The sequence below is a fragment of the Sander vitreus genome, chromosome 1 (assembly GCF_031162955.1).
Source record: "Sander vitreus isolate 19-12246 chromosome 1, sanVit1, whole genome shotgun sequence".
Lineage (NCBI taxonomy): Eukaryota > Metazoa > Chordata > Actinopteri > Perciformes > Percidae > Sander > Sander vitreus.
The window spans coordinates 25,404,035-25,548,213 of record NC_135855.1 but is presented as its reverse complement, the minus strand read 5'-3'; the positions used below and the strand labels follow the sequence as shown (position 1 = coordinate 25,548,213).

General features: G+C 40.8%; 7 protein-coding genes across 10 annotated transcripts in view; 5 read left to right on the top strand and 2 right to left on the bottom strand.

The window, feature by feature from the left end:
• Positions 1 to 47,911: 47,911 nt before the first annotated feature.
• LOC144517933 (chromodomain Y-like protein 2) lies at positions 47,912 to 72,836 on the top strand. The gene is made up of 7 exons (XM_078250218.1): positions 47,912 to 48,205; positions 59,436 to 60,042; positions 61,725 to 61,942; positions 68,240 to 68,412; positions 68,484 to 68,694; positions 68,860 to 69,003; positions 69,088 to 72,836. The coding sequence occupies exons 1-7, from the start codon at positions 48,182 to 48,184 to the stop codon at positions 69,244 to 69,246; spliced, it is 1,536 nt and encodes a 511-aa protein (XP_078106344.1). The 5' UTR covers positions 47,912 to 48,181; the 3' UTR covers positions 69,247 to 72,836.
• A 2,488-nt stretch (positions 72,837 to 75,324) lies between these two features.
• Positions 75,325 to 77,479, bottom strand: cmc2 (C-x(9)-C motif containing 2). Of its 2 annotated transcripts, XM_078250195.1 has the most exons (5): positions 77,171 to 77,479; positions 76,825 to 76,898; positions 76,092 to 76,162; positions 75,932 to 76,003; positions 75,325 to 75,808 (listed from the first exon to the last, which is right to left on the bottom strand). In XM_078250195.1, exons 2-5 carry the CDS (start codon positions 76,859 to 76,861, stop codon positions 75,725 to 75,727), a joined length of 264 nt encoding a protein of 87 aa, XP_078106321.1. In that variant the 5' UTR covers positions 76,862 to 76,898; positions 77,171 to 77,479; the 3' UTR covers positions 75,325 to 75,724. The 2 variants fall into 2 exon arrangements, with proteins under 2 accessions (XP_078106321.1, XP_078106331.1); XM_078250205.1 differs by lacking the exon at positions 76,825 to 76,898 and having other exon boundaries at positions 76,092 to 76,208; positions 77,171 to 77,474.
• Positions 77,480 to 78,746: 1,267 nt separating this feature from the next.
• On the top strand, positions 78,747 to 85,365 carry cenpn (centromere protein N). The gene is made up of 10 exons (XM_078250181.1): positions 78,747 to 79,043; positions 79,173 to 79,218; positions 79,326 to 79,385; positions 79,693 to 79,766; positions 79,902 to 80,075; positions 80,184 to 80,285; positions 82,246 to 82,300; positions 82,464 to 82,573; positions 82,698 to 82,821; positions 84,988 to 85,365. Exons 1-10 carry the CDS (start codon positions 78,873 to 78,875, stop codon positions 85,107 to 85,109), a joined length of 1,038 nt encoding a protein of 345 aa, XP_078106307.1. The 5' UTR covers positions 78,747 to 78,872; the 3' UTR covers positions 85,110 to 85,365.
• A 1,472-nt stretch (positions 85,366 to 86,837) lies between these two features.
• Positions 86,838 to 94,298, top strand: atmin (ATM interactor). The gene is made up of 4 exons (XM_078250134.1): positions 86,838 to 87,175; positions 89,782 to 89,907; positions 90,243 to 90,442; positions 90,551 to 94,298. The coding sequence occupies exons 1-4, from the start codon at positions 86,945 to 86,947 to the stop codon at positions 92,331 to 92,333; spliced, it is 2,340 nt and encodes a 779-aa protein (XP_078106260.1). The 5' UTR covers positions 86,838 to 86,944; the 3' UTR covers positions 92,334 to 94,298.
• A 1,232-nt stretch (positions 94,299 to 95,530) lies between these two features.
• On the bottom strand, positions 95,531 to 98,491 carry c1h16orf46 (chromosome 1 C16orf46 homolog). Of its 2 annotated transcripts, none has more exons than XM_078250155.1 (3): positions 98,409 to 98,491; positions 97,575 to 97,799; positions 95,531 to 96,449 (listed from the first exon to the last, which is right to left on the bottom strand). In XM_078250155.1, exons 2-3 carry the CDS (start codon positions 97,764 to 97,766, stop codon positions 95,586 to 95,588), a joined length of 1,056 nt encoding a protein of 351 aa, XP_078106281.1. In that variant the 5' UTR covers positions 97,767 to 97,799; positions 98,409 to 98,491; the 3' UTR covers positions 95,531 to 95,585. The 2 variants fall into 2 exon arrangements, with proteins under 2 accessions (XP_078106281.1, XP_078106272.1); XM_078250146.1 differs by lacking the exon at positions 98,409 to 98,491 and adding an exon at positions 97,912 to 98,179.
• A 6-nt stretch (positions 98,492 to 98,497) lies between these two features.
• On the top strand, positions 98,498 to 103,327 carry LOC144517913 (protein phosphatase 1 regulatory subunit 3E). The gene has a single exon (XM_078250166.1). It carries the CDS (start codon positions 98,861 to 98,863, stop codon positions 99,785 to 99,787), a length of 927 nt encoding a protein of 308 aa, XP_078106292.1. The 5' UTR covers positions 98,498 to 98,860; the 3' UTR covers positions 99,788 to 103,327.
• Positions 103,328 to 132,477: 29,150 nt separating this feature from the next.
• gse1b (Gse1 coiled-coil protein b) overlaps positions 132,478 to 144,179 on the top strand; it is a 177,074-nt gene continuing 165,372 nt past the window's right edge. The window contains exon 1 of one of the 2 annotated variants that reach the window (XM_078250102.1): positions 132,478 to 134,999. In XM_078250102.1, the coding sequence (XP_078106228.1) occupies positions 132,492 to 134,999 (2,508 nt within the window). In that variant the 5' untranslated portion in view covers positions 132,478 to 132,491. The remainder of the gene's footprint in view (positions 135,000 to 144,179) is intronic. The other variant, XM_078250094.1, reaches the window with a different exon arrangement.

The following is a 144,179-nucleotide window of genomic DNA, read 5'->3' as shown; positions in this document are numbered from 1 at the left end:
CACAAACCTTTAATGATCAGGTAGTGCCCTTAAAAATAGATGTACCTTGCAATGCCAGCTCTACTGTATATTTTTGTTTTTTGAGGCATAATATAATGAGCTCTAATCCTAGAAATTGACACTTCTCCTTGCTTTTGCACAGCCTTAATAAGAAACGGCATCAGTGGTAGGCAAACCATTCAGTGCGCTAGCCGTGTCTAATGGGGCTATAATGCAGGGTTGAATAGCTCTATCTGCTGGGGGGAGACAGCCCTCTCAGCAGCCCCTCAGGCCGTCGCCTCAGGTCCATTTCAGATGAAATTCTCAAGTGTTTCATAATGGCTTGCTTTGATCACTGGGCTATATCATCATGTCTTTTTAGCAGTTAGCTGGCTGTTTGACAACCTAGATCATCAGCTTTGTTCATCTTTTCCTGCTTATAATCAGTTATCATGTAATTTATATAATTGTGTCCCTACTACAGTACATAACAACTAAGCAGAGATACTGTAGGCAGACAAGATCAGGGTAAGAGATAGAAAACTCCCTGTAAAGTGATGTGGCATCCACAGTGAACTTCAAACCCAAACAGTCTAGATAAACATGGGAAATGGCTACTTTATATAATTTTATTTTATTCTTTTATTCCTGCGCGCTGGGTCTCTGAGGAGTGCTGGCATTGATTGCTAATTTAATGAAAGGGTCTGTTCCTCTCCACCATTCCTCACTCCTCCTCCAGGTCACTCTGCTTAAAATGCCTCCGTTAATCAGATTTCAGTTAAAAGCCGTAAATAGAATCAGAGGTCTGGTGCCAAGACACTCTGCTTTACTCTAGTATTCGCTTTGACTCTCCCTTTTCGACAATTTTCCCAACTAGTGTAGTGAATTCAGTGGGCATCCCTTCTATGATACAAGTTACGTACAAGGTACAGCTCCTCATATTCACAACATCAATTTCTTTCACAACATAACAGGTTAACTATAACTGTAATCCTGCTGACAGACAAACAAACAAAACATTTCCTCCTTGGCTGAGGTAATAACCGAACACAGAGACTTAATAAGTAGCCTCTTCTGTAACTTAACACATTGTTGGTATTAGAAACAATTAACTGATTTAAAGCAACTCTTTTGACAACCAATTTATCATTTGAGTAACCTTACGAGCACAAATGGTAAACAATTTAAAGTCCCAGCTTCTAAAATGTGAGGATTTTCTGCTTTTCTTCTTTGTCATATATGATTAGGTATGGGTATTGTTAGGATTTTATCGATACCAATATCCATACTGCTTATTAATAACTGATACATATCGATACTACTATCTTTAATTTGGTGCAAAAAATAAAGACTAGAAAACAGTTATTTTATTTTTACTTTTTTGCAGAAATAAGTTGTTTCCTGATTTTCCTGTATATTGAGGGAGGGGTAATTGCTACAAATGTCTGGTCTAACAACTTTAAGCAATACAAAATGAGTTTTATCTGGTTGTCAGAACAGCTCACACTACGGTAAGTTCAGATGAGCAGCTTGTCAATAAAATGAGAATAGCTGGTACACCTTAAGGTCAGCCCACCTTAAGGTGGACTAAGATGGTCTTTAGCAAAACTCTGAGAAAAAGCTTGTCACTAAAATGAGAATAGCTCGTCCAGCCTGGACCGCTTTAGCTTGTTGCTAACATTGGTGCTAACCCTCTTCACTTAAGGCAGCAGGTGGAAATTAGCTTGGGTCTTAAAGAGTTGTTGCATTTATTCACTGACAAATGACCTAAACTGTACAAACACTGCACTGCTACATTCACAGCTATAACCTTACTGCTTAATAATAAACACGCCGTCTCTCTCACACACACACACACACACACACACACACACACACACACACTGCACTGCTACATTTAGGGTTGGGTACCGAATCCGGTAAATTTTTGGGTACCGTCCGAATTACGCAGGTACTATCAAGGACCGTTTCAAGTTAAATCAAACGGTGCCAAATATTGGTACCTGTAAGCGCAAGCTTATCTGTCCTCCCTGCATGTTGACAGAAAGCGGGGCGCCACTCTGATACACACACACACACACACACACACACACACACAGACAGAGGTGCAGACGGAATGAAATGACATCGCCTCAGCAGTTTGTTTAACGTTAAGTCACAGTGAGTCAATGCCGGTAAAGTGGTTCCAAGTGTGGTTAGACTTTTCAAAACTCCACGCAGACAGCATTCACTGCAATATAATATAATGGCGAGCCAAAAGCAGTCACGGTGCGGTTACACTTCCACTTAGACAGACAGGCACTGTTAACATCCACCGGGTCGCCGGCAGCCCTCGTATGTATCGTAAGATAAGTGTTAGCCCTAAACCCACATCGGCTCTTAGGGACATATAAGATAACGTTAGCTACCCAATTAGCTCCATTATTTAACTTGAACAATCATATAAGCATGCGCAGTGCAGGGCAACATGGGCGGGCGCAGTCCCGCAGGTCTGCTCGCGTCCATTATACGCGTTCATCATGCCTAGTTTAATAGCTCTGGATTCGGCTACTAGTAAATGTTAAAAATGTTAAAAACATTTAAACAACGAACCTTTCGGTGTTCGGGCTGGTAAGTTGATGTACCACCAAAACAATTATCTGCTGAAATATAGAACTTTCTTTCGCCATGCAAAGTCTATGGGAAAAGTCTTTCTGGGCCAAATGGGTGCAGTTCCACCATTATCCGCTAAGCCCAAGGTTACTTTAAGACAGTGTTTCTCAACGGGTGTGGTATAGCCCCCCAGGGGGCGTTCAGAGGATGACGGGGGGCGCTGGAAGCAATATTGTGGCATTGAGGTGCCTTTGGGGGGCATTTGTTTTAAGGTAAGTTTACAACAAAGGTTCACAACAATACAAGTTTACACTATAAACTACTTGCAAAAAACAGTGGTGTGCAACATTAAAACCTGCCAGTTTACACCACTGCGACTGGACGAGACAATGGATCGTAACTCTTCTTCTCTTTAGTGTTTCTTTAGGCTTTGTGTGGTGCAGCTCCGTGCTGCCTTCATGGGAATGGGACGTCAGAGTATCATCTTATATAAACTCCATACTGCAGCGTTATGAATCGGTCTTGTCGTGAACTTTATAGTCTATATTAAACGTTAACATCATTTGTCTTTAATAAGTCTATGAACGTAGCTGTCAAACATTTTTCATTCAATGATATGATTTTTTGATGATTTTTGATAACAATAGTGACAACAATAATAGGACTAATAATAGGGGTGTGCGATTCAGAATATGTCACGATTTGATTTTCAGGCTCAAGATTCGATTCAAAAATGGATTTTTGATTCAAAACGATTCTCAATTAAAAAAAACGATTCACAGTCTGTAAATGTAGTTACTTTTCCTACTACTTTTTATATTTTTATTAAAAAATATGAATCGATTTTTGGAATTCTATGAATCGATTTTGAATCGGTAGAGCTTGAATCGTGATTTGAATGTGAATAAATTTTTTTGCACAGCCCTAACTAATAACAACAATAATAATTATCATAACAATAATAGGACCTAATCATTAATATTCAGGGCAATTAGCCTACATCTTATTTGATGGGGGGGGCGGTAAGGGACCTGGATAATGGATAGGGGGGCGCTGGTACAGTTTGAGAACCACTGCTTAAAGACATGACGCTGTTCCTGGGGGCTTGATTCGCAACAGAGCTAAGTCCCGCCTCCCAGAGCCAGCAGGCACATACATGTGATTTATTTCAACAGTGTTTGAATGAATGTAAAAATGTTTTGTAAGTCATTTTAAGTCTTTATTATGTTTTTTCTAATAGCATAGAAGTGAGTAAAAGCATTTAGCAAAATGTGGTCACTGGGAGAGGTTTTGGCACACCAGTGGCACCTGTAATACCAAATACTGAAAACTCCCTAGCTCCCATTAGGTTAGGACTAGAGTTCTGAAACTTTATAGAGGTCTTGTTGAGAAGGTCTAGAAGGTATGTGTTGTGTTCTGCATAGTGTGGCACAAAAAATGTTTTAGTTATTGTTTTTCAAAAATTATGTTTTTTTAGACGGGACGGGATGGGCTCTCCGGGAACCATCACCTTATCGTGGTGGAGAGGTTTGTGTGTCCCTATGAACCTGAGGGCTGTGTTGTCTGGAGCATTGTGCTCCTGGTAGGGTCTCACAAGGCAAAGTGGTCTCAGGTGAGGGGCCAGACAAAGAATGGTTCAAAAACCCTATGAGTGACCGAGGAAGAGATGGAGTGACCCTGCCCGGAGGAAGCCCGGGGCCCCCGTCTGGAGCCAGGCCCAGATGGAGGGCTCGTCAGCAAGCGTCTGGTGGCCGGGTTTGCCACGGAGCCCGGCTGGGCACAGCCCGAAAAAGCTACGTGGCATACATCTCTCCATCCCATGGGCCCACCACCTGTGGGAGGAACCGCTGGGGTCGGGTGCGCTGTGAAGGTCAGGGGCCTCGACAGACCAGACCCGGGCAGCAGACGCTGGCTCTGGGGACGTGGAATGTCACCTCTCTGTGGGGGAAGGAACCGGAACTTGTGCGGGAGGTGGAGCGCTACCGGTTAGATCTGATGGGGCTTACCTCTACACACAGTCTCGGTTCTGGAACCATACTCCTGGATAGGGTTGGACTCTTTTCTTCTCCGGAGTTTCCCAGGGTGTGAGGCGCCGGGCGATTGTGGGGATACTCACAAGCCCCAGGCTGAGCGTCGCTACGTTGGAGTTTAACCCGGTGGACGAGAGGGTCGCCTCCTTACACCTGGGGGTTGTGGGGGGGAAAACTCTGACTGTTGTTTGTGCATATGCACCAAACAAGAGTTCGGAGTATTCGGCCTTCTTGGACACCTTGAGTGGACTCCTGCATGGGGCTCCAGTGGGGGACTCCATAGTTCTGCTGGGGGACTTCAACGCGCACGTGGGCAATGATGGAGACACATGGAGAGGCGTGATTGGGAGGAACGGCCTCCCTGATCTAAACCAGAGTGGTTGTTTGTTGTTGGACTTCTGTGCTAGTCATGGATTGTCTATAACGAACACCATGTTCGAACATAGGGATGCTCATAAGTGTACTTGGTACCAGAGCACCCTAGGCCAAAGGTCAATGATCGATTTTATAATCGTTTCATCTGATCTGAGGCCGTATGTTTTGGCCACTCGGGTGAAGAGAGGGGCGGAGCTGTCAACCGATCACCATCTGGTGGTGAGTTGGGTCAGGGGGTAGGGGAAGACTCTGGACAGACCTGGTAAGCCCAAACGGGTAGTGTGGGTAACGTCTGGAGGAGGCCCCTGTCCGACAAACTTTCAACTTACACCTCCGGCGGAGCTTTTCGTGCATCCCTGTGGAGGCTGGGGGCATTGAACCCGAGTGGACAATGTTCAAAGTTTCCATTGCTGAAGCTGCGGCGAAGAGCTGTGGTCTTAGGGTCTTAGGTGCCTCAAGGGGCGTTAACCCACGAACACCGTGGTGGACACCGGTGGTCAGGGAAGCCGTCCGACTGAAGAAGGTACCAAAGGGCCCGAAGGGCTGCAGCCTCTGCCGTGAAAGAGGCAAAGCAGCGGGTGTGGGAGAAGTTCGGAGAAGACATGGAGAAGGACTTTCGGTCGGCACCAAGGTGCTTCTGGAAAACCGTTCGCCACCTCAGGAGGGGGAAGCGGAGAACCATCCAAGCTGTGTACAGTAAGGATGGGACGCTGTTGACCTCAACTGAGGAGGTAATAGGGCGGTGGAAGGAGCACTTTGAGGAACTCCTAAATCCGACTAATACGCCCTCTATGGTATAGGCAGAGCTGGAGGATGAGGGGGGATTGGCATCAATTTCCCTGGTGGAGGTTGCTGAGGTAGTTAAACAACTCCACAGTGGCAAAGCCCCAGGAATTGATGAGATCCGTCCAGAAATGCTTAAAGCTCTGGGTGTGGAGGGGTTGTCTTGGTTGACACGCCTCTTCAACATTGCGTGGAAGTCTGGGACGGTGCCTAAGGAGTGGCAGACCGGGGTGGTGGTTCCCCTTTTTAAAAAGGGGGGACCAGAGGGTGTGTGCCAATTACAGGGGTATCACACTTCTCAGCCTCCCCGGTAAAGTCTACTCCAAGGTGCTGGAAAGGAGGGTTCGGTCGATAGTCGAACCTCAGGTTGAAGAGGAACAATGCGGATTCCGTCCTGGTCGTGGAACAACGGACCAGATCTTTACTCTCGCAAGGATCCTGGAGGGAGCCTGGGAGTATACCCAACCGGTCTACATGTGTTTTGTGGATCTGGAGAAGGCATATGACCGGGTGCCCCGGGAGATACTGTGGGAGGTGCTGCGGGAGTACGGGGTGAGGGGGTCCCTTCTCAGGGCCATCCAATCTCTGTACGACCAAAGCGAGAGCTGTGTCCGGGCAGTAAGTCGGACTCGTTTCAGGTGAGAGTTGGCCTCCGCCAGGGCTGCGCTTTGTCACCAATCCTGTTTGTAGTATTTATGGACAGGATATCGAGACGTAGTCGGGGTGGAGAGGGGTTGCAGTTCGGTGGGCTGGGGATCTCATCACTGCTTTTTGCAGATGCTGTGGTCCTGATGGCATCATCGGCCTGTGACCTTCAGCACTCACTGGATCGGTTCGCAGCCGAGTGTGAAGCGGCTGGGATGAGGATCAGCACCTCTAAATCGGAGGCCATGGTTCTCAGCAGGAAACCGATGGAGTGCCTTCTCCAGGTAGGGAAGGAGTTCTTACCCCAAGTGAAGGAGTTCAAGTACCTTGGGGTCTTGTTCGCGATTGAGGGGACAATGGAGCGGGAGATTGGTCGGAGAATCGGCGCAGCGGGATTACCCGTGAGAAGCTCAGTCATCAGAGTAGAGCCGCTGCTCCTTCGCGTCGAAAGGAGCCAGTTGAGGTGGTTCGGGCACCTGGTAAGGATGCCCTCTGGGCGCCTCCCTAGGGAGGTGTTCCAGGCACGTCCAGCTGGGAGGAAGCCTCGGGGAAGACCCAGGACTAGGTGGAGGGATTATATCTCCAACCTGGCCTGGGAACGCCTCAGGGATCCCCCAGTCGGAGCTGGTTAATGTGGCTCGGGAAAGGGAAGTTTGGGGTCCCCTGCTGGAGCTGCTACCCCCGCGACCCGATACCGGATAAGTGGACGAAGATGGATGGATGGATGGATGGATAGACGGGACCAAAATAACTATTTTGAACCATGTTTGAACTGCTGTAGTGTATGTTGTGTTTTAATCACATGCTAAACAAGCATGTTTTCAGAAACTAGAAGAATTTAGGTTTCAAATGAAGCCTCATCCATGCATTTTGGCCTTGCAGTTCTTCTGTTATAAGCTTTTCCCTTTAGGAAATGGACAGACGGAAATCAAGCAAAAGAGGTGGATTTGAACAGGTTAACCAACTGACAGGCTGACGAATGTAGGCCCAACAGTGTACTCTATGCCCTTTTGACAACTGACAGGCTGGAGGTTGTAAGGCAAGGCAACTTTATGTCTGTAGCACATTTCAGCAACAAGGCAATTCAAAGTGCTTTACATAAAACAATAAAGAGCCATTTAAAAAGAGATAGAAAATAAAACAGGGTAAAATAGAATAAGATATAAATACAAGAATAAAAGTTTCAGTGCAGTGTGAGAAATTAATAATTATTTGATTTGATAGGTTGTAGGGTTGTATTTTGTGTGGAGTGCAAAATGTTCTAAATAAATAGCAAGATGGTCTAAGTAAATAGGATAAATAAGTTTGGAATTATTTTTTCAACTGAAATTAATTTTTGTTATTGCAAAGGGAAAAAAGGTACCGTTGGGTACTGGAACCGAATCTGAGGTACCGTATCAGTACCGGTACCAAATAAAAAAGTGAACGGTACCCAACCCTAGCTACATTCACAGCTGACTGCTAACTGCATCTCTCTCTTTTCCTCTCTCTATACCACTCACTGGCTTACATTATACACACATATGCACTGAGTTATTCCTCAAAGGAGTTTGCCACTTGTTGTATAGCAAAACATATTTTAGTTTCAAAATCATTCCAAAATGCTTAGACTTAGGCGTAAAGCCCAATTTATGGTCCTGCGCTAAATCCACGCCGTAGGTACGTATGTAGGTACGTGTAGATGCAGACCCTCCGCCTAAAGTATAGCCTAACATGCACCTCAAAACATTTAACTACACGTTACGGCGACGCAGACCACAACAATTGTGATTGGTCTGCTTGGCCGTGGCTTGGTAGCATTCCATTTCCTTCTACTCATTTTTGGGTTCTCCTTCTCCGGTTAACTTTTCTTGGTACAGATTTCCCACCGTGAAATGAAAACACAAACTGACAAAGTGAAAAACAACCTGCTAACTTATATCACTGTGAGCCCTGAACTCTGTTGATTCTTTAAATATTTACCTATGAAAGGGGATCAGAGTCCTGGTTGGCTAAGGATTCAGGGTGGTGGGTCCTGGGGCCTCCTTCACTAATCTGCCTTGCAGATATTTAAAGGGTAAATCTACATTGAATCACATAGGGAGGAAAACTTCTTCTGCACTCTTTGGTTAGAACATTTGAGACATGTTGCCATGACCATCAAAATTGACCAGGCTAGCTAGTTGTATAAAATAACTTGATCCCTGAGGGTCTTATTACAAGAGTGTGGGAGTTTATGTCTAAGTTAAGTTATCCATTTCCATAATGTCTAGTAGTAACCTTTCTAAACCACCTGAAGGCCCTTATAGAATTAAACACTTTTTATATATATATATATATATATATATCATATATATATATATATATATATATATATATATATATATATATATATATACACTTAACACTAAATGAAAAATAAATCAGTTACCATGCCTGTAATTATGTAGTACTTAATGCAACTGTCTGTCGCAGCTCGTATCCAGGTTAAGACTCTGGTGGTGGTCTACAGGGCAGTGAAAGGAACCACTTCTTCCTACCTCCAAGCAATGGTTAAACCCTACATGCTGCCCAACCATTGCGCTCCTCTGCCTCTGGAAGATTGGCTGCCCCATCACTCTCGGTCAAGGCTCTTCTCTGTTGGCCCCACAGCGATGGAATGGACTCCCCACTGAAGTCAGGACAGCAGAGTCACTGCACATCTTCCACTACAGGCTGAAAACTGCCTTGTCCGACAGCACCTCAACGCCACACACTAGCACTTTAATTTCACATCTAACTTCTTAATAAAAAATGTTTTGGCATTTGCACCCATATATCAATATCGATATCGACTCCTGTGGCCCTTTGCTGCACGTCATTCCCCCTCTCTCTCCCCTTTCATGTCTTCAGTTTTCCTGTTAAAATAAAGGTTGAAAATGCCCCCAAAAAAGAAGGCATTTGCAATGTAGTTCTCTACCATGCTTTTAGCTATTTAATTGGGAGGGTTGGACTTCTTGATGACATCTATCTCTTTTTCAGTTTGAGATTGAATGCACTTGTACAAAAGCATCTGCCAAATGAATGTAATATATACCTCAATGCTCACTTCAGAGAATTGGAGGCAAGTGGGCTGAGCATGCACCACCTCTTCAAATGAGAAGGTCTACATGGTATTCACCATAATATCATTGCAAGTCCCCACTCTGGCCTTACAGAGATCATAAAAGTACAGTCACCATATCACACTCAGCTCACTCTAGAACATGCTTATGCATGTGTACGTACAGTAACACCAATGCATGTGTGGGAATGGTGTATGTATGGTTTTTGTGCAAATAAATCATGTATACATGTGGTGGTCTCTGGTGTTTGGAAGAGTCATATGTTCAATTAAATGTACTGTGTAAGTTATGTTTTTGATATGACTTGATTATGCAGCTCGCCAAAAAAATAACCACTCCTTGCGCTTACAAACCCTGATTAGTTATTGTATATGCTAAAGGATCACTTAAGATGAGACTTTACTTTTCTTTCCAGCAGATAAGCAGCACTTAGAATGCCACAAGGGCTAATCATCACATTGTTCCTGATGAATAGCCAGCCAAAATGATTATGCACTCTACAAAAACTCTTAATTAGCAAAATCTCTTCCTCAATCAAGTATCTAAATTACATTTGTACAGTTCAGTGATTACTGACCAAAAGGATGATTCTTGAGCTGTAAAGAATACACTGGCCCATAAATGGTCCCATCGAATGGGTGACCACTCACTGAATGAATCACGTCCTAATAATTAAATTGTATGGCATACCGAGAGTGTTAACTTTAGTGGATGCACATTGAGCGGTTCTGACTTTTCAATAGGCTTTTAAAGAAATTAAGTGATGGGCTTGGACAATAATTTCTCTTTTCTGGGTCATTGATTGTTCTCTTTTTTGGCTCCTCCAGACACATCTCGCTCCTCTACTTAAGATTTGCAATCAAGGTATCTTGCCTTTTCCCTATAACCTCAGACAAGTCAAGGCAGTAAAGAGAATCATGAGACTGAGCTGTCACAGTTTATACTTTTGAAATGTGGTAGTTAAAATATTTACGTTGAACTTTAATCTCTTAATATCTTTGAAAGTTACTCACTCAACCACTGTAATTGTTCAAGAAAAACAATAGATAACTGTAAAAAGATTTGGCCATTTAGCATTATTTATATGCCAAAGAGTCGCTAAACAAACTTCAAAAGAAGGGCAATCAACACCATCTAGAGCACAGGTGTAGATGTGTCTTCACTATGTCCCGTTGCTTACTAAATAACACAAATATTAAGTGTTTACATCTGTGCAATGTACAGAGATATAACACAACTTAATATCATAGTTAAAAGCCCTTCTAGGGACAGGTGTTGCGAATTAGCCATGGCTATAAACACTGTGATACAGGCATCGGATTGTTCTTTGTGTAATAATCTATGTTTTTTTTGTATCTGTCCCTATTCAAATAAACAGAAATAAAAATCAGACACGATTCTATTCAATATCAGTTAAAAGCATTATACATGTTATAAATGTTCATTAATATGCACTGTCCCTATTTTAAATTAAATAAATGTCTGAATACATGTACGGTCACACCTATCAGGATAACAATGTTTAACATCAATCACATTAAATCACAATCTTAATGGATATACCTAGTCATTTAATTCTGGAGGTTTTTTACTCAATGTCAATGATATATAACTGTCATGAGTAGCACTTGAATCCTGCCAATGCCTGTGTTTCATCTTTAAAGTGATCACTTCACACTTCCACAGGAATATACAAACCTTAACACCCTCTTCATAAAAGCAGAAAGCAGAAACAATCAGCTGTTAAGGTATCTAAATGTTTGATTATTTAAGCCAGTCAAAATAGCTCAGCTAAATTTGAGAACATTTGTTTAATACATGGAGACTGTCAAAACAGGAAAATCAGTTACATTACAGAAAGCCTTTTTCTTTTTATTACGTGTTGATTTTTTACCTCAGAGAACTAACAATTTGCTGCAATCTGTTGGCATCCAGCTATTAATCTAGTGGTTGCTGAACAGCCTGCAGGTTTGTTTTGATTTAGGGGCCATAACCACGTTTTCTCTCTGTTCAAGCACCTGCTTTCCATTTGTTTAAGTTTTTCTGAGCCGTATAAGCAACCTGTCAGCATGTCATTATACTAGGCTAATAATCACAGTCCATTAGTGTCCGCCTTCCCTCTTTTTTTGCACCTAGTTTTTCTTATGCCTTCCCACTGCCATGCTTCTGGAACTAACAGCCCTTTCTATGACATATTTTTTAGCTATCCAAAGGGGTTTTACTGATATCAAGCTTCTTCCTGATCAATAAATAGCACTGTAGGCTAGTGCCATTTATCACCTCCAAAACAGCCTACCTGCCTTCTGATGAGTGATAGCTCTCCCATGCAGTCTGTAATCTAAAATTACTCATAAAGACTGATTAAGGCCAAATCAGGACCTTCCTCTTCTAAATCCTGTACATATCATCAAAAAAAAGGCTTCCTATAGCGTCAAGCAGCCATATGATAGACGAGCATTTCCAAGCACGAGGCCAGGGTATTGTGTGCCATGAAGCTTATTTTATAGGGTCCATGATAGATGTTGTTTAGAGCGATTTAAGCGACCCTTATGCTGGTGTCAGCATCTGACCCCTCCGCAGTGATAAAGCTATCAGAAAGAGAGAGTAGAACCAGAAGTGAAATATGGAGGGAGGGACATGTGTGCCAGATAAACTTCTGCATACTGGGCACCCACCCAGCCCTGGGAGGGAAAAGCCTTCAGTCTTATCTGCATAAAACTTGAGGAGTGAGGGTTGAGGGGGTGCAGAAAGAGGCTTTTCAGTGAAATTGCCTGTGAAGTAGGGGTGTTCCTTCATAACGTTCACGATAATACCGTATAATAATTTAAAAAAATTATGATATGAAGAAAATTCATATTGTGATGATGGCAATATTCCGACTTGTTGATGTAATGACGTCATACCGTACGCACAGCAACAACAAGCAGGGCTAAAAGCGAAATTGCTACCGGCTCCACGGTGGAGGAGTTAGTTCCAAAAAGGGGAGCGACTTCAGTAATGTGGACGAGCGGTTGTTGCCGACTGCGACGGCCATCAGACAGTGCGGTGAAAGCGCAGGTTGCCTATTAATTTTGAATGGGGGTAGTGCGTTTAGCTTGCGGCGGTGGTGGCCGCAGGGGGCAGCCGAAAAGGGACACCGATTCTTTTGAAGAAACACAACCCGACGTCACGCTGCAGTGGCCAAACATGTAAGCGCCGATCAGACTTGGCAGACCGTTTTGAGGCAGTGTGAGGGTCCCGTACAATAAACAGGAAACATTAATCTCTCTATTGCTGCCAAAAGAAAGTTTAAAACACTTTTTAAAAAAAAGTTTAAAAAAAAAAAACACAAGCATTTAACTGGCCAGTTTGTGTACGGTATATTTGTTTTTCTCAATATTTAAATATAAAATCTTCTGAAGGGGTAAAACACTGGTATGGAAACTGCATGGCAGCTACTACTGTGACCTACTCTTAACTGTATCACTGGGACACATTTCACATAGTACAAAGTAGAGCCGGACCCGAATATTGTTCATTGAGGTATTCGGTGTTTAGGATTTGGATATTCTTTTTTTTTCATTTTCTTTAATACTGTAGAACAGAATCCTTAAAAATGAAAACCTTTAATTAAACCGAAAGACACCTGTTGCAGCACAGTGTTTGTATTTCAGCTCAGTGTGAGAGTCTTGATGCGTTTCTCTCCACACACTGGTCTGGATCAACGGAAGTACATTTCCAGGCTAATGGACCTTTTTCACGGCAGACATTTTGACTTGTCATAGTAGGAAAAACACAGCTGAAATTGATGAAGTGTCCCAGTAAGCTATTTCAGTGAGTCAGCATACACAATACCAGGGCCTCTCCTAAGTGGAATGCAGCCATCATTAATGGTTTTGAATACACATGTGCTTTTACTACTATGACATGTCAACATGTCTGTCGTGAAAAAGGTCTATTGCCTGACAGGATGTCCCTCACCTTCTGCTCTTTGTGTGTTGCCATTCTCAAACTCTGTCAGCTTTGGGAAACAACAACAGACTTCAAACTAGCAAGCTACACGCTGACAATGGCAAGTTTTGGATCGGGCAACAAAGCAGGGAATGATTGTAAATATTTACAAAGAATATGTTTATTTTGGCATTTGCTATCTAACTGGGACGTTTTAGGACCAATTGAAGAGGATTGCTGTGGACAAAGTACACATGGCGATACACTCACAAGAGCATATAATATTTAACCATGTATCCAGCTAATTCAAATAGCTCATGTTTAGGGCTGAACGATTTGTGGGGAAAAAAATCTAATTGCGATTTTTCTGCCAGATATTGCAATTACAAAATGTCTAAGTTTAGCTAAAGTTCAATATTCACTATGTAACAGATTAAACATGTCATGGACCATTATAACATGAGACACCATCAAAACTGCTCTATATTCCTATGCAAGGATGAGAACATAGATATGAATTGCCAATAAATAAGTGTACATTTATCACAAAAGCTAAAGTTATAATAAAAAACAATTTAAAAAAAATCTGTACTTTCCTGTAAAATGAAATTTCTGATATGCCTCAGTTCAATAGCAGCATCTACATATTGCACCTCCTACGATCATGTAAAATAAAGTCATAAAAAATAAATGAAACATCCACTGAAAATAGGACATTTCTGTAAACAATCTGTGACATGTAACATTATTCCAGCATTTATCTTATGAAAAAAACAGTAAATATAATAATAAAAAGAGGAATAAAAAATAAATGTTAAACCAAATGTTACACCAAACATTCAACTAAATATTGCAGTGAATTGCCATATAGCTAATGTGTTTTTATTTTATGTCTTTCAAGGCTGCAATGGCCATAGGTGATTGCTCATCAAGTCTTTTTATATGCTAGAAAGCACATCTGAAATATCATTATGTTTAGCTGTGATATACCTATCCATATAGCCTGAAGCTGGTGCACAGACAACCTATTGTAGCTAATTACTTTTAATCAGGTCCACCTTTATAGTCCATTAGCACCAGCTAGAGCGTTATGTCCGCTTTCTCAAACTTGCAGACCTTGTGCGTTGCTAATAAACGCGACTGTTTACCACCTTCAAACCACAAACCCTGTTGTCATATTGCATCCAAAGCTCTGTCAGTCAAAATTAGTGAACATTTATGTTAATTCCAGCATATGAACTCAACTTAATTTAGTCACCACTCATTAATCTCATAATTAAATAATGATTAAGTAGTAATTTGCAATAGAAAAGACTTCTATATACAAAAAGACTTCTATATACAAACTAAAATTAACCGAATCCATATGCATTGCAACCAACTTGAAATGAGCTAAGACTGAGAACATAGAACAAGGAAGGGATTCAGAGTTGTACTGAAGGTAAGGGTAGGGATGTCCCGATCGCAAGTATCGGATCGGAGCCGATATGGGCATTTTTAATTGATCGGGGATCGGCATTCACCCAGATTACCTTACTCCGATAATTAGAGGTGGAATGGTACATGTATTCGTATTGAACCAAAACAATATGGGCGTCTCGTTTCGGTACATGAATTTACACAGAGAATACACGGTATAAAAATACATAAAACGTTAATGTAATGTTAATGTAATGCGGAACTACTGTTGGATACGAGTTTCTTAGAGACACCTAATCTGTAGCCCCCCCCATTCTGAAGCTCCCGAGCTCCGCCTACATGTCGACAGTCCAGTGAGTGAGTCAGAGCTAGCCTAGCCTATGGCGAGTGGTGGCGACCCACAACAGAGGCCTGATCGCAAGTTTGGGAAAACTTCGGTTTCCCAGTCAGTTACAGTAGTACAGGCGAGAGAGTGGTGGATAAGATGAGGACTGTGTCAGCGTTGTTCAGCAGTTGTTGGGTATGTGAGTGGAAATACATTTAACATGCTAACGCATATCCGACACCATCACCCAGATGTGGCAATGACTGGAACGAGACAAAAACAACTGTCCAACTCTCTTCCCTTCTCGTGCTACGGAAAGCTATCTCACGGTGACTGCTCATTTTATTGACTGAGTGGGAAATGAAAGCGTCAGTCATGGCCCCTGTATGAGCAGCACACAAGCACTCACCTAGCTGAGAAGCTACAGAAGGTCGTGGCCAGTTGGCAAAGGTATGCCTGTTGCACTTAATAGCAAGAATACTTTTGTGGGGGAAGGTTTCACCCAAGTACAATTTTTTTTTTTGTTCTTATTCCACGTAATTTGCACTTTCATAAATAAGAGATGCTTGTTTTTCCTTTTCCCTCCATTGTAGCGAACCGAACCGTGATGTCTGAACCGAGGTATGAATAGAACCGTGACTTCTGTGTACCGTTCCACCCCTACCGATAATTTACATCAGCTTGTAGTGATCGCCGCCTTTAATCACACACACTCTGCGCCACAGACACACCGCCAGACTGCCTGAATGCCAGCACTTTCAAACCAATTGATTACTTAAAATTCGCCACACTTCTTCCAGGATTCCACCAGGAAACCACACTTACAGGCTGTTATTCCCTGGAGCGGACATCGGAGGTAAACTAGAGAAGAAAATCAAAGAGGCGTCACTAAGTTTAATTTTCATTGTCCAGCTGCGAACTGGAGACTGTTTTTTTTTTTTTGGTTGGGGTTTACTGGGATACCAAAGAGAACTGTTTTGGTGATGAGAGAAAATACTAGTTTGCTGTACTAAGTTAAATGTATTAAGCTTAAGACATATTTTAGTTCATTTGTTTACTTAGTTATTTTTGTAAACAAAAAAACGGTGCGCATCACTATTATCTGAGCGAATACAAGTATTGAATCGGGACTCAGTATCGGCAAATATTCAATATTTTAAAAATTAGATCAGGGGCCAAAAAAGCTGATCAGGACATTCCTAGGGGAAAGTGCTAGCACAAAAAAATACACTTTATCATAGAGGTTACTCTTTTAGGAAGGCATTACAAACCCAAAAGAACTCAACAGTGTGGTTCCGGAAGTACAAATTCCAATTATTTTCTTCATAAGGATTTTGATTATTAGCCATAATGTCTGAACCATCCAAGGTAGACATACCACGAGCTACGAGATTGTAAAACAAAGGTGCATGCCCCTGTAGAAGCAGGAAGTCTGTATGACGTCAACCTTGTTTTAAGAAAAAGACGTTTTATTCGCGATGTCATTGATAAGTACTACACTACCCACAATCCTAAGCATAACAGCAACGTCTCTGATTGGCAGAGCCTGCTGTTACCATGGAAATGTTTACCGCACCCGCAAACGGCTATAGCGAGCTGCTACCATTGAAGTCTATAAAGGTTTGTGTACACAGTCTGGTACATTTGCCTTTTTGGCAGTTTTCAAAATCTTCTTTTGTGCCAAATCAAATGTTTTACGGTCACGATTCATCTCGTAGCTGGTTGGCTTAGTTCCAGGCTTAAAACTCTTTATATAAGCATTTATTGAAACCAAAACCATTCAAGGAGTGGGCGGTCACTGTTGAGCTCTATAGGACATTAACCCCACCTCCTCTCTCTCCGCCATGCTCTATAATACAGACACTGCCCCAAATGAGTAGTTGGTGTTGTCATGGGAAATTGAGACCTATTGTTTGTAATCAGGAAATGCAACAGGCCTGTCCCCTCTAAAAGCAGGTCACCTCTATTCCCCCGCCCTCTTCCTGTTCTGGTCTGCTCAGCTTTCATGAGCCCAATGTTTTATTCCCCATGTCTGTCCACACACACTGTTTTATTAGAACCGTAACACAGAATCTTATTTTTTCTAGTTGGACAGGTGACGTACTGGTAAAGATTTAGGGATTTGCTCAATTTACAGTTATTAAAATCCCCCATTACCAAGCACCGGGTAATCAGGATCAGCATCAGGGGAGAGGGACTGGAGTCTTTGTGTCGCTCTGTAAACAGTGTCAGCAGCAATTTGAGCGTTTGCTTTTGGGTGTATATACACAACTGTCACAAACAACTGGGGGAATTCTCTAGGGAGATAAAATGGACGGACAGAGACAGACAATAGTTTGATGTCAGATGTGCATATGGACTCCCTGATTGTAACATTATTATACCACTGCTGATTTATATATAAACAGACTCCGCCTCCTTGGGATTTTCCCATGGCATTCACATCCCTGTCCAGCCTGACAGGCGCTCCAAAGCCGCTGATTGTCATTTCCGGGTCCGAGTCTGTAGACGTGAGCCATGTCTCACTAAAGGCCATAATGCAAGCATTTCTATACTCGTGTAAATAATTAGTGTTTGCCTGCAACTCGTCAGTCTTGTTCCTGAGTGACTGAACATTTTCAAGGATGATAGAGGGGAGCGGGATGCGCTGCAGTTTCTGACGTTTTAATCTCATACGGACGCCTCCTCTTTTTTTCTCGTTTTCACCATCCCATCCATGAGACTTGTGCTTAGTGATCTCCGCATTAACATCTTGAATAAGGAGCGGATCCATATGCATGTCCACTCGGTTTGGATTGTCCCATTTCATCAGAAACTCCCGAGAATATTGCCTTAGTAGGTGCCGTGGTTGAGGTTGGAGACTCTGTGCGTAGTAGATCCATAACATCCAGAGTACCACTACGTACAATATATCCATGACTGCTTACATAAACAGACATAGAAAGTCTGGAAAATATGCAGCAAAAACCTCCTGGCGTCATAGTGAGATGTTTCAACACCCAGTCCAGACTAGGTAAAAACACCATAAGCTTAGCCCACAAATCTTCAACACACACTACATTACAGCATATAGTGTTAGTTGGACAGAGACCTAAATAGGGTTGGGCACCAAAACCGAACGAATAGCAACACGGATTTCGGTGCTTCATTTTGGTGCCACTGAAATGCCTGCTCTCGCAGAGATGTTCACAAGTCATTTTTTGCAAGTCCAAGTCAAGTCTCAAGTCTTTGAGCTCGAGTCCAAGTCAAGTCTCAAGTCTTTGAGGGGCAAATTCAAGTCAAGTCTCAAGTCTTTTGCCACAAGTCCAAGTCAAGTCTCAAGACTCTGGCCATCTGATCTGTCCCTAACACTGTATTGTTAAATCTTATGAATTCAAAGCATGTCCTGTAGCTACCATCCATACAGTACAGTATCAAAATCAGTTGTAGGATAACTTTATGGGGTCTACTTAACACATTCCTATAGACCTCGGACCTGGTGAAATATTAACCTAAGTCTGTCACATCATATGGATACAACTATAAAGATACAATTTGCATGTTACCAGCATTAGCACAACACTTTGCGATGGTTAGCTTGTTACATGTGATTATATATGATAAATGTAACGTCTCTTTCACTCAAAAAAGTGAAAGTCGAAGTGGAAATCAAGAGAAAAGTGGCAGCGCCACACTAGTTACAGAACAACATGCATCTCAGTGTCAGTCCAAATTATGCACAATAAGCAGTATGAACTCACTGATGTAATGCCATTTATTTTCTAAGTGTTAGTACGCTCAGAGTGAAACAGTGAGTGAGTCCAGCGCGAGGGAGACCCGACTCAGAGGAGGAGAGGTTAGTGAGGCCAGCGTCTCCACGGCAGGTGACAGTACGCATGGATCCGCTGTGCCACGCATGGATGAAATAATGAAATAGTAAATAGGACTACAGTAACAGAAATATGTGCAGAATTAAGACAGTCAAGACGGCCCAGTGTTTGGTGGACCGGGTACACCTTGTTCACTTAATAGCCTACAAATCAACCACGGGATCAATTACGCATCACATGAGTTTGCCCACCCGACACAGCGTTTGTTCCTGGGGAGATGGATCCATGTGTCCCACCTCCTGTGTGCCATAGATTTCTTAGCCTCAGCAACTACTAATTATAAGATACAATTTGCCTGTTCCCAGCATTAGCACAATACTTTGCGATGGTTAGCTTGTTACCTGTGACGATATATGCTAAATGTAACGTCTCTTTTCACATTAGTGTGTGAGTGACTGACCTATTTAGGTGCGTTTTGAGATTCCTGATGAAGTCCGACGTTGTTGATCCGGCATCATTTATCTTGGTGCCACACACTTGCATGTAGCTGTTCGCTTACTGCCACTGTTTACGAAGTTATTGAAAGCAAAACTAATGAGAAAAGGCACAACTCCAGGAGGATTTGGTGTCGCCATCGGCAATGCATATTTTGATATGTGAGTGCGCGCACATAGGCGCATGCGTTACGTTGCACATCATGGCAAAGGGCAGGGAACATACAGCTCGTCATACGTTTCCCTGTATATGCTGAAGTCTTTTGGGTCGAGTCACAAGTCAAGTCTGAAGCCTTTTGGGTCGAGTCCGAGTCAAGTCTGAAGTCAGCTGTTTGTGCGACTTAAGTGCGACTCGAGTCCGAGTCTCAGACTCGAGTCCCCGTCTCTGCTCTCTGGTGCTCCGAAACGGACGTTAGAGGCAAAGGAAGCATCACTGTATGTGACACTATAGCATTACATTTGGCAACAGGTAACGTTAGCCTAACGTTAGCTAGTAGCTGGCCTCTTTTTTTGTAAGTATTAGTTCAGGCAACGGCACCATTTGAAAGGTATCATTTTAGCACTCGTATCAGAAAAAACCCAAACGGTGCCCAACCCTAGACCTAAAGCGATAGACATTTAACTAAGTTAATTTATTATAAATTCAACATTATCACACCTCATTTATAAAGTAGCATTTACTTCTCTAGACCTACTCTACTCTGCCTGGGATTCATTTTTTTCTGTCTGGCAGCACAAACTTGACAGTGATAACAGAAGTTCAATAGTTTGACTAGCCAAGCATGTGTGAAATTTGTAATGAGATTGATAATCCTCTAACTCAAAATGTAGTTCAGTTTTAAATCAATGAAAACAAGGCACTTGTTCCTATATCACCTAATAGACACTACATAGGAGTGGGGAAATTAAGTCACATAGAGGGACAATGAAAAAGAAATGAAAAATATAATATAAAATAGCAGGGAATGAGACATCTCTATACTGTACTAGGTTGTACATTATTGTACTGTGTGTATGCTTTTTATTAGTTTGCCCACTTTCTCCTTTTTGTCTCTGTAAACTCTTCACATTAAGACCTTAAAATGTTTTTTTCTAAATCAAGACAGTTATACTAAACTTCTACTCAGCAATTACACTCACTTACATTTCAGAGCATTAAATGTAGAGATGGAACACATTCAAGTGATGGAAAAGAAGAGGCTAGAGAGTTGACATTAAGGGAAGATAGCTCCCAGCCAAAACTCTACTCACATCCTAAATTAATCAACCAAGTCAAACAACTTGCAATCATAAAAGAGTGAGAGACATAAAGAAAGCTGACACAATCAATACTGGTTATCAATAGCATTCATCAATAATACAGACAACTGTAGCCTATTTTGTAACCCCAAAGTCAGAGTTCACATTCAATGTATGTACATACAGAGATGCATGTTTTAAAGCAAATTAAAATGTGACATTTTGTGGTTGTGGATTCCTGACCAGAGGTGGTAGTCACAAAGGTGTATAGTGGCAGTTTAGTTCTGTTGATTTTGCTTAAACAATGGCAAACATTAAAAAGGACAAAGTTAATGGGAAAAAAATCTCCAGCTTTTCCAAAAGCTCTTGCCAGACTGCAAGCCAAGTCGAATGTGAAATGTGTGTCTTACAGACACTGATGATAATCAAAATCCAGATAATTTTTTTCGGATAGTAGTACATGTAAGAGTTGACCACTGAAAACATGCAGAGGGGTTATTTTAGATTAAATATATAACTGTTTCTGAGAGTGTCTTGGCATGTAATTTCAATTCATGTCAATAACAGCAGTAGCACATTTTACTTTGTGCATAAAACTCAATCTCCTGTTTGTAATGGGAAGGACTCTGGACCATTACCACATGCTCACTACAGTCTAGTAAATATGTATCTATTAAAGAAAAAAAATACAAATGTTACACGAAAACATTAGCACCACTTATCTATGTCTTACAGTCACTTTTCTCAAATTTAACTTCAAGTACTAGAATACTATGTATGTGTGCATTAGTGTTGGTTATTTGTGCAGTCATGCATGCCTGCCCCTGGGTAGGTGTGGGGATGTGTCTCTGTGTGTGTGTGTGTGTGTGTGTGTGTGTGTGTGTGTGTGTGTGTGTGTGTGTGTGTGTGTGTGTGTGTGTGTGTGTGTGTGTGTGTGTGTGTGTGTCTGAGTGTGTTTGCGGACAAGAGCTTACACATAAAGTAACTTAATTGAAATAGGGAATTTTAAGATGAGAGAAGCGTCATCTCAGTCTCACAACAGGCCCCCTCAATGTCAGAGGAGCACTGCACTGGTGGCAATTACTATTGACATCACGCTAATTGTAGCTGAATAATTAATCCTTCCTGTTCGGGGGTACAGGGACCTGAAAAGGTGAGCTGGATGTGGCAGAATTAAACTCTAGCACGGTAGAATGGTGACTAATTGGATTAAGGATCATTGTGTTTATTGGACAATCACAATATTATCTATTCCAGTTTGGGTCATGTTTAAGGAGACACAGTAGCCATAATTAGTCTCTCAAGACCATAGCATACTAATTAATAACAATTAGACTACAGTATGAATTCAAATATCCACATACAGTGTTCTTGAAGCTAAACATATATACCCAATTATTGGATATGCAAAGCTGATTTCACATCATGACAACAATGTAGTCTGTGTCTGTATTAATGGACGAGCCAAGTGAAGCGATTCAATTTGTGGCACTTGTCTGCCCTCTATTGGACACTACGTTTAAATGTATCTTTCCTCTTTCAAGGATGCAGCGCAACGTGTTATCAGTTATACTTTGATTTGGGTAATCATACTGAATTTAATGATTTAGGCCAAACAAGACAATCTGCATTAGGTTTAATGAAGCCAATAAAATAATCCCTTTACACTCCAGTGTAGCTCCCCTGACCTCTGACCTGCCTGGAGGCACAAAGAAGAGTTTCTCAAGAAGGACAACCAGGACAAGGTATCAGACTTTTTTTTATTTGTTGCAATACATTTTTTTTTGAAAGATTTTGACTTGACTTCACTTAAAGAACTAAATGTGAATACAAAATAATCACGATATGGTATATTCTCATGGACTTCTATCAGAAACTTCAGTCAATGTATGGTGACCTACATGAAGAACATAATGTATTGTTCTGTTTGAGAAACATTTTTTTAATCAAAATCATTGTATACAGTTGAAAATGTTAGTGTTACATTCATAACTATTTAAGACATGTTGCAATTGTCTCATTCTTACATGAGAAAAAAAATGACAGATTTTGATATCAATAAAGTAAAACTAAAATATTTTCGACAAACACAAATTTTCCCGATCAGATTACTTAATTTTAGAAGGCACCCTGACACAGGACACGAAGGGAGGTAAAGTGTAATGTGGTTTGAAATGACATGACACTTCTGATCATTTACCAGGATATAGCAGAACAAAACGTACCAGTGAAAATGTTGTTTGACGTACGACAGCGGCAGGAGAAGGTGATTCATCTTAACACAGATGTGTGATACAGCTCTGAGCTCTGTTAATCTATGTACTTCATTATCTTCCGTTACTAAACCGATATGGTACAACGTAAAAGAGTCTCATGTTTCGCGGAAAGTTGACTCATCACAGCATTACCTAATGAGTCACTATTGTACAAGACTAACATTATATGTAAGTGACAAGTACAAATCTATCTCCTCTTTAAAGAAAACAAGAGCGAGATCTAACATTTTGACGGGTTTCCAGACCTTCTTTCAAATGTAACACAACTGGGAGACTCATGGCTTCACTGTATAGTAAGACAATGTTGCCATCTAGTGAGTAACACAGCAAACTCCTTTTTGACCCATTTGTTCCTATTGTGAAAGGGCCATTTTCCAGCCCTACATAGTTTTCACCACCTCACCTTTAGTGAAACAGATTTTCCAATATTAATCCAAAATGATATTTTGTTTTCTAAATAGTTGGTTGTAGTGCTGTGTTTTGTACTGCCTATATTAGAAACAATGCGAAGAAAAGAAATCTAACAAGCAATTTGGTGGTGCAGTGGCTATGATACATGGCTTTGGTGTGGGAGATCTGGGTTTGATTCCCACTGTGATACATCAACTAATGTGCCCCTGAGCAAGGCACTTAACCCCTAGTTGCTTCAGCGGCGTGTGACCTCTGACATATATAGCAATTGTAAGTCGCTTTGGATAAAAGTGTGAAGAAAAACAATCAGAGTACTAGGGACGAGATGATGCACGACATTGGGTTGTCAAGAATGAGATGATCAGAGATTGTAACACTACTTCAAAGAAAACTTCAATGACCAAATATTGCCGGTAAAAAAAAAGTCTTTTGTTCAATCTAGAGCTGCAAAGATTAATTGATTAGCTGTGAACTCTTAAATTAATCACCAACTATTTTCATAATCGATTTTAGTCATTTTTTAAGACAAAAGTAAAAATTCTTTGATTCCAGCTTCTTAAAATGTGAATAATTTCTAGTTTCTTCTCTCCTCTCTGACAGTAAACTGAATATCTTTGAGTTGTGGACAAAACAAGACATTTGAGGATGTCATTTTGGGCTTTTTGGGAAACACTGATCCACATTTTTCACCATTTTCTGACATTTTATAGACCAAACAATTAATCGAATAATCGAGAAAATAATCAACAGATTAATCGACTATGAAAATAATCGTTAGTTGCAGCCCTATTTAATAGAAAGTCACTAAATGAAAAAAACGAGCACTGTGAAAGGTTTTAACACAACTCAAATGTCTGGCTTCTTTCCTGTAAAACTAACCCCGTCAGACCTAATAACTGCGGCGTCAGCTTCTAACTTCTAATTGAAGCTGTGTGTGACCTTTACTTTAGTTTCCTCAAATTAAAAATAAAAACAGTAAAAATAACAAAAAATGATTGACTACGTTTTTTTATTGTTATTTTATTAAGTGTAAACCCTAATCAAAGTAGTACTCTCTCAATAATCAAAGTGCAAACAGAGACCTTTTTTTTTTTTTTTACACTGCTATGGTCACATTGATTATGTTCTAAAGCACAAATAAATAACCATCAAACACTCAACAGATGATTTTGTGGAGACAGGTGCTCTTTTTTCCTTCTCTGCATTTCACTCTGCATTTCATTTATTGCAGCAGTAAACAAGGAAGTAGCTCATCTAGTATCTATTCATGACCATTTTGAGACGAAGGGAGAACCTTTCTTAGTTTCATATCATTAAAAGTAAAGTTAGGTTTGCCGTCGGCTTCCCGACTTATTTTAAAAAAGACAAGCCAGCAGCCACACTGAACTGCGTGCAGACGTGGGTCTCGAGCGAGAGTCAAAACTTAACTGAGTCAATTTTGGCGAACGGGCGGGTGGATGTTCTATGCTAATTTAGAGGTCAACGCCAGACTCCGTCATGACGGCTGATGTGTACTAACATCGCCAGACAACTTTTCACCTCGACGAGAAATATCGCCACGTTTTGATATTGCAAGATCTCGTCACACCTCTACAGAGTACTGTTAAATGCAAAATGGGGAAATTCTTGGTTAATTTGGCCCTGTCCGTGGTGCTGATTGTGTCAGTAGACAGCAGTGACAGCTTCAAGTCTGTCTAAAACGCAACGTGAATACTGTAGTTGAATTCAAGCAAACACGGCACAACATATTTCTTGACCACATTTCACATTCATTCAGCTTGAAGTTACAATATATAAATGCATAGTCAACATGTTTTGACATACCAAGCAAGAACAGTGACATTTAGTTACAGAACTGAATGCATAGCTTGTTCTGGGCTGCATTTTCTCTGGTTCCCCACCCTCTTAATATGAACCATAATTGAGACCACAATTTAATGTAGGCTTAGGGCACCTTCTAGAGGCCAATCTGTGTTATGACACAGATTTAGAAGGGATGAATTCCGTAACTGAAAAATGCATTTTTTAACCTAAGTTCTAATTTTATACATAAACATAATGTAAACTGAAATAAAATATTAAAAAAAATAGAACCCACCCTGTAATCATATTAGGTGGCATTGTGCTCTGAGGGTGCATTTTTCCAAACAAAAGGATGCTATTTCTGTCCAGAGAGGACACTTGTGTAGTCAGTGTAGGGGATGTGTTGATAAAAGCTATTTTTTCTGCATCAGCAACAGAGATGAGTGAGATTGGGACTTGCAAGGAGTAAACACTACAAAATATTCATCTATAAATTGCAGGAACGTCTGTCTGTTATGCGCATATCTCTAGAACCGTTAGTCCGATGGATTTCAAACTTGACAGGTGTCTTGCTACGGGCACAAGTAAGTGCAGTGCCAAGTTTGACGTTGTTTGGATTAGAAATGCAAAGATATCGTTAAATATATATAGGTAAAAGAAGCACACATTGGCTTTTTCCGCTCTAGCCGCTGGCCATTCCCCCTCTCACCCTGATGACCAGAGACAGAGAGTAGCGGAGCTTTGGCAGCTAAAATGTGACATACACCTCAGACCCACAAAAATGTGCAAAGTAGCACTACTTTGGACTGTCTTTGACTTTGAATAAACAAACGACAATTCCCGAATTTAAGGATGTTTCAGACTAGACAACAAGTGGCAGACAGAGCGTGATGCCATTTATAGGCACGCTATCTATCTTATAAAGCGAGACTTATCTGTATACAGTATGTGTGTCACTGTTTGGGGGGGAAGGTAACCTGCACATCCAACCTGATCTCACAGAATTCTGTGAAATGAACACAGCCCCTTAAGTCAAAATCTGTGACAGTTTCACGGAATCGTCGAAAATTCCGTGACGGGCCCACGGATGCGATGCATATGTAAGTCAATGACAGGCATCATCCGTGGTCTACGCACAGATTCCCTGATCACAGCACGTTTCTTTCTGCCAGTTGGGCTGCGGCAGAGAAGCTGTATAGCTTTGCTATTATTGGCAGCCCAATAACCGCTGTTTTAATCAACATTTATTCACCAGATCGTATCATGGTTTATTTGTATTTCTTTTAATGTTATTATTTCGGTCTATTTCGGCCAGGGAAGCTGGATTGCTTTGTTGTTTATTTATATTTTTAAAACTATAACGCTACATCTAGCAACATATATTTAGATGTTATCATAGTATACATTTCTTTATTTTAATAATATTATTTCGGTGAAATATTACATTAGGCTACGATATGATCCGAGCTACTGACACGCATTCAAAGCCGATATCCCACAATGCAATGCGGGCATTCCTTCACAGAATCAGACAGCGATCAGCGGGTTTTTAACGCCAGTATTGCTTCAATGTGTTCAATGCACCGTAATAACGTTTAAAAAAATCTGCGCAATACTCCGGAAGTGACATGGTACGTGCCGCTCGGCAGATAAGAAGATAAAAAATACATAATGTTCGTAATATTGATGTTTTTGTCTAACGTTGTATTTGAGGATGTAAACAATGAATATATTAATAATAATAAAATACAGTTTCATGTATTTGTCCCATGTACTGTTTGCTCGGCTGGCCGGCCAGTGGCGGAAATCTGAAATGGAATGGAGCCAGCAGCCACGGCAGACAGCAGAAACACAGGAGTCGAACATGTCCCTCCACCATCCCCGGAAGAACTAGAAGTGCACAAGCTTTGTAACAGGTTCTGGGGCCCCTCTATAGTGGGAGTTGTAGTTTTTAAATGTATTGGTATATTTTGCATAATTAGAAGTTGGTAGTGTAGAATTTTGGATACACCCTGGGGTTTTTTGGGATGGGGAACACACTGGTGTCATCAGATTTTAAAAATATAATTGTTGAATAGGTGAAAATAGCTTATTACCATATTTTACAGTGCTTACAGTGGGTAAACTTTGGTGACCATATCTACATGACAGCTGAGGTTCAGAGCTTTCTATAACAGCTGGTCCTATGTGTGTAGCACCTTCTGTTGCTAAATGACAAGCCTTCAAAGATGGACTGGGTTCAAGGTTCAGAGGTCAATATTTCAAGCAGGAGTAACCTGCTTGAAATATAGGAGAAGACACATATAACCCTATGTCTTCAGACTGACATATGTTACTGTCCAGGTTGAGAAGTTTCCAACAATGTCTTTGCTATAGTCCTACGACGTTTTAATTTTTACTATATCATGGAGACCACTTTGCAGGTGATACTTTATTGTCCCCAGAGGGTTATCTGCCTATATATATATATATATAAACGCAGATAGCTATGTGCTGATTAGCTCTCATACCAGGCCAGTTGGGTAGTGCACTGCCATGAGTCTATAACGCTAATGTCTGATTACTCCACATTTTCATTGTGATATTTTGTGATTACATTCTGAATCTGCAGCGTTCTCTGTCAGGTAAATATAGTAATACAATGTCAAAAGCAGCAATACCACAGGCCAAGTAATCGCCCGTTCCAAACAGGCACATTTTCAACGGAAACTGCACTTGTATTAATAAATACCAGCATTTCTTTTAAGTTAATTATACATTATACAATTAGTTTTGGCTGACCTGCACCTTAGCCAGGCATCCACTGACGCTTGCACTGTCCTTGCCTGGTTTGTAGGCTTCTGACAGCAATTTAAGGCATTTGTTCTTGTTTCATTTAGTTTGTGATTCAGATATATATTTTCTAGGGCTGTCAATCGATTAAAAAATGTAATCTAATTAATTACATACTCTGTGATTAATTAATCGAAGTTAATCGCATACATAATTAACGGTGCCTGAACTCTTTACTCTTTAAAAAAGTAAAATTAGAAAAGAAAAAAAAAGGGTACTAAACAACAGTCAGTGACATTAAAGAACGGCTTGTTTATTGCTAAGGCCATGTGGTCAAAATTAAATGAATTAATAATAATGTATAACAATAACTTATTTCACTAGTAAATTGCTGTTGAACGACAAAAACAACCAACAGATGGGATATGGACATTTACAATAACTTCAAATGCACCACAAGGCTGTAGTTTACCAGTTTCATTGAACGCACCGTCTGTGTTTACGGCAGCTGCAGATTGTTACATACCGGTGTTGAATCCTCTACAGTAAAACACAGTCAAACTTTATACCATTTAGCGTTAGCTGTCAGCATTTTAACCGTGTTTAATCCAGCTACTAGCTAGCGTCACGTGCAGCTGTGTTGCCTGTATCGTCTTCAGAACATCAGAGAGAAGCGCAGACATATCAGTGGCAGCAGATTTCGGTAGCCAGGCTTGGCAGGAAGAAGATTTTTATAAGTAAATGTTCCAATTAATGATCCAGGCAGCACATTCTCGTCTCCCTCCTTCATTTTACAGTCCAATGGTGGCTAGAACGGCTCCGGGTCAAACGTCAATAGGGAATAGATTAATCTGCGTTATTTTTTTAATGCGTTATTTTTTCTCAGATTAATTAATTGAAATTAACGCGTTATTTTGACAGCCCTAATATTTTCAGAAATTTAAAAATCAAAGCTCTTTTAAAAAATGTTTTCCAAGAATATGTGGTGTCATCAAAAATAAAGGGTCAAGTAGGAGAAGGATTAGAGAAAATAGCAAAATGTGAAAATGTAACTATAGTACAATGCAGCAATTTGCCTACACCAAATCATTCAGTCATTTGAAGATCTGACTAAATTCAGTGCGACAGTGGCAAGGAAAAGCTCCCTTTTAGGAAGAAACCTCGAACAGACCCAGGCTCTTGGTAGGCGGTGTCTGACGGTGCCGGTTGGGGGTATGATGAACAATGGCAATAATAGTCACAATAAAGATATTGTAATAGTTATAATAGTTAATGGTGTCGTAGACCACAGCAGGGTGTAACAGGGCGTGGCAGGGAGTTGGTCGGACATAGCAAGTCGAAGCCGGGCATTGCAGTGCGTAGCAGGGTGTAATAGGGCACAGCCGGGCGTAGGGCAGGACCACGGCGACAGTTGCCACCATAATGTAGGTGCCATCATGAGCCAAGATGATGATGCTGGGCGGAAAAAGAACATTAGGACTCCGGGGAATAAGCACACCGGAGCTATGTTAGTAACAAGCATTTCTGTGACACGAATACACACAGATGGAAAGAGAGAGGAGAGAGAAGCTCAGTGTGTCAAAGGAGGTACCCCAGTAGTCTAGAACTATAACCGCATAACTAAGAGCTGCAAAGAAGGGGAGATAGGGAGGCGGTGTTCCATGATTGTGGCTTCCCCCGCCGGTCTTGGCTAACGCTGCGACTCATTACTCCCTAAGTATATGTAAGCTTTCTATGGGGAGAAGCAGAGATAGGGTGGGGGTGCGCCATGACTGTGGCTACATACCCACCCCCGCCGGTCTAGGCGAACGCTACAACTCCTCATACCCTAAATATAGTAAGCTTTCTATGAAGAGAAGCCGAGATAGGGAGGCGGTGCGTCATGACTGTGGCTACACACCTTCCCTCGCCGGTCTAGGCGAACGCTGCAACTCCTCACTCCCTAACTATAAGCTTTATCATAGAGGAGAGTTTTAAGTTTACTCTTAAAGGTGGTGAAGGTGACGGTGTCTGCCTCCCGAACCCAGACTGGGAGCTGGTTCCACAGGAGAGGAGCCTGATAGCTAAATGCTCTGGCTCCCATTCTACTTTTAGAGATTCTAGGAACCACAAGTAACTCTGCATTCTGGGAGCGCAGTGCTCTAGTGGGACAATAAGGTACTATGAGCTCTTCAAGATATGATGGTGCTTGACCATTTAGAGCTTTGTAGGTCAGGAGAAGGATTTTAAATCCAATCCTGGATTTTACAGGAAGCCAATGCAGAGAAGCTAATATAGGAGAAATATGATCTCTTTTCTTAGTTCTTGTCAGAACACGCACTGCAGCATTCTGGATCAGCTGGAGTCCTAAGAGTTTTATTTGAGCATCCTGATAATAGGGAATTACAATTGTCCAGCCTGGAAGTAACAAATGCATGGACTAGTTTTTCAGCATCGTTTTGAGACAGGATGTTCCTAATTTTGGCAATGTTACGAAGGTGAAAAAAGGCTGTTCTAGAGGTTTGTTTTAAGTGGGCGTTAAAGGATATATCCTGATCAAAAATAACTCCTAGATTTCTGACAGTAGTGCTGGAGGCCATGGCAATGCCATCTAGAATAAACACATAATTCAGAAAATGTCACTCAAACAGCTGATTTCTAAAGATCTCACTTTAGAGATTAACCATATACAGCAGCAGAAACAAACCTGCATAATTCAATCTTGCATCAGTGTAATTGAAAATGTTCTCAAAAATTTGAGACTGCTTTCACAAACACAATATATTAGTGAAGATCATGCACACATGGGAGGCTTGTGGGCCACTAAACTACTGGTAGCCAATACTGTTTGCCAAAAAGACACAAATAGCAGATGTCTGGTGAAGAAATACATGTGGCAATATTACATTGCGACATATATTAGGCCTATAAAGACAAGGCGTAATCCAAGCACCAGTATGCGTCAATGCATGCTTTGTAAAAATTAGATTAGCAGCAGATGAACATCATATGAGACAAAACAACTTCCTCTAAGTGAATAACTCACAAAACATCAGTTGGAGAAATACATAAAAATGCCCTTCTATCCATACAAATCCCTCGTCTGCCACTCTGTCAAACCTGAATTATAATAATGGACACCTTCAACTCCAATACACAACTAGTAAATAGCCTACCTACAAGTTAAGCATTGAGCCCAAACCTTCACTGCTCATTTAAACCAGCAATAAAAAGTATCAAAGCAAGCTGTCTTACCTTACACCAGGTTTTGTTGTTCTTTGCCTTGCTCCTCCGTGCAGACGAATCCCCCGTCATGAGTACGTAACCTCGATACAATACCGTCACAGGCTCGTTCAGTTCAGTCTTTAAACCACATGTCCAAACTTGAAAACGTAGACTGAAGGGTGCACTTGCTAGTTAGCGAGCTGGTTGCACATGCTCACTGACTCTTGACCGCTGTCATTAGCAGTGCTAACTTTAGCAAACATCAACATTAGCTCCAGAATCGCATTGAATAAGCTAACTTTTCTCCCACTGCCTCGCTATTGTCATCTTCCGAGTTGTCCTCAAAGTCTGTGATTTTACAACTGTGTTCCTTCATTTGCTTTCTTTTTCTTTCTTTTTTTACAATAGGGCCTACAATGTATACATTCTGTAGCTGGTGTGGTCCTGAGGTGTAGAAATGTGTTACCCTCGAGCGGCGCCATCTGAAATCCTGTCTTGTGCGACCGTCCGTTCATTACTACGCTTGCGTGCAGCAGTGCCATCCGGTGCTGGTAAGGGTAAAAATATGCGCAAGTAGGCCAGTTGTCACAATGGACTTATCTTTTTTTAACATCAAACCATATCATATGGATTTCTCTGCAACGTCATCACTGCAACCGGGGGGCAGAAAGAAGACGTGTTTCGTGTAGCTAGTAGTAGTAGCAGCATAGCGTAAGTCAAAATGCCAAGGAGTTGTTGCGTGGTTAATTGTACAAACAGAGCCAGTGATGGGTGCCTGATGTTTAACATACCTAGGGGGAAGCATGCTTTTGCCAAAAAACGGCGGAGGTTATGGCTTCAAGCCATAAGAAGGGCAGATTGGGGTCATATGCAAGAATGAGGCTCCCATTGTATCAATCAGAAAAGTTGCAGCTTGTTCAGATGTTCAGCTAAGTGATATCTACCTGTCAGGGCTGTAGTACTCGAGTCCAGACCATAGACCACATGTGTCAAACTCAAGGCCCGCGGGTCAAATCCGGCCCCTCGCACATTCTGCTCCGGCCCACATACCAATCTAGGTTCACAATATATTTTGGCCCACCTATAGTTGCGTGCCAAACCAAAAACATGGGAAACTGTTTTTCAACTTGCAATTACGCGACACTCAAAGCTGAATTTGGCAAATTTGCTGACTTTGAGACTCAGATGTTCCCCCAGAAGCACAGAGTTTTCATATTCAGGCTGTGAAAGAGCTTGTTGTGAGTCAGCTGTGTGGTAGCCTACTTAGAAAATGTAATCATTGTTTTGCTTGATTTGCTAAATTCTAGGATGGCTTTGGAACTTTTTTTGCTCACTTTTTTAGGGCTTTATGTCGACCAAACTGTAAGTGAGAAGACTATATGAGACATGCAATAATTGAGTCAAAGATATTTGACTTTTTCGATGAAATAAAAGCATGTCAATACACTATACAGGTCTGGCCCTTGATGTGATTCTCTTTTTCCAGTGTGGCCCTTAGTGACATTGAGCTTGACACCCCTGCCAAAGACAGTTAAAGGTCCACACTCGAGATAAGTTTAGACTGCTAGCTAAAGCTACGCCGATGTTTTGCTAACGTTAGCGCAACAGCGTTAGCCTAGCCTGCTAGGTAAATATTACGACTGCCTTCGGAGTTTCTTATATCTGCGTCCACGTTGTCAACATAAGACCTGTAGCGTTAGTGCTCCTTTTGTACCATCATTTTATTGAATGAAATATTAAGCTTCGCTCCTACGAGATGGGTGGGTTTTTATTACGTTACACAGAAAGCTAACTGTCTATAGTTAGCCTGTACGTATGCTAGCGGACGTTAGCTAACGTTGCCGAGACAGCGGCAGTAGAGTTTCGGCGAGCTAACCACGACAGTGTTGTCGCCCTCTTGCCCACAATCAACCTCTGCTGCTAAAAACAGTCAACCTGCAGTGATGTTTTGAAATGGAGACACACATATCGTACCTTTTCCCGGAAATCCTGGCCATTATTTGAAGGCATAAACCAACCATAGGGGTATACTCAGGGGTAACCCTTCTGCTCAGGGGTAACCCTTCTGCTAATATTACATTAGCCTAAAATGACAATTATAGCCATACATATATATCACAGTAACACTGCAAAATTAAAGACAGACAAACAGATCCAACTAAAATCACGTTTTATTGAGTCAGCAGTTATATACAAACAATAAGGAAAGCTTCAATACTTAAGGTTGTTGCAGTAGCGGACCAGCTCACCAATCTGGCTTTCTGCCCCTGGTATGTGCACGCACCCTGTAATGTTTGTAAACAGGAAACCCGTGTATAGCAGGACAATAGCTGTTAGTAAATTATGCATGTTTTCAAACTTGCATTGCTTACTGGGACTCTTACAAAGGGTGGGGCCCTTAATTAGTTGCTTTGCCAGACCCTCCAAAGCATGCTGAATGAGGGTCTGGCTAATCCACATAGCATTCAGGGATGGGAGGAAAAGTGCTCTGGTTTAATTACATTTCTTTAAACCAATCAGAATCGTCATGGGTAGTGCTAAACGCCGCACAGAGCCGCTGCAAAATAGTCTTGCGAGAGAAAACTCAGATTGGACAGATAGTCTAGCTAGCTGTCTCAATTTACCATGCAGAGATCTGAGGAGCAATCAACAATAGTCCTCATAAATCCACCCAATTTAAAATTCCAACACAAAGAAAGCGGAAGGAAACGGAAAATACATGCATCCGGCGGAATTTCCTGCAGCAATCCCGGAAGTGGAACGCGAAGGATATAGACTAGCCCTTAATAGGCCTTTATCTCATTTCCTGGTTTCGGAACGTTCCAAATCGCCAAGCAGTGTACTTGCACTTCCGGTGGTTACTTAGTTACCAGATAAACTATGGCTGCCTCCTCTTGCCGGTGCTATTGCAGTGTGCCGGGCTGCTCAACATCAAAACAAAGGCAGCCATACCTTAGCTTCCATGACTTCCCAAAGGACGAACACCTCCACAAGGCTTGGGTGAGATTGATAATGAGGGACGAAGGTCCTTCGTTCCATATAAGTCGGAGTAGTACGTTTGTGTGTGTGCAGTTTGCACTTTGACGAGGAGAGGATATACGTCTCGAAAAGTGGGCAGAAGAGACTAAAATCCGGTGCTACACCAAGCCAATTTTCGTGGAATAGCTGGGGGGAGACTTGTGTACTTCGCCAGTCAGTTTTCGATCGGGTTAATGTGCATCTTGGAGTAGTTGAAGAGTTTCAGCATAGCGACTCTGCTATAGAGGAAGTGGATGAACAGCCTACAGTCGCGGAGGATCAAGAACCCGCCAGAGATAACAACTACGCCCGTGACTCCGCAGGTGGACTAGATGCCGATGCTGCTGCCGAAACCATCAGGCAACTGGAGGCTAAGGTCAGGAGTTTAGAAAGACAACTGAGGGACCTGTCCTGCACACTAAACATCAACAGATGTGGCATGTCAATTCTGTTGTACAAAAGCATATTCATAATGTTAAAAATAAATGTACATTTTAAAACAGTGCATTATATTGTTTTACTCTCCCCTCTTTACTCACTTGTATGAGTATTTATTGCAAGAAATGAAAATTTTAAGAGCCAATTTGAGCTCCAAGTACCAAACTGTCCATTCTGGGTAACGTCCCGACTTAAAATCTAAGTATAGAAATGTGACAAAAATGTCAAAAAAAACAATTAATAAAAGCATTACTTTTCTACTTATAATTGTGTGGATCTTTCTATTATATCTACAAATATAATACCAATACTGAGCTTATTTACTATTTTACACAAGAAATACCTTTGTCCAAAACATTCATACGGTTTGATAAAGTACTGACTTTAACTTATCATTGCACTTACAATAACGAGCGCAGCTGTCCTCAATTTAGGTCATTGTGTCGTCTCATCTCGTTTTTCTCCTGCATCCACCGTGTGTGTTGTTTGTGTGTGTGTCTGTGTGTGTGTTTGTGTGTGTGCAAGCGTCAGTCGCAGGGGGAACGGAGCAGTAGCCCCACCCGCTGCAGAGAGCCAACAGCCAGGATTGAAACGGCAGCAACTTCAGTGACTTTTAAATCGTTACAGTCTACATTGATGTTAAAATGTATACAAGTTGGCAGGACGGTCTGAAATGTTTTGCACAGTCTTTCGCTGTACGTTTTGTTGGTAAATGAGTCACACACACGTCTTGTCTTCATATCAAAAACAAGGAAATGATCAACCCCGTTCTCACTCCAGCTTGGTCATTGGCTCTCAGAGTGCACGTGGGACTGCTGTGATTGGTTGAAGATGCGGGAACTTCAGGTTATTGGTCAAATGTGCGGAAAAGTTGCGGTGATTGGTTGAATTTGCGTGAATTGGCGCGATCGTGACATCACGAAATCCTGGAGGGACTGTTTACTGCTGTCGAATTGCCGTTGGTATGAAGGAGAAGGTGATTGCCGACATCTTCGGCATCAGTACCACTACGGTGAGCAGAACCAACACTTTCAAAGGTCTTATTGGCATTGCCCCATGTGGTGTTATCACCTTTATCTCACAACTATTCACAGGTTCGATATCAGACCGAGAAATTACATGGCAGTCAGGGATCCTCAGCCTGTTTGAGCCTGGAGATGCGTGCATGGCTGATAAAGGCTTTGTCATTGACCAGATGCTGTCTGATGTTGGAGCAACCCTCATAATCCCCCCCTTCAAAAGAGGCACCAGGTTCAGCAAAGAGGACACAGAAAAAACCAAGAACATCGCCCAACATAGAATCCTGGTGGAGAGAGCCATCAGAAGAGTGAAGGACTATCATATCTGGGACACAACCATTCCTCTGACCCTTTCAGGGTCCGTCAATCAGCTGTGGGCAACTTGTTGCTTAATGTCCAACTACCAAGGCCCTCTGGATGTGAAGGGTGATGTCCCAGTGTGAAACTCTTAACATAGGCATAAGAACATACTGTAACATATATGTCTTACTGTTAATTGAATGTTCATTACCAGTGAATGATTTACCAGATATATAGAGTTACTTTAATTTCAGGTATGTTTCCATATATGTGCCAAAATAAAATATATCAAGTTTATCTTTCATTTCACTGATCAGCGACTGGTCAAGCCAAATTCGCTCTACTGTGAGGTCACTTAGTGTGGAAGTGATGAAATCACACAGTTTTAAACCAGTTATGGCTAACTGGCCTTGCACTTGCCAGAAATACTTTTTTTGTTTGGCCTGACCTAAACTCTGTATGTGATAAAACTGATGACAACTGGGGACAAACTGTAGATGCCGTTCTAATGTGTAGCCACTAATTAATGGAAGTTGTGGGAATGAGGGGGCTTCTGAATGCTTAATTATTTCTCGGGGGTATTACTGGTATGCACTCATAAGAAAGAACTGAACCTTGAGGGACTAGTCCAAAGTCCAAAAGTCAGGTCGGAGAGGTTGCATAAGATTTTGCAAATGCCAGGTTGTGGCTGAAGGTTGCATAGTTGGGCTCCAACTGACAACACCGTCGGGTCAGAAAGGGGTCCTAAAAACACAACTAACAGAGAAACCATTTCATCAGTTAATAACTGCCAATGATATACAAGCGACAGGGTAGCTAATCTGATATAAAGCACCACCTGCATGTTCTCATTTGATGTCCAAGTTCTTATTATACTTAAAAAATAATAACTTTGTAAGTAAATAAGTAAATAAATGGAATACTTACCAGCGTAACTCTCAATACAGAGTAGATTTGACACTACTGCATCTTAGTGCCTTCGGCTTTCGTACCACGAGTTCACCCGTGGGTTAGGGATGAATCCCCTGGATCAACACAAAAAGAAATGAAATGCAGTTGCTAGTGTGAGAGAGTATCAGGTCAATTCAGCATACAAGTCATATTGTAGGTGTCCATCCTCTGTAGGCAACCGCTGCTCTGCAAAATAAAAGGAAACTCCATACAAATGTAAATGCATATGTGATGTGTGGGTTGTGTGAGTGTAATACTAGAATTTCAAACATCGTTATGGAGTATACAGTATGTATGGCTATATCTGAGGGACCTACACAAATCTTACATTACCATGTGAACAATTTATATGGATGAGGTGTAGAGGGGGATGGACACTGTGCAGAAACATCTACACTAGTAGTACAGAATCAGTATTCCAACAGTGTGCACTTACAAACTTTAAACACACAACTTGCATCAGACAAACTTACATGTGTCCTTGGTCGGTGCCATGATTGAAGCACACCGGTGCACGACAGTGGGGTTGGCACAGTTTTCAGCCCCATGGTGCTGTAATGAGATCATTTGAAACAGGAGTGCAACCACATGGTTGCATAAAGCCATTCCAGCAGCACACGAGCAGGAGCATCCATTTAATTCCACAGGTTTAACGGCATGCAGCACAATCTAAAAATGGAGAGCATATACTTGAGGGAAAGTTTGGATGTTTAGGCTATACAGTAAGAAGCATTTACTTGACACTAGGAACATTATTGCAAAACTAGGTTGAACAAAATTAAGGCAACAGCAGTAGAACAACAAAAAAGGGACATCTGCAACAGCAGATATGAAACAACAAAAAGAGAGCATCTGCAACAGCATAAGAAACAAATATCATTAGGAAACACTCAATTAACTTTCACTGCTACGCAGACGACACCCAATTATATCTGTCAATTAAGCCAGACGAAAGCGGTCAGTTAGCTAAACTTCAAGCGTGCATTAAAGATATAAAAACCTGGATGACCTACAATTTTCTGATGTTAAACTCCAACAAAACTGAAGTTATTGTCTTGGGACCCAAGCACCTCCGGACTTCATTATCTAAAGCTATAGCTACCTTAGATGGCATTGCCCTGGCCTACACCACTACTGTCTGAAATCTAGGAGTTATTTTTGATCAAGACTTATCCTTTGACGCCCACTTAAAACAAACCTCAAGAACAGCCTTTTTCCATCTTCGTAACATTGCCAAAATCAGGAACATCCTATCTAAAAATGATGCTGAAAGACTAGTCCATGCATTCGTTACTTCCAGGCTGGACTACTGTAATTCCTTACTATCAGGATGCTCAAATAAGTCCCTTAGGACTCTCCAGCTGATCCAGAATGCTGCAGCATGTGTTCTGACAAGAACTAAGAAAAGAGACCATATTTCCCCTGTACTAGCTTCTCTGCATTGGCTTCCTGTAAAATCCAGGATTGAATTTAAAATCCTTCTCCTGACCTACAAAGCTCTAAATGGTCAAGCACCATCATATCTAGAAGAGCTCTTAGTACCTTATTGTCCCATTAGAGCACTGCACTCCCAGAACTCAGAGCTACTAGTTCCTAGAGTCTTTAAAAGTAGAATGGGAGCCAGAGCCTTCAACTACCAGGCTCCACTCCTGTGGAACCAGCTCCCAGTCTGAGTTCGGGGGACAGACACCGTCATATAATAAACTGAAAACCCTCCTCTTTGATAAAGCTTATAGTTAGGGACGTGGCTCATAATCAGTCGCTCCGGATTGAACCTGTGAAGCCTGTTGGTCACTCCAGCTACCTATGACAGTGATCAGCGCGGGGGGGGGGTGTTCTTTTTAGTTTGGGCAGCTGGAGCCTTTCTTATAATACATCCATCATGATCCATGGAGCCTTTACACGAGGGTGAAAGCGAGATGCTAGGACAGGGAACACACAGTAAAGTTGGCTGCTTTACTGTTTTTTGCATTGACTATGGCCTACAGTAGCCTGTGTACTGGTCGCAAATAAACTGATAGCAAAACCAGCTAACGTCTTGTAGCCCTTCTTCCTGAGGGACGGTAAAATACAAATAACTTTTTGCATTCACTCTCCAATGAGCACTGCATACATTAGGATGAATGGAGATCTTCGAGTGTAGTTTAGTGGTGGCTAGGAGGTTTCCAGCAGTGGATATACCTGCTGTAACTTAAAATATGAAATTATAAATTTAAACAGTTATCTATTGTTTTATGTATAAATTATTACAATACTGTACTGGTGGCCTTGCTAATCTGTCTTTTTGATTTAGCGAATTTCAGAAATTCCCCGCTAGGTCTATTTTTCTTATAATCAGACTCCAGTACATTCTCCTCAGCTGCCCTTTATTAGCTGTATGGCAGCAGGTGAGTCATTGGATAATTTGTGGCAACATTGACATGGCTCTATGGGTTAAAGTCTTTGTTGCTGCCTTCACCCAGAGTAGCTAGCTGCAGCTACTGCTTGTCTTACTGTGGTTGATGCAATTGCACTGACTCTGACTTTGACCTAAATCCAGGCTGTGTGGACTTAGGTCTGATGATCGGACAGACTAGATGAAGGTTCAGTAGCAAATAACTTTTAGTTTTTGTAGCTTGTTGTAGTATTTTAAATACAACATGTTAACGCCATGTAGTGATTTTTAAGACGTTAATAATTCTATGCATACCCCACATCTACCATATAATTTAGTGCCCCCCAAACACACACACACATTACAGTACGCCCCTAGCCCGAATTGGTGTGGTGTGATCCCATAGCATGATGGTCTGTAGTTAATAAATGATTCTGAATGATTATAACGGTTTGGTTCATATTTAGAGACTCTGTACACCCAAGGTATACCCACACAGGTGGTTTCACTTGGCTAATTAGACTCTTCTCTGGACTGTTTGGGCATGTACAATTGACATTTCTGTAACTCTCCTGTAAGCCATTTTGATCACAGCAGGAAAAGCACAGGTGTGAATAATAAAAGTAATGATGGCTGAATTCTATTTAGCTGCTTTAGTTTCAAGGTCTTGGTATTGTTCTTGCTCACTGTCAGACTGTCATTGGCTACACTTAAGTAGAACCGAGCCAATGTTAATGCTATTATTTACATCTGTGATCTCTCGCAGATTATGTTGTCTTTACTTTGTACTTGCCAGAACAATCACGTGTTTATTAAGCGAGTATCCTTCCTACAGTGAAACTCCATGCCTTCTCTTTTCTGGCGTTGTCTTTATAAAGAAGACCTGTGGAGTGCCTGGGTAGCTCACCTGGTAGAGCGTGCGCCCATATACAGAGCGGCGCTTCCGGAACACAGCGCAGACACGCCCTGTGGAAAACAGGGGTAACCGGCATGTATTGGGAGGCGATCGGCGATGATCGATTCTGCGCAGACCTGGCTCATCTCAAACGAGCCTAATCTACCCTGGACCACACCACTATTACCCAGATGTGGGCCTACAAAACATTTCTTACATTACAAAAATCTCCACACAGCTAGACACACTTTGTGATCCTCTACACAATTAAAGGACACTTTACACGGTGAGTAACTCCCCCAATTACCCCTCAAATGCATCAAACAAACACAAAATATCTCTACACACAAACCCCATCAGTTGCTCAGAACCAATGATGTCAGTGATGACATCATCAACACCGTAAATCCCCAGGAAATGCTTGACGGCTCCTCCCCAAAACATTCCTGAATGGTTAGTCTGGATCAATGGAAGTACATTTCTAGGATAAAGCTTGACATCTGCCGCGATGTCAGGCTTTGCCCTTCACCTTCCACTCTCTGTGTGTTGCCGTTCTCAAAATCCCTTAGCTACGGGAAACAACAACAAACTTCGAGCTAGCAAGCTACTCGCTGAAAATGGTAACTTTTGAAGAAAATTTGCATCGTGCAATAAGGCAGGCCTGCTTGGTTTCTTTCGGTGAATGATTTTAAGAATTTACAAAGAATGTTTATGGCATTTACTCTAACTGGGACATTTCAGGACTGATTGGCAAGATTGCTGTGGACAAAGTAAACACAGCGAAACACTGGTAAGCGCAACAAAAGCATACAGTACAGTTGTTGTTCATAGGGACGGTGGGTATGCTATTTGACATCCATGGAAAGGCACTGGTTCAGTTCATGTTTCTGAGTGGAAATGTGTAGTATAACATTCTAACTGTGATTGGCCTTACATGATTGTAGGTCGGTGATGATAAAATTAACATTGCATGCAAACATTTAAGCGGACACGCCCAAGAATGAGTGTTAGGTAACTGAACAGTGTGCACAGAAAACACAGAGAACCTCTTACACCACCTAAAGAGAATGGTTAGCAACATGGGAGGTAAACCACGTGAGTCCAGATGTCCTCCTTGCCAGCTATGGTGGCAAGAGAATTTAAAAAAGATGATGTAAGAGGCAAGCAGCAGTAGCAGTGTGAAGCACTACAGTGACAGCTAAGAGCACAGAGCTTGCAGTGTGGATTGTTTGAGGCCAGAGTGGTGGTAGTCCATTTGGAGGGAGTTATTTAGAAGGAGGATGTCAAAACAGCAATATTAGCTCTTAGATGCAATGCATGCTTTATGGTTCTGCGGAGGCTCCACGCAGAGCTTTCTCTGTAGCCTGAAGTTTATACTTGTGCGTTGGTGTGTGCGTCGATCTAATAGCAGGGCCGGCATGTGTGTGTGCGTGGGGAGTGTGTGGTAGAGCGAGTGAGAGGGTGACGGTGATTAGCTTCGGTGCAAGTACCGACTCTAAATCTGTAGCAGGAAAAGTTAACCCTCTCCTTGATTTCATGTTGTTTATGGAGAAGGAGAACCAGGGGTGTATTGCACAAAAGTAGAATTTATAAATCCAGGATAACCGATAAAGCAAGGCTTGACCTAGGCAGACGATCACGGACCGACCGAATGCGTAAGTAGCCTAAAAATATACATTTACTGACCACTCCTCTAAATTGAAACCGCCATACCATTCAAGGAGTTTGGCTTATTATTTGCACAAATGAGCAGTTGTACTCTTTGCCGTAAAGTGCTCATATTATGCTCATTTTCAGGTTCATAATTGTATTTAGAGGTTATATCAGAATAGGTTTACATGGTTTAATTTTCAAAAACACCATATTTTTGTTGTACTGCAGATTGCTGCAGCTCCTCTTTTCACCCTGTGTGTTGAGCTCTCTGTTTTAGCTACAGAGTGAGACATCTCACTTCTGTTCCATCTTTGTTGGGAGTCGCACATGTGCAGTAGCTAGGTAAGCACTGCTAGCCAATCAGAAGCAGAATATCAGGGCGTGCCACGCTAGCAGCTAGGCGAGCATTATAACGTGCGTTACAAAGTGACCCACGTTCGTCACGGAAGTAAAGGCTGGACTACAATAGAGCTGTTTGGAGCAGTTTGTGAACAGAGTTTCCTTCTTTACATATTATATGCTATATTTGGACATAGAAAAGAAAGACAGAAAGAAACTGGACTCTATAATGGACTATAAACTATAAAGATAATTAAGTGATAAATATAATGCACACTGTAAACATGACTGTGACACAGTGTATTCATCAGTCATTTCCCACCAGCAAAATATAAGTCAATGGTCAAAAACCATTGAGGTGTTCTCTCCCTGTTGTTTCATGAATGTACAGTAGCCTCAACTATATAGTTACTGGTCCAGTGAACTATAATTAGGGAGGATTGTACAATTATAAAAACCTATAATAATTGTTCAATCCTCCCAAATTATAGTCCCAGTTTACTGGAGAGAACACAAATTGTGTGCGCAGAATGCCAAATTAAATGCACATGGAAGAGGAACATACATGGTCCTTTGTTAAAGAATACTAAAAGAAATAAATCAACTAAAATAATTAAAGGTGTATTGGTCTCTGACCAGTCTGCCATTGTTATATTCACTAACACGTGTACAGCACTTTATATATTGTCCTTCATCACTGACTTCATTTAAAACACATTTGCAACTGTATCAGCCTTTTCTAATTATTTCAACAACTGCCATAATATATTCACCAAACTTCTAACAACAAGCCGTTTTTATAAAGCAATACAGTATAACAGTAACAATGACTGACACATGAATAATTATAAAAAAAAGTCACAACTTTAAATAGTAAGTGCTTTACTCAACAGCAACCTGCACCTGTTGTATTTTAATGCAGGCTAATAAAAATAAGATAAAACCACTGCTGATTGAACAGAAAAAGCTCCAGGATTAATAAATCCTGGTCAGGAACAGGCTAGCTGCACAGAATAAATCCCCACGGTAACTTAGGTGCCTCTGCTTTTGTGCAACCAAGTCAAGGCTAAATTCATGCAGGATAACTGGAATATCCCGGCTTAATCCCTTATCCTGGTTTTGTACAATAGCCCTCTGGAAATGAGACTACCTTGCTTGGCTACAGCCAAGCAACGTGCGTCACCGCGACGTCTAGTTACATTTCTGGGGAGGTGCACTTCAGGCTACGCCGTAGGGTCCGTGTCTCCACGTACCTACGTACGTAGCCACGGCGATGTAATCCACATGGAAGGCCTTCGATATAAGCTTGCCAATCAAGAGAGGGTTTTTCTAAAAGTATGGAAACCGCTTCTTGACAAATGGTCGATACCCCAGCAGTTGTGAGTTGATTTACACACCTCATGTGCCTGACTAGTCACATCAAGTTGTTGCCATAATGTATCGCCACTTTTTCTCTTTTTCCTGAATCACTGTTGTTGCCATGTTAGTTCAGTTTTATTTATTTTTATTTAAACTCTTTTCTGCCCTTCTCTCTCAGGCCCAGTATAACATCCATCAGATTTAAGTGTATGTGTATGTATGTCTATCTACACTGTGTGTGTAGGTCTGTATGTAAGTTTAGGAGTATACATGTATGTGGATGTATGTATGTATACGTCTATATATTATGTGTGTGTGAGCGTGTGTATGTATGCAAGTATGTGGCTATGCATGCAAATATGGGTACATCTAAAGGAGAGGGGGTCTTCCCGTTGCAATTTAACTACTCCTTTTTGGTTTCGGTTGTTGCCTGTTTCATTACTGGTTCTGTAATGGTTTGCTTGCTTATCTGGACATTTCTTGTATTGCCACCTCGTAGTCCATGGGGTGCTGCTATAATTGTTATAATTGTGTTTGTCCTGGAAAAACTCAATAAAGAGATAAAAAAAAAGAAAAAAAAGTCCTGTGTTTCTTTTTCCTCCCATTCAAGAATATTTCCGTCCTCAGCTTAAGAAAACACAAGGGAAAGTCTACAATAGCTTTCAAAGAAAGATTTATAAGGGGCATGCCACCTGTTGTGCACTGTAAAAGATGCTTCACCAGCCACAATAAATGGTGTCACAGGATCACAGGAAATCTGTTAATGTTTACACACAGGCACACATTTGAATGTATTTACTTGTGAAGACCTTAATTGACATAATGTATTCCCTAGCTTTTAACCATTTCAACTAAATGCCTAACCCCAGCCTTTTCTCTAATCTAACCCTGCCCTAGCCTTAACCTTAAAACTGAACCAAACAGCAAGCAGTTATTTCCAGCACAACAGACAAGACCACTCAATTCCTGTTGGTAATGTTAATATATTCTAAAGCACATCTTTAGGTTTAACAACTCCAGCAACTTATTTAGGCCCATGACATGCCCTTGAACTCCCAACACTTATGCTAAAAGTCATTTTGGGCAGTATTTCAAATCCTTTCAACCAAGCACAATTTACATGAATATTGAATGAAGGCCTTGCCTGTTCATCTTTTTCAACAAACAATATGTGCTCATTTTCGTCAGCATTAGTTTTTACAGTAGTATTTCCTTCTATTAAAACAGCACAGTGCAATGTTTTTACTTTGTAGCATACTCACAGGAACAGTTATGCTTCAAATCTAGTGTGGCCTGGAGAACAGTTGCACATCATCTGCACTGAGCTCCTTTCCCCAGACAATAATGTGAAGCAAGCAGAATTTGTTTTCATATACATGCTCCGCCTCCTCGAGCACCTAGAGGTAATTTAATAGCAGAATACCTTACAGTGATGTCTTAGACGTGTGATCTTCGTCAGTCTGTTGATTTTGTGGTCAATCAATTGTGCAGGGGCATGTAATATGCAACATTTCAAATTTTAAACGGAAGAATGAATGACAGAAAGAAAGTCAATGAAAAATAAGGATACTTGTTAATGGCTTTTCACACTGCATAATTCAGTTGATCATTTTAAATTATTAATATCATTTTAATAATAGTGTTATATTGTGTGTGGCATAACAAATCTGAATATTCCAGATTTTAAAAAATAGTTTCTTACAAGGGGAACTTAATACAAGGAAAAAGACGTAGCTACAGTAAGTCAACTCATAATGATCTATAGTATATCACTCTTTATTTCTCAACATTTCAGTTTGAACCACAAAATTCCAAAGTCACACAGCAAAATCACCAGTGTTAAATTAACTCTTGAGTGTTAAATTTAACACTAGGAAAGTATCTATATGCGTCCAATCTTTTCAGTGTTAAATTAACACTTTTAAAAGTGTAAATTTTTACACTCACCTGGAGTTGAACCCTGTAATGAGTCGAAAATCAACACTGGCCAACACAGAGTAGTGTTATTACTCTACACTAGTGTCAGTGTTACAAATTCTCAACTAACAGACTACACTGGACTCCAATTTAGTACACTAATGGGTTTGACAAAATGTACTCTAAGGGTGTAAAATGTTGTGGACAACCTTCTTTTCACAGTCACTGTGGACAACCAGGAACCCATGAAGTTGTGGGAACAACAGAAGACAAATCAAAAGTTTAATTCAGCGACTCAAAGCCCTCCAAACTGCTGACCAAGACTTCAGTAATGGGGCCAAATTGAAATCTTTTAAAATAAAAGTTCTCAAAATGAAAAACCAACTGATTCTGATATCTCTTTCATGTGTTTTTGTGATGTTTTTAAAGTTTTTTTACAGACTCTGAAATCTCATGCACCACATGTATATTAGTGGCCCAAGAAACTTCATCAGGCGGCCAGCAGCATCCGTTGCACTAATCTTTGCAGACTTCTTGCCCTTGGATGTTGGAGGCAACAGGTAAAGCAGCAAAAAATGGTGGCCACCTCACAGTCCCATTCTACAGAAAAATAAACATAATTGCAATTTTCTGAAATGTGTGTTTAAATATGCAAACAAGGCATTATCTAATGCCAACATTGGTGAATTTACGAGAAATTTACAGGCACAAATGGACAAGGTGTGGGTAAAATAATATTTCTGATGTGTTTTTTTTACCCCCAACAGTCTGAAAGAAAACATGCAATGGATGCAAAGTAACCCAAAAACTCAAAATGATGGTTTTGCCGGTAGTGTCTCCCCTTAAGTACAACATACATAAGACATTGAGTAAAGCAGCCAAAACATTAAAATCATAGGTGTGGTCCAATGATACATTATATTGGGTTAGCAGGGAATACAGTGAATGCCCTTATGGCATGTGTAATCTCCAATTAACACTTACTTAAAGGTGTCCTGCCACACAAACCGTTTCTACTTGCATTTTTTTTTTAAATATGTTAGGTCCATATGTGTTTGTGTTATGTCGTGAATGTGAAAATGAACTGCTACCTCCTCTGTCAGCTCTAGCCACTGAAAAGAAATAAGCGGAGAAATCAGGCCAATTACAAAAGCTGACGTGGTGTTGCCTGAGCTCATTACTATTCATGAGCTCGCCCAGTTGCGCTGGTTAAGGATGCTGATAGCCAGGCTCTCATTGGCTAGCTGTTCAGCCAATCAGAGTCAAGCAGCTTAGCTCGTTGAATATTAATGAGAACTGGCACAAATTGAGCTGAGTCTTTTTGCAGGACTTCTATATCACGTTAGAATGGCTTAAAACAAGGTAACCAAGGCATTTATTCCACAAAAAATGTTACAGAGTCCATGGTACAACTTCAGACATTAACACAAAGTAATGAAATACATGTGGCAGGGCACCTTTAACACTATTTTCTTACCAAGCCTGATGTGTCCAGAAATCTTGGAAAAAGGTCTAGGACAGTGGAAGCTGTGGCTGGGTCTTGAACAACATTTTGTCTTTTCTGAATTGTTGCCTTCATTTTGTCCTCGACAAGGGTTGTGTCAACTGAGAGCCTCATCACCAACGTAGCTTCATTGCATTCATCACTTGACAACTGCCTCACAAGTGAAAGCATGCGGTGATGAATCTTAGGGCCATCTTGAAAAGGTAACTCTGATTTTTTTATCTCTTGAGCAGAGTTGCACCACACACACACACACACACACACACACACACACTCACAATTCATAAATGTGTACAAGTTTGTTGCGACAATATCTAGCATTTTGTCAAGCATGAAAAGGTTTGAGGATTTGTACATGTCATGATGACATGCTAATTGACTTGGTGCCTTACCACATTGATCTTTACCAGCCTAGGCTACCATAAAGCTGTGGAGTACAACACTGATATTATGCTGTGATGATCTCCAACTCCTTGTTGGATGAGGTCACTGTATTAGGTGCAAAAGGGGGATATAAAATGGAAAACAATGTAGCCTATATACTTTTTTTTTCAATCATATACTTTTGCATGCCAGCACATTGTTTATTTCAATGATTAATACATTTTATTCATGCCTATGTAAACAGGATATTGTCAAAATGATGACAATTGTGTGGTGTGACACACACACACACACACACACACACACACACACACACACACAGTATGCATGAACATCAAGTTTTGCAGCTTCAAGCAAGTCATCATTCATTAGGCTATAGTTCCAATAAATTTGTTCTGGATGTTTACTCTAAATTAAGGTTAAATCAGGTCTTCCGTTGACAGTAAAGTGAACAGGTAGCGAGTGGGTCATAGAAAGGTAACTGGCTCAGCTGGTGTCTCTGAACACAAGGCATCTAGCATAATATTTCCCGTTGAGTAGTTGGATTGCAACAGAGGGCGCATGCAGACCATCAGGCTGTGCATTCTTAGCTGGGGACTAAAATTTCCAGTCCTCCACTTGGGTCTGGGTAAACAGCACCGCCCCGATGGTTGTTTGTTTTAAGTGTTGAACGATCCATCGCAGAGCGCCGTGCTCGATTGACACTGTCTGCTGATCTGCTACTGCGGATAGCTCAGAATAACACGGCTGCTCGCTAATTCCCGTCTATCGGGGCTTTCGCCGAAACACCGAGAGAGTAGGGTCCAGAAAAAGCCAACAAGGCAGGCAAGAACACCGCGCCGCCGGAGTCCGCACCCCAGAATGGCTTCAGGAGACCTTTACGAGGTAGTATAACACCATGCCCATGGAAAATGCTCTGTAATATTGACGAATAATGGAATTAGGAAGTAAAGGGGAGGGCGTCGCGTATGTAAAAAGCGGTGTACTAAGCCCTTTAACAGGCGAAACTAACCCTTCTCATGCTTTGCGAAGACAAGGGTGGTTAATTTATGCTTATACTTTGTGTCGCTTCTGATGTAGCCTACTTTAAAATAATTCTTCACTGCTGCGCTGTTGTAAATAGATAAGATGTCATTTACGGGCTGAACTCCTCAGTCTGTCGCCGAGTTGAAAGTCGTGGTAAAGTGACAGCAGCGCTGAGCGGACCAACATGGTGAATAGCTACAGACGGAGTGATGGTTCTGAAGGTGCGCATACATGCCAAAATATATTTTGTCATCACAGCCTTTACAGCGGTGTGACTGTTTCGCAGGCTGTTTGGCACTTAAGATGATACACCAGTTTATTTTTATCGAGCCGAGCGGTGTAAACAAGTCTATGTGAGCTTCTTTCACGGTTGATAGTGCAAATTTGTGAAATTACGACTCCGACAGTTTGGGGCGTAAAAGTTGCCCAAAAGGGTGGCAGGAAGGTCATGCTGCCCTCGTGCGCAACATCACTCTGGAACCGGCGCCAGAATTTGCATAAAGCCTGGTTTCTACATCAGCTTCACTGAATCAGGGCACTTAGGCTGCAGTCTTTATAGCCTTTGTTATGCTGACATGGTGTCATATGTTTCAGTTCATGGTGGTGACCGAGAGAGATGGAGGGGCTGCGTATGTCTGCTGACTTCCAAGGACAAACAAATTTAGTTAGACTAAACAATTGTCCACCCTTTTTAAAGTAACGTACACATTTTAAACATACTACAAAACATGTCTATCTGAATAAAAACGTGGGGATCCTCTCTTGAGTGTTAAAGTAGATAACATTATCTGCCCACAGCACTGACAAACAATGTATGATTATTCAAGGTAGGACATCTGTTACAAAACAATATATTAAATAAGTGAGAAGCAGTTGGTAATTGCCTTTTCCACAAACTGCTATATTACAGTGAGCCCTGCTATTCTTTTTTTATTATTGCTTTTTATCCAGGAAACACATTAAATCTGGAATATGATAACACAGTGCTGCCAAAAAGAATATCCATGGACTTAATTTGACATATTAATAAGTCACTATTAAGACATTCCCACCCCCTTGTGTTCATATGTTTTTGGCTATTGACAGTTTTATTTACTTTTATTGTTTTTCGTTTACAATTTAGTACAATATAGACTTTAACTACATATTTTCAGCTTTATTCATTATTTTTCTTTCAGTTGGGTAAAGCTTCATTATACATACTTAGCTGCAAAACCTGTTTGTTTTATGCCACATTTATATTTGCCACAGTCAGTAATTACAAGCCGCTAAGTGGGAAAAAAACATTATTAACATCAGCCTACAACTTGTAATTAAGAGTTGCATGAATGTAGCATTACATGGATTAAGTAGTCGTTGGCAATATTGTACTTTTGTTTTTAAATTTGACTACTATATCAAAAAATGCTGTTTATTCCACGTGGGCCGTTGGTTTGATGTGTAACCTGCCTGCACATTTACCCTGTTGTTGCTGGAAGTTGATTAATTTTCATGTTACTGGTTTATTGCTCACAAAATATTAATTACTTTGGTTAGTAAAAATGTGTTGGCAGCCATGGCCCATCATCAGTCAATTGACTCTTTTCTTACTACCCGCTCCATGGATGACAGTTCTGTTTAGAGTGACCAACATTGAGTAGCTGACCAGAGTTTGTTGGTGCTGTACAGCTTTTATTAAAAAAAAACATTTGAAATATGGAGAACAGCATCTCCTATGTTGGGGTTTATGTAGTAATCGTTTTGAGGAGTTTGTGCATGCTGGGAGTGCCAGCATGAATGAACTAGCTGATAATGTTATGTAGAAGTGGTTTGCTTGATGGAGCTGTAAGAGAATACAGGAGCGTAAAAGTTAAAATATAGCTGTTACAAGTTTGAAAAGTGGAAGTTAGAAGATACATATTTTGGAAAGAAGTTAGAAGGAGGAGGTGCTTCATAGGATGATTTATAGACCTATCTTTAAAAGTAGGCCATTGTTCTTTTTCTTAGTGGAAAAATGGGTAAACTAGCACTAACTTGTGTTGAGCAGACATCATGACATCAAACAATCTGAGAAGGAATGTGTGAAACGTTTTTGCAAAACCGTGGATAAAGGTCAGGCGTTCTGCCGACTTTGTAAAATGCATTGAGGCAGCTGAAGCATCGTAAACGAACGTAACAATGCCAATTCTACAATGTAGTTAAGAAAACAACAGTTGCTGGGGTCAGTGCTGTTCAGAGATCCTCACTGCTCACCCTTTATTTACTAAAGCACATTCAAAACTGAAACATAGCATGCAAGATCAACATTATCTATAGGCTTCCTGTTAAAGAAATGTAGAAGTTAAGGTTTTCTCATTGTCTTTAATACCTTTTTTGTTTATTTGTTTACAGTCAACATCTGACATCTGATAATCTCCACCCAAAATTTAAGCATCAAATACTCGCCTCCTGTAGGCTTGAAAGTGTCCGTCAAAAGTTTGTATATTCATTTATGAATAACGAAAGATTGCAATAGAAGGTGACCCATTTTAATTCAATTTCTTCATTGTCCTTGTCAATGATGGTTACAAACAGTCATGGATTTACAACTAAAGGCACAGATTCACAGTGTTGGGAAGGATACTTTCAAAACGTATTCCGTTACAGAATACAGAATACATGCCCAAAAATTTAATTTGTAACGTATTCTGTTACGTTACTCAATCTGAGTAACATATTCTGAATACTTGGATTACTTCCACATTGAATTGCATTTTATAAGTAGGAATGCGGCCATCACACACAGCTTACTAAACAGGCTTATTCTGGTGTGTTCTTCTGTTCCAACTGGCTGAATGTGTACCTAAAGCAGATAGATTTTTGTATTTGTATTCCCGAACTGCATACTAGAAAAATCTAACTAATCTTCCACAAGCTAATTTTAGCTAACGTTAGCTAGCATGTCAAACGGGGCTAGTCAGTCTTTCAACGGCTCTGGGGATAGTAAATCAGCACATAGGAGAATGTAAAATCACACGTCAACTATAAAATACCAAGGTGACCAGTAAAAATTAATTAAACTAATTAAAAAATAACTTACTTTAAGATGCTTCTTCAGGTTGGAGGTGGAGTAATTTGGACGTTGAAAGGAGGTTGGTTGCTGGCAAGAAGAGGTTGCACTGCACAGTTATATTTCGTTCTCCCGTCTCCTTCTTTAATGTGAAATGCTGTTTGCATTTCCAAGCTAGAAACGCATTCCTGCCCTGGCTCTGTTGTGCCAGTTCCGGCTCCATGTATTCCATTACTCCCCAACACTGCTGATTCATAGGGGTGGGAATCACCAGAGGCCTCACGATACGATATCATCACGAAACTTATGTCACAATACGATACTATTGCGATTTAAAAAAATTTTAGGGTTAGGGTTACACTTTTTCCAACTTCAAATTTTTCCCAATTTCAAATGATGTCCCCAAAAGGAAACGTATTTAACATCTGTTTTATCTAAAAAGATAAACTTCTCTGTTTGTTCATCTCACTTACATTGTATTGCTGCAAAATGTATAATGTATTGCCACGGAAAATATTGTGATACTATGCTGTATTGATTTTATTTTCCCACCCCTACTGCTTCAGTGTTTCTCTATTGCAGACACTCTGAAGCTCTGCTTGAAGTTGCATCTTATTTAGCCACACTGAAATTTGGTACAAATATCCATGATGCCTAGAGGATAAATCCAAATGACTATAATGATCCCCTGACTTTTCATCTCGGGGTAACAGCAGATCAATTATCTAGCGACATAGCGACTTTTCGAGCAGGCTTTAGCTACTTTTCATTGAAAATAGTTGGCAACACAGGGTGATCCCCTGACTTTTACTCGAACGACACACACGGTTGACATTTGTAGTTTAGAGTGAAATGTCTCAACAATGGATGGATTGCCATGATACATTAAGGGGCAATAAACACACGTTCATGGGAAACGAAAAGGAGATGAGGTGATCAGACAAATCAAAGAAGCACAAAACACTCACAAGCCACCGCAAGTTGATGGTCAAGTTTATTAATATGGTTAATGTAAACAGAAACCAAAACTCCCTGTCCACTGTTTGTTTGTGTTACAGTAATCATATATTGGGTTTAGTTTTATATATATATATATATATATATATATATATATATATATATATATATATATATATATATATATATATATATAATGTATGACTATATATCTATATATATATATAGATATATAGTCATACATTTAATGTACATTATTTTCCCCTCTACAGCCTTCCTCATTTGCGTTGTTTACAGTTTGGGTTTTTTTTGTGCGAAAATGACAGTCGCAAATTTCGTAATCTCAGTAAATCCAGTGGAATACATAATCATGTATTTTTCTACTATTTGCACAATCCTTTAAATGCATATGCAACAAGGAGAGAGGTGCGCCTTGCAGACTCTCGCTATTGTTTGATAAATACAGCACGTGTGTTGGTAAATTTTTACACTGCGTTGAAGCATATGCATACAGTATTTTCTTTGGATATTATTGGATAATACCACATTGACGTTAACTGTCATGGCATTGGCTGGATGTATCCAGGAAATATGGTTGTTGGTTGTGCATGTAGCTTGGGTGTTACTTCCTGGTATGGTGAGTTTTACTGCAGTTGAGTGGTGCAAACTTTGCTCCAGTGCAGACCCAGCATGACTGATGGGTGTTGTCAGACCTGAGCTCTGTTGCACCTGTAACCACACCCAAAAGCGATGTCAGTGTATACATCATACTTAGGCACAGTGTTTGACTCACAACTGAAATTCCGAGAGAACACTGATAGCATTATTAAGCGAGCAAACCAAAGAATATACCTACTGAGGAAGCTTAACTCTTTTGGGGTCTGTAAAATAATTCTATGCACATTTTATCAAGCCTTCATTGAGAGCCTATTAACATTTTCTTTCTTATGTTGGTTTAATGGACTATCCGTGAAAGACAAAAGAGCTTGAGCGACATTGTTAAGGTATGCTCAGAAATCACTGGTACCCAGTTAAAAGATCTCTGTTCTCTCTGGAAAACACAAGTTGTCCAGAAAGCAGACAGAATATTGTGCCAACCTGATCATGTACTCCGTAATGGATTTGTTATCATGCAGTCAGGTCGGCGGTACTATGTGCCAATACGGAAAACTAACCGCTATGCCAACTCATTCATTCCCTCTGCTATAAGACTGTTAAATGAACAACATACAAGACTATGAATTTTGTGTGGGGGGGGGTGTGTAATGACTGGATCATGTGTAAATGTGTGGATGTTACGGGAGAGACAGAAGCATCTGTATAAAAGGGGATGTATGACTGCTGCAGTACTATTTATTGTTTATTTTAATTTATTATTTTATAACATTACATTATAGACATTGCGTGCTAATGCACTTTTTAAGTTGAACCCATAATGGATGGGTTTGCTGTAAAACTGAATTGCCCCCTTGGGGACTAATGAAGTTATCTGAATCTGAATCACACTCCTGTCTTGCCAGACCATTGTATGTTCTTCCTATGCTTTAGGTTGGATGATGAGGGGGGGGATGCCCACCTCCAGTCTTCCAACTCATACTGAAGTGCCAAGTGTCACTAAACCTCTTTGGTCTGTGTATGCAACTTTGCCCTTTTATCTGCCTCCTCCACATTCCTTTTCTTTGCACGTGTCTCTGCTATGCTGTTACATGGTTAAGTGTGACATTGTCTGGGACTGTAAACATTCAATTAGCATGTTCATTTCAATGACACACCTGCAGCTCACCCATCAAAGGCTGGTTACTCCTGTTACTGTGCTCAAACACTTCCTTGACCTGGATTTATAGTAGACGCAAAGGGTTGGGGAGTCTCTCCATAGCGTAGGTTTCGATTCATTCAGTGTTGAATCGATGTGAGCTGAAGGTCTGCAGTGGGCATGTCTATTCTAGCTGTGTGTCCCTGAATATAATTCATTTCTTTAACATCCTTAATTTTGTACTTACTCTGGTCAATCTCTACCGGCATCAGAAACTTGCAGGAGAAATCACAAGCAGCCCATGCTGACCAATCTTAGTTAATCTTGTATGTGGTAACTCCGAAGCCAACTTAGCTCTGATGCATAGTTACATTTTTTTTGGCATTTAAGGCCTTTATTTGTATAGGACAGCTTAGACTTGAAAGGGGAGCGAGAGGGAGAATGACATGCAGCAAAGGGCCGCAGATCGGAGTGGAATCCGTGGCCACTGCATCAAGGAATAAACCTCTATATATGGGCGCCCGCTCTACCAGGTGAGCTGACCAGGCGCCCGCATAGTTACATTTTTGACAAACTGCGCATCAGCTACATCGGCTATGTGAGTAGGCTGTGTAGCTATGCTGTAACTTAGTAGCGTGACAGTAATAAAGCAAACGTTACTTTAAGAATTCAGATACATCCTGCACAGGGTTTTTCCTGGCTCAGAATGGGCCATTGGGGAGACTACGCATGGCAGATAGCCTGATCGGTCTGTAAACGCGAGGAGTCTGTGTTACCTTATTCAACAGAAATCTATGCATTTATCTGTTATTTCTGACAGTTTGAAAAACAGAAATGTATATTATTCTTGAGTAAATGAACCCCCAATTAACAAAACTGGTTAAGAAAAATAATCTTGGTATTTAAATGAATCACCAGGAGAGTCCGGTACAGCTGGACGATGAAACTGAGATTCTCATATTCTCATGAAGGTTATGTTCTGCTAGTTGAACGGCTGTTAGGTAAATTGCTCTGAAACACATATAGAGAGAATTCGATTTTGCTATTTTTATTCTCAGTTCTTATCATTTTGGTGCTGGTGATTTTCCTTTGGGGCTTGCTAAAGCCTTTTTTGGGGGCGACAAAAATTCCTCTATGCAGGAAAAACCCTGTTATATTAAAGTTTAGAATGGATATTGAATATTCCTGTGACATCTATGGATTAGGAAAAGAAAGTATTATATAGCCTCCACACTCAAATAAGTAGATTATTTTCATTAATAAACACTAAGATTGATCTTTGTATTATTATTGCAGGGAAATGTGAACATACATAAGAAGAAAAATAGTGTTGGCAGGGGCAAAGTGATATGAACAGTACATCCACACAAAGGTGGTTACAATTGAAAATGCATCTTTTTTGCTCCATTTCAGCACCCCATCCACTCTAAAACTGTGTTTATCTTATATAACCATACAACCATATGTTGGCTGTGATGCTCAGTTCTGTTGTTTGCCAATTGAAAAGTGGATAAAGATGAAATGATTTTCCGTTTTTGATTGTTTAGGCGTTGCACTGTGGGCAGAGGTCTCTACGAAAATGAACCCAGAAGCACTTGTGCTGGCGCAAGACGTTTCACATGAAAATAGTGTTTTAAAGTTTAGACGGCTCAATGTAGACAGAGCCAATCTGTTTGGTCCTCATGTCAACTTGCTGACAGAATTTATACACACCATGTGATGAAAACAGTACCGTATGGTTGGTGTTGAAGGATACTGATGCCCCACAGTTACTCATTCTCTGCCAACTCATACAAGTTTCTGAATCTCTCCAGTCTGTGTACACAAGTTTACCCCACGCTTTCTCCTTCCTTCTCTTGTTTTCTCTGCATGCGTCTCTCTCTGCAATGCTGTTAAGTGTGACATTGTTTGGGACTGTAGGCAACCTAATCGTCTGTTCATTTCTGTGACATCCCTGTGGCTGGCCCATCAAAGGCTGTTTACTCCTGTTAATGTGCGCAGCACATCTGAGACCATGATGAGCAGTTATTACCACAGCTGCACTAAAGGCTCTGATGAAACCTTCCAACCATTTTCCTTCATCAGTCTCGTGGCCCAACACCATGTCTAAATGTCCTATTGTTTAACATACCCTTACCAAAACTTTTCTTTAACTGTATGCTTAGAGTCTTAACGACCAAAGAGCTGGATTCAGCATTTATCTTCGGAGGAACTGTAAGAGACTGCTGCAAAATCAGAAGAGCCTTAACCTACATGATTCCTGAGGGTATTATTGTGTGGGATTTCCATAGTGCAAGTGATAAAGAAATGTATATATCCAAGCAAAACCGGTGTGTTATACATCTGGGAAATGTCAACAATGGTGCAGGTTTTGATTTGTACATTTGAGAATCAGTGATGCTGACAGTCTACTGTGATGTGTCATTGTGGTGTGTATGTACAGTATGACTATTTGATGTGTCCTGTTATGTATTCTTTGTGATTTGTTGATGTGTGTGTGTGTGTGGCTGTTAGTGATGTTTGAATTGTTGTCGTTTTTACGATGGACCAATGGTCTGACACAAAGTACATTGATTGAGGCCTTCAGTTAGTCCTGTTTTTTTGTCCCTTTAACCTTTTTTTGTGGCTGCTCTCATTGCACATGCTATAGTTTTAACGAATCAAATTACCAAAAATGTGAACGTTCAGGTTAAATTTGTAGATAAAATCTTTTCACATCACCCAAATCTGGGAAATTGAAAACCAGCAGAAGTTAGGTTACATTATTATAAGTTAAGATAGCCATTCATAACATAGTCTGTTGCAATTATCACTTAATTGAAACCAAACATTTGGAGTTGACTAAACAGTATTCACTGGCATTAAAGCCAAAGTTTGGTCTGCCAAAATCCTGTCTCTATAAAAGAGGGCGGTCCAAACAAATCTTGGAATATGAACAGCTTACTGACCACAAATCTCACCTCAGCACCTTTTTGAATTGCAAATGAAGTTGAATGCAATCAAACTGAATCGCAAACTAATGACTCCTTGATTATTTGAGTGATTAGTCACACACATTGTGTGAAGCTTGTAGACGACACTATCCTAGTAAGCCTTTTTGCAAATGATGGAATATCATTGACCTATTATTTATGCCAGTGATTCTCAAAGTGGGGTTCGGGGACCCCCAGGGGTCCGTGGCACTCTGCCAGGGGTTCGTGGAAAGTTTTCATATTCATTAATTTAAAGTATTATGATATAAAGATTTGTATTTATTTTTTTATAAAAGACTTCACGATTTAACAAATAATATTAAAATCAGTTACTGTGTGTGTATATATATATATATATATATATAATATTAGATTTAAATCTAAAATATTTGATAGATGACTTTCTAATCTTACAAATCTGCAAATATGTTTAATATACGTATAATATATTTCTATGCATTTATCTTTTGTCGTTTTTTCACATAACTAAGATGTGGAAAAAATGGGCATCGCCGGTATATTCTCTATCTTGTAAGGGGTCCTTGGCTGAAGAATATTAAACTCTGGGTCATGCACAACAACAACCTACTTTTAAAATATAAACGTATATTTTGGTGTTATATAGCCCATCATTTATCTGATTAAAGTAATTCCACTGTCCATGCTGACAGAGGAAGACACCTGTAGTCACTATTTTCTTCCACTGAACTGGAGATCTTTCCGTTTCCTTTTTTTTTTTTATATTGTTATTTCATGCTTTACATTTAGTAGACAAGTGTCACTTTTTACGCTGGGTTTATTCGATTACTGCACATAATTAAGTGCCTGGGTCAAATAATAATATTTGCTGATGGGTTGTGGTATCTGTCTGCTGGCCTAATATAACTGTAAAATCAACAGGCTTTTCTAGTTTTGGTTTGACCTCGAAAAGCTTTAAGGTTTCTAATGATGGCAGCCTGCAGCTCATCTCAGCTCCGCTCTGGTCTCTTATCTTTCTTCTGCAGCAGGGAATGAGCCCTTATCTTAAACTTGACATATGTCACAAAATGTACCTTTTTAAAGAATATTTTGTTCATGTTTCTACATTTAGAAATATTGATAGATCAATATCTTTTGTGTTAATTGAGTAAAATTCAATTAAAACACGTCAGATTACTTTATTTTTTATTTATGATGCAATTTTGATACTTTTATTAATCATTATAGTTTTTTGATTTACATAACCTTTTAGCTTAGGTTGTACTGATTTTAGGGCTATGAAGCATTTGAAGATACTCCAAGAAATTACATCACAGTAAGCAAACATACCAATGTAGGCACTGGTGGACCTTTTCCATTGCAGAAGTTATTTGAACTGTCAACATTGTTTTGTTTTTTTGAGATATACAAATTTTTATGAGCAGATTGTAAAGGTGTTTTGATAGTTTCATCTGCAATAGAAATGGCCCGTCTGCTGTTTAGCACTGGACGTCACGTAACGTGATGACGGGAAAGACTGATGCGTAAGCTTTCTGCTGCAGGACCATCGTGAATGAATAAAGGTGATATATTTAAAAAAAATAAGTAATGCTCTAGTCTAGCTGTTGTGGTTTTTATTCATGATCATTTTATAAAGGATCATGGAAACAACCTCTTGCGGCCAAAACGGGGAAATACACTGTCGCCACCTTAAGTTACCGGACGTCACGTAACGTATTGACGTCATCGCGAGCGTCCAACGTAATGGCGCGGAAGACTAAGTCTTTAGCTTTCTGTGGCAAAAAAAAATAATGCTCTAGCTGTTATAGTTATCTACTTTAGACCGATTTAAACAGGATCATGTAAACAATGAACTCCAGGGGACCTCTAGCGGCTGTCCGACCTGCAGCAAAGGGCCCAAGTCGGAACCAAACCTGCGGCTGCTGCGACAAGGACTGAGCTTCTGTACATGGGGCGCACGCTCAACCAGGTGTGCGAACCAGGCGCCCCGACAAAGTAGAAGTTTTGACCCAATGATGCCATTAAACCAAAAAACAAGAGGTTTCATCCTCGGGATCATAAATATTCACAGCAAGTTTTGGACCCACAATGCAGCTATGGTGCTTGGCAATGAAGTACACCCACAATTCTGCAATATGAAATCGTCTTATGAACTGTTCTTATTTTTATACAGTTTGAGACTGTATTCATTTAATTTTTCCTTTTTAAGAATGATTTAACATGTACATGTTTTTGTTTGTCTAAGGCACTGTGTGAACCCTTGTGCTGATCAGTTTATCAGTACATACAGTTTATTTTTCTTCATTTCTTCATACGTGGAAAAACTAGTAAATCAGTATTTCAAAAATGGTTAAGGTCATTAAAATACTATCTACCTACCTTTCTGTATGCTGCTTTCAGGTGGAGCGGATCGTGGACAAGAGGCGGAACAAGAAGGGTAAGTGGGAGTATCTGATAAGGTGGAAAGGTTATGGAAGTAAGGAGGACACATGGGAGCCAGAGCATCACCTACTGCACTGCGAGGAATTCATTGATCAGTTCAACAGCTTGAGACTGCACTCACACAAACGGCCCAAAGTTCCAAAAAATCGTCAAGAGCCCCTCATCACCAGCCAGCCATCTGCTACAGAAAACTCCAGAGCTCGGTCTGAGGCGCGAAAGAAGAAAAGGACTTCAGGCCCAGCTGTTGGGGTTAGAGTAGGAGCTGTTCTAGGGATTGGAAGTGGAGGGTCAGGACCCACTCAGAAGCAGAGGAAGGTGGGTCTTGGACCTGGGAAACCTGCGTTAGGGGACAGAATAAGCAAAGACATAACATACAAGGCTCCTCCCCCGGGAGGGCTACACTTTGTTCACCCAGTGAGGATTCCTCATAATGGACTCCAGAATGGAGACATAGATCCTCTCATGTACAGGACATCAGCAAGGTCGCATAGACTGCCCTCGGACAGAGTGGATGGAGAACTAGGAGACATGGATACCACTGGACAGCAGTTCACCACTGAGTCAGGTAAGATACTAAGAAGTTGAATGAAATGAAAAACAGAGCTCAGTTGATGCTGGATTTTGGATGTGGTCTTTTCTACGTGAATAATACAGGATATGAATAATACAGGTACTGAAAAGTTCCTCATATCTAGGCAGCTACATACATAGAAGTTTTAAAAGAAAATGATATTGCCATGATGAGTATTTCCTGTTTCATTCCTGTTTTATACTGCAGAGACGTGCTAACACGCATCTATTAAAGCTCCTATTATGGTTATTTACTACAGGAACAGCTGATAACACCTTTGAATTTCAATTCTGGGTCACAGTCCAGGACCTGCACCGCCATAGTTAATCATTACATACATTTTCAAAAAGTCATCTTGACTTGTTTAACAGAAAATCCATATCAGAATCGTTGAGTTTTCTACTTTATTTAAATAACAATACACACATGAAAGTGGCAGAATTAATATCAAGTATTTCCATTCTCACTGTCCATAATACATGTTAAAGGAATGTTTTGTCCTCTTATGAGACCCGGGTACTTTTACTGTTCTGTACTTGAGATACACAGAACATGCAGAATGGGTCCATATTGGTATATAGGGTTGTGCAATGAACCAAATTTGTAATCGTGATTATGATTTCGGCCCCTAGCGATCACAAAAAAAATATTATTTTGCACACTACGCAGTGCTATTAAAATTATTGTCATAAAGTCGCTTACACTACTCCACTGAACTGAACAGTCATCTGCTCTCTCTCCCTTTTGAGGGTGTGCAACTGGAACAGTGACAGGACATCATCACTCGCAAAGTCATGACAACCAAATAAACAACAGCGCGAGTACAGCAGTTTCTCTTCAGAGTGGCAAAGGGGGACGAAAGCCTCAACGGCTAATTTATCATCAAAACAGTGTGAAATATGACAGCTACGGTAGCTTGGAAAATAGCGTTATGGGCACTGAATTTGATTATTTTACTGTTTATCATACCCCAGATGAGACAAGAAGCTAACAGTAGCGCATCCTGCGGCCCCCCCCTGACATTGAATCTATTCCGCCGACATGCTGTATTCACTTGCTGTTTAAAATGTTCCCTCAGCATTTGTTTTGTTGCTATACTGTGTGTAGCACACTTAATTTTTTTTTTCTATATTTACCTTGGTATATCCAGCAATCGTAACATTGGAAGCAGCAAAAAGTGAACCGCGTTTCTTTTTTTAACGTAAATTCTTTCCTCAACCTTTATGGTTAAAACGTTTAGTTTTATTCACAGTTTTTTAATATCCAATATCCAATGCTGTCAAAACTGCTCCAAATGCTCCAAAATCCAAACCCCAAGTTCATTGGGTACCCAGGAACTCAAGTGTGAAGTAGATTGGATGAACGGTTCATGAGATATTTCAAAGACAGACCACACACACACACACACACACACACACACACACACACACACACACACACACACATACACATACAGAGGCTTCCCAATTATTAGAAAGATGTGTGAAATCTGTAAATCTGAACAACTACACAATATTTAAACAGATTTTATTCTGATCCAAATACTCTTTCTGTGAGAAATAGCCCCCCCCCCCCCCCTCCCTAAAGGTCAATGAGTAATCATGATATTGTGTCTAATAGCTACTCAAGTCTGAGAAGACACATTGAACGGATTTGTCATCCCTCCTCTGTGTCAGGCTCTCCTCTGGCCAATGGCAAGATGCATCTACACAGCTCAGTAAAGCGGAAGTTGGCTGAGGAGAAAGGCTACGTGTTCGACAAGCGGCTCAGGTACAATGTGCGACAGAACGAGAGCAACTGTCGATTCCGAGACATCGTGGTCAGGAAGGAGGAAGGTTTCACGCATGTGCTGCTCTCCAGCCAAACAACAGACAACAATGCTCTGACACCAGAGGTGAGACTGGGAATGTACATTGGTCCCCTGTGTTTTTGCGTTTCTCTCCATGTATCAATGTATTGTAGGTGCATCAGCTTAACATGCATTAACAAATGGTGACGTAATTAATAATTATCAAAAATAAATGATAAAGTAAATTACTAAATAATATGATTTAATTTACACTGACCTGAAAACAGGGAAAAGATAATGAATTGGCAATTAATTAATGTCTCATAAAATATACCTAACTATTAATTTGGAACTGTGATTAATAATTCAATTAATAACTACAACCAAAACGACTATCAATAACTAGTAAAAGTTTTAGGATTTTGGAGCTCTCGACATAGTAGAGGTTGGCAAGATTCACTTTTGTACTAAATTCAATAGACAGCATGTATATTCCAAAAGCATTTATTCACAAAATTGTTAAAGTTAAAGTAAAACACACAATATCTAACCTAGTCTCGCATTGCCGGACCTTACTCCACAGTGCTGTGGAGTAAGGTCCGGCAATGCAATTTACTTTGTCTACAGCAAACCTCTTCAATCGGTCCCAAAACTTCCCAGTTAGAGAGTAAATGCCAAAAACATATTCTTTGAAAATCTTTACGATCATTCACCGAAAGAAACCAAGCAGGCCTTGTTGCACGATCCAAATTTTCTTCAAAACTTGCCATTTTCTGCATGTAGCTTGCTAGCTCGAAGTTTGTCATTGTTTCCCGTAGCTAAGGGATTTTGAGAACGGCAACACACACAGAGAGCGGGCCTGACATCACACACCAAATGTCAGACTTTATCCTTCCATTGATCCAGACTATATTTAATCTTACTAAAAGAAACAAAAGGAGTGTGTGAGTGTGAAAGAATGTGCATGTCTTTGTTCAGCCTCTGGGTACCTAACCTATAACCTGACTACCAAAAGATCACAGCAATACAATTCAGTGAATAATGTTAAACCAAATCAATAACATACATGTATAATGTATTGCCAAACGTTAACAGTCCTGTTCTGCATGAATCTGACACGGGGCATTGCTGAAAAAGAGCATGTACGCTCAGCAAAAAAGGTTAGGAAATAGCTCCTGGGCTCTGTCCTTAGTACCGATACAGAAAGTTCCTGCCAAACAAGATTTCGACAAGTAGAGTAATTAGGGGTACATATAATCCAGTGTTATGCCATCTATTGTTATTGCAGCAAAATGTCAGTTGAACTAGAGAGTACCACTGATTTTTACGTAGAAATAACACTGACTAAAGATTGACGCTAACTTTTCTGTTTTTGTCCAGTTAGCTTCAGATTGTTTGGTTCAAACAGGCTGTTTACAAGAAGGCATAGTGATCACTAACATCTGGAGAATCATGAAAATATGATATTCAACATGCTAAAAAAAAAGCCCAAACAATTTGGTGACTTGTTTGCTCCACTTTTACAATGTTACCCAGATCCTTTGATACAAAAGCAGCTGTTAAGATAAAAGGGTTAATTTTGCTTTTGCAATGAATAAAAACAGATGTTTGTGCTTGATAAAATTGATAACAATAAGTTTTTAGGAAATTATTAATAGATTGCTGATGTACCATTGCATTGAACATCTTTGAAAACATGCTCTTTCTATTTTTAGGAGCACTTTTGATCAGGTCTGATTATATACCAGCTGAGTCTTCTCTACAGGCATTTAGGGTGTATAATTTACACGCTTTTGTGTTCACTGGCTGACAGGTTTTCTCAGTCTCCTCAGCAATTTGTCGATCACCCGCTAACTCCATGTCAATCAAACATCTAGTGGCAGAACAAACTATAAATTATGAATTCAAGAGTTGTGCTGTGACTTAGTATATCTGTCACAGTGATGGACAGGTATGTACGAGTTCTATCAAAGCCTATAATTATAACATTGGATCTGACACTATACTGTACCTGTTTTGGAGTGTTTACGTGTAGACTTATGATTGCCACTGTCACAATGTGGTGCTTTCCATGAGGTTTGAAAATGACATCTTAATAATGCTGGCACGTCTACAACACTGAATGCGGTTTAATGACTCTCTGCTCTGATGCTGTAGCTGCTTGCATTGTGAGGATCCACTTGCAGAATTGGCTGCCTGCAGGGAAGTACCAGCCTGTGATTGGTTGCTCATTTGCACATTCCAATCAACAACAAGCTGCTCAATTAAAAATGTCCCCTGGAACTATTCAGTGACTTGCTTTTACAGTTCAGTAGATGCTTTCCCCGGTCTTTTTCGCTTTTGGAACTCTGTATTCCGACTATTGTGACATTTTGTTAGCTTCTGTTTCATTTTGTAAAGGTATAATTGAAGTACCATGTGTGTTAGTTTTTAATGTGTCAATATGACAAATAGTTTTTGGAATTATGCATAAATGCTTTTAAAATTGTCACAATTAACATGCCGTTTTTTTACATTTACTCAGCATTAACTGATATTGATCCTTCACAGTGTTAGCCTGCACAATGTCATTCAGGTGCATATTTACAATTTACTTTGCTGATATACTAATTAAGCAAACCATAAAGAAAATTCTAGTTTGTTAATTTATGAAACATTTTAAAAAACAAATCTATTGTGAGTTGACACTTAGAAAACATTTTAAGGAAACAGATAACCGATTCCTTTGAGGTCCATTAATATAATGGTGAGTTTAGTCATAGATAATGGCATGTGTCACACTTATCCACCTCTGGATCATAAATCATCATAAGTAAACAGGATTTCCCACCCCTCAGATTGTAGGATGCATCTTATATCTTCCACAGAGGGGGGTTCTGGCTTTGATACAGCGCCGTGTGCACGGCAGCCTGTACTTCACAGGCACTGAAGTGGCCTAAACTGGGTTTGCACATGTGTGTGTACTTTCATGTGTGACAGTAAGCCCGTAAGCTGTGGGCTTATCAAACCGCTCTGATAGCTCCCTCACTGTCGCTCAGTCTTTGAAGCTACAGAAACAAGTGTGTCTGCGGATTTGCCTACTGAATGGCTTTCGAAAATATCCCTGAACATTTTTTATCCAAACACTCTGCTTGCTTTAAATGAGAAAGTCCCCTTAGTTGTTAACTGGTACTCTTTCTGCGTCTGTGCTACTGATATTCAAATGTTTTAAGCATCCTGTGTTGTATGACCATAATTGTATCAACACACTGACTACAAGAATCTGACACTATATTTTGACATATGAGTGAACAAAGTAGTATTTGACCTAGAACTGCGGTGGGATCCATAAAAACACCTCTGAGACACCTTAACTGTGTCCTAAATCATTCCCCATTCACTGTGTAGTGCATCATATTCACTGTCCACAATTTTATTTGAGTTTAGTATCTCCATGGCACTCTACTTACCTTGCAAGGCAGCTGGATTTTGGCAATATCACCAGATCACTCGAGAATTGGGGGATCACATATCACACGAAAATCCATCTTGTCCATCAGGCTACAGTCATGTGAACAATTAGGACACCCATGCTAAAGTTGACTAAAAAGAGGAATAAAAAAATTATCTTTAGGAAATTGATCTTAATGCCTTAATTAAAAAAATGAGGAAAAATCCAACCTTTAAGGACACCAATTTTCTTTGTGAATGAATAATGTATCGTAAATAAATGTTTTTTCTTAAAATACAGGGGGCATAAGTAAGTACACCCCCATGTTAAATTCCCATAGAGGCAGATTTTTATTTTTAAAGGCCAGTTATTTCATGGATCCAGGATGGAGATGGTTTTATTTCAGTTAGCCTAATAGCTGGTTTGATTTGCATTGAGAGATGATTTTATGGAAAGTACCCCATGCCAATCTCTAGGTATGGTGAAGGGTATGTGATGATGTGGGGCTATTTTAATTCCAAAGGCCAAGAGAGCTTGATCAGGATGCATAGTATCCTGGATCCATGAAATAACTGGCCTTTAAAAATAAAAATCTGCCTCTATGTGAATTTAACATGGGGGTGTACTTACTTATGCCCCCTGTATTTTAAGAAAAAACATTTATTTATTTACGATACATTATTCATTCACAAAGAAAATTGGTGTCCTTAAAGATTGGATTTTTCCTCATTTTTTTAATTAAGGCATTAAGATCAATTTCCTAAAGATGATTTTTTTTTTTCTTCCTCTTTTTAGTCAACTTTAGCATGGGTGTCCTAATTGTTCACATGACTGTATAAGTAATGCGTTTGTGTCTGAACTGCCAGCTTACCGAACCAATCAGTGTCTGGTAAAGGAGCTAGTAGCAGCTACGGGCATGTTTTAGGTGTGTTTGGCAGCTGCGATTGTTTGTTTAAAACGCTTCTCAAATGGTTTTGTTAACAAACTATCTGGTGTGTCAGGTTAGCACTCACTGCTTCTAGTGTAAACGACTGTCTGTTCTATATGGAGCAGTGAATAAGTGAACAAGGTAGTGGTTTTGGATATAGCCCCAGATAAAGGCAAGTGTTTTCTGCTTTGAGAAATCAAAAACGGTCCTACAGAAAATAAGCACAAAAAAGCGACTCTATTACAATATCAAAAGGCATCAGGAAACTGGGAAGAACTATAAAAAGGGCTGTCAGGCCTACTGCATTTTAAAACCATGTGATTGATTGACTTATACCCACTCCTAGAGGTGGTAATTTCATTTCTAGATGCTTGCTGTTGCAAATTTCTTTGTTGTGGATACCACCTTTGTTTGTCTACAAATGTCCTTGAGGCATCTGCTCACTGCAAACGAATGTCACTTTGACTGCTCTCTTCTTCCTCTCTGTTGCACAGGCTGAAACCAGCATCTGCCCATCTCCTCTTCCTTTTTTGTATCTGAGCAGGATTTTTAATTCACCTTGCTAGAATAACATCACTCGTAGTCCCACACATACATACATATACACACACACACACACACACACACACACACATCACATTATAGTTAATTCTGGGGACAGATTATGTGCTTGGTCATAGATAATTAAATTAACTTTGAGGTTGAATGGTTAATATAGGTCAGGGATGATAATCGATTTAAATGCCGCAATATAGTGGACTGTAGACAGTGACGTGTTGGTGTGGGTTTCCAGACGACTTCTTATCAGGTCAGCTGTCTGACAATGTAGGCTTGCTACCTTCTTCATCACATCAGACAAAGGCCAAACACTTGTCTGTTGATGCTGAACGATGCACTACTGATATTAACTGGCAGAGTGAAACTTGTCTCTCTGCACAGAATGCTATACTGGTCCCATTTGTTGAGGTATCATACTGCAAGTGTACTCAACTGAAGGCTGACCATTGACTTCTCTTACATCTCCTATTGATCCCACACGACAGCCAGCAGGAGTAGCTGCCGTCAACATACAGTCAAGTCAGTTGCTGCTGGCAGGCAGGCTGTCAAGGAAACAGGTTGCCCAGCAAGCTGTCATGTAAACATCTCACCTGCAGTCTGAGCTGCACAGGAAGTAATGTTAACTAGCTAGAAACAAGGTCACTACCAAAATCTCACTTTATATATATATATGTTATATACTGTATATTTTATATACTTATACATATACTATACCAACATTGTTTTCCGGTGAGGGGATGACATTTGCTAAGGACATTTTCTAATTAAGGTTACTACATTATCGGTCTTAAATATACTGCATCTAAGAAATGAGCCATTGAATACCATTTCCAAATGCCATTATAACATTAGCCATGCTGTATATGTATTATGCTGACAATATACGAGCCTTTGATACCTTTGTTTGTAAAAACGGAAATGATAAAGATAACTTTTTAGACATAACCTCCTTTATATTCAGATTGTGCTCTATAATTGTTGTTGTGTGAATTTGATTTTCTAGTGTTGTTTCTAATGGAATGTGGCTACCCTTGATGTATGCTTCCATTAATATTAATTTCTTGATACAATAATTATTCCTTCCACTTTGTTGAAAGAATTTGTTGTTTGTAGATGTTGTGGTAAATAAATATAATAATAATAATAAATATACATATATATTATTATTATTATTATTATTATTATTATTATTATTAATAAAATATATATATATACATATATATATTGCCTTCTCTAGATGAATAGCGTTGTTGTGAATGCACTTTTTCATAAGCTGCGAGTATTGTAGGAAAGGAAATAAGCATTGTAGCATTCTCCGAGTTTGTCATTATTTCTTCTAGGCCTGTCTGCCTAATTGTTTTCGAGTAGATGTCAAGCCTTACTCTAGGGACTGAATATCTATAAATGTATTTTTTTTTTCTCAACCTTTCTTTATGTGTCAGGTGAGTTAAGAATGTAATACGCATCTCCTCCTATTTCTCTTCAGATCATGAAGGAAGTGTGTCGAGCTCTGGGTAATGCAGCTGCTGATGACAGTAAATTATTATTGCTCAGCTCCGTGGGGACTGTTTTCTGCAGTGGCCTAGAGCCGTCATATCTGATAGGCCGTCTGTCCACTGACCGCAGAAAAGAGAGTAGCCGCATCACAGATGCCGTACGGTAAGAAGAAATCATCCATCAGTCCATTAGACTTGACTGGGTCAGTACTGATCATTCTGTGACCCCTTTAGGGAGTTTGTGTTGGCATTCATCCACTTCAAGAAACCCATTGTGGCAGCAGTAAACGGACCTGCTCTGGGCTTAGGGGCCTCCATCCTGCCCCTGTGTGATGTGGTGTGGGCCAGTGAGAGGGCCTGGTTCCAAACTCCATGTGCAGCCCTCCACCTCACCCCCTCTGGATGCTCCTCCTACACCTTCCCCCAGATCCTTGGCGTAGCACTGGTGGGTCCCAACAAAATCAAGGCTCTTGGCAAATTTCACTTGATCTAATTTGATTTCTCTGATAACCAACTGATTACCCTGTGTTTACCCAAATCAAACATGTTTAGAGTGCATGACATATTGAAAATGCTTTGTAATTCCCCCGCTTTCTGTCCCCAATGGTAGGCCAATGAGATGCTGTTCTGTGGAAGAAAACTTACAGCACAAGAAGCATGCAGTCGAGGTCTGGTGTCGCAGGTCTTCTGGCCAACCACATTTAACCAAGAAGTGATGCTGCGTGTGAAGGAAATGGCATCATGCAATGCAGTGGTAGGTCCTGATCTAGATGACCCAGGGAAAAGCCTTTTTTTATGTAACCAAATAACCCTTCACCCTTTCCGTGTGTTTAAAAAGGTGTTAGAAGAATCCAAATGCCTGGTGAGGAGTATCCTCATGCCAGTACTGGAGGAAGTGAATGACAAAGAGTGCCGGATGCTGAAGCAGCTGTGGTGTTCAACCAAAGGACTAGAGGCACTCTTCAGTTACCTGCACAACAAGGCGTATGAGAAGTGATCATCCACACCCAGAAAACCGATGGATGTGGGTCAAAGGTTATTTACAGAGGGACATCCAGGATGATAACGGTGTGATCTCAAATTGAAGGAAAGGTTGCATTAAGGGTCTTTGTTTCCATCCATCAGCAGAGGGGATTCTCTGGAGTTTCTGTTTGCTTACATGTCTACCAACAATAAGTGATCATCTTCATCTTCTGTGAATCAACATATATTTATTGGACCCATAACTGTCCAGATGTTTTATTCTCAATGAGTCAAAGAGGAAAGGGCCAAATGTGCATTGCTTAAATACACACTGAAGGTGGTTCCTCAGGGAGATACAGTGTCTCTGTACATATGTATGTGTTTATGAAATGATCAGGATGTCTGAAATCAGTGTATGTCTGATAGTACATGATAAATAGGCGATAATATAAATATATATATATATATATATATATTTCAAGTGTGTAAAACAGTTTCTTTCTGAATATAAGGATTTTCTTTCGCTTATCGTATTGAGCTGAAGTGTAAATCAAGAGTTTGCATGAGGACACTGTTTCTTGCTCCTTACATGCACATTCCATCCTCTCTGTATGGACAGAAGAAAACCGGCCACAAGTGTTCATACGTGCCCATACCTGTCAGTGGATCACATTCAGTGACTGCTTTAAACTTCATAAAACACTTAAAAGAAATGTAAGCTTGGAACAGGCGATTGCTTGGCCTGTGGTATTGGTGCTTGTAGAATTCTTCAAAACCAAATTGTACCCCAAAATGACTTACAGAAGGACCCCAAACCACTTAATATGCAACTCCACTGTATAGCTTACTACTGACTTACAGTGTAGGCTACATCTACATCAGAGGAAGACATTGTAGCTACTACTATATTTACCTGACAGAGAATGTTGCAGATTCAGAATGTAATCACAAAATATCACAATGAAAATGTGGAGTAATCAGACATCCTCATGGACTCATGGCAGTGCGCTACCCACCCGGCCCGTAATGAGAGCTGATCAGCATATATCTTCGTTCATCAACCACCAGAACCTGTGTGTGTGTGTGTGTGTGTGTGTGTGTGTGTGTGTGTGTGTGTGTGTGTGTGTGTGTGTGTGTGTGTGTGTGTGTGTGTGTGTGTGTGCGCGCGCGCGCCTCTCTGAGTGTGATGTGCAGGTTACCTTCCCCCCAAACACATACAGATACGTCTCACTGCCAATTGTCTGTAGCTGGTTGTGCTTTGCATGTGTGGGATTCTGAAACGTCCTTAAATTCGGGAATTGTCGTTTGTTTATTCAAAGTCAAAGACAGTCCAAAGTAGTGCAACTTTGCACATTTTTGTGGGTCTGAGGTGTATGTCACATTTTAGCTGCCAAAGCTCCGCTACTCTCTGTCTCTGGTCATCAGGGTGAGAGGGGGAATGGCCAGCGGCTAGAGCGGCAAAAGACAATGTGTGCTTCTTTTACCTATATATATTTAACGATATCTTTTGCATTTCTAATCCAAACAACGTCAAACTCCTCGTGCCCGTAGCAAGACACCTGTCAAGTTTGAAATCCATCGGACTAACGGTTCAAGAAATTTTCGCATAACACACAGACAGACCTTCCTGCAATTTATAGATAGATTATCACAATCACAATAAATTTGCTTCCGTTACATGAAATCAAGATTAATACCCATGTACTAATGAGACCGTCTGGTGATTAGTGCATAAGTAAATACAATATAATCCTCGTCAACATCCATCTGCTTTTAGTTTTTTTTTCACCTGCAACAAAAACGGCAAGAGAATGATTAAACTTTTATAAATACAAATGAAATCATTAAATGCAAATCAGAAAGATAAGTGGAAATGGAGAACACTGGAAGCCTCATGGGAATGCTAGCACTAAATATATAAATGTGTCCGTTCTTAATCAAATGGCACTTTGGGTTTGAGTACAAAATTACTTTACATGATTAAATGAAGGGGTGGCACATATCACATGGAAGGATTCAGAAATGGATTTTATCCCATTTAGTTTGAGCTACATATAGTAGCCGTGCATGCAGTACCGCGGTGGTTCATATGTATAACATGGCTTCCAGTTATCAATGCAGAAAGTCTGTGTGAAATGCGTGATCATCATGCTGACATTACCTGACAGTTATTTCTTAGTTGTGTATTTCTTTTTAGAGCACACAAAATAGATGATAATGGCTTGGTCCTCGTGTTAATCACATTGTGACTACACTAATTGTCAGTGATCTATATTGTGGAAACGCAAACAGTCGTGTAGCTGGAGTCGACTTTGTCCTTATCTGCATGTGATAATCCAAGATTTCAAGAAATTTTATATTGCGATGTGTATTATACTTAGGGATCTATTTTCTTTTACCAAAAAAATTTAGGTCTGTGAAAATTGTTTTGTAAATCTCTGAAGATATTTGTCAATTTTTGCAGTGGTACAAATGCAGTATATAATTATATATAATGTGGACTGTTTTGTGTAACTAATGGCATGTAATATACTGTACATATACATGTGTTGCCTGTCTGAATACCTTTTATTTCAGGGTATGTTTTGTATAAACATTGTAAGAATATTGTTAGAAATGGTGCCGTTTATTTTTGTATTTATTTGAGATAACTGTTTGGCTGTGCAGTGCCATGTGGTTTCCTTTGCTCCAGAAAAACCCCAACTCTCTTCATCATACTTTCTAAATTATCTCATAAAAACTTTGAACAAAATGGGTCAGATCATTTATAGATGAATTATTTCAAAAACAAAATGTGTAAACACTATTCTCACTTGAATGTTAACATTTTCAGTTGACGTGAGATTAGGTATTTTGTTGTAAATTATCAAAAGGCATCTCAGATAATTAGGGCTGGGCATCGTTCAAACATTTTTTGATACCGGTACTGATACCAATATCGTGACTTTGATACCGGTTCCTGAACAATACTTTTTTCAATACCAATTTTATAAAATCTATTTTAACAAAAAGAGATTACAACATTACACATTTTGGCACAAATATTTTTTCAGCTCCTACTACGTGAGCCCCGTCTCTGTGCGTAATGTAGTTTTTGCTTGGATTTAGGGTCCCAAGAAGAGATGAGACCGACCTGTGTAACGTGGCTACTGAATGCAAATCAATCAGCTCCACTGAGCGATAATCACACTGATCCTTCAAGACATGGGTCTTCTTTTCAGCGTGTCACCTGAGATATAAAATTCATTTCATTACTTGTTTTGAACTATTAGTTTCTCTTTTAGGCATTGAATCCAAATTCCCACCTCAGCATGAAGTTTGAAGTGGGCTTGATAATAAAAGCTGAAGTAAATAAGTTATAACATAAAAAGAACTACTCATAGTTGCTCCCTTATTTATTGCAAATGACTGTGTTTGTCTTTTATAACCACAATATCATGTATGGTCCTATGTATGTGTTTCCCTATGGTGTTTCCTTATTCATGTTTTTTTTTTCTCCCCACATTGTCTCAAGCACACCTTGGGGTGCCTTACAATTTAAATATCTGTCAAAGTCAAAGATGTATCCATTCGTTGTGATGGGTAGAGTGAGCTGCTTCAAATAAAGAAACAGTGCTTTCACAATGTGTTTTTTGTTTTACATTTTTTCAAACCACTAGAGGTTTGTCGGTAGTTTTCTATTAGATAGATAGATAGATAGATAGATAGATAGATAGATAGATATGAATTCCCAGTCAGCTAACCTAACCTTACCTCAACACAGAGAACCTCATCACAACTTTGATTTGGTAGGTAAGGTCACATATCAAACCCCCATGATACTACTCAATAGTAAATAAAAAGCAAATTTTCACTAAAATAATTGTATCAATAAGAAAAAGCATGTCCACAGTCAGTTGTCTCGTTTGGGTGTGATATTGCAATATTTAACAAAAAAATATTCAGAAATAAAGGACATGAGCTTGATTTTGAAATGTTTTCTGGTCACATCTTTCAGTGCCGTTTTCTTTGAACTCAGTCCAGGTGTTACACAGGAAGGCACTTGCTATTTCCTGTGATGTTTTTGAGGAAGTAAGAGTCCTTAAAAATAAGCTGAAGAAAATCCAAGCATAAAGGTCCACTTAATAATGATTCTGAGCCCTTAATAGCATCTCGTGGTACTCACTCAGCGAATGGAGATGTCCAGGTGTCATTTCATGAACTAAATGTGAACTTTCAGTTACGTGAACACAAGGTCATCGACCAAGGGCCAGTAGACAGCCAAAGAAAGATTGAGGAGACTATCCTTAGGCAAAAAGAGGGCTTAGGTGACCACTAATGTATATCCTTCGCGTTCCACTTCCGGGATTGCTCCGGTGCTGCAGGAAATTCCGCCGGATGAATGTATTTTCCGTTTCCTTCCACTTTCTTTGTGTTGGAATTTTAAATTTGGTGGATTTATGAGGACTATTGTTTACTGCTCTTCAGATCTCTGCATGGTAAATTGAGACAGCTAGCTAGACTATCTGTCCAATCTGAGTTTTCTCTGCAAGACTATTTTGCAGCGGCTCTGTGCAGAGTTTAGCACTACCCATGATGATTCTGATTGGTTTAAAGAAATGCCATTAAACCAGAGCACGTTTTCCTCCCATCCTCGAATGCTATGTGGAGTAGCCAGACCCTCCTTCAGCGCGCTTTGGAGGACGGTCTGGCAAAGCGAGACTAGATGACCACTAGTTAACAAGTAACCGAAGATTCCCATTTAGGAGACATGACACCTTTACCAGCTCCAGTTGCTGAATGAAGACCATGAGATGCAGTTGAAATCTTTAAAATATGAATAACTGGACCTTAAAGCTTAGATTCTCTTTACACCTTGATCAGGATTTCTGCAGGGTTCACCAAGTTAAATCTAACGCTTTGGCTACATTGAATGCGTAAACGTCTTTTTAATAACATAGAATGTTATTCCCATTAAGCAGTCATTCCGGTCAAAGTGTAAAAGAATTAGTATAATTATATTATTATTATTTTTTTGTTAAAACAGCCCCTTACACATTAAGAGACATTAGCTTCATAGCTACTATTGCTAGCAGTATTGACAGTGCTTGCTATAGTCTCCTGCATGCACAATCCACCGTTGCAACAATCCCACTTGAGGTTTATAGATGTACATCTCCTGGCAGCCCGTGAATGGATACAAAAAATATTTTATAACTATTCTTATGTTATAAACGTAAAATGCTTTTATGACTTTTCTGCAGATACTGACTGCTACTTTGTTTTACGATGATGACACACTATCGAAGCATGGATTCTTAAATTAACTGATAATTTCACTTTATTTGAAAGCAATCAAACTTGTAACGAATCAACATGATTCCCCATTCAAATAAACAATTCAAACAACAATGTGTGTTCAATATGTACACTACCGGTCAAAAGTTTGGGGTCACTTAGAAATTTCCATTCCATTCCATTATAGACAGAATAGCAGCTGAGATCAGTTGCATTGTTTTTTTTTTAACCAGGGCAGCAGATTACATAATTGCAAAAGGTTTCTCCAATGTTTTCTCAGTTAGCCTTTTAAAATGATATCAGATTAGTAAACAGAATGTGCCTTTGGAACATTGGATGAATGGTTGCTGATAATGGGCAATGTAGATATTGCATTAAAGATCAGCCACTTCTTTCTACAACAGTCAAGAACCCTTTTGCAATTATGTAAGCACATAATGTAATCTGAAAACTGCTGCCCTGATTAAAAAAACAATGCAACTGATCTCAGCTGGTATAATGGAGTGGAATGGGAATTTCTAAGTGACCCCAAACTTTTGACCGGTAGTGTATGTTCATGGGTGGATGTTCAAATTGAGAGTAAAACGCAGCCATTGGTCATCCTGTTTTGGGTCTCTTTTTTTTTTATTCTTTTTTTATTTTTTTACATGCATCTCCGATAACCTAAAATTGACTCTCCCTGTTTTCATGAATAAAACAGATACCAGAATATTCCTGAGGTGTCCTGCCAATTTATATAATGGTTTGATGAACGGGTTGTGCCCCCAGCTACACTAATCTCTTTGATGGAGCTGTAGAGTACTGCTACTACAGAGGGGAGAAATAAATGATGATCTCCAACAGCAATCTTTAATCCAAAGTACTAGACGCTGTTGTTTTATGCTGACCTAAAATGCAAGTTTAAGTCTGTGCAGATAGTAAAAAGTCAAGTGTGTAAAAAGGGTTCACACCACAGTAAATATAGGCGAAAGCTGTGCATGTTAACCTATCATTGCTGGTATATGATCCCAATATTTAAATAATTTGCCTCTCAACTGAAACCAAATAATACATAGTAATAACAGCACATGACACTTGCTATGCAAATACACACTCCACTGAATGTACAAAGAGACTTCCTCTGTCTTGACATAAGAACAGCAGGGGAGGCCTGTTACACAGTGTCATGCTTGATTCAATTTCCTATTATCTGGATACTTTTAACTTCCAGTGGCAAAGTTGCAGTAAAATGTCCTTCAGAGCTGCTCTTTGGGCCCTTCTTTCAGCCTCTTCTTCATCTCTTGTGCATGTTGCTTGCTGCGCTCCCGCTTTTCTAGTCTCTGTTGAATGGTAAAGAAACAAAGAAAGCATTAATAATTATAAAAAAGTTTTGATAATACCAAAAAGTTGTCAAAGCACTTGTTGTGTCTCATTCACAAAGTGCATTAAACTAACTGACAGACCTCTTTCTTCAGGCAGCGACGCATAGCGCGGTCCACATCGTTACACGTGCCAAAGAACTTCAAGACATTGTGCTGAGGGTAACATGAAACAAGATTTACATTGTGGGTTTTCTGTGTAAATGAAGCACACAGCAATCAAATAATTAAGAGAGTGATGTACCTCAGTGTGGCACTGCCTCAGAAGAGTTATCAGTTCATTACACTCATCCGTGTGCAGGTGAGGTGACAGGTCAGGGTGCATGTTGAGTTAAGGGCTTACTGTACCTCTGCGGCTATACTGAAAATTCACAAACAAGACGAGCACTGAGCATTGAGTTGACAATTACTGTTGAATATTACTGTAAGATATGTAATTTAGTTAACGCCCATTTTACTCCTCGACGCAGCGGCCGCAGGTTCGACTCCGACCTGCGGCCCTTTGCTGCATGTCATTCCCCCTCTCTCCCCTTTCATGTCTTCATCTGTCCTATGAAAAAAAGACCTAAAAATGGCCCGATAAAAAAAAAAGAGATGTCATTTAGTAGCAACACATCTGCCTTTAAGCATAGTTGCTGTACTTCACTTTTCCATTACATAGGAATATGCTGAACATACTAAGGCTGCAACCAATGGTTGTTTTTATTATTTATTTGTATATTTAGTCTATTAATTAATAAAGTCTAGAAAATGTCCAAAAATAGAGTCAAAATGTCACATGTTTCCAGAGCCAAATGTGACATCTTCAAATTGCTTGTTTTGCTTAAAATCTGGAACCGGTGTATATTTGGCATTTTTGCTTGATAAATGGCTTAAATAATTAATCGATTGAGCAATTGTTTCATCGCTACTTTATACACGCCACGTCAACTCAGCATTGCTATGCTTATGCAGAGGACATGATGTTTAAAGGATACTAATGCCTCCCCATCCCTCTCCTTCCTGAGCTGTCATTGTAATGATGGGGTTTGTTTTTCCAGTGGACACTTACCTGCGCACGCACACGCACACACACACACACACACACACACACACACACACACACACACACACAGAGAGAGGGAGAGTATACATCAATGTGACACTACCTGCTTTCACCCTGAATCCTCTGGACAAGACGACTCTGGATCATGCTCGCTTGTATAGATATTAGGTATTTTGACATTGGATTGTAATATAATAACTTCTTACACATACTGTTTATCTACTGGTTTATTATAAGCGATTTAATAACACTTTGCACTGCAACTATGATACCCTTACCAGTGGAAAGGATGTGTCATCTGAATAATGTCCCAGGAAACCTCGGTGAAATGTCACGTTAGCTAACTGCTAATGTCAGGCCTCAGCTAACGTTTATCGTTTGTAACACAGCATAGATCCATGCAAGAACTACGTAGGGTTTCGTCTTTTTTCCCCGTAGAATGACGACGCATGTTACTACTCTACAGTTTTGACTACATATGCTAGTCTTTGTACTAACACGAATGTAACCTACAAAAACTGTAAGGACCTGTAGGACATGCTGCCTGATACAACCATGGATGTATTATGACAACACTTGAAGCTTGTCGTAACTGCTTGGCGAATTGAGTGACAATGATGAACCAGCGAATCGGCATTCGCTTTTTTTTTCAACACACCAATGGCATGCGTTCTTATCATAAAAGGCGGAACATTTGATGACGGAAGTTTACAGGAGATACAAGATGTTTCTCCTTAACGTACTTCCGTTTTAGCTTATGGATGCAGTTCACATTTGTTTTGTTTTACGCTTGGCCTGTTGTCCTTTTTGGGAGGTGGTTACACTTGTTGCTTCTAGTGGTGCTGTGACAGTACAGTGTGTATCCTGTCTTATTTTAGTTAACGATCATGTAATGGCCAATGCCAGTGATGGACATAAATGCTTGATTTGCATGATTCCTCTTGACAATGTTGCTTTTACGTCTCAAAAGCACTTGAGATGATGGCCCTGCTGCTGCACTGTTCCATTCTGGTGGACAAAGGGCCCAGTGTGACCTTATAACTTACTTGACTAATGTTTTTTTTTATAGTGACTGGACTGAAGTGGGATCTTAAAGTTAGCAAGATCCCACTTTTCTTTGAGCACCAGAGAAATGCTCATAGGAAATTGTTAACAATGAAAACAGATGTGTGTATGTATCAGAACTTTGTTTTTTCTTCTTTCCCTCCCATTCATTCTCACAATCCCTCACATTTGTCTCGTGACGCTTGGGACCTGACCCCAAGTTTGTTTGGGAACAGTTTCAGTTTGTTCACAAAACAGTTAAAAATACAAGTATGATCAAGAAATAATGAACATATGTTAAATGGGACAACCTGGTAGGCCTATGCTCTAACTACCTAACTCTACATGAAGTAGTTCAAACTAGCTCCACCTCAACCATCTACAGCACTAAAACGCTGCCTACACATTGATGCATCGATCAGTATTAACAATATTTTGTCACAGGGAATAGTATATATTATTCAGTATATATATATATATATATATATATATATATATATATATATATATATATATATATATATATATATATTATAATTTACTAAATTTTATTGTTGATGCTTTAAGTTCATATACGGTCTTCTGTACTTTTACTAAGAAGGATTTGGAATGTCTTTTACTTGCAATTCATGATCCTTTATCGAATACTTCTTCCGCCACTGTGCAAATGTTACTAATTGTAGATCATAGTAGCAGAAAGTAGTATCTGGAGCGACGGTACTAGAGGTACTATCACTCCAACACAACAGAGGGCGCTAAAGGAAACGCGTAAGATTTTCTGGCGATATCTGATTGGTTGAATTGTTTGGTCTTTTGAAGGCGGTTTGTTTGGAATTGTACTACTGCCAGGGACGGTTTAGAACAGAATATCTTTACTACTGCCATCGTACAAACATTTCATTACATATCATTAACCTAGCTACTGTCAGAAGAAGAATGGATGAATCTACGAAACGCTTACTGCAGCGACTCATGAGACGGATACCGACTCAAATGCTAAGAACAACGCTGGACAAGTGGGGCCGTTTGACTGGGGAACAGCTGCAGTCCATGGATTTTACTCAGTCAAAATGGGCGTTAACGGAAAAACTACTCGCCCTTTGCGAGGTAAGCGGCTCTTTTCCCTGAAATATTAGTTGCTGTATTAAATTTACAGTGTAAAAAAAAAAAACGGACAGCCTGACTAGCGTTGGTGTGTATTTGCTGTCTTTTTAACCTCGCTTCTTATCTGTACAGGAAAATGAGTTGGCAGTTAAACACATCACAGAACTCGAGATGATATGTAAGTCAAGTGAAATTGTTTTCTCATTTGACAACCTACCATACCATGTACGTACATACCAATCCAATAACGTTTATTGCTTCCCTTTTGGTGTCATTGTCTCTCAGATATCATTGACAATCCAAACCAAGGAATGTGGTATGCCTTCCAGCTCATGGACCCTGAAGGTATGTCAAAACACTTGTACCACGGAGGACTGAAAGCCTGCAGCTTTTCATTCTAACCATACACTACAGCTGCTTTTGGGATCAGGGCTTCCTTTCTGGTTGAAAGTTTTGGTAACTTTCAGTCCTGCGGCAGTCTCACCATGGGTTTTAAAGTTATAGAGCAACATTTTTGCTCTTTGTGTGGTCGTGTCACATATTCTTTATCTGTTTATGATTGTATCCTTATATGCTTATGATGAAGTTGAGTTTACTAATCAAGCCCATATTGTTTCTTCAATGTTTGATTATCATTTTCTCTGTTTTCTAGATGATGCTCACTCTGTAGAGCTGACGCAGTTCAAGGAACAATTTAAATCTCACCTCAGAGAGCTCATAAGACATGTAAGCCAGATTTTCCTCCTCACACAAGTTACAAATATTACTAATTTTATAGTTTTATCTTTTGAAAGACATTGTATGGGCTTGTTTGTGTTTAACATCCAATATTAAAAGTCTGCTTTTCACATTGCATTCAAGGTGTCTGTCAAAATAAAGAAGCACACAGATGAAGCTGTATGGATTCGGATTGCATGGGGAGACACCTTCTCTCGGCCCAACCACATGAAACCAACATATGTTGTTCACTCTCTTCAAACCCCTTATGTCTTTGTGACCAGCCTGACTTCGAAGCAAAAGCCCCTGTTATCCCAGGTGAGGGTTGAGTTTCATATTCAATCCATGACATTGTTTGTGTTGCCAGGTTGCAGCGTTTTTTCTGTCTTTCCATTCCCCTTTTTAAGAGAGTGATGTACTTTGCAGGCCTTGGTTCTGTCCGCCAGATATCAAGCTATCAAGGATGCTAACCTCAGTGGGCGGAAACTCGCTGCCATTAGAGACCTGCTGATGAGGCAATATCACCAGGTAAGTCGTTTCTAACTACACACACACACACCATACAAAGCTCTGTATGCCCTGTCTTCTCCACTTAAAGCTTGATTTATGGTCCTGCTGCGGAGGCTCCACGCAGAGCTTTCGCCGTAGCCTACGTAAGTGGCCTGAAGTTTCTACTTGTGCGTTGGTGTCTGCGTCGATCTCTTGAAGAGAATAGCAGGGCTGGCATGTGTGTGTATGCGCGTGGGGAGTGTGTGGCAGAGCTAGTCAGAGAGTGACGGCGATTAGCTTCGGAGCGAGTACCAACTCTAGATTCATAGTGAGAGAAACAAAGTGTCTCCCCTGTGCTTTCTGACCACGGTGGGAAATCTGTAGCTCTCCTTGATATCATGTTGTTTATGGAGAAGTAGAACCAGGAAATGCGTCGGGGTATTTGCAACGCTACCAAGCCACGGCCGAGCGACGTGCGTCGCCGCGACGTGTAGTAAAAATTTTTGAGAGGTGCACGTCAGGCTGCGGCGTGTGTTCCGTGTCTCCGCGTATGTACGTACGTAGCCACGGCGTAGATTTAACGCAGAAGCATAAATCGGGCTTAAGCAAACATTGCCTATAAGCATTTGAGTGTTTTTATAATTGTCCCGTCAGTCACTGAACTCTGCCATCATGTACTAAAGAGTTTCTGATTTTGGAGTAAACTTATCTTTAATATTGATAACACAAAAGGTTTACAATCCTAATAATTAACTGTGAAAAGCACGTTAGCCATTAAAGGGATGTTTTGTCAAAGGAGTTACAGTAAATCTATTGTAAATGGTTCAAGTTTGACCTTTGCAGGTGTCTCTCGTCGTAGTATGCAAAACTCATGTCTTAAATGACTGTACCGTGTATACAATATTTTCACTGCCAAATGAGTGGTTTAGATGTGAACGTTTAAGTTGAGGTTTGCTGTAACCTTACTGGTTGGAATGGTCAGAATGGTCATGCCATTACTGTACTATCTCTCGGTATGGCTTAATAACATACAAACACATGGCAACAAATGTCACTCGGTCTGCATATTACCATTTACGCAACATTAACCGCGTCCGTCCATCGCTCACATCTGATAGCACAGCCATTCTTGTTCATAACCTGGTTACATCACGCATTGATTACTGTGATTCCCTTCTCTATGGTCTTCCCTGCAAATCCATACACAAACTTCAACTGGCTCAGAACTCTGCTGCTCGCGTCATCACCAGAACCCCTTCTATTAATCGTATACACTCCTGTTCTTCAGCAGCTTCGTTGGCTCCCGGTTTAAATACCGCATTGATTATAAGATCCTGCCTCTGACCTTCGAGGCCATTCACAACCTCGCCCCTCTCTGCCTCACTGATCTCTTCACATCAACACACCCACGCGTACTCTCAGGTCTTCCACTTCCATACACCTCACTCAACCCTCCGCCCGTTTGACCACCTTTGGGCTTAGAGCATTCAGTCGCTCAGTCCCCTGCATCTGGAACTCCCTTCCACCGGATATCTGCAACACGTCTTTCCAGTTTCAAAACTCACCTAAAAACACCTTTTTAAACGGGCTTATTCTCTTTGATCACTGTATATATGTTCACATCAGTTGCTGGTCAGATTTTTTTTGCTTTTGTAAATATGCCCTGTACCTTTTTACGAACGATTGTTTTTAACTTGGTGCATAGTTTTTTCTTGTAAGGTGACCTTGAGTGCTTTGAAAGGCGCCTATAAATCAAATGTATTATTATTATTATTATTAGTAGTATTAATAATAAACGAACAACATGTTTTAACTACACAATGTCACAGTCTGTGTCTAGGGAGCCACTGAACAAAGTGGAACTCATAGCTTAGTGTTAACCTATTATAACACTTGATTAGGGTTTTCTTATGAAAAGCACAACTGTGGAAGATGGTTTACAAAATTGTGAATTATGTTTTTGGGTGGATTTTGATTTTTTTGTTTTGTTTGTTTCTAGGTGTTTCCCACAAGGTATCCCACCCCTCTTGCAGAAAATAATCAAACCGTCTCAAGTATGTTTATCAAATCATTTGATCGAACCAAAGCTACTTTGATATTTTTATCTCACACATACTTTAGCATTATTTGCTTAGCTGAATTTATTTGGTCTTGATGTGTACTTCTAGAAGAGTTCTGTATTGTGACGTATGTATTTGGTTTGCCATCTATTTCCAGACCAACGCATAGACAGAGAACAAGCTGCGCCTGCAGCAAACAGACTTCAGGCAGCCTGTGAGGCCTTTGGTGGTGGGATGTTACCTCAGCTACAGTCTGCAGTTTACAAGGTATCCTGAGGCATGCTTGTGTTTAAAACACTGAGTTTCAGTTTGATAGGTATCCAAGTTAAAAAAAAAAAAAAAAACAAAGGTCAGTATCCGTTTGGAATTATGTTTTGTGTTCTTTCCTAAGCTGGAGACAAAATTCAGAGACCACAGCAACAAGACCATGACAGAGCGGGAGGAGCCCTTCAGATGTGTTGTCAAATTTGCAAGCACCAACCTCCTGGAGTCACTCAGACACTGTGCATCTTCAGGTACAAAGTATTTGTAAGCCACAGCCATGCGTGTTTTTAAGAAAGAAATGAGACTGACGTTGTAACGCAGTAAAACAGTAGAGTATTTTGAATGTTTCATAATCCTGGCGATTCCATAAATGACCACAAGGGGGCACACACACACACATATATATATATATATATATATATATATATATATATATATATATATATATATATATATATATATATATATATATATATATATATATATATATATATATATATATATATATACACACACACACACACACACACACACACACACAGTCAGGTCCATAAATATTGGGGCATCGACACAATTCTAATCTTTTTGGCTCTATACACCACCACAATGGAGTTGAAATGAAACGAACAAGATGTGCTTTAACTGCAGACTTTCAGCTTTAATTTGAGGGTATTTACATCCAAATCAGGTGAACGGTGTAGGAATTACAACAGTTTGTATATGTGCCTCCCACTTTCTAAGGGACCAAAAGTAATGGGACAATTGGCTGCTCAGCTGTTCCATGGCCAGGTGTGTGTTATTCCCTCATTATCCCATTTACAAGGAGCAGATAAAAGGTCCAGAGTTCATTTCAAGTGTGCTATTTGCATTTGGAATCTGTTGCTGTCAACTCTCAATATGAGATCCAAAGAGCTGTCACTATCAGTGAAGCAAGCCATTATTAGGCTGAAAAATCTAAAAAAAAACATCAGAGAGATAGCAAAAACATTAGGTGTGGCCAAATCAACTGTTTGGAACATTCTTAAAAAGAAAGAACGCACCGGTGAGCTCAGCAATACCAAAAGACCCGGAAGACCACGGAAAACAACTGTGGTGGATGACCGAAGAATACTTTCCCTGGTGAAGAAAACACCCTTCACAACAGTTGGCCAGATCAAGAACACTCTCCAGGAGGTAGGTGTATGTGTGTCAAAGTCAACAATCAAGAGAAGACTTCACCAGAGTGAATACAGAGGGTTCACTACAAGATGTAAACCATTGGTGAGCCTCAAAAACAGGAAGGCCAGATTAGAGTTTGCCAAACAACATCTAAAAAAGCCTTCACATTTCTGGAACAACATCCTATGGACAGATGAGACAAAGATCAACTTGTACCAGAGTGATGGGAAGAGAAGAGTATGGAGAAGGAAAGGAACTGCTCATGATCCAAAGCATACCACCTCATCAGTGAAGTATGGTGGTGGTAGTGTCATGGCGTGGGCATGTATGGCTGCCAATGGAACTGGTTCTCTTGTATTTATTGATGATGTGACTGCTGACAAAAGCAGCAGGATGAATTCTGAAGTGTTTCGGGCAATATTATCTGCTCATATTCAGCCAAATGCTTCAGAACTCATTGGACGGCGCTTCACAGTGCAGATGGACAATGACCCGAAGCATACTGCGAAAGCAACCAAAGAGTTTTTTAAGGGAAAGAAGTGGAATGTTATGCAATGGCCAAGTCAATCACTTGACTTGAATCCGATTGAGCATGCATTTCACTTGCTGAAGACAAAACTGAAGGGAAAATGCCCCAAGAACAAGCAGGAACTGAAGACAGTTGCAGTAGAGGCCTGGCAGAGCATCACCAGGGATAAAACCCAGCGTCTGGTGATGTCTATGCCTTCCAGACTTCAGGCTGTAATTGATTGCAAAGGATTTGCAACCAAGTATTAAAAAGTGAAAGTTTGATTCATGATTGTTAATCTGTCCCATTACTTTTGGTCCCTTAAAAAATGGGAGGCACATATACAAACTGTTGTAATTCCTACACCGTTCACCTGATTTGGATGTAAATACCCTCAAATTAAAGCTGAAAGTCTGCAGTTAAAGCACATCTTGTTCATTTCATTTCAACTCCATTGTGGTGGTGTATAGAACCAAAAAGATTAGAATTGTGTCGATGTCCCAATATTTATGGACCTGACTGTATATATATACACACACACACACACACACACTAGAGAAATATCCCCACTCACTGTAACGCTTTTAAAACATTATATATCATGAATATGTCATGGTCAGTGCATTTTGTGTTTTTTTCCTTTTACCCCTCTGTTGCTGAATTATTTGTCATTGTAACCATGTTACAAATTCATAATTGAATTGTTTCTTAAGTCAGTTCAACTAATTTGATGTATTTTTATATTTTACAGGAATTGCCTCCACCCCTGTCACACCTCTGCTCTCCTCTATCCCCCTAAAAGGAAAGAATTATTTTGTTATCACAGACAATGGCCCTGGTCCCTCCTCACAAATGCGCCAACCACAGAACTGATGGGTGACAGGCTCTTGATTTAAAGGATTCAGTGTGGCCTACCATGTCTAGTCCACCCACGGTTTGCCTTTACCATTCTATCATCGATCCAATGTGTCTTTATGTGCTTACATTTTCAAATATGTCAGTAGTTGGCAGTAGATAATTGTGATTTTATTATCTTTTGTTGGTGTTTAAGTGGCAGAATGTTACTACCATGACATTTGTTTTGTATGTCCAAATGAAATATAAAAGCAAGATTTTTAATATTCTTGAAGGTTGTAACTTGTATTAATTTTATCCCACACACTAGTCATCATTCCATCTTTTTTTCAGTATTTTTCATCAGCTGTAGTGTTCCAAAAACGTGTTGTGGAGTATTTGCTTGTGAAAGGTATGCTGGAAGTAAACTAGCTCCTCATAAGTGGGTATGTACTGTCATTGTTTAATGGTTCATTTAAACTCTATGGTCTGTGCACAAACCATTTAAAGGGTAGGTTCACATTTTATGAAATCACTCTTAAAAACACTGTATATATCAAGAAAAACTTCTCTTGATATATACAGTAGGGCAAAGAAGTATTTAGTCAGCCACCAATTGTGCAAGTTCTCCCACTTAAAAAGATGAGAGGCCTGTAATTTTCATCATAGGTACACTTCAACTATGAGAGACAACATGAGAAAAAAAATCCAGAAAATCACATTGTAGGATTTTTAATGAATTTATTTGCAAATTATGGTGGAAAATAAGTATTTGGTCAATAACAAAAGTTCATCTCAATACTTTGTTATATACCCTTTGTTGGCAATGACAGAGGTCAAACATTTTCTGTAAGTCTTCACAAGGTTTTCACACACTGTTGCTGGTATTTTGGCCCATTCCTCCATGCAGAGCTCCTCTACAGCAGTGATGTTTTGGGGCTGTCGCTGGGCAACACAGACTTTCAACTCCCTCCAAAGATTTTCTATGGGGTTGAGATCTGGAGACTGGCTAGGTCACTCCAGGACCTTGAAATGCTTCTTATGAAGCCACTCCTTCGTTGCCCGGGCGGTGTGTTTGGGATCATTGTCATGCTGAAAGACCCAGCCACGTTTCATTTTCAATGCCCCGGGTTCGACTCCGACCTGCAGCCCTTTGCTGCATGTCATTCCCCCTCTCTCTCCCCTTTCATGTCTTCTGCTGTCCTATCAAAATAAAGGCTGAAAATGGCCAAAAAATAATCTAAAAATAATAATCCTAAAAATGTTGGCCAAATTAACGACATGTTTGTAAACTGCCTATTAAAAACGCAGTGCGCATAATGGATCCAACTAAATGTATTTAGAGGAAAAAAATTAATTGGAGAACATCCAACCGTATTTGCATTTCAGGCTTCGGTCTCGTCTTATAATTTACTGTCCTCGAGCTAGCTGATTCCCAGTCTGGAATCCAGTTTCCTTTCTATATTTAAATAGTAATAGTACCCATTACATGAAAATGATTATCTCCTTACTTTTTTCAGGAGAGGATACATTTTAATCAATGTATTAAATATATACTTTAGTAATAAGAATGGCCTTTTCAGTTGCCATAGTTGTAATGCACTACATATGGATGTAAATTAGGATGCACTACAGGGGGTTGGTGTTGACATACACCATACATGGTGTTTTTAAAAAATAAAATAAAAACGCACCGCCGTTTACTTTAATTAAATGTTTGGCTGTCCACCGGAAGGGGAGGGACTTCGCCTCTCAGTCTCAGTGAAAGGTAGCGAAGCAGCCCTTTCAGGCAAAGCTGAGGGAAGGAATGCCACTGTTCATTCAATGCTGCTGCTGGGGCTCTCTGATAAACACAAGACTGTCAACATAGAAACATGGCTGCCTCTGCTACGAGCAAGGCGAATAACAGAGATAACGCTACTACAGAGAGTCCGAAATGTCACGAAGAGTCTCTGTCGCAGTCACGGGAAATAATAAAACCCAGCATCACGGAGCTGACTAAAGAAGTGAGGACGAACATCCTCTGCACCGTGGAAGGATGTGGGAAGATTCTCCCCAACACACCTGCATTGAACATGCATCTTGTTAAGTCACACAGAATAAAGGTAAACGTTTACTTAACCTGTTTACTGGGCATGTGCTTTAGGCGTTAGCAATGCTAACTTGGCTTGCTAGTTAACTCATTAACGTGAAACCTCTGTTGTGAAACTGGAAAACGCAAGTCATCCATAACAACTTGGTTTTAGCTAACGTAACACACAGTAACTGTTGGTGATGCAAACACGACGTTAGGCAAAAGTTCACTTAGTTTTTGTGAGTAAACCTACGTGACGTAATTTATTTAGTAACAGAACGTTTGCTGTTAGCGAGCTAGCTACATTGTAACTAACCTAACAAGTAACGTTGTAGCTAACGTTACTTGTTATGTTTTCAATGAACGTCAACGTTCATTATTTGGATCTCGCTTGATGTTTGATGTTTGCATTTTTCAATACAGCTTTACCAACACCCTTAGCTAGATTTCAACTAACGTTAGTCGACTGTTTTGTAGTTGGGGAAAGGAATTTGTGAAGCATCTGATTTGACCGTGCTAGTGTGTGAATGGAATCTGTTTATCATTTTAAGGGTTTCTTTACCTTTTTGAACTACAACAAACACGATCTCTGATTGTCTGAGTCTAATCTACTACTAATACTAAACAATCAGCAAAGTGGAGACAGTCATTAGCATTTGGACCAAAGTCTACTGTTGAGCCTGGTTCTTATGTCCTCACTGGAGTGGACTGGGCTTTTCGTGGGAGGCAGTAATTCACTATTTCCCCTCCCATGAATGAAGTCCTTTGCTGGGAAAGGCTGCCTTTTGTCCTGCAATAGACTACGGTCTTTGTTTGAAATAGGTGAATGTGGGCATTTGAATTAGGTTAGAAGTAGTTAATGTGGCCCGGCTAGTGTTTATAGGCCCAATCAGTGGTTCTACCATATACATTTGAGGTACAGCCAGGTATATTTGAAAGTTTGAGTATGTTACTTAGTCAGTCATAATTTAAATAGGCCTTTTTTTTTTTTTTACTCCAATGACTAAATATTACTGGTGTAAACGAAAAGAGTGACAGAAAACTTTGATAGTTGCTGTTCATGTTCATTAATCCTTGTACTTAAAGACTTGTCAGTCACTTTAAGAGTAACGGCAGATTCCAATCCTGTGTTCTGATATTTTATTGCTCAGCCACACTTGCATATGGTTCCTTTTTATTGGGTGTAAAGAGAGAAAAGAAAGGGAGCAGCATGTTATTTTTAATCCACAGCGATCTATAACTATAAACAGTGGTATTCTGTTGACAGTTACAATGTTCTTAAATGCTGGAAAAGCTCACTTTGTATGCTTGCTCTGCATTATTAATGAAGTCCGACTACAAGAATAAGGCATGAAGTGGGGCACCATACCTGTTTTTATTATGTCCTCTTTAACAGCGCTGTACCTCTACTGCATCTTTGCACAGAAGTAATGTATTTGCTGATCACTCACTACCTGTTTCTTCTTCACCGTGAAGACAGATACGTTTCATTTGAATTTGTTCACTCAACACAGTTCAGACTCCTTTCATAAGTTTAATGTGACTGTTTTTGGCTTGGCTTTTAGCTGTCTTTCTATCCATATCATTGACCTCTGCAGCAAGGAGAATCGGAGTTAGACTATTACTCCGGCTGTGGACTGACCCTGGTGTAGGAAAGACGTGCTCCCTCATTTGGCCACAGCCAGCTACTGACTTATGACTAATAATGTATTGACATGACTCAGGCTTAATTGACATGATGTAGCTGAAGCCACTTGCAAAAACATTCATTGTTAGCAAAGTGTCTGTTAATGCTAACTCCTCATGATGACGCAGAGGTAGCTGTTCTGCTCCCTCCAGTATTGCAGCAGATGGAGGTGACCTTGACCACTGGAAGGCTGCAGTATTAATGACTGTTATGGACTGTGATGGTTTTGTCTGTTTCCCCCGGGCAAACATACATCCAGTGCTGTTTTCTGTGTTAATATGATATCCATTGACTTTATATACATTGAGCTGACAGCTGCTTTAGCAAGTCTGCCTAAAACAGAAGCAGTGGTACAGCAAACTGTGATATCCCATGTACTGTCAAGTTCATTTGTTTTTGTTTTTTTTCTTCAGTTGAGTAAAGCAAAGCCTACTGTACAGAAATGTGGTTTCTTGAATAAGGTTATGTTTTCAATGCACATATCATATTTACCTACACTGACTAAGGAAAGCAAGGCAATGCACAACCGTCACTTTTATTTTCTGCAGTCATAATGATGCCTTTTGAAATATGAATACAAATTGGTATAAAAAGACAACCTTTTGTAGTTTACGGTGTACAGCGTAGTGGATATTGAGTGCCTTTTACAGCAGTTACTGTAAGACTTGGTGAAGGTCAAGTAAAACCTCAGCTTATTAGCTATAATCTTAGTTGTCAGTAAACCTGTCAGATTGCTAACTTAAAACTTTGCTCAGTCTCTTAAAATGACTTGAAAGCACTGCAGGCCTTTCTGTTGGTTGCTTGTATTTATGGGGATCAAGGAATTCACGGTATTCTTCACAACACGTCATCACATCCATGCTGAATAAGGGTCTGATATAAACATCCAAAATGCAAATGTTCCTCTGCTTTGTCCTCTCTTTGTCCTTCGCTGGCATTGTGACCCTCAGGATGGTCTTGTCAATCCTACGGTCAGAAAGGACATGAAGGGCCCTCAGAAGCTTTACTGCTGTCCAATTGAAGGATGTCCCAGAGGGCCTAACAGACCTTTTTCCCAGTTCTCCCTGGTTAAACAAGTAAGCCTTTCCTCCAATTTTCTGTAACCCTATCCATGCCATCAATTGAGTAAAATTATGATTTTGCAGTTCTACGGAATAGCTCCTAATGTATTACTCAGCACCAAATATGTTAAAAAAAAAAAAAAAAATCAATTCTATATGAATGATGTGATACTGGTAGAGTTTATATCTATATATAAATCCTGAATACTTTTCTACTGCAATGTGTTGATCAATACTAGATACTGTTTGGGTTATTTAAAAGCCTACTTGTACCTAATAAAATCCTCTTAGATCTTTAACCCTACCAATTGTTACATATATTATTTGCCGTTTGATCTGTTTCATTGTAGCACTTCATGAAGATGCACGCAGAGAAGAAACACAAGTGCTTCAAGTGCAACAATGGCTACAGCACCGAGTGGGACCTAAAGAGGCACATAGAAGACTGTGGGAAGACCTACCACTGTACATGTGGCTGCCCCTATGCTAGCAGGGCTGCTCTACTCTCGCATGTCTACAGGACAGGTCACGAGATTCCTACAGAACATAGGCATGTACCGGCATAGCCCAGAGTAATTTGTATGGAAGCTTTGCTTTAGGTTTGGCTAAAGATTAATTTGGCTTTCTCTGTATCTGTTTTTCTTTTTTTTTTCTACAGAATTCCTCCAGTAAAAAAGCGAAAGATGGAGAAACTGTTGAGCGGTTCTGAAAAGGATAAGGCCAATGAGTCAACCTGTCAGATCATGCCTGCTAGTAAAGAGCTGACAGAGACTGCTCTCCCTTCTGATACAGCTGTTCATATCCCAGACTCATTGAATCAGAACTCCAACCCCCGTAAGATCCTCCAGAAGTTGCTTCTACCAAAGCCCAAGATGGCTTTGGTCAGTGTCCCTGTGATGCAGCTGGCCCACCTGCCAGTCCTTCTTCCATCTACAGAAAGCGGGGCTCTGAGGTCTGTGGTGCTGGCAGTAGACGGTCAAGGCTCCGTCCGCACCCTGCACCTCCTGCCACAAGCCATGGGAGCTGTGGTACCCCAACTTGATGCTAAGAGTTTGTGTTTCAAGGATAGCATGCCTACTTCCCGCTCTAGCCTGGGGCCCATTAACATTGGGGTGCAGGTCAGTCTGGACACTGCAGGCACAGATGACTCAGCCAGCCTGGCAGGGCAACGGGGAAGAAGCACCTCCACCAACATTCAGACGGACAAATCCTACTTGTCAACGATGCTCACAGGAGTGGGGGTTGGGGAGGGGATGGGGTTGTGCTCTGTGGGCGAGTCCTCTGTGTCGTCCTGCTCCCAAACAGACATCAGCGTGAGTGCCCAAGTCCTCCTGCCAGTCAGTGTTGAAACCCAGACGTTCTCCTCCCGGACTAGAGCCACATCCTCTATTGGTGCTCAGACAGACAGCCAGTGCATGAGTCAAATTCCTTGCTCCACCTCATCTGTGCCCCCATACAAAACCAGGCAGACGCAGACCTCTTTTGCCGTGCCACAATTGGAGGAGAAGGCTCAGGACCAGGCTGTCATGTGCTCTGACCTATTCGGCAGTGACTCCCTCAATGTCTCCACTCAGACCGCTCTGGAGATAGATGATACCCTCACTGCTGCAGGAAGCAGTATGTATGAGGACTCAAAGTCAGCTGGTGGCATGTGTTTCGGGGTGCAGACAGATGAGTTCAATTCAAACAGCATGGCAGATAACCAGACCCAAACAATGACCTTGTTAAATGACCTAGAAAATATTCTGTCCGACAGCATGTCAGGCCACCAGGTGCTCACCGAGGCCTCTGCAGGCTGCGGCTCAGGTCTGGGATCTGTTCAGGAGCAACACAATAGCATTGACTTTGACTTTGAAGAGTTTCTCAACGCCGTGCACATTCAGACACAGACAGAGGAGAGTGAGCTGGGAGGGCTGGGTGGCGACACGCCGCTGGAGTCTCTGGACATCCAGACCCAGACAGACTTCCTCCTGATGGATGAACTGGACCAAAGTGAGGGACCAAGTCGAGTACAAGCGAGCGACCTGGAGCTATTTGATACTCAAACTCAGACTGACCTCAATTTTCTGCTGAACGCCGGAAGCCACATGCCCCTGAGCAGCATCCTACAACACTCAAGCTTTTCCATGAGCACCGAGTCTTCAGATACAGAAACGCAGACCGATCTCCCTTCATTTGCCACAGGCCTCTCAGCTCAGACTCCTGCGAGTCAGGGTGAGCACGCAAGGCTGCTGAACAGCACAGAGACACAGACTGTGACCAGCCAGGCAGAAGGCCTGGGACACCTCTTCCTAACGAGCAATGAAACACAAACTGTCATGGATGACTTCTTGTCGGCAGACATGGCGTGGAATATGGAGTCTCATTTCAGCTCTGTGGAAACCCAGACGTGTGAGGAGCTCTGCGCTCTCTTTCAGCACTCTGAGAAACCCAACAGCTGAAGCCCCCTTAGTGAAGCTGCCTAAGCTTTTGCAGTACAGCTTTTACAGTATAATGGCTGCCAGTTCCTGTAAAAGGAATCGGTCTATGCTGTCCTCCAGCAGACCACAGTCTTGGCAGTAAGAAGTATGCGAAAATGTCTTTGAACATTCCACTGGAGACATCATGTCCAGAGCCTTTCCAGGTATACTGTATATCCTGACCATCTCTGTTGCACTTTATTAGCTCAACGGGCATGATTTATCAGCTCTTGTGACAGTTTACATATTTATTTGCACATGAAGTAACATTGTTTGTGTCTTGTCTGAAATGCCAGTTTACTTCTTTGTTTTAGTGTATAACCACTGTGACTGGTTTTCACTGTTTGATCTTACTATCAGTTTAAAAATGACAACATTTCATTAATGTTAGATTTGCACTTAAAAGGGATGACATCTTTAAATGTGCGTGGCTGTCGAGAAAAGGCTTATAAAATTGTTGTTATATGGCAGATATACTGCATGGAAACAATTTCATCTCCGCTGTACAGCAAAGAACATTGTGCATTTAGTTTACGTACACGTTTGGAAAAGAGCATGAAGCCTTCACTGGGTCAGCAGCACAGAAACATAAAATATCTCTTCTCAGCTTGTGCGTCTAATGGCTGCCTCATTGACGTTGCCTTGTCAGCAGCAGCAAGACTATAAACTCTGAATGACATCCTGCAAGCTTCTTGTTACCCAAAAATAAAACCCCATAAAGCCTCAACAGTGAACAAGGCATTGCTCAAAGCCGTTAAGATGTATATCTCTGAAACATACCGTTACTCTACAGATGTGGCACAAGTAAAAATGAATTGTTTATGTCTTGTCAGTGTTGTTGCACACCACACATGTGATTATGAAGTTTGATGTTGTGTGAACACTTTTTTGTGTCTGGGATTCCATAGCTAAGCAGTTCATCACCGGTTTTGACTGAAAAGGAGTCCTGTTGAATTTCTTCCGATTTCACCCTTAACAATCAGACACAGTAGGTTAATTTTGTATCTCTTCTCCAAGCAACTAAACTTAATGTTTTGATTTCATTTTACTGGTGCACTGAGTTACCTCATGAAGCACAGGCACCACACGCAGACTGTGCTCTACTTAAGAACCCAGAGCTATAGGCCTTGATTATTTGTTCATTTTGTTACGTAGGTGCCTTAACCCAAGTATTACCCTTTTTTTTTTTTTTTAAGTTTGGTTACAATTTGCTGCTTTAAAATAGTTATTAATCAGAATTCCACTGGAATTTGTTTTGGAAAAATGAACAAGCACTGAAAATGTGTCCTAATCCTTTCAGTCTTTGCATGTTTAATCCATTCTGTATCGGTTTGCATGAAGTAGTGGAATGTCCGTAATCGTTCTCCATAGTTTCTATGTGGAAAGATTTATGTTCTGTCACATGAAAAATAATGCTATGCGGCGTTTTATTGAAGAGAATTAGTTTGACGCCATCCATCTCACTATTTTTATTTTATTTTATTGGGTGGTTCATGCTGTGAAACGTGTGTACCACCCAATGTACAGAACATGACACTGTGCCCAAGTATAACATGCTCTATTTTTTTGCACCATTTCCAAAATGTCCCTGTGTTTATAAGGATTTTGACTCTAAACTTCCAAATGTCTTGTACTGAGATCAATACTTTTAGTTTGTGGTTCTTGAATTCAAGTGCAGCAGTATAGCTTCTCCCTGCTGGTTTAGTGGCACAGGGAAACTCCTTTCTTTAAACAGAACTATGTGTTGAAGCCTTGTCAGTCTCAAGTGTCAGTTACAGTGCTTTATTTTCTCTCTGTAGGGAATGCATGCAGATATTTTCCCAGCACAAAATATTTATTTTAGCAGAATTTTTAGTTTCTGTTGCCTATATGTGTAGAGTTAATGGTTGCCTTGATTAATTATTGAAGCTACACTACAAGATGTTCTTAATAAACTGCTGGAATGTGTATATTGTGCTTCTTGTCATTTATTATGAGACAAAAGTGGAAGGAAAAAAAAACAACATTGCGCTCAACCATTACAAACTATAACAAAGAGCAGGAGTGTGTGTAAGCACAATCTGTGTGCAAAAAGTAGAAATACTCAGTCGGCTTGCTCCTTTAATACAGCTCTCTGTTCACCATAGTGGAATAAACGGCACCGATGTATTGGTTCTTCAATGTGCAATACATTTAGTTCCCCTGTACTAAACAGAGCTGAATTAAAGGAGATTTGGTCGTGAATACCCTTTTTTGTGCTTGTTTTTTTTATTATAGACCAACCTAAAACTGTATGTGTCTTTCACCTTCATACTGTCACATCTAACCCAATATAGACATGCTGAATCCTGGCTTGTTCTGGATATAGCAACTCTTTACAAATTGGTTTTAAGTAACCAAAATAGATATTTTTGGTTATATGCACTTTTGGTAAGTGCATGTAAAATTAAATAATTTTACATGCACATTTATGTACGACAGGTTTTGTCGTATTATTGTTTTGTATTAGGTTAACGCTGCAGCTCTTGATTATACAGTGAGTAATTTTTTTATTTTACAGGGCAGCTAAACGACAAAGAGGTAGTATAATAAAGCAAAGTAACAAGCTCATCCCAGTTGTAAATAATGTTGCAGTGATTGGCTGGCCTTTAGAGACCAACACGACATACAAAGTGATTAGGGATCTCAGCATAAGGCTGCACTGATAACCCTTGTATATTGCACTGACTGACATCACTGACTGAGAGAAAATTTGACAGAGCAGATGTAGTTTGGCGGTTTATATCATCATCACGTGTAGTCACAGGCTACAGTGCAACACTTGAGTTCTAACGGAGTTGTAGCTTGTGGCTGAGGTTTACCTAGTAGAAAGTGTGAGGCAGGCGCACTGCTATGCTTCTTATGAGGTAGTTGCACCGTTGCTAGGTAACTAGAACAGCTGAAAAAGCACTTGTGGGAACTGGTCAGAATTGAATAAAGGCCCACAGCATAAAGAGCCTCAATGCTCTGTTCCCGTGACTGCTATTATGGTTTGTATGTTCTGAAATGTTATGCCAGACTGAACTGAGTGAACACTAAACTAAATGAATTAACTCTGCAATGAGTTACTTTTATGTCTCATACCTTGATTTATTCTCTAAACTAACTTTTGATGGAAACATTGTATGATGTGGGAAGGCTAAGGCATGCACAATACAAAATAAGATAAAACACGTTTTTACTTGGTAGAACCTGAGAGTTTAAGATACTAGCATACTACATACACACAGTCTTGCTGGGGTGCATATGGGCTTGTGCACCTGCTGCAGTGTTGGAGTGGAGGGCCTGTGTGAGGCTCTTGCCCATTGAGTAGCTAGAGCGGTGCAATGTGTCAGGTTTGGAAGACATCGGTACTTGATACCTCTTGGGGATAGAAACACGCACAGCAGAGAACAAGTGGAGGTTATGCTGACATGCCCGGTACTTGGAGGTCAGGGCTGCAGAGTATGCGGGAAGCTCTGGGTTAGCAATAGGGTCCACTCTTGTCCCGTTCTTCTTATCAAACATGAAACCATTTTCCTCTATGGGTTCTCCTTCTAGAGGCGTCTTGCCACTGCAGAGCTGGATGACTTTTTGAGGACTCAGGTGTGGTGATTTAATTGGTGGTAAAAATGTGAAGTTTTTAATGGGAACCACTGTATTATTAGGCCTATGCCTGTGTTTCTCAGGCTTAGTGGGCCTGTTCTCCGAGTATTTTGAAGGCAGATGGTGAGGCTGCAAAGGGGTCTCTCTGAGCATCCCTTCCTCCCCTATCTTTTCTTTGAGGAGATTTGATGTGGCTTTCTGCATTGCTTTGAGGACAGGCCATTCTGAGGTGTCTTTCGGCCGCGCTGCTACATCAGTGTTATCCCAGGATCCCGTGTGCTGGTTTAATTGCATGGATTTCTTTAAGCAGTTATGCGGGCCCACATGAGACTCACAGCAGTGCTGTGCAATGCTGGATGAGCTGTCTGCCTCAGGGATTGTTGGGTCAACAGACAAGGGGGTTGGGTTGTCAGCCTCCTTATGCATTGGTTTCCTGTACCTCTGCTGAGGCAAAAGTATGCAGCTCAGTGGAGCAACTCTGGCCCAACCATTAACCTGTTTTAAAATTAAATAGAATGTTAAATGTGAAAACAACTTAAATATAAACTGAAAATGCATCAAGTTAGTAAGGTGGTGGAAATTATGATAATATTGGTATGTGAAGCTACATCCACACTAATACATTTTCTTTCATCCACAAAAGCATTTAGGCTCTGTATCAGTAATGATATACGTCCATATTGACCTAGTCTGGATCAATGGAAGTACATTTCCAGGATAACTTGCATGGACGCCTGGCTAATCGTAGCGCGCAAATGCTAATGAAGGGCAGGTTTTGCCTACAACTGCAGTTGGATCATAATGCCATAGTCCATATTAACTCGTGGTGTAACCATCCTTACTCCACAGCGCTGTGGTGATAGGTCTGACAATGCATATGACATGACCATTCGCATACACTGGGCATGCGCATGCCGGTGTAAACAGGAAGCAGATTGTCTAACCTTTCTCTGCGGTTGAAAATAATCCATGTATAAATTGAAAATACAGAAAATACTTTGGAGAAAGAACAAGAATGGCGAAAAGCAGGACCAGGGATTTATTTGCTTGGATCAACGACGAGGTGGAACTGTTACTGAAAGGTATGTAAGCCCACCTAACGTTAAGATTTACTGATGTATGTCGTTGTTTCCAAAGATCTCCGTTTCTGCCAGTCTAGACTACAAAGCAACCCCGGAGTTTTCAAACTTAAACGGGGTTAGCAGTGTTTCCAAATGTCTCCATTTTAGGGCGTCAGAAACGCCGGATTAGCATGGAAGCAAGGAGTAAACGTAGCAAAATATAATGTTTTAAACAAAATGTATTAGTGAGGATGTAGCCTGAGACGGAGTAATAATGATACCAATATCAGAAAAAAACATTGCCTACTATATATATATATATATATATATATATGGGTTATATCAACATGTAGGAATATAATCAATACAAAATTGAAGCAGGTACTATTTTATACATTTGTTCTTCTCATTAGAATATAATTTTGCCACTCCAAACTGTGATAGAAGACACAGAATCAACATGTGCTGTTGGTACAACAGTACAACAATCAGATAAAGGCAGGCAGTAAAAAAATAAATAAATAAAAGGTTTGCAGTAAGAAGATAGTCATTCACTTACAGCTTCTTCCCAACCAGGGTAACAATGATACTCATATGGCTCCTGTTCTTTCATGAAGTCCTCCTCACTAATATCTAGAAGTGAATCGACATGTCTCCTTTCTTTTGTCTGATCTCTAACTGCGTCCTCCTGTGTTGGAAGCTCCTCTGATCCGTCCACAGTTGTGTGATCCACTTCTTTTAAGGTCGCCATTATGTAGTTAGCTCATGTGTTTCATGGTGATATCTAGAGGGGAAACAAACAGAATATACAAAAATAGCCTGTGAAAGACAGCCGGCCTGTTGTTGAGTTCTCTAGCTAAGTCAAGTTACACAAACAGTTTTGTTTTGTTACAAACCTTGACAACTGACGTTACCAGACTTCACTCACTAAAAGGAAGAAATATGGGATCCTGTAGCATTTTAAATGGGTTTGAATCCCTGTATTCCCATATCAGAAAAGCACCATTCACAAACAACTGCTGCTACTTATCGTGGTGAGTTGTCTTTCTGGTCGACAGAGTTCATTAGAGAATGCCTTTAGAGACCAGCTGCAACGCCGTCGTCATAGCAACCCGTAGAGGCTGCACAGGAAAGATGTGACGTAGAGAAAAGGGGAAGGACTGAATGCGCTGCTGTTTACATCTCCGTACCCCCGGTAATCCGGTGTTTCACCAAGCAGTAGAATAGAATACATTAAAACGGAATAGAATAGTCACTTTTGATTGGAAATTGTTGGTATGAATAAACCTAACTGTCTTGATACATCACAGAAAATACAATTAAATGTGTTTATTTATTTTCTGTGGGCTATCGGGATCATCATAACGCCACCGTGTAAAAAGGGGAGGTTTACCGTGTTACCACTTGTGAAGCAGGAAACCATTTTGGTTAGTTGCGACGTTCAGTTCTGCACGTATGCTACAGACGTCAAACTCTGCTCCACGCAGTTCACGTCAGCTGTGAGAGGACACTGCATGTTCATCACATGAAAATGGAAACGAGCCATGGTCGCTGCTAAGAGGAAAGTCATATGCCTATTCTCTTTTCTTTTTTTATTATTATTTTTGTAGCAGACAATGGGATTGTTCACACGGCGGGATATAAAGTGACTGATCTGCAGAAGGAAACGCTCACACCAACGGCTTGGTTTATTGGTCCAGAGCTGCACAGTGTCAACCTCTGACGCAGCCGGAGCACCTATCCGCGGTGGGGGTACAGTGACACCTGACGGCTCCATCTCTCGACACCGCCGGTCTTTCCCATCACGACCACTTCGGCTCTGCAGTGCAGGAACTGCTGCGCTTTATGGAAACGGAGTCTGTGCATCCTGTCGTGATCATGCTGCCCCCAAAGAGTTGCCTGCCGAGGAACTACAGCTGCATAGCCGGGCTGTTCGGAAGCCTGGCAGAGGCAAACCCGCGGCTTGACGATGGGGATGATTTGGACATGATCAACGGTACTTGTGAAACCACCGAGAGCCCAGTTGTTGAGGAGAGACCCCGGGGCAGAGAGGTCTCCCTGAAGCCTTCACAGAGTCCAAATCTGCGTCGGAGGTGCAAGTCGCTGCCCACACCCACAGAGAGAGCAAAGTTAGAGATCTCCCGCAGCAGAAGTCCAACCAGTCAGAAAAAGGTCCGATTCGCCGACTCACTGGGCCTGGAGCTCATTTCAGTGAAGCACTTCGATGATACAGATGAGCCACAAGTGCCGGAGCGCATATTGGCCAAACTAGCCAAAGGACCCGTCCACCTTAATCATTTGAACACAAAGTTCCCCCGTGTTCCTGCGCAGTCTATGTTCATGGAGTTGCAGTTCACCAACCCAGGCACACTACCCGGCTTTGAGCAGAAAGTGAGGGAGGTGAAAGTCATGTTAGAGTCCGTTGAGGTAGATGAATTCAGCCTCTCCGGGTATGTGCGCGTGTTGAATCTGGCTTTCGAAAAGAGCGTCTCTTTGCGTTATTCTCTAAACAACTGGATTACATGCATGGACAGCCTGGCGTGCTATGTCCCTGACTCAAGCGACGGTGACACTGATAAGTTCTGTTTCAAGATAGTCATGCCTACCTACCTCGACAACGGAGGCACATTTCAGTTTGCAATTAAATACTGTGTCGGCGGGCAAGAGTTCTGGGACAATAATAATGGGAACAACTACAAAGTGCGGCGTAATAACCGGTTCAAGATGTCCCCACCTCGGGAATGGGAGAATGGATGGATTCACTTTATCTGAGCTTTGTCTGCAGTGACACACTGCGTAACTGTTGCTTGTTAAAGATTATTTCCTTTCTTTCCCCTGCCATTGCCAGCTAGACACATGCTCTGACACTGACAACAATTTCCAACAATGATTCAAACAGGCTATTAGCCCCGCTGTGGTGAGTGATTGGTAAAGACTCGGCCGAGTCCCCGGGAAGGGATTCTGTTAGAACATTTGCCTTTATGTCAGGGCTCTGTACAGCTGGGTGCCCTATGGGATGGGGGGGGGGGGGGGCAATGTCACGTTATGTAATGTAAAAACACGTGCCACGGAAAACGTGCACACAATGCCGACTTGAGGCATCACGGCTCCTTTAGGGGATGCTGTACAATGGTTTGGTGGCACGGAGATGTTTAAATTATCCGTTTGTTTTGCAAGCGTGCAAAAATATCGGCTGGATGGGAAAGCATCACATCTTGGCTGATATGGATGCCAAGTGAACCTAGTAGCATACTCTGGTTGTCTCCTGCAGGCTGGGAGAGACATACACACACTGACTTATTGAGTTGACAGACCGAAATATGTGGCAGGTTATTTTGTTAAAAAAAGATGTCTAATTTCCCACTGTCATGCCATGGAAAAATGCCTTATTTTAAGCCATGATGATGGAATTAGACTAAAAGCATTCAATGGTTATCATCAAGCTTCCATTTTAAAATAAGGCCTTCACTGGGAATTAATTATATACCTGTAGGCTTTCAATCCAGGGACACACTCATAAACCATTCAACATCCATTCTTATGCTGAATTAATGTCAAAAATGTTTTGGTTTTGCCAAAATGTAAAAGAAATCAGGGGCCTAACCAAAGTTCAAAGACGATTAAGAAGTTTTCATTAGAAGAAAAAAAAATCACTTAATTATAATGGCATCATGCATATTTCATCAATTCATAAAGGCTATATTTATAAAGAATGGTAATACTGTACTAGGGATAACAATGAACCCATACAATGAATGAAACAATGAATACATTTAGTAGCAAAGTTTGCCAGGTTAAATTTACCTCAAATTACTTGCAGACCTTTTCTCTTCTTCTTCAGGTTGACTGTTGTAAAACAGATCTTATTTTCACAGTAATTATTTTCTAAAGTATTATTGTACATTTGCAGATTCAAAACACAATGCATATTCATTTCTAATGTTCTTGATTGCACTGTGTAACTCTGTTTTTCATAGAGCAGAGTTATAGATAAAGTAGCTATTACACGGACGACTGTGTTTAACCGGCTGTAAATGTACATGATAATAGTCTCAGTCACCACTGTGCAAGAATAGTGCTGCTCCTGACCCCACATGATCTTAATGCTTTGAACCACCTGTCTGATATTTCCAAGCTGTTGTCTGATTACTTCATTTCCATACTATAAGCCTTGATTGATGTTACACCACCAGTCTGCCCTCTCCAGCCAACAGCTATTCCATATCATTTTTTTGAATGAATTCACTGGCGGGTAGTCTTTCAAACCTGGTCCCGTGTTATCATGTACTTTGTGGCAAACGGGCTTGCATGTTGTAGTCTAATGAGTTTACTTAAAATGCAAATATTCATCAGTCTTCATTTAGGTGTACAATATAATCAATGTTTCTGGCCATGTAGAAAGTTGAGACTCCAGTTTAGAGAGTAGAGGATCAACAGGCAGGATGCTTTTAATTCCAGTGCTCTGACTGTAATCTGAACATCACTTTGTCCTTTGTTTACATCATTACGGCATCAGAAGGAGGCTCTCCATTTAATGATGCCATCAGGTTGTAATGTGGATAAAGACTATTCCTGTAAGCACTTTGTTTTTGGAGCAGTTTCACTGTGAATCCATCAGAAATGTTTGTCTCTAAATCTGACATGGTTTTAAAGGCTGTACCTGGTGGTGTTAGAATAGTTTTGCTAAAGTAAAAGATAGCCAGCTCTGAGTTGATATTTGCTTTCTCTTCACTTATCACAAACATCCCTGCATTTTCTCACCTGTTTGTTTTAAATACACTGTGGATATAAAAGGTCTGGCCACGGCAGAGCTTACTGTGTGTGATGTTGTTAAAATCAGTGGACATTTGTATATTGTCTGCTTTGGTCCTTGTACACGCTCAGAATGCATGCTGTGCAAAACCAGAAAGCATTAACTATCCAGGCTGAGACTTCTGATGTGGGTACTGAGAGATGTGTCAATACAAATGTATCACTGCCAACACAGATTGTGTTTATTAGATTTGAACATCCTAGCCAGATCTGCTCTGTTAAGTCAACAATGTATAGTTTGAGATTGCTTGACATAAATGAGTGAATGAATATGAACATGATTATGATGCTTTCTCCATTTTTTTCATCACATCTTTAGTTTAAGTTTCCAAAAAGTGTGGAAACTGTAAGATACCAGTGCTGAGTTTTAGCCTAGTATCTCTACCATACAGAAAATGAAGGGCTTCTGGTCTGATTAGATTTTCACCTCAGTGTATGCATAACATTTTGCATTAGAACTCACTGATATATAGATATGTATGTAAATGTGTTAATGTTTCATATTTAATGTCCTCCTGTTACTGTTATATGCTGTGTGTATTTTTGAAGCATTTGAAAAGCAGAATTGAGAGATGTGAAAAAAGATTGTAATCTGATGATCCTGTGAAGTTGGAAAACAATTGAGCCCAAACTGAATTAATTCCTAAAGCACACTCACTATTAGAATGAATTATTATTAAACCTTTCTTCAATATAATTTAATATAATGCTTGTTTAATAGGTAATACCCCTAACTGTGATCATTTGTCTCAAATGATGTTGCAGAAGATATTGTGGAAGTTTCCCCGAAATATGTACCAAAATGTGAGAAGTGCACCTGACTGAAATGAATACACTGGAAACCCCATTTGCACAAATATACTGTAGGTGTAACACTGCCTTTCTAAAATATGGGTTTACTTTGAGACAAGTCGCAGTGATGGAAGAATGCAAGTGCTTGTTTGTTAGGAAATAATGTGATGACTGATGGATACAAATCTGTGGACTCTGAACAATGACAAAGGGACATATATGGGCAAGATAGGTAACACGAGATGCTCTTTGGAGTTTGATACCTTTTTGCATGAACAACTTATGATTGTAGCTGATACTGAGCAGGTCTAATGCACTTTGAGTGAGAACAAGGAAAGGGGCAAGGTTGCAAGTCACTATATATATGAAAGCTTCTCCTGTAAATAGCTACTAACCAAGATGTTTTCCATTCTTTGTCCCATTTTATTGCTTTTGGCTCACGGTGGAAAGCCTAAATCACCTCTGTCTTATTTATAACCATGGTATGGCACTGCATTTATTTCAACCCCTTCTGTGTTGTAACATCTGCAGTCATCTGACTGTGTTACTCTGCATTGTGTGCCGTCTTTTATTTTCTCTCTTGCAGTGAACGTTAACCATGTTTGCATGTACAGCAGTAACATACCTTTATTTTTACGTTTATTTTTTAATGTAACCTATATTTTGTTAAAACAATGGTTAATAAAGGAATTTGTGATGGAAACTAAATACTCTGCCAGTACTTCAAACTATCAACATGTTATTTCTATATCATAGCCTTTATTTAATTTCTATCTTCTTACTACATGAACAGTGAATACAATCTGTAGCATAATACTGTAGTCAGTTGTTTCAAAATCACATATCTTAGAATTTTGCAAAACTCCACTTGTTGTTAATATAAATAATATATTAGTGCGATGCAGTGTGTGTTCCCAAGGTGTCTGACTATTCGATCAGCTGAGGATCTCATTTGCAAAGGGCTGTTGCTGGTTCCCAGTCATAAAGCAGCATACTGCAGTGGGCTGTAGCCATCGCCATTGTAGACATGGCTGCGGACATGTCCTTGAATTGATTACAGTCTGCAACCACGCCCCCTTCTGTTTATGGAAAGGGAGGGGTTGGAGCATAAAGCAGGAAGGAGTGTGGGGGAGCTGAGCAAATGTGCAATAAGCGGCATGTCAAAGATTTTATAAAAAGCTAATGATAACATTGTATTTTTGAGCTTTTTCACTTTTGGTTACATCCCCTTGGAGACATAAGTCCTCAAGGCACAAATAGTTAGTGCAGCTGTTTAACTATAGACAGACCTAATGCATAGCTTTCCTCTAATCAGCTGTTTAAAGCTTGGCAGAGGCTTAAAGTGAAAACCATGTATTAGATCTGAACATTGTAATACATCCCCACCGCTTAACATCACATATGGTCATGTAAACTCATGCATATCCCCATACCTAAGATTCATAGCTTAGTGGTGGTATTGTTCTATTTCATTTCGTTTTCTGTGCTGTTTATGTTCTTAAGTATTTTGGTTAACAAATACCAAAATACAATCAATCTACAATCTCTTTACTTCATACAAGCATCCCAGCCTTCTCTCTAAATAGCATATGTGATTCTAATAGGATAAATAATAAGCCAACTGGCATGCAATTAAATAAAGCCACAGTCTCCAGAGTCCACCGACAAAGCCTCTGATTCTTTCATTAAAGGAAATAAATGGCCGTTATATAATGCGGTCTTGATTATGGGAAGTAAAGTCTGATACTGGAGGGTTTTTTTATTTGGAAAACTAAAACAGTGAACGTGTGCTGCATTTAAAGCTTTGTCTGCACATGTGTAGTAGGTGTAGGTTGTGTATGTTGTGCAGGTGGTGTATTGGGAATCCTCTGTGTCAGATTAGGAACACGATACTGCTTAATCTTCATGTACCGCTAAAGCAGTGATGAATGAGTTCACCCATAGTCAGAGGAAGTTTGCTTACTTATGGTTGTGTTGACGGCGTCCTGACAGTTTGCTGCTCTGCATGGCAGCTTAATGCAGTGTGAATCCATATGGCCAGTCAGTAAAAACCTGCTGTGAGATTCCAATGTAATAATATAATTAGAGCTACTCAGCAGTTGCTTTAAGTGGAAAATCACGTAATTCCCCAGAATATAGATAAAGACAGATTAAAATATCCAATGTAAGTGAATGATGAAATAGAAAATGAAGACATTTAATTTGACTGCAGCATGCACATTTGTCTTGATTTTTTATATGACTATTTGTAAGATACACATTATATATATATATATATACATTAACTAATCAATTTACAGAAAAGTTGACTTTTGGCATGACTGGGAATCCAATTGCTCCATATACATCAGCAAGTGCATGTATGCTTTTCTCTGTAATTACACAGCTGTGGGAATCAGGAAACATTGTAATGCTGTATAACAACAACTGCTTATATAACTGCTGTGTTCATGTGATGATGACTGTGTTCTGATTGTTCTCTCCCTCAGGCGTCTGGCTTTATTAGACTGCAACCACATAGCCATATTCATCCCACCTGCGTAGCTTCTCCCGCCTCATCCAAAGTGTGTCCTACGGCTTTAATATCATGGTTATGTCAAACGCACACAAATAGGTTTAATGATTTCTAGTTTTAAAAAGTTATTGTGAGGCATTCAGAGCAATGCTGTGCCATGAGATTAATCCTGACTCAGCAGCATCCAGTGCGGCAGCGCATAGGTTACCGCCATAACCTCATCTCAGTGAGCACTGGACCTGAATAATTAATTGGCTAAATGGTCTTTTACAACTTTGGAAAATGAATTCTGTTGTTTTCAAGTGTCTACTTGCACAGCTAACCAAGATGGCTTCCTATTTTCTTTGACCGCAGCTGTTTCTTTTACTTTACTATGGGTAAATGACCCATCATGTTGCTTTCCCCAAAACCTCTTGTTAAAACTAAGCTTCTCCAATGTCTCAAAACAAATTCTTTTCCCATATACACGTATTTTCACTCTCTCACAAAGAGGTGAAAATCAGACATGGCTGGAGTCATACTGAATCTTTGTCACAGTCTGCTTGCAGACCTTTCTCATCCGTTTCCCCTCTTCACAGCACATTTGTTATCTCCTTTTTCTTGCTTATTAATGTTTTTTGTAATCAATATACATTTTCTTATATATTAATTTGATCCTCTGAGTGTGTATTGCTTTATTCAAGTTTGAAGTTTTTTATGAACTTAATCTATTGCATAATTTTAACAATAATGCATTTTCTTATCTTGCTGAAATTGTGTGAAATTTTTATGAAAGCCCATGTGAGCCCAAACATTTCACACGTGACATATATATATATATATACACAATACAACTGGTGTATATCATGTGAACTTGTCTCATGAAAGGTCCAAAAACCACGCCTACATGTTGTCATCATGTGTGGTTTTATAACAGTTGACAAAGACGAACAGTATACAAGTGTCTTGTTTTGTGCTGAGTTCTGCTCTACTTGTGTTGTCTTTCTTTCTTGTTTATCTGTATTTTAAAAAGCTCTTTTTAACATCGAGGCCAGCGGACTACAGATGAAAAATCGCCTTTTGAGTAATTCTCGCATTTTTAACCACGTATGATCATGCATTTTATTAATTTGCACTGTCCTCTTCTTAAATAAACTCAATTGAATACATGAACATGAATACATCATGAAATATTGATGGAGGGGGAGCTCAAATGCGTGTTTAGCTTTTGTCCCATTCACATGAAACCCTATTACTGTAGTAGGTCAACCATAAACAGGCAGCTCCACTACATCACTGTTTTGTTAGGTAAAGGTAGACAAACTGACATAAGCGCACACACACACACACACACACACACACACACACACACACACACACACACACACACACACTCACACTGGAAGTTTCCACTATCTTGAAAAGGCTTGTTTTGTGAGGAACTAAGATGACTTGTTTCCCAACACACCATATTTAGACATGGAAAAGGAAGTAGGTTAGAGAGGCTTCATAGGAAATGCTTTCCCAACAAAACAATGGCCATGTGCCAACGCTGCACACCACACTTAAGTCAGATGAGCTTTTGTGTGATTTATAACACAACAGCCTCCAGAAAAACAAAGAATTGACCCATGTTACTTCTGTACTTTGGTAATGGTGAACTTAAGTTATGGTGAGCTGACTGAAATTATGTTGTCATTTCCCTAATGTTGTGGCAATGTTTGGAAACTTCACAGAATATTGCAAAATTACTTCTGCTTAAAGTGGCTATAATTGATACTTTTATAATAACAAAAATCAAATGACAATGTAAAAACCATTGTGTCAGTGTAAAAGGGGTTGTTCGTAGACGATGAACATGAAATATCTGTGCACTAACATGGCCAGGAGCATTGGAATGTTGAGTAAAACCACATACAGTACATCATCAATAAAATAAATAGATAATGACAACAAAACTGTCGGCACATCCACATGATACAAGCATTCCGTGATCGCACACCCCCTACCCCTCCTCTACGCAGTTGCTCGTAGCCAAGGAGGACACGGAGGATTAAAAAAAACATGATGGACTCTTCAGAAGAGGTAATTATCTTCAATTGAGTTTCTGCGTGCAAAAGTTGCCGGACGACACAATCTTCTGAACATAGCCATGCTGAGAAATACAGAGAGAGTTTTGTGGAGCTGATAGTCTTAATTAGCTTTGTAGCATTTGGCAACGGCTTGAATGTAACAGACACTCATTAATATAAAAAAGTTACGCACTAAAGCTTTAAGCACTGTCTTATGCAAACTACTCATAAAAGCATGTGTATTTCATTTTGTGGGGTGACCTTGTCGAATGGACTGAACAATGAAATCAAACAGAGCCATAATATTATACAGTTCAAAAATTGTTTCAAGAAAACATTACTTGACTAATACAGAAAGGAGGAGACCTGAATATAGGAATTTAAATGTAATGTAAGTGTATAGTTGTATGTTGTTGTATTGTTGTAAGTGTTGTATGACCGAAATTTTGTATGCTGTATATGCATATCTATTTGATTTTTTTCTGTAAAAATATGATATCGTGAAGTAGGGGCATGACTATATAAGCATCATGCTTCTGCCTGCTCCTTCTTAAAGTATCCTTTTTTTTAAATTATTTGGTAAAAGCTGAATTGTCTATGTTTGTGTTTTTATCTTTGTGTTTTTTTCTTTTACAACATACTGTTTGTTCGAGATAAATAAAAAATCAAATCAAATCAAGCTACAGAAAATGATCAACTGAATCTGCAGGTCCCCTCTGCTTTACAATGCTTTAAGTGATTTTCAGCACAGTTGTTGTGCTGTCCAGCCCACAACTTTACTATTTTGGTTAACTTTCACTGCTCTCAAACCATCCTTTTCACTAGCTCTGAAAACCCAGTGTACACTACCTGCTCAGCACCAAATGACAGACACAATCGGCCACTAGCAGCTGGTGAACATAGTGGAACATTTAGCAGCTAAAGTAACAGATATTTCCCTTAGGAGTTTGTGGAGACCAATCACAACGCTGGAAGAGTTCATATTGGACAGAAACATGACTCCAGGTGAATGATTATGTTCCATAAAGGTTAGATTAGTAAATAACTGTTTGTTTAAAAGGTCCATATTAACTTAAAAGGATGATATGTCAGTGTTGTGTTCACAACTTGTTTCCATTGTTGTTTTGGTGCCCCAAGTGGCCAAAAAAAGAAAGCAGCGCATTTATTGACAGTGTCCGGAAAAGTAGTAGCCCCATCCATTGTGTGTGACGTGTGAATCTAAAGAGCTGTATAGGCGGTCCTCTCCCCCATTAATGACTGTTTAGTATGCTGCTGATCTCCCTCCAAACCTCCAAGGTCTACCAGACCAGACCTCATATATTAAAACCAAAGTTTTGTTTTATATATGAGCACAGCAGGAGTTATTGCACAGGGAATATTACTCTGAATAAAACAAAAGGATTACATCATTACATTTCTTTCCTCATTTTAACATTTCATCCCTTTCTTTTTCTTCCATTCTCCACTATTTTCAATTTCAATTTGCTGATGCTCTAAATTGCTTTGTCCATTCTGTTCATTGCTCTCTTTTCCCTCTCTCCTTACGTTTTCCACTGTCCTTTCTCTCTCTCTCTCTCTCTCTCTCTCTCTCGCTCTCTCTCTCTCTCTACTCTCTCTGCCGTCCTGGACTGTATCTGCTATTCCAATAACGCAATGAACATTCAGACCACTGTAGACACTACATTTCTTGCACTGGCACCAGGGAAGAACTCTGGGCCAGAGGTCCACTCATAAATAATCTACTGATCGAGATTCCGCACTCTCATCAGCTCTGCACTGTGTCAGTCTGACCTAAGATGGATAAACAGAAAGCATCTAGCTGACGAATAGGTGGAAAAACTTGTTGGGCATGTGTATAAAAGCACACACACAAGTGCATGCATACACTGAAGGACTATGTGGTGAGTGGAGATAATCAGCGGAACATTTTTAATCATCAGTTCCCAGCTGATAGGCCTGCTATTCTAAAAAGTACCTGTATGTCATGCTAAGATAGGTAACTTATTGAGGACATTGGAAAGATTTCTGCTTCAGCCAATACTGTTGCCAAATGCAGGTTTGACACAGTGCCCTTAAGAGATCCCATGGTGGTATAGAAAATAGAGTAAATGTACCTATCCGTTTACAGATATAATATGATAATAGTATATACATGGCCAGAAGTATGTGAATATTGGAATGAAGTAGGTGGGCACAGAAGAATCTGGCTGCAGGGATTTTCTCCCATTCTTGCACAAGAGCTTTAGTGATGTTGGGCACTGATATTGAGCGATAAGGCCTGGCTTGCAGTCTGTGTTCCTGTTTCTTCCAAAGGTATTGGATGGGGTTGAGGTCAGGTCTCTGTTTAGGTCAGTCAAGGTCTTTCACACTAAATGCAAAAAACTGTTAATTCATGGACCTGGTGCACAAAGCCATTTTGAAAGAGGCCTTCCCTTAATTGATGACACAAAGCTGAAACCACACTATGTCTATCTAAATAATAATGTATGCTGTAGCATTAACATTTCCCTCAGTTGGATCTACAGGGCCCAAACTATGGAAAACATCCACAGACTGAAAGTATGTGGACAGGGGTGGAAGAGGGTGGTTGGATGTTAGATATACTGTAAGTTAGAGGATCGGTAGCATTGGGCTTGATTTGAAAATGTGAACCAGGAATAAGATGCTTCTTAGATTTTAAGAAGCTGAAAACTATATGAATGGACAGCAGCCAAGAGGTGTGGCTGACACATGTTGTGTCATGATTGAAGAGGAATGAAATAGTCTTGACTGAACTTTTAGCTTTATAGAATATTAATATGTCAGAGTTGGTTGAGCTGTGTACAGATTTGTCTTGCATGACATTTTTCAGGTAGTGGTAGTTGCACCCAATGCATACTGGGAGAGACTTTAGTCCCCTGGGACTTTGTGGGTAAAACCATTCAATGAGATTATCTATTTGGTTCACATGATGGTGTGTGTGTGTGTGTGTGTGTGTGTGTGTGTGTGTGTGTGTGTGTGTTTGTGTGTGTGTGGTGTGTGTGTGTGTGTGTGTGTGTGTGTGTGTGTGTGTGTGTGTGTGTCTTGTTAGTGAATAGGGGTTCACTATAGAGAGAGAGAGAGAGAGAGAGAGAGAGAGAGAGAGAGAGAGAATACAGTCAGCAGCAAATGGAGAAGGTCACCCTTCACAATACTCAAGAGTGCAAAGAGAGGAAGTGTCAGGCCAGTGTGTCTCCCCAGTGTGTCTGTAACAGGAGCCAAAGATGACAGCCTGTCTCTCACTGTGTCTCTTATTATGTGTCCCTGGGGGATTTTAGCACCCCAATCCTCCCTCCTTATCATTGTCACCCCTGCAGGGATGCCCTGGGCACTTTGTCACCAGGAATGACGTCATTGACTCTCACCCCTACTCTCATTTCTAAATAAAAATCCTGTGTGCTGTTTAGGAGCAGGACCGAGCGTATGAGTGATTCAGCAAAACGTGACTGCTGTCAGAACAAATATTTGTTAGCTTGTTTGGAGACATCTTTTCCTGAAGATGGAGGCTGGAGATATATTGGGCATGAAGAAGCGGTATATGCATAAACATGAAAATACTACAAGTTTATTTATGCATACACATCTGTCTGTCTGCGTGCGTGCTCGCGCACAGGCATGTGTGCGTGTGTATATTTAGGTTGCCCTCGCACTGTATGTTTGCCTTATGGTAACCTGAATCATATCATTTTCACCCTGGTGGTTACACTCTATAAGCAATGTTGCCTTTGGGTGCAGAGCACTCACAACAGGTCTCATTAAATAATAATGATGTTGCTGCACTCTCACACACCTCTCTGTGTGTCTGGCTTCTATCCCAAAGCACTCTCTTATGTCTCTCTGACTCTCCTACAGACAGTGGCAGGTCACATGGAGGAAACGTGTGACTGGACTTGCTGTAGTCTTTCTTTCTGCCAATGACGCTTAGCTCAGCCGCTGATACCCAATCCACACTCATGAACACCCACCCTCCCATGTACGTGCCTGGGTGTAGTTTGTGTGTAGGTGTATGTGTCTAATGTCAGTGTAGTTCTCTGATCTATTAGCTTAGACTTAACTAAGTCAATGACATCCAATGAAATCACTTCTCATGACCCATTTCTATATAAAAACTTTTTTTTTTCAACAATATCTTTATTGGATTTTTTACATAACAACCCTAGAGCTGAGTGAAGGGATATCGTACAGCAATATATCAAGTATGTACCAGATCAGCCCATCCCACCCTCCGTCCCTCTCACGCACTCCACCCCTACAGGTCCGACCATACATTCCTACAGAGTGTGTACCATGTCAAAAAAGTAAGAGTGAATACTAGCCTTCAGTATAACATAAAACAAACAAGCAAAAACAAAATTAGCCTAAAACAAAACTGTTGCAGAGAGGAAGTACCTAGCAGGGAGAGGTAGAAAAGAAATTTAAAACAAGTAAAAAATAAAGCTAGAAACCGCACCAACACCGAATGTTGTATAAGCATGTTTAACCATCACCTGACATTGTGTAAATATAAAAGAATTACTGTATTGTGGACTCCATGTCCACCCCAGATCTTTTGAAACTCTCCAGGTTTACCCTTCAAATTATACATAATCTTTTCACTTGGTATGCATGATGCCAGTTCATTCGTCCATCTAGCAAATGTAGGTGGTGATACATCTTTCCAATGCATAGCTATACATTTGTTGGCTGTAATAAGGGCAATTCTAATAAATTTGAGTTGTTTTTTTATATAAAAAAACATTTTAATCACTTTACCTAATTGTTTTACTGTAGGCCTACATTTATCCTTTTAATGCATTTTACATTTAACATTTAACATTTTTTTGAAATGTAATTCTCTCTTGTCATTGCGGTTTTTACAATGTGTCCTGATACAGCTTCATTATATACTTGTATTTTAAAAATAGTTATAGAAATGAAATCATTGGTATTATCATGCTGTTATTACGTACTTACGGAATGTATGTATGTATGCATGTATGTATGTATGCATGTATGTATTCTCCAGAATTAACAGATGACTCTGTAGTTATGCAGATGCTCCACAGTCCTGACATGTGCGTTGTGTTTATTTAAGCACATGCACACGTGTAGAAGAAAGTTTATCTGTGTGGTGAACCAAACAGATGCGCTTTATGCATGTGTGCACTGAGACTGCATATGGTAACTTTTACTCCTGAGGTTTGGAGCTCACTCTCTGCTGCCCTCTTTTGTGCTAACATGTTAAAACATTATAGTAACCTGCGTTACTTCAAGTGCTGCAGAGAAAACATCAAGGTTCAGAATTCATCAGCGTTAGGCTGTCAGTGGGAAGACAATTAATAATCTGCTCGTATGTAAATCCTTGAGTATTGACAACTGACTGCCTTATCATCAATGATAGTTTACTTTAATCCTACAATGCTGTTGATATTGCAAAAGCCACATTTGCACCCCAACCGTCACACACACACACACACACACACACACACGCACACACGCACACACGCACACACACAAATCCTTTTAAAATGGTGTAAATCCTCAGTCAAGTCAGGTTAATGAAGGAGGCTTTGTTGGTGCTCCCTCTGCAGGCTTGTGTTCTTGCTCACAACCCTCTAAATGTGTCTCATCTGTCCGGATGCTCCACAGGTTAGCAGATTACAGAGAACAAAGCCCAGAATATGAGCCTGCTGACAGCAGAGAGGCATAGGCGATGCCTGGGCCCCTGTCTCTTGGGCCCAGTCTTCAGAAACAGCATCACTGCCTCCATCTGCACTCTCTCTCCCCTATCACCCTCTCACACTCCAGCTGGTCTCTTCACTGCTGTTTGTATGTATGTATGTATGTATGTATGTGTGTGTGTGTGTGTGTGTGTGTGTGTGTGTGTGTGTGTGTGTGTGTGTGTGTGTGTGTGTGTGTGTGTGTGTGTGTGTGTGTGTCACCATGACCATCATCACACTCATACTGTCAGAACTTTGCTCTTGTGTATTTCTTTAAAGTTATTACATGTCTTCCTCATTTGCATGTTACAGTAAATCAAACTACCCTCACACATAAACACACACAAAATGATCTCACACACTGTGATTTACAGTTACAGTAACACAGACATGCGGACATGTTCATGCGCCCATCAGCAACAGCAAGATCACCGCAATTTAAAAAATATATATCTTTCCACCCTCTACCTCTTACTCATTTGCTTGCATTTCTCCAAAGACTTGACTGTTGCCATGGTGACCTCCTACTCCATCGTAGGTGAGACCCCAATCTTACCAATTATGTGTCAGGTGAATGTATGTTGTCATACCAGAAGATTAACCACACTGATGGAGCTTCGAATTTCGAAAAGCGGTAAAGAGGTTAATACAAACAATGAAGTTGAAAAAAAATCTCCGCTCATTCATCACAGCAGCTGTCAAACATATAGCTGACACTTCCATGCCATTAGGAAGAGGTTTTGGCAGGAGATGAGTGGAGGGCTTATGATTTTGGCGGCGCCGTATGAGCGTGTGAGAAAGGATAAAGCAGGGCTCTAAAGTGTCCTCCACTCTGTGTTGTTTCAGCTGGGCAGCCTCGGGGACAGCAGGAAGAGATCCAGAGGGAAGAATTTCAGCAGCACAGACAGATTGACTGATTGACTGACAGACTAGTCCATCTCTACTGATACAGACCTTTTGTATGAAAATCCAAAAGTGTGGTGATGTTAAACCATTAATTACTGTAGGTTTTAAATTATAAGATATATCTTTTATTCATCACAATCATTATCAGGCACCTACAATGTGTTGAAGCCATAATGACCTCATTTAAACTTCACAGATTGAAAAAAGGGTGAAATATGGCAGCAGGTTGAAAAGTGCTGGAGTTTGCTCTGTCTCTGTATTGATGTCCTCCAGACGTAGCTTAATGCATATATGTGTGTGTGTGTGTGTGTGTGTGTGTGTGTGTGTGTGTGTGTGTGTGCGTGTGCGTGTGTGTGTGTGCGCGTGTGTGTGTACACGTGTGTGTGCGTGTGTGCTTGTATGGATAACAATCCCCAAAGGGATGTATGTGAGCTACATTGTATTTGGGGCCTTGGCATGTGATAACAGGTGCAACATTTGCATTTATATTTTATTGTAACACATACAAATGAGAAAGAAACAGTTGTTGTGACTTGAAATGAGTGCAGTCTCAGGATGTACAGTAGCAGCCTGCCAATAACAGCTGTTGTTGGTGTATTCATTCAATGGGAACAATTTCATTCAACAATTAACAATTTCAACAAACAATTCATTTCATGTCATTTTTTTCTTTTGTAGGCTGTCTAGCTCGAATGATGTGTTTCCAGTTTCCATTGCAATAGAGTTTATATAGTCATTTCAACATAACAAAATATTGTCACTGTTTTATTGTACTATATACCAGCTTTTACTGTAAAAGGTCGCACTTTCTTGTTGTGACACATCAACTGAGTATACTGATATTGGGTTGTTTTTCTTTACTGAGGGTAAAAAAAGTTCCATAGTCATGAAAGATTGAATACAATACAGTGGAAACTATGTAATGACAAGTCAAAATGTCTGCTTTGAAAAGGGACTACTTTACCTTTCTGCCCTCTGACCGCAGTCTACACCATGGCCGTGTTCCTCCGACTGCAAGGACCTCATTTCATTTTGTGACATGTAAATTCATTTGTCATAGGCCATGTACAAAAACATGAATCTCAAGCAACAAGATTGTCTGCAGTCTCTCTGCCCTTCTTTGTTGGGAGGCAAAAGAGATGCAGTTATTCTCAGGGTATTGACTGTCGGCTCCATGCTTCACACATGAACAGTCCTGGTTATACACATGGAGAGAAAGAATAAAAAGACCAAAAATAAAAAAAAATCTTTTTTGGCATGATTGTGACTTTTTGACAGTGTGTGTTTCATTGCAGCTGATGATGTGTTTGTCTCATTCCTTGCAAATGTTGACTATGTACATTAAATATTAGGGTCATAGATCCCTTGCAAAATGAATGGTTGTCTTTTGGATAGTATGCAGCACAAGTATAAAATTGTAACAATGACATTATTAATAAGACAATTTATTTTAAAAATCTGTATATTCAAAAGTTCAGTGTGCAATGTGCACCGTGGCATAAATCATTATGATGTGTAGTTAAGTCATACCAGAAGTGTATTTTATTACTTTTGATATCAGAGCTGATATGTAACTGTGATATCTACAGAAGAATAGTTGGTAGTTGATTGTTTCGGCCTCATGATGGCAGCAGAGTGACATGATTGGGTTCTTCTGACAGAGCAGGGGGAGACTTAACAAGGAAATAAATTGTAACCTCATCCTCTGTGCTTTTGAGGAGTCTGGTAAAATTGCTGTAAAAAAAATGCTCTCGTTGGCTTCCCCTACTGCCCCCCTCTCTGTCTCTCTCTGTCTTGAGGGGAGGGATTGTAAGGACTGCTGCCTATTAACAAGAGTCTGTGAGAGAGATGTGTTGACGCGAGGCCAGCTCAGCTCTCAATCTGAAGAATGTGTTGGCATATACAAGGGGCGCCACTCAAATGGAACTTTAATTCATTTACACAAAAACCAGAACAATCGTAAAAGCAGACCTCACTGCCGAGAGCTAACAGCTTAGGTAATAAAGGCTGGAACATCACTTCCTTTAACCTGAGAATGAGCCTTTTATAGGGTTTTTATTTCAATATATGTTGCACATTGAATGGGATGATAGCACGTCCTCCTGTGAGTGTGTGTATGCCTGTATGCATGGTTGTGTATGTGTGTCAGATGGTAGAGGTGGGCTGTGAATGAGCCTTTGATGTAGCCTGCCAAGTTTCCCCTGTGGACAGCAGCTGTTATGATAAACACGCTGTCTAGTAGCAACAGATCCTCCCAAGATGGTTCCCCACCCCTCCTCTTCAAGCTCCTTTCCTACTTTCCCTCTCTTTTCTCCCAAGGCTGTGTTTAATGGAAGGGAAATGAAAACAATAGCCCTGCCAGTCTGCAGGCCAGCAACAGATCTGCCAACCTGACAGTAAGTCAGAGACAGATACTGTGAGAGAAAGACTGCAATATACCAAACACAGTCCAGACAGTGTTTTTTAAGGTGTTTCACATGGGGGGTGAACTGAGGGGATTGATTGTGCATGACCATCTATATTAAATATCCAGCCAATCCAGAGAACAGAGAGATGAGGCCTTATGGGCGTTTAACATGCTGGATGTGTTGTTGATGGAAACCAACTTCTATCTTCTTACGTGAGCTGCCTTTTATGTGAGCCAACATTTCAGCCAGAATGGTAGCAGAGGTCACAATACTTTCTGGAAATGATTAAATTTCCATTAGCTGGTCTATTTTTGTGTAATTTTCAAGTCTAAAATACACATTTTTTCTGGGCTCACTCTGACATCTGAGCACTCTGACAAAGAGAGAAACACTATATACAATACTGATCTCCAAAAAGATTTTACAACTGGTGCTGTGATTTTACTCACACCAAATAGGGAAGCCGCCCCCCCCTCTTGGATCCTGATATTTAGCTTGTAAATAGTAACTGCATCAAGTATTACAGCAACAAGACTGTACTCACTGTGTACTTTATTTACAAATTAAATATGGAAGCTATTTTAAGATCTTTTAGTCTATTATTTTACAGACTTTTACTTAAACTGTCCCAGGTCTGTTTAAGGTTTTGGGATACGATTTATAAATGGAATCCAGAGAAATTTTGCCACTGAAATCTACTATTATAACAGTTCAAACACAAAGTTAATTGCAGTTGTCAGTCAGATACATGAGGAATAGCTCTTTAATATTTTTTGGCACAAATAGCAGTCTGTAACTTAAAAACAATCTGACCAGAGCCAGGTAAGAATGGTTCAAAATGTGACTGTTTTGCTGCTACATTTTTGTGCGTCACAGTATTTAGCATTCCATTCCACACATTTCAAACAGTATTTATGCAAATCCTAACTGTAAATCGTAAAAAAAAAAAAAAAATGAAAGAATATTACAATTACTGTTCAAAAAATGAATCATACTAAAAAATGTGAAGTATTTATTTTCCCCTCCAAAGTGTATGGCTGATGACACAGGTTTGTCACAGTGTACCCACACAAGGAATGAAGAGTTATCAAGTAAACTCTGTTTTCAGCCAGCCAGGTTTACTCATCAGTCAGGTCTTGTAAAACGATGTTGGTTTCCATGATCTTTGGCTCTCCACAGTCATACCCACGTTGTTGTGTGATGGTGAAGGATGAGGACACACACACACACACACACACACACACACACACACTGCACTGTGGTCACGGCAGGCCCACACCACAGGCACCCATGTGAAACGAGTCAGTGAACAGGCCTTTATTCTTACACTGAGCTGCTCTATGAGTAAACTCACTCAAACTCTTAAACGTTGTGTGTCAATCCTCTTTACTTACTCATTTGGTTACGTGTGCGTTGCCAGCTCTTTGACTACCAAAACTCATTCAAGTCTCACTTAGTTCCTTTTGTCTGGTTTGCATGTTGACCCTTTTACCTGGAGGGTGTTGTTTGTCTGCTCTGTGACCTTGAGGTGAACTCTCTGAAGTTGGCCTGTTGCCCAGTAAGGGACATGCAGCCCATTTGGCCCCTCAGTACCTGTCCGACACACTGATTGGGTTACTGAGTGTGGCAGGCATGTGCAGAGGTACACAAAGATCCTTTGCTCCTGGAAGCACAAACCCCAGGCACCCTGTGTGTGCTAAAGTATGCATGCATTTATGTGTGTGTTACTGTGTGCATATTTGTGTATGTACAAAAACACTTGGAAACCTCTGGGTGTTTTCAGTAGGGGGAAAGGTGAAGAGGACTCTCCACTCGGAGCAACCAGCTTTTTCCATAACAAACACCTCAAACTAGGGCTGCACGATATTTTGTTTCATCGTCTACATCGCGATGTGCGCATGCGCGATAGTCACATCGCAGGACGTTGCTGCTTGATACAAAAAGTAAACTTTCACCGTTCTCCTTTTCCATGATTGTTACCGGCCGACCCTTCCACTTTAAGACAGGTGGTCATGTGACGTAACGTTAGTCCGAGGGGGCGGGGGGGATTGTTATGGGAAGTGAGGCTCTCCCGTGTGTAGAAAAGTACCGTAAGCGGCAGCTGCTGCTGACACAGTGATGCACATGCTTTTCCATGGGTAGTGAAGCTACAGTAGTCAGTGTGTTATGTTCGCTGCAAAGTCAAACTAAATCACCTGATTAATGCAACGTAATCACGACATATCCCGGCCATTTTTCACCGCAGAAAGCTGTTACCAGCCAGGCTAAAGCTAACATAGTTAGCCTAAAGAAACAAGGCGTCTGTCCCAACTAACGTTATGGTTCGGAGCTGCGACGCTGGAAACGTAACACTAATCTACAACAGCAGTCTGTTTCTGATATAACGTCATTTACACTGATTTAAGTGCTCTTGGGTACACAGTTTGTTGCAAGAGTGTGACATGCAGGCTCTGTATGCACAGCAAACCAAACATGATCAATTTTAATCAATTTATCAAACAACCAAAGCAGGTCCCGCTAGTCGACCTGCCATTTAAGGGAAGCAACATGCATGCATTATTAATATTCACTTTAGCCTGGATTGATATTATATGAATACAATGGTGTCATGTCAGTCAACCAGTGTATTTCTTCCTAATTTCCCTCTCCAAAATCACTTCAGAAGAGTAATCACAGCACTTACTTGCTTTGGTTTTTGTAAAGCATTACAAAGACTGGTTCACATAAGAAAATTTCCTTTTTCATTTTTGTTTTCTTTGTAGATGCACTCCCCTACAAAATCACCCCAGTAGTTGAGAATGATTTAGTATTTCTAAATAGGGCTATGTATGTCCTCTTGTAAAAATTAGTCTTTTTTTTCATATCGCAATATATATCGCAGGGAAAAAAAAATATCGCAATGTAAGTTTTTTCCAATATCATGCAGGCCTACCTCAAACCCAATCCCTCTGTTTGAGTGTATTTTTAGGAATGGAGGAGGTGTGATTGGAGTGTTTCATTCAATAAAGACTTATCTTTCCCCTGTGAGGGTATCCCACGCAAGCTAAATGTATCTCAGTGGGATATAATTTTTCCTGCTCACCCCGTCTCTCTCCTCGCCACATTTTGCACACACAACACCAAAAAAAAACCTCAGGCATCAGTCAGTGAGCCAATCCATCATGGGAAGTTTGCGCTGATGAGAAGAAAAGGGGAAAAAGAGAAGTAGTTGGAGAAAGAGAGGAACAGATGTGGGGTTAGAGAGGGAGAAGTGGGGAAGGGGAGAGGATGTAGAGCCCTGATTATGGTGTTGGATGAGGGAGAGGATGCTGGTTGATGGCTGGTGTGAAGTGTTTGTGTGTGTGTGTGTGTGTGTGTGTGTGTGTGTGTGTGTGTGTGTGTGTGTGTGTGAGAGAGAGAGAGAGAGAGAGAGAGAGAGAGAGAGAGAGAGAGAGAGAGAGAACATGGGTGGTATCTGTTGCAGGTTTGATTTTTTGTTTTTATCTATAAATAAGTCCTGTCTTTGTTAGCTCCAATGTGGGTGAGAACTCCTCTACGGCGATAACTCACGTCACATCAGATTTCTGCAGTGAAAACATCAGACAAAAGGCTGGTGGATTTATACTGGTAAGAAATCAGTCAAACTAAGGGAGAAACCACACTACTGTCATGATTAGAGTATAATAATGAAAGATTGGATAAATGCAGATGTTGGACTGCTTGGAAATGCAACAAGTATGACAGGCCTTACCACAACTATACTATTATGTTACCAGAGGATGAATATCAGAGTTGGAGACAGAAAATAACTTATCATTCAGTCTACGTGTGCATGTAGGTGTGTGATGTAGGTACTGTGTGAGGGCTTGATTATAGGTGCTAATACTCACTGGAGGGTAATAAAAGTTGGAGAAGAAGGGCAAATGGTGGAGAGAAGCAAGAGAGGATATGGAGCCAAAGGAGTTTAAAGGAGTGGAAAAAAGGAAGAGAGAGAGAGAGAGAGAGAGAGAGAGAGAGAGAGAGAGAGAGAGAGAGGTTTCCAATGTAGGACTGTGTGGCTGGCTCTGTGCTCCTGTTCTGCTAGGCGGCCGTGGCTGGCTAAATAAACAATCCTAATTGGCTGTGGAGCCCCACTAGTCTGGGGTTTCACTCGCTTTCATCCTCGGGAAACTGCCGGGAAGCTGTGGGAGAGCTGAGGTGAGGCATCATGATAAACACACATGTGCTTAATCACGCACTCTCAGACATGTATTCACAAACAGGGTAGAACTTGATTAAATGCACAGAGGCTGCTTTTTCTGATTCTGTGCTCTTTCTGTCTTCAGGTAAATGGTGATACATGAGAATTAGTTTATAAACTGTGGTGAGTGTGCTCCCTTGCCTGCAGCATAGCTCAGAGGAGAGTAATGTGGCCACCTGCTCGGCACATCTGGGGATGAGCAACGTACCACACAAACACACACACACACACACACAAATTCATTCTTCTTCTTCTTCTTCTTCTTCTTCTTCTTCTTATTTTACAGTAACAACACAAGCTCAGTCCAGCACAAAGTACAGTACTTCAATATGCGAGACATCTAGTGATGTGAAGGACAGCTGTGTCCAAATTTGTCATGTTTTTCTTGTCATCCAAACTAAACAATCATGCCTGTTTATATTTGCTAGTGTATGTATTATAAGAGAGAAGATCACAATTGTACAAAGAAGTGGGTATGACCAGGTCAGAAAAATATGGGTATATGGGTATTTAATAGAGCTGTCTAATGGAAATTCAACATCAAAGCCGGAATGATTTGGTTGGCTCTCATCTTTCTAAATAAAGGTTTGGAATCAACAAGCTTTTATTTTTTTGTTACTATCCTGCCACAACTAACCTTTTTTTTTTTAAAGATCATTTTTTGGGCATTTTTAGGCCTTTATTGACAGGACAGCAGAATACATGAAAGGGGAGAGAGGGGGAATGAAATGCAGCAAAGGGCCACAGGTTGGAGTCAAACCTGTGCCCGCTGTGTCGAGGAGTAAACCTCTATATATGGGCACCTGCTCTACCAACTGAGCTATCCGGGTGCCCACAGCTAACCCTTGACACACTGCCTAAAGCATATTGTATGGTCTTGCCTGCAAAGAGTGCCTTAAAGCGCCCATATTATGCTCATTTTCAGGTTCATAATTGTATTTTAAGGTTGTACCAGAATAGGTTTACATGGTTTAATTTTCAAAAAACACCATATTTTTGTTGTACTGCACAGCTCTCACTCACTGCTGCAGATCCTCTTTTCACCTGGTCTCTGTTTTAGCTACAGAGTGAGACCTCTTTTTTTCTTCTTCTTCTGTACTATCTTTGATTGCACTCGCAAATGGGCAGTAGCTCAGATGTAGATCATGTCAGCTAGCTAGCTCCATAGACAGTAAAAGAAAGGCTGTTTCTCTAACAAGGCAGGATTAGCTGGGAGACTTCTAAATGAAGTAAGTAGAATGAATGAATGTAAGTAGTTATTTTGTATTTTATGGTGAACTTGTGTGTGTTGTTGCAGTGCTTTGCTAGTGAGAACGAGGTAGCTCGTAGCGTTAGCATTAGCGTTAGCATGCTAACGCTAATGCTAATGCTACGAGCTAACGGTTGCGGTTAGCCAGCTCGTTTCGGCTTGTGACATCACAAGCTGTGCCGCTTTTGAACAGCTCACCCGGAGACTGAAGTCAGGACACATTCAGAAACCGTATCTCACTCAAAACAGCATGGATGGATTTTTTTCAAAGTTTGTATGTGTGTGGAAACACCAGAGACACAAAAGAGCACCCAGAAAAAAGTGTTTTTTCATAATATGGGCACTTTAAGGAAAAAGAAGACTGAAGACTGTGATTTCAATGTGATGGAATTGTGTTGTCTGTGAGAAAGAAAGAAAAAGAAAGACAGGCTATTTTTCTCTCAGGGCTCTGGCTCTTAGCCCGACGTGGCTTGGGAAGGGGTATTGTGAAAGCAGTTGTCATGGAATAGAGAGCGGGAGAGGAGAGGAAAAACCTTGCTCTCTTGAGATGCATAGTACTGGTCACTTGATGTCTCTACTTTAAATGTTCTATTTTATAGGCTCGGCAACAACAAAAAGAACATGGGGGAATGGGAAAAGTGACTGAATAGAAATGTAAAAGCAGTAACATGTCATTCTCAAACAAATAAATGCCATGTTTTGCACACCTGCAACAGAAATGATGACTGCAAAAAAATGTCTTTAGAAAATCAAAATGAATCAAGAAACACGAGTAAGAGTCTAGTTAGTTGCTCTGTGAGGTAATTAGGAAGTGTGACTCTTTGAGCTAAATGTTAAAACACAATGACAATACTAACAAGCTGATGTTTAGTAGTTATAATCTTTACCATGTTCACCATCTTAGTTTAGTGTGTTAGTATGCTAACATTTTGCTAATTAATACTAAACACAAGGGGCAGCTGAGGCTGATGGGAATGTCACTAGTTTTGCATGTATTGCAAGTATGTACCCATTTTCAAGGCAATTCATCCAATAGCTGTTGGGACATTTCACTCAAAACCACAAATGTCAACCTCATGGCTGTGCTTGAGAAAAAAGTCAGAGGATCACCAAAATTAGGATTAATTGTCTAGGATGACTAGATGACTATATTGATATATTTTACTGGATAAGTGAAACCATTCACATGCTGATGGTGCTAGATACAAAGTCAGGGGATCACCAAAGTCATTGGGATTCATCCTCAGGGCACCATGAATGTCTATGCAAAATATCATGGCAAGTCATCCAGTAATTAATGACATATTTCAGTCTGTGGACTGGTCAGTTGACATTCCTGGAGCCACGCCACTAGACATACAAAGTACAACACCAGATCTATGAAATAATCTCTGGGAGTTGGGACATTTATCACATTAAAGCGAGACACTGTTATATATGGAAAGGTCAGCACAGCATTCATTATATGTACAAGCAAATGTTCAAAAATGAAATATCTTTTATCGTTACCTTACTTTAACGGTTTAAACATAAACAGTTAGAAATATCTTTCCTCGTCTTCCAAGACATCCTCTGGAAATTCAGAGTTTATAGTGTTTAATGGCTCTAGCAATAGGGAACCAAGCTGTGAGTCAAATCAAAGGGTTGAATGTACAGTTGGCTCCGACCCAAACGCAGCAGCCCAGCCGGCCTCCATCCTTCCTCCCTTCTTAACTTTTTCTCCTCACATGACTACTGGCTCAGACTCAGCACTCACACTGCTCCTCGCGTGACCAACACACCCCAGGAATCCAGACGAGCCGTGAGAGGAGATTCAGTGCATGTGTGTGTGTGTGCCCTCATGTGCATGTGTGTGTGTGTGTGTGTGTGTGTGTGTGTGTGTGTGTGTGTGTGTGTGTGTGTGTGTGTGTGTGTGTGTGTGTGTGCGCAGGGAATTAAAGACTCCCTATGCAAGTTGTGTGTATGTCAGGCACCTCATGTATCAGACAGCACCTCTGTTCACTGGAGCAAAATGAACAGGACACAAGGGGCTTTCCTACCTGGCTTAAATACTCACTGACACACACACACACACACACACACACACACACAAAATTACACGGGTTAAAGGGCAGAACCTGAGAAGAAAATGACAGCTGTGACTGTATGTGCGTAAATGTGTTTGCCAGGGGTTGAGAACAAATGCATTTTTTCCTCTCTGGGGCAAAGGACAAGTGATCTAGCTGCTCATACCAAGAAAAAGATCCAACCACACACCCACGCATCAACACATGCACAGCCACACACACACACACACACACACACACACACACACACACACACAAACACACATACACACACACACAAAGACAGAAAGGTGATAGAGGAAGATGGAGAGACAGCAAGAGGGAGATGGGGTAGATATTGACTGCTGAAAAGACTGAAAGGCGGGGTGGTAGAAAATGAATAGGATTATTTGATAGGGACGAGGGTGGGTGGTAATCACTTTTTCCAGGGACCTCTCCGAAGATGTCATGTCATCAGCATTTCCCTGGCAGCTTGCTTGCAGTGAGAGAGGGAGGGAAGGAGGGACTGAAGAGAGGGGAAGGAGGGAGAGGCTGAGGGCGCGCTTCTTCCGAAGGTGGCAGGCAGCCAACAACAACAGCCGACTCCAGTAGGTCGGCACAGGAAGGGGGGGTGGGGGTGAGTGTGTGTTTGTGTGGATCTATGTGTGTATGTGTGTGTGTGTGTGTGTGTGTGTGTGTGTGTGTGTGTGTGTGTGAATGGGGAGGGGGGGCTGTTAAAGCCCTTATGTGTGCACCCTGCGCGCCTCAAGCGTTCCCGTTTGTTGTTCCCGAGCCAGAGGGCCTTCGGCTGGGCCAGTCCCAGGGGAGTCGTTACACCACATTCCTTTCCCATTATTCCAGGCGTCTCTTTACGAGCAGCACCATCCCCGGTTTCGCCTGGCCTTTCCTCTCGCCTCTCTGATGTCCTGTGTTTTCATCCTCGTCATTACTTTTTCGTTATTAGCTGCCGCTGCTGAGGCGAAAGATGGTGATGTGTCAGAGAGCAGGGCGAGGGAGGGGCAGGAGATAAAGGGGTTCTGCTACTACAAAGCGTGTGTGTGTGTGTGTGTGTGTGTGTGTGTGTGTGTGTGTGTGTGTGTGTGTGTGTGTGCGTGTGTGTGTGCCTGTGCCTGTGCGTGTGCATGTGTGTGTGCATTCTAAGCAGGACATCATACTGTAACCTAGAGAAAGATGACAGAGTGAGAAATAGTTTGCTAACATCTGCTGCAGAAAACAGGTGTCCCAGGATCTCCAGTTCCATGTGGGTCACTGATGACCCAGCAGGAAAACACACCATCAGAGCCTCTTATCACTCGCTGTCCTTTTCCACACACTCACTCTTTCTGTCTGTCTTGTGGTCTCCTGTTCTCTCCTCGTTGCCCGCCTCCTCTCCCCTCCTAAATGTAATCTCTTCTTCTTCCCATCGGTGGAGCCTTCTTCCGTTTGGGTCTCCATGACCTGAGAAGAGAGGAATGTTTATCAGAAGTATGTCAAGACTTTTCAAGGTCTCTGATGGGAGGTGCCGGGAGCCTTAGGCCTGGGAGGGGCCTTGCGACTGACTGACAAGTACAGGTGAAAGCAGATTGGGTCAACCTTGTGTCAGGGAGAACACACACACACTGGCTCCGACAAGGCTATGCCTCCCTGGGAAAGAGTTTAGAGGTCAACTACAGCTGTGATGGGGTTAGCTGCAAGGGAAAGTAGAAGCTCCCTGACCCATCTCCTATGACTATATTTAATCTGTCTTAGGTTCTACAGTCTCCTCTATTTTGCATTTTCTTTTAACATCCCGTTCACAGAGACTTGTAGTGTATAGTACACTTATAGAAACTCAGTTTGATTTTACTGAAGATAGGGTCAAATAAGGAATATAAAAGCATAAATAATTATTTTCTGAACGCATTTATGATTATGACTTGAAATTGATCCAGTTGAGGGCACAGATTGACCACATTGTAGAAAAGCGGCATTTATTTTTGTTGAATGTCTATTTGAGCAATGAAATATGGTCCAGAAAACAGAATGAACTGTGGCCTAGTATACACTGTATGAGCTGGACGTGTTAGTTTTTCCTTGTTCGGAGGAAACACATTCCTTAGTTGCACCTCTGACCTTGGAGAGAGGGAAGAGATCCTGCAGAAATAAATGAATAAATAAACAACAAGGAGAAAGTCCAGGCTTCTCTCCAGAGGTTGCATTCTCTCTCTCTCTCTCTCTCTCTCTCTCTCTCTCTCTCTCTCTCTCTCCTGTGTATGTGTGTGTTGATAAAACTGGATAATCCCCTTTTTTCAACAAAGATTTAGAGATACATTTTGTTACAGTTAACAAGTTCACAATTTCGAGAACTCATCCTTACAACCTTGAAAACTAGGTTATTTTGTATTGCTTTATTCAAGTAACCTGTGTCTCAGCCCTTGTGATGACGCTCCGTCAAGGAACTGAACTGCTGACACTTTGGCTAAGTTTACTTCCTATGTCACCTCCGTGAAATGACCATGTACACCCTTACTTCCTGCCTGGCAGGATGCAGTGCTGTGGTTGCCAGCTAAGCATAGTTGTTATTTTTAGCATCAAAAGCCAAAAGTATCAGCCGCTTTTAAACCTTAATAAACACAATATACATTAAAACGGGAACAGACACAAAGAGGACTCGTCAGTGTCCCTGCTCTCACATCTTTCCTGCCCTGCCTGTTGTTGGGGGATCTTATATTTCAGTTTCAGCATTAATGAATTAATTAGTTAAATGTTTCCCATTAGTTTATTTGACATATGTTCTTGGCCACACCTAAAAAGGTCTTTTCTGCTTACTGTAAGTGTCATACTTAACACTGGGTAATAGGCCTTTTAACGACAGACAATTTGACATAATCATTGTAGGAAAAACAAAGGAGTGACTTCAAAAAATAATAATGTAGTGGCTTTTCTTCAGCATGAATTTAATAATTCTTGTTTATAAATTAGACACTGAGTCTGTGTTCAACTCAACAACGGCTGCAGCTGAGACCACTTGATCATGTGTAGACCAAGTCTTTATCCTCATCTATAACAATTCCCAAACACCATGACCTCCTATTCCAAGCAGTTCAATATTTGTCATTGTGATTTGAGTCTTACATGAGGATACTAAATACCTCCCTGTGTGTCCGCAAATACAAGACAAAATATACCCAATCACCAGCTTTACCATGAAATATTTAAAATAAAGTCAAGTTCTCTGGAAATTAGTCAACTAATCATGACTCTTACTCTGCCCACGAACAATTACTACAGTCATCAAATATTTAAAATAACGTACAAATATCAAAATGATGTTGAAATGTTTGACATCATCAATGGAGCCCAGAAGAAACAGAGGAGGAGGAGCAGAGACACACATGAAGAAAGAAAGGGATGAAGAAAGGAAAAGATGTAAAAAGATGAAAGAAAAGGGAAGTAAGGCACTGAGTGACTAAAGAGTCAACAGAGCCATCAATCAACTCAGTCCTGGGGGAGAGGGCTAATCAGGCAAAATGAGAGAAAAACATTTTGTTAAGTGTACTTGAACTTTTAAAAAAAAAGAAGAAGCTGTGACAGAAACAGCAGATCATGCAGTATTAACAGTATGAAGAGTGGAAGGACCGTTAAGCTCTTAATGAAGCAGTGGTCAAAAGGCTGAGTGGCACTACTGTACCTGTCTCCGAGTCATAAAATCAGTTGGATTTTAGAGTTTTAGCCCTTTAAAAACTAAAACTTATCAAACATGATCTGCAGATTGGCTTCAGCTACATACTGACCTTGCAATGTCTGCTTACAGATGCTACATTGCTCCATCTTCATTGAATCATGTACAACATCTTTATACACATGGTTTCCCTGAGTAGTTTCAGAGAGCACATTAATTAAAGGCCTGATTAATCTTATTTAGTTTATGCATGTTATAGCATTGATTATCCTGATTGATACACTACACTACACTGGCACAGCTAAAACAGACACTTAAATTGAACCATCCATTTGTGGCCTACAAGCAGCTTGTTATATCTGAGCTTTGTCGTGACACCATGTTTTGTAAATTATTTTCCAGTTTGAGCATGATTTTAATACCACATGTCCATGCATAGTGCTAGAAGATGACTCTGCTATAACTCTCCCATGCTATGCATCAAACATACATTTACTTTGGTTAAAACTCTGGAACTGCTGTCACACTGCTTGAAAAAGGTAGTTATTGTAAGTATACCTATATTCTCTCTCACTCCTACTGACATATCCAGTTCCCAGGAGGTCTCTCTGGTGAAGTGTGGAGTCCAGTGGTCTAACTGTAAAATAATGTCTCCCAGATGGCCCTGAAAGCCCAGACACATACATGATGACATACTTTATGCTTGCACTGCACACATAGGCCTACAGGAATTTTTGACTACAGAGAGACCTGCTGTAGGCCTACAGTATCTCTCACAACCCTGATATATCAACAACAAACAAGGAACACAGGCTAAACCTTTAAGCACATTTATACACACATACATATGTGCATTGTGTCTGTGTGTGAGTTGTGTGTGCGCTCAAGCATGCAGGTTTTATGTGTTTGAAAGTTTTACATGTCTCTATAGGTGCTATTGTTACAAACTGGCTCATGGAACGTGACAAAGATTCTTATAAAGTTAACACAAATTAACATTGCGGTGTGGAAATCAGCAGTATCAGCAATGCATGGATGTGCGGCATATGTGTGCTGTGGAAGTGTTGAAGATGCAAAAGCAAAAGAATGTGATGCAGGGTGGATGCCACCAGCTGTAGAAAAGGAAAGGCAGCAGGAAGCACACGGGCCAGCTTATATGTATAGCCCAAATGCCCAGGTGAAGCTAAATCAGCTGAGGATCCTCCACTGTCAACCTAGTCTACTGAGGTTGGCCAGGACAGCCTCCAATACAGTGGGAGGGGAGTCACACTATTATACACCCAACTCCCCAGACACACACAAACACACACACACACACACACACACACACACATAGCGCAGTGTAGTGCCCTCCTCCTGGCCCTGTTATCACCTCTTTCTGCCAAAAGTCCTGGAGGCCCTACACTACTCAAGAGCATTTTATTCAGATCACCCTCCCACTGCACTCCCTTTCTCCCCTCGCTAACTCCACCTCAACACACACATTCCTCTCTGTCCCCCCTCATCCCGTCTCCCTTTCCACAATTTCCAAAAAAAGAGAAGCAATTTCCATACAGCATATGAAGAGCAATAGGGCAGATATCTCATCTCACATGAGATCTACAAACGGCATAATTTCAGTCGCTGAGAATGTGCACACACAGATCATTACACACACAGGAACTTTAAGTAATCTGGGAGGGTCTGAACATCAGCTACAGTTTTTGATATGTAGAGTATTTCAGTCAGGAGAGACTTCATTTAAATGAAAAATAAATGTATTCTAGACACTGGTGGTGGTGGTGGTGGTGAAGAAGAGAGTAGGCTGAAGATCTGGATGATGGTATGTGGAGCAGGACCGGGCACTGGGTGTGATGGAGACTGGAAGTGAATGGGGTGGAGGAGGGTCACATTGGTTCGTACTGAAATGACAACTGACAGCAGCAGAGAGGAGAATAGATTTGTGAACTGATAGAGTATAAGCCAGACAGTGGGAGACAGAGAGCTTGTGAATAAATGAGACCGTAAACTGAACTTTCGCTAAGCTTCATTAGCATGTTTGTGTTGCATTGTGTGTCTTAAGTGTGTGTTTGAAAGTGTGGACATTGTGTGTAGTTTTTCATCGACATGAAACAAAGATGAACATTGTTTGACCTGCCTCTATAGGTTCTATAGGGAGGGACTCTAATGATACTGATACTGAATGATAAGCTCATAAGAGCACAGAAACAATAATGCACACTGCAGGCATAGTGGTTCCCAAACTTTTTCTTCGAGTGTTTTGACTTGTGACCCCTCATCACAGCTTATGACCGTAGTTTGGACATGGGTGTAAAAGCCAAAAGAGGTCAAAGTAGCCAGTATTTCACAAAAAGATGAACAATCTGAAGAAATAAATACATTTTGTGTAACTGAAATATCTTTTTCATTTATTAACTTAATCATCTTCTGAACTGTCCGATTTGTCCTGGTCCCCAGGTTGGGAACCAGTGCACTAAGAAAGAAAGAAAGAAAAGAAAAGATTAGGTTACATTCTTCAAGCTCTATCTTTCTCTTATTTTCTTCCCTTTCATATATTATACTTGCTCTCTTTTAGTCCTTCTTCTGCTCAACTGTGATTTTGCCCGCATGAGCCTAAGTCTAGTATGTAGGGTCTAGGCTGTGTAGGGGGATTTCCCAGATGATGCAGTACCAAGATTTGACACTACAAGGCAGTGTTGTAAATCTGTTCTGACAATTAATTCATTAATAGAATAACTTATTTAAAACACCTCCACTGACACACTCTAATGTTAGGCTATACTGTCTCTCTACTGTCTGTGCATATGTTCTCTCTCACCTCCTCCCACGTTCTTCTTGTTTCTGTGGGAATTGTCAGTAGAAACAGGTCAGCATCACTCAGGAATACCTTTTTTCTGTGATCTTTCTTGGTTACCATGCAGAAGAGAGAAAAAAAAGATCTTGGGTGGGCAAGGAGTTACAGTAGGGCTAGGCAGTATCATTTAAAACTTTCCTAGAGTTCCAGGTTGGAAGGCTGAGCAGGAAGTGTAAATTTGTCTTCAGGGGACATGGTGATGATGAAGAGGGTAATGGATGAAGGGGAGGAGAAAATGGCGAAATGCAAAGGTAGTAAGGTAGAATGTAGTCTAGTCCATAACTCTCTGACATCAGTAAGTCACTAGACAGTAGATACGTCCAGGGGAAGCACATAGTGGAACGGACAGACATAACTGTTTATGTTATTGTTAGATGACGTGACGTGTTTAAGGATTGATTACTCAACTTGCTGTCTTGTCTTTGTCTAAGATACTGGAGTGGGAAGGAGACAACAGTAAGGGTTGTAAATATTGTGTATATGTGTACATGTGCATGGACTGAGGAGGATATCCAGTGTGTTGTCGGGTCTTGAGCATCACTTTGTTTTTCTTTACATCCCTCTCTTTCTAACCTTCCTTAAGGACCCATTCCTGCACATTGTAGCACACAATGATAGATAGATAGATAGATAGATAGATAGATAGATAGATAGATAGATAGATAGATAGATAGATAGATACAAGTTGTTGCATTTATTGTTTCCACTGACATAAAGTGTTTGGGTTCAACATGTATCATTTGGTTGCAAAAATGCCTATTTTGGTGTTATAAGAGAGAAGCTTATGGTCAGATTAGAGTTGTTTCAGACTCTCAAATGCCTTCTGACAAACACTAGCCCAGATGTCATGTGAGTTTTCTTCAAAAGTGGCTCTCTTTTTCGAGGCTGCAAGTTGTGAAGCACCTGGACAACTGTTGCCACAGCCATATTGATTGAACTTACAGCGCTTAGTTAGATATCTAGTGCATTGTAAATGTTCTTGTTTACTTTCGCTGATTGATACTTTTTAGTAGACCTTTTATAGATTTGTTTGAAGTAGGCTATCTTTTGTCCTCACAGCACAGTTTTGGGCAGGAAACTACCCAGAGGATTAACCTTCAGCCCCTGTCACCAATTAGCCTATACACATCAAAATGCAGTTGGCTGCACTGCACATGATATAGGTTTTCAATGGGGTGAATACTTATGCACTGGAATATTTTGTGTTTTGCATTTTACTTAATTTTCATATTTGCTCAAATTAATTAACTGTGAATTCAAAATGAATCTATATAGGCTACTCTTTGGAGATGCATTGCCTGAGGGATGAATATTAACACATTAAGAATATCATCTTGCCCAGACATCTTATGCAGTGTTGCTTACAGTTATGATTGTCTTAGTTGTCCAAACAAACAATCTTACCATATTATGCATACAAAAGCAAACCACTTTATGATCAGTGTGTACGTTTTGGTACTGAGTAGCCTAAGCATAATTCATAACTATTGTATACTGAGTACAGATAAAACCCCAAAAATGCTAGAAATCTACTGGAAGAAAAAAATCACAGTATACGTTCCTCTGTCAGTTTTGAGAGAAAACTGATAATTCATTTGCACAGTTAATAGCCTACCTTCTCACTCATAGGCAATCGACCTAACAGCGTCTGATACAAAGCATGCTGTGGGTCTGTTTATTAAATACACGCCCCTGTGCATGTTAAACTGTGGATATGCTGTGCATGGTTAGTACTTTGACGCATGGGCAGCTACTGCAGGAGTGTGTGCTCATAATCTCTGCAAAATTATTACTGGGGGCTGGCAGGGGCTGGAGGTTGTCTTTGGGGTGTCGGACCGGGTCCCATGAATCGGGGATGGCGCTGTGCACAGTGTAAAGGAGTTAGCAGCCAAAGTTGGCAGCGCAGGCAGGAAAGTTCGCTGGAGAGGCGACCCGTGATCCCAGGTTCTTCTGTCATATTAGCGGACTTCCAGCGCAAACATGCGGATTACCGACTTCACTTAGCTAGGACTTCTGTGCCGTTTTGTGGATGTTTTGGAGTGAATTTCTCCCTGTCCTTGAAAGATAACGGTTTGCTGCACGCTGTCGTTTTCAATGGACTATCGTGCATCTTACCATCCAGTGAGTAACTTAGACTAACAGTGATTGTATAGTTTCCTGACCTGCAGATAAGTGTTGAACATGAGCATAACTTAGCATAACTGTTGACGTTATACCATGTAGCCTAGTCCTGGGTGTTTAAAAACAATGAACTCCTGTGACAAGGAACTGACACCTTTATCTCGGAAACACCGACTCATGGCTGCAGCTATGCCCGGTGAGGACAGCCCATTGCCCGGCAACACTTCCAGGGCTGATCGGAATGGATTAGGGGGGCTGGTTTACTGTTTCATATGTGGAAGCGGAGTTACACCAGGAAAGGAATTGAGGTTACAAGTGACATACCAAAAAGAGAGGGTTTCGTTTTTCCCGTTTCTACAAAATCAGGAGCCAGCCCCGGGTGCGTGTGAGGTGAGCCCGGATGGACATACGCTGGTGTGCGCCGTGTGCCACTGCTTTCTGACTGAGCAGTGGAACTCCTTCGAGCGGAGCAGGACGCCCATTGAGAAGCGCATGTACTGGTTGAAACGACCCTATCAGTGCGACTCTCGGCGGGTCCCACAGGAGTGGAACATCTCTTATGATCTGGAGAGGAGAATCAGTGTCAGCAGCCAGAACTACGACGGGGGCGCAGAGTCTGATTTCTCGTCTTTTTCTGAAAACGACAACATATCAGACCAGGAGATGGATTTCGTCGACAGAGCCGGTATGAGCAAAGACAAGTACCTGAGAGCATCTGGCAAATCGCCAAGAGACAGTAGCAGGAAGAACAATGTCATCAGTGTTAAAAACAGCCCTGATTCACAGCGGGCAATGCGTTACCCGGTGGGTATTTATGGGGCGCAGGGATCGCCAAAAGCGGAGAGTGTTATGCCAGGGAGGCGCGGTGCTAAAATTATGAATAATGCCTGTCAATCATCAGAATCTCTGGCAAAGTCCCAGGAGAGATTCCCTCAGCGATGCTATGACAGCCCTTTCTCTGACACACCTGTGCAAGACAACGGGGTCATTATGCGCAACAGGCGATGGCTGGAGGAGGGGAATGTCAGACATGCGGAGCTGCGTCAGATTCAGCGTGTTGCCGACGGCAGCTGTACCTCGTCCAGACATCCATCGCTGATGTACCGAGGAAGGGGCGAGGATCACCCCAACACTGCTTTGTCATCTGTTGGCACTGCTGCTGTCACCACTAAATGTAACATGGCTGTTTCCAGGGAGAATAACTCTGACAACTCTGAGGAATATGAGATTAACATTACAAGTGATGATGACATAGACATGCATGAGAGTAAAAAAGGCCCAAACACTAAGTTTAGAGCTGTCAGAGACTTTTCAGGAAGAAAGTCGCACCACACTGTGGACACCTGTTCAGAGGAGTGTGTTTGCTATATCTGTGGCACTGGGCTCAGACATGACGGCCGTTTTAAAGTCAGTGTTCAGAAACAGGAGAGGGCACAGGGCGAGCCATTCTTTCCCTTCCTGTGGCTTCACTCCCCTCCCCAGGATGCAATACCTATCAGTCCAGCGGGTACAACCCTTGTGTGTGGCAGCTGCCACACCTCTCTCATGCAGCAGTGGCAGAGCTTTCAGATGGCAGATGTGCCTGTCCTCCAGCGCCTGTATGTAGTCCCCCGCAACCAGGCAACCAGTTCTCTCCATCCTTCCCAGCTAACTCCCCCAGAGTCCATGGAGTGCATAACTGAACCCAGGGCTTCCCATGAGGCCTGTTTCCTCTGTGGTCAGGATTGTGAAGGAGATATGAGAGTAGCATATGCACAGGCTGGTGTTGGCAAGTCCCGTGGTGCGATGTATTTTCCTTTCATCCACATGTTGCCTTGCCCACCAAATGCCCAGGGGGTGAGAAATGGCCGTGTACACTGCTGCCCACAGTGCCACTTTATCCTGGAGGAGATCTGGGCTGCATATCGACTCAGCCTTAGTGAAGACCTCATCACCTCTGTCAGCTCCTTCCTGGTCAGGTACCACGCTGCTATGGCCATTGAGGGGTCTGGACAAGCCCATTCCCAGACTGGTGTGGCCTCTCGCCCCGGCAGCTCGATGTCGGTGTGTTACCTGTGTGGAGCTGAGCTGTGTGCAGGTGGAGAGTACCAGCTGCATGTCAACCCGCCTGGGCGTTGTGGGGAGAGGGAGCCTTTTTTCCCCTTTCTCACAGTCCACCCTCCTGCTCTCCATGCCAAGCCAGTCGACGCCACAGGCCTGGTGTCAGCTTGTAATCTCTGCTACCATGACCTACACACCCAGTGGGCCCAACATGAGAGCAAGGGCGTGGGTCCCTCCACCCCGTCTACCTCTAGTTTATCCAGTGCCAACCCCCAGCCACCCAGCTCCCCTTGGGCCCGCCAGTACAGCTGTGAGGCTTTTGTGTGTTTCTTCTGCAGGAAGGAGCAGCGCAGGCAAGGTAGGCTGTGCGCTGTTATTGTGGCGAGGCTACCTGTCTTCCTGTATGCACCTCGCAGCACACGCACTCTCCTGGTGGATGATGGGAGGAGGTTGGTGATTGGCTCATGTGTGGAATGTAAGGCCATGGTGCAGGTGGGACAGAGCATGCAGCAGGACAGGGATAGGCTTGGACATGGAGCCTCAGATGGGGAGAGAAGAGAACCAGAATCAGCCTTGCCACAGTCTAGACATAAGGTAAGCAAACTGCCTGATAAGACACACAGTCAAATATCTTCTTTTTTCCCAGTGTCTTTAAATGTATCTAAATGCATGTCTCCCATAAACTTTTAATCCCCTCCCCACATTCCCACGGTGCAGTGCAGACTGTGTGATACGACCTCTGGGTCACATGGCAAGGGATGATTTTGACATTTTGCATAGTGGGATTGGTGTGATAAAGAGAATAATCATCGTGATGCAGATGGTGCTTTTTTGTGCTTTTGACCATTTTATCGTTTCGGTTGAATGCATTAATAGAGAGAAGTGTGTATGTGTGTGTGTGTGTGTGTGTGTGTGTGTGTGTGTGTGTGTGTGTGTGTGTGTGTGTGTGTGTGCGCGCATGCATGTGTGCGTGTGTGGAGACTTAAAAGATGACTTGGTGTGGCCGACACCGTTTGGATGAACAATGACACATTTTCATCAAAACTTACTTCTATAAAGGAAAACTCTGGGGATCTAATGGCCAAGGCAAGCCTTGTGTTTGCAGTGTCCATGTGTGAGTGTGTTTATTTGACCAAGCATGACTCAATACTCTCACCCAGTTTGTTTTGGTTTGAGCATGTTGAGGATCTTAAAGAGTATTTTCAAGGAAGTTAGTTTAAAGAAATTCTTAAGTTATCATATTTCTTTTGATTACAATAATCATAACACAAATGCAAAAAGAAATACCTGCCCTGTCAATTAGACCTCTTTTACTTGATGTTAGTGTTGACGAACTGACCGAAGAGCCGGTTAATTTACCCGACTCGTGTCACTGAACCGGGAAAATCGAGTGCCATACGTCAATGAACCGACTCACTCCTGTTTTTTTCTTTTACCCATTCATATTTATGAAAAAGTACTACATGTTAACATTGTAATAAGGGATTCTGATGGAGGGAAGATGCTTGCATAGGTGGTCCAGATGGGCCGGCTCAGGGAACAGTACATCTACACGCTCCTCTGAAGAGAGATCATTCTGTAATTGTTTGCTTTCTTGTCTTTTTCTGTCTCCAAAGTTTGGATTCTTTCCATTCCTCTTTCAACAACACACATAACACTGTTGCTGTTAAGAAGTTAGTAGCAGAATCCTGCTTTTCTAATAGCAGAGAATAGAAGTTGGGAAGCTGTGGGGTTATATGGGGGACCAGTGGAGGGCAAATGAGGATGGTGATATTATTGATGAAGAGCTGAGGAGCATTTAGACAGCCAGTTGGCTCTATGAACAACTCTCTCATGCAAACAGACACTGACTGTCCAGCAATGAACATCTGTGGATGGCATTCACACTCAGCGACCTCAGTTTGTTGCACACTCACACCAGCTGTCCGGAGTTATCCACCTAATTTTCTTTCTGTCCTTTAAAGAAGTGTTTGACTGGTTACTCTTATGCACTCCAAACTTAAGTTTTTATTATTTGTCTGAGCACTTGCATGTGAGCTAGACCCCGATGAGCTCATAGTAGTCATATGTGAGGGGACACTCGTGATATAGAGTATAATTATGGGACCAGCTTTTCTGCCATCGTAAGGAGTGTGGGATGAGAGGGGTGTCGGGTGCAGGGTGGGTTTCGTGTGATCATTTTGGGCTGGTAGGGTTGCAGGTGGTACAGTCAGTTTTGGCCTGAGTAAGCCAGTGACCTCATGGCTGAAAAGGTGCCAGTGTGTGTTTCTGTGGAGAAGGGGAGGTGCGAAAGAGCTGTGGGGGAACAGGTGCTTTGTCCTCTAGTGTCATGCTATATGCTTGAGAGGGTCTGTCATCGCTGGGGTTTGGGCTGTCAGGAGGGAGTGCCCATATGGTTCTCCTTAGCACCGTGTGTGCCTGGTGGAGGGGATTGTTGGACAGCGATAAACACACACTCACCTACAGTATTCCATTTCATTCTATTCTAGTTTTTGTATTGCACAGTAGTTTTCCTCAATGCCCCTAAAGCACAAAACTGCAGATCAGGGACAGTTCCAGCAATGAATTCATGCTTAATGTTCAAAATTTCAGAGACATAACCAAGACCAAGACAGAGACAAATTAAGTCAAAGGCTAGAATGAGATCTCATTATTTTGTCATTATACTGCTCGCTATGGTGTAAACATTGTTGTGCACGTATGAATGCTTATCCTGTGAAGTGTGAAAGGGTGGATGGTGCTGTGCTGTTTTCCCTGCTTGGTAAGAATTAGTGCATGAAATGAAATCTGCCACAGGACATTCTAGTAGCTGTTAACTGTAACACACACACACACACACACACACACACACACACACACACACACACACACACAGAAACACAAGTGATGGGTGGTTATCATGTTCTCTGTTCTGCTGCCGTGTGTTTAATTAGTATGTTGGACATGACCTGTGACAGGTGTGTAAGTATAGACCGCCAGCCGGCATCTGGGGAGGGGCTGCTGGTCAGCAGCTCCTTCACTTGCACTCTCTGTAAAACAGATGTCCAGGTGTCTTTTTTTTGTCATGTTTTTTTTTTTTTTTTTATTCCACAAAAAAGTCATACATTTCACAAACACAAAAACAAACAACTGAACAAATACATGACAGACCTCATCACAAATCAGGACTAACAATCAATTAACAACCAAACATAAAAACAGAAAAAGATTGAGAAAGACTAAAACTGTTGCATGCATATAGTTGTGTTATTTTGAAGATGGTTTTAATCATATTTATGCTTCTGCTTATTATTATTAGAACTAATTCTATTTTTTCTATTTCTAATAATACTTTCTGTATATTTTTTCTCCTATGTCTAATGTGTATTTGTGTTATTCTGATGTGTGTAAAAAAAAATATCTTTTGAGCTGCTGTAGCACAGGAATTTCCCAGTGTGGGATTAATAAAGTCTATCTTATCTTATCTAAAGGACAATTCCGGCGCAAAATGAACCTAGGGGTTAATAACACGTGTACCGAGTCGACCTTTCTCTGGGACATGTTTTCATGCTAATCAAATGTGTATGTAGCTTGAAACAAGCTTGCGCGAACAGCTGATTAGCTTAACGCTAGGCGTTCGGGGCACTGGTAGACTAAAAATAAATTGCTATTTTATACCACTAACAAGGCTCAAAATAGCACCACACTTAGCATAATGAGGGTCCCTACATGTAAACCGAAGCATTGAGAACGTTGTAAGTGTACAGACAGTTTATTAAAAGATAGTTTATAAAGACATTACCTTCGGGTATGCAGGCAATCGCCATCTTGGGAAGACAGTCATGACCAGTCGAACGATGAACGCCCTGCCTGAGCTATGTTACTGGTTACTGGTTTCACGGCGTTCGTGGTTCGACTGGTTGTGACTGTTTTGTTTCAAGCTACATACACATTTGATTACCATGAAAACATATCCCAGAGAAAGGTTGACTCGGTACACGTTATTAACCCCTAGGTTCATTTTGCGCCGGAATTGTCCTTTAATGAGATGGCAGCAGGATCGCAAACTTAGAAGGCAGACTGCCATAATGCACTTGCTACTCTGAAGTGCCTTTGAGTAACACAGTTAAGTCCTTTGTGCCTAATTTCTTTTTTTCTTTTTCTTTTTTTGGAGCTTTTCTGCCTTTAATTGATAGGACAGCTAGGTGAGAAAGGGGAGAAAGAGGGGGAAGACATGCAGGAAATCGTCACAAGTGGAGGCATAAACCTCTCAGTATATGTGCGCCCGCTCTACCCACTGAACCAACCCGGCCACGTTTGTGCCTAATTTCTGACACATTATGCACATGCAATCAAACTCGTTTGACTCTCACTCAAGGTGCACCATGTCTCTAAACAGTCAAGTGTGCTTCCAAAGTTACCGTCTTCTCTCTTCGTTTTACTATCCATCAACTGTAGCTCAGCACTGAAACACTGCGTGGGGAAACACAGGGAGTTTTGTAAAAAACTTAGACTGCTGAAGCCTCATATTAAGCTAAACTTTTGAATGCCATTTTACACTAAAGAAGGCTGTATGGACACGAGAAATACATATGGGCATGTATGTCTTGAGTTTGATAAATATGAACCTATCTTCTAAAGGGGGAGACTAATAACAAATAATGAGAGGCAATATAACAAGTCTGTTCATATTGAATTGTTATAGACTGATGTTTATAACATAGACTGATTTTGAAGGGTCACATTACTGTCTGAATACTCTGCATCATAAGGTAAAATGCAAATGTGTGCAGGTAGAGTAAGGGATTGTTGTGTGGAATCACTTTTTAAAAACTTTGTTTTTAAGTAAAAGTGACAAATGTAGACAGAAAAATGGGAAAAGCAAGAACAAAAACATTGTGAAGAAGAAATGATAGAATGCTCCAATGCTTAGGCCCTAATTAAATTGATTAGATACCGGCACTGCATAACTTGTTGTGTTAAGGATTGGGATTGATTGCATGCCTTTGATATAGATGTGTATAACTGAAGTGTATAGCTAAATCCACACTCACCTTATAGTCAACAGTGTGTACTCTGCTTGTACAAGGACATAAGGGACTAAAACAGCAAATAAATAAATCATTAGTCAAGCCTTGCAAAGATAAAAAACTACATAATTGTACATAGATAACAGAACACACACAGCCTCTCTTGCTCATACACATTCATATGTATACATGTGTGTATACAAGTGTGTGTCTGTATCCACGCATGAATGCTTATTTTTGTATGGTGGTCTGCTGAGTGAGTGGATGATTATTGTTGACTTGTTTGAAGAGCGGAGACAGGTTTCTGTGACCGAGTTCAATCATGAAATCGCTGTGTGTGTAAGAGAGGTGTGTATGTGTGTTAGCATTGCATGTACTGTGGCTCATGTTTTCTGTGTTGATGCTGCTTCTGTGTGTGTGTGTGTGTGTGTGTGTGTGTGTGTGTGTGTGTGTGTGTGTGTGTGTGTGTGTGTGTGTGTGTGCAAATTGTGTGTTCATGTGTGTTTGGTGTAAAAGATTGACTGTGTTCTCACTGCACGGCCCATATCCTGTAAAGGAGGTATTTGCTGTCACAGGAAAAACGTGCCGGCATCTTGACAGTGTCGCCAGGGAAGATTTATAATGCAGTGAAAGAAGGAGTGAGGGCAAAATTACACATCAAAACTGGCTATGAAGTTTAAAAGTAAGAGAAAAATGATCCTGAGTGAATTATTGGAAGAAGAAAAAGAAAAAGAAGAAGAAGAAGAAGAAGAAGAAGAAGAAGAAGAAGAAGAAGAGAAAAGAAGAGTGGGAGGCTGAGAGAAGGTGAGGGGGTTAATGGGATTTAAATTACAGCCAGAAGAAAAAAGAGTCCCATTCTCATCTATTCATCATAGAAGTAAATATTACAGCATGCTGGCCACAGAGTCTGTTCTACGCAGGAACAGGATTGTTTTAAAACTGTGTTAATTTGAGGCATGTGAGGTGGTGTGGTCTAAACATAAAGTGTGAGCTGTTGTTATGCGTGCCTGTGTGTATGAGTGTGTGTTTAGACACAACCATTTGTATTGCACATATCCTGTAAAGTTCATGCAGCTGTGCCTCTCCGCTCTCTTCCAGCAGTGCAGTCTAAAAGACAGCCTTGCATTTTACAGGGAATCCTGGTATTTGAGGGGCTTAATTTCAAAGCTGCTGGAGGTGGGTTTTGATTAAGCGCTCAAGGCTTTAATCACGCTCTTCCCGCCAGCATCCCTCAGCGCTGCATTCTTGCCCATATCTGAATGAAGAGATCAAATCCTCTATGGAGCAGATGAGATGGAGGTGTTCCAGTGTTTCATTCTTTGTCTCCCTTTTTATGTCTCAACCCTGCAAAGACTTAACCATAAACGAGCCTCCCACAGTACTAGTTTGAGGGATGCCTCAACACCCCAGACCTGTCCTATAGCTCTATGATGTACCTGGCCAACCGGATGGTGTGTGTCCTGTGACAGTGCAGGTCCTGGCCCTCATACTCTTTGTAATGGCAAAGGTGCTTTTGGAGCTCCATGTCACAGCCCTCAATATTGGAAAAGAAAAGGCTTTGATCTTTGATACAGTTATCCTCTTTCACTGCTGGCATACAGTACATACAGTACATGTAACCATGCATGCCCACTATCCATATGTGTCATGGTTGTATTAAAATAACTCAATATAGAGTTTCAAGATGGCGTCCATTCATTCCAATGAAGGTTGCTCACACAGAGCATATGCCAAAATCTCTCTCTGCTTCTGTGTTGTGTTGCCTACTTTCAGTTTCAGTTTCCTTGAACCTGCCAGACCTACAGACTTTACATTGAAGTAATGTCAAGGATATAAAAACAGCTTGACTTGGCCCTGAAATAGTTTTACAAACATTGAACTGTTATGGTTTGAGAACTCAAGAAAAGAAAGAAAAAATAATAATACTTGACCATGACTTTACAGACTTTTAGCTATAATGGTTGTCTGTAGGGAGAATGTTTTTTTGTTACAGTATCGTGGTTGGTCACTGGGACAAATTGGCAGCATAGCTAACTTGGCGCCCCATCCAGCTCATGGGCATATTATAATAACTGGACCTTACTTAAATTTGAATGAAAAGTAAAAAAAATAAAAATAAAAAATAAGTTTTTCTCGCTTCCTGGTTCTGACTTTGTATTAGTGTTTCTGCTGCACTGTCCAGCTCAGCCCATAGACTTTACATTGGGATAATGTCACACATAAAAATATCTTTTCTAGGCTCTGGAGAACTTTTCCAAATATAAAAATTAATGATAAAAACAGTAATAACTTATCTTGTTTGCAGTAGGAAGTGTCCTGTCAACAGTTTTACAAATCTCTTTATAATAGTTGTCTATAGGTAAAGCTTTGATGATTTCCCGCTGCAGTACCACATTTGGCCACTGGGACAGACAGCAGCAAGGCTGAGTTGCACGGCCATATTCTGCATATTCAGCTCTGTTGATACATCGATGACGTGGACGTGGCTAAAAGTGTAATTTATGAGTGTACTTGTGATTGTATGGTTGAAACAATTTTATATGAAATGATTTCATGTTTCAAGAAACAGCAGGAAATACTCAATCTGATTATATCTGCATCTACAAGAAATTTAAGTTTATCAAACCCCTGCCCTTCCCCCTTGGTTTGGTCCTTTTCTTGTACCCTCTGGTTCTTTGCTGCTACTAAAGAAACTACAACTAGCGACATAAATAAAGGGAGAAAAGACTCAATTGCTGTTAAGGTGGTGAGTAATCCAACCTCCTCACCAATTTATATACTTTTTTTGTTTAAATTTGTGAAAGTAGAGTTTGCTAGCATGTAAACACCAGCACATTTACTTGGCTAGCTTAGCTAGTTAGCTAGCTTTCAACATGGCTTCCTACCATAGACTGTAAATATTAACAGTCTGCTTTAGCCCTCCATGCTATTAGCCTAACATAGTTATAGCAGAGAAACACCTTCAGTTTGTGGACATTTCGAATTACAATATTCAGTTTTAGGCAACTACATTTTAAATGCATATTATTTCCTTCATGGTTGTTATAAAAGTTATTACACAGGCAGCTAAACATTCAACAGTTGTTAGCTAGCTATTAATCAGGTTTTTGACAGACAAGTTTTTCACATGGCTGGAATCTGCATTTTTATGTAGTTTGATTTCAATGCAGGAAATGCAGACAGACAGACAGAGAGCAGTGGTCTGCCAGAGACTGAAAACACTGTCATGCAGGTAAGAATATGTTATGTAAGTTACAATGCGAATGGAAAACTCCAGGAGATGAACTTTAAAGCAGCTAATTTGTCATCCTGAAAATATGTGGTTTGGTGCTGTGCTAACCCAAAAGGCATAGGTTTCCTTTTGTTGACTGTGTTTGCAGTCCAAGTCGATCAACATTTACCTAATAGGATCATAACAGGCAATTAAAGCCCATGTTGCAGGGTTTATTTTCCACGTTGGGGAGACGACAGACGAAAGCCCTATCTCGGTTCACTGTTTATGGTCATGGTCTGTGCCACTGGTGTTGCAAAATATGGCTTTTGGTCTCGACCGAGTCCATGCGTCTTCATTATGTGTATAATAATATTGGAGGGAAAGTGAAATACTGCTTGGACGGGGATGCTGTTCGGCTTTTCACAAGTTTAAACAGCGTTAGCCTAGACTGCTAGCTAGGTAAATAGTACGACTGCCTTCGGAGTTTCCTATATCTGCATCCACGTTGTCAACATAAGACATGTTGCGTTAGTGCTCCTTTTGTACCGTAATTTTACTGAATGAAATGTTAAGCTTCGCTCCTACGAGATGGGTGGGTTTTTGTTACATACAAAGCTAACTGGCTATAGTTAGCCTGTATGTATGCTAGCAGAATTAGCTAACGTTGCGTAACCAGCCAGCAACTTCGGCAATCAGCAGTAGTTTCAGTGAGCTAACCACGACAGTATTGTCGCCCACAATCAACCTCTGCTGCTAAAAGCAGTCAACCTACTGAAAGATGAAAAGTTATTAAAAGAAAAACTTTTCGTCATAGGGCGTGGCCGTGGCGGGGCGGCCATTTTGTGTGTTTCGCCATCAAAACAGGAAGTGGGTGTAACTTGAGTGTACATTGCCCAATTGGCTCGAAACTTTTCAGGATTCATAAGAGTCCAACCCTGAGGACAAATAAAGGCCGATATTTACTTAAAGTCATAGTGCCCCCTAGTTGCAACAGGAAGTAGGCCTAAAAGTCAAGGTGCTATACTTTAACGAACTCCTCCTAGAGATTTCATCCAGCAGACTTCAAACTTGCTCTGTACCATCCCAACATCTTAAAGATGAAAAGTTATTAAAAGAAAAACTTTTCGTCAAACGGTGTGGCCGTGGCATGGCGGCCATTTTGAGTGTTTAACAATGAACGAGAAAGTGGCTGTAACTACAGTGTACATTGTCATATCTGCTTGAAATTTCAGTCCAGGCCTGAGGACATATACAGGCCAATATTGACTTTTGGTCATAGCGCCCCCAGCTGGCAACAGGAAATCTCCCTTATATGACAAACATCATCCGATTTAAATGAAACTTAGAATGTGTGGTCTACATGTGATACTGAGCCGGCCCCTATAATATAACCACGCCCACTTACTCAGGCCACGCCCCCTTTCATAACATTTGAACCTTTTAAGGTAGAGTCTTGTGTGAGGTGTCATTGAACTCAGCAGAGAGTACCTTCTTCATTGGTGATGGTTTGCTCCGCCCCCTGTTTAAGCCACGCCCCCTTTCATAAATGCT

What these genes read in the sequence shown, in the direction of transcription:
- LOC144517933 (XM_078250218.1), top strand. Translation starts at nt 48,182, where the DNA reads ATGGCTTCAGGAGACCTTTACGAG. An exon ending in CGCATCACAGATGCCGTACG is followed by an intron (nt 68,413 to 68,483) that starts GTAAGAAGAAAT and finishes TGACCCCTTTAG; the next exon opens with GGAGTTTGTGTTGGCATTCA. An exon ending in TGGCATCATGCAATGCAGTG is followed by an intron (nt 69,004 to 69,087) that starts GTAGGTCCTGAT and finishes GTGTTTAAAAAG; the next exon opens with GTGTTAGAAGAATCCAAATG.
- cmc2 (XM_078250195.1), bottom strand. Translation starts at nt 76,861, where the DNA reads ATGACAGCTCAGGAAGGAGAGGGATGGGGAGGCATTA. An exon ending in TGAGGCAGTGCCACACTGAG is followed by an intron (nt 76,004 to 76,091) that starts GTACATCACTCT and finishes TGTTACCCTCAG; the next exon opens with CACAATGTCTTGAAGTTCTT. An exon ending in GTCGCTGCCTGAAGAAAGAG is followed by an intron (nt 75,809 to 75,931) that starts GTCTGTCAGTTA and finishes ACCATTCAACAG; the next exon opens with AGACTAGAAAAGCGGGAGCG.
- cenpn (XM_078250181.1), top strand. Translation starts at nt 78,873, where the DNA reads ATGGATGAATCTACGAAACGCTTACTGCAGCGACTCATGAGACGGATA. An exon ending in AAAAGCCCCTGTTATCCCAG is followed by an intron (nt 80,076 to 80,183) that starts GTGAGGGTTGAG and finishes TGTACTTTGCAG; the next exon opens with GCCTTGGTTCTGTCCGCCAG. An exon ending in AAATAATCAAACCGTCTCAA is followed by an intron (nt 82,301 to 82,463) that starts GTATGTTTATCA and finishes ATCTATTTCCAG; the next exon opens with ACCAACGCATAGACAGAGAA.
- atmin (XM_078250134.1), top strand. Translation starts at nt 86,945, where the DNA reads ATGGCTGCCTCTGCTACGAGCAAGGCGAATAACAGAGATAACGCTACT. An exon ending in TTAAGTCACACAGAATAAAG is followed by an intron (nt 87,176 to 89,781) that starts GTAAACGTTTAC and finishes TGTGACCCTCAG; the next exon opens with GATGGTCTTGTCAATCCTAC. An exon ending in AGTTCTCCCTGGTTAAACAA is followed by an intron (nt 89,908 to 90,242) that starts GTAAGCCTTTCC and finishes GTTTCATTGTAG; the next exon opens with CACTTCATGAAGATGCACGC.
- c1h16orf46 (XM_078250155.1), bottom strand. Translation starts at nt 97,766, where the DNA reads ATGGCGACCTTAAAAGAAGTGGATCACACAACTGTGGACGGATCAGAG. An exon ending in ACCCTGGTTGGGAAGAAGCT is followed by an intron (nt 96,450 to 97,574) that starts GTAAGTGAATGA and finishes ATTTTAAAACAG; the next exon opens with GTTAATGGTTGGGCCAGAGT.
- LOC144517913 (XM_078250166.1), top strand. Translation starts at nt 98,861, where the DNA reads ATGGAAACGGAGTCTGTGCATCCTGTCGTGATCATGCTGCCCCCAAAG.